General features: G+C 32.4%; 8 protein-coding genes and 2 non-coding genes across 13 annotated transcripts; 6 read left to right on the top strand and 4 right to left on the bottom strand.

Moving 5' to 3' along the window:
• Positions 1-18644: 18644 nt before the first annotated feature.
• Positions 18645-21545, top strand: LOC124938598 (general transcription factor IIF subunit 2-like). The gene is made up of 6 exons (XM_047479069.1): positions 18645-18873; positions 19001-19109; positions 20332-20462; positions 20529-20609; positions 20950-21102; positions 21207-21545. The coding sequence occupies exons 1-6, from the start codon at positions 18691-18693 to the stop codon at positions 21324-21326; spliced, it is 777 nt and encodes a 258-aa protein (XP_047335025.1). The 5' UTR covers positions 18645-18690; the 3' UTR covers positions 21327-21545.
• A 19549-nt stretch (positions 21546-41094) lies between these two features.
• Positions 41095-43514, top strand: LOC124938324 (protein WALLS ARE THIN 1-like). Its single transcript, XM_047478746.1, has 6 exons — positions 41095-41371; positions 41455-41517; positions 41639-41755; positions 42280-42700; positions 42777-42928; positions 43013-43514. Exons 1-6 carry the CDS (start codon positions 41178-41180, stop codon positions 43200-43202), a joined length of 1137 nt encoding a protein of 378 aa, XP_047334702.1. The 5' UTR covers positions 41095-41177; the 3' UTR covers positions 43203-43514.
• Positions 43515-44492: 978 nt separating this feature from the next.
• On the bottom strand, positions 44493-47373 carry LOC124937877 (probable GTP-binding protein OBGC2). The gene is made up of 10 exons (XM_047478208.1): positions 47169-47373; positions 46547-47037; positions 46381-46472; positions 46212-46295; positions 45787-45864; positions 45444-45644; positions 45269-45376; positions 45120-45194; positions 44892-45043; positions 44493-44812 (listed from the first exon to the last, which is right to left on the bottom strand). The coding sequence occupies exons 1-10, from the start codon at positions 47279-47281 to the stop codon at positions 44704-44706; spliced, it is 1503 nt and encodes a 500-aa protein (XP_047334164.1). The 5' UTR covers positions 47282-47373; the 3' UTR covers positions 44493-44703.
• Positions 47374-52451: 5078 nt separating this feature from the next.
• Positions 52452-53877, top strand: LOC124938460 (peroxidase 9). The gene is made up of 4 exons (XM_047478905.1): positions 52452-52685; positions 52750-52941; positions 53016-53181; positions 53252-53877. Exons 1-4 carry the CDS (start codon positions 52452-52454, stop codon positions 53662-53664), a joined length of 1005 nt encoding a protein of 334 aa, XP_047334861.1. The 3' UTR covers positions 53665-53877.
• A 5968-nt stretch (positions 53878-59845) lies between these two features.
• On the top strand, positions 59846-63605 carry LOC124940189 (cyclin-T1-3-like). Of its 4 annotated transcripts, XM_047480674.1 has the most exons (9): positions 60736-60766; positions 60847-60928; positions 61115-61348; positions 61504-61585; positions 61692-61826; positions 61898-62073; positions 62143-62294; positions 62796-63285; positions 63406-63605. In XM_047480674.1, the coding sequence occupies exons 3-8, from the start codon at positions 61185-61187 to the stop codon at positions 63245-63247; spliced, it is 1161 nt and encodes a 386-aa protein (XP_047336630.1). In that variant the 5' UTR covers positions 60736-60766; positions 60847-60928; positions 61115-61184; the 3' UTR covers positions 63248-63285; positions 63406-63605. The 4 variants fall into 4 exon arrangements, with proteins under 4 accessions (XP_047336631.1, XP_047336629.1, XP_047336632.1 ...); XM_047480675.1 differs by lacking the exons at positions 60736-60766; positions 60847-60928 and adding an exon at positions 59846-60013; XM_047480673.1 differs by lacking the exons at positions 60736-60766; positions 60847-60928 and adding an exon at positions 59846-60009.
• Positions 63606-65525: 1920 nt separating this feature from the next.
• On the bottom strand, positions 65526-67518 carry LOC124940201 (lysine histidine transporter 1-like). Its single transcript, XM_047480685.1, has 7 exons — positions 67370-67518; positions 66898-67281; positions 66428-66830; positions 66255-66360; positions 66079-66170; positions 65755-65823; positions 65526-65624 (listed from the first exon to the last, which is right to left on the bottom strand). The coding sequence occupies exons 1-7, from the start codon at positions 67420-67422 to the stop codon at positions 65526-65528; spliced, it is 1206 nt and encodes a 401-aa protein (XP_047336641.1). The 5' UTR covers positions 67423-67518.
• A 7939-nt stretch (positions 67519-75457) lies between these two features.
• TRNAA-AGC lies at positions 75458-75530 on the bottom strand. Its single transcript has one exon. It is a non-coding gene; the product is annotated as a tRNA-Ala (tRNA).
• A 1934-nt stretch (positions 75531-77464) lies between these two features.
• LOC124937687 (3-ketoacyl-CoA synthase 4-like) lies at positions 77465-79487 on the bottom strand. The gene has a single exon (XM_047477990.1). It carries the CDS (start codon positions 79267-79269, stop codon positions 77710-77712), a length of 1560 nt encoding a protein of 519 aa, XP_047333946.1. The 5' UTR covers positions 79270-79487; the 3' UTR covers positions 77465-77709.
• A 14664-nt stretch (positions 79488-94151) lies between these two features.
• Positions 94152-94224, top strand: TRNAA-UGC. The gene has a single exon. It is a non-coding gene; the product is annotated as a tRNA-Ala (tRNA).
• Positions 94225-111313: 17089 nt separating this feature from the next.
• LOC124938586 lies at positions 111314-113793 on the top strand. The gene is made up of 6 exons (XM_047479054.1): positions 111314-111566; positions 111633-111740; positions 111815-111939; positions 112076-112176; positions 113425-113484; positions 113579-113793. Exons 1-6 carry the CDS (start codon positions 111347-111349, stop codon positions 113661-113663), a joined length of 699 nt encoding a protein of 232 aa, XP_047335010.1. The 5' UTR covers positions 111314-111346; the 3' UTR covers positions 113664-113793.
• The last annotated feature ends 8103 nt before the right edge of the window (positions 113794-121896 follow it).

The raw sequence follows: 121896 nt of genomic DNA on the forward strand, positions 1-121896 counted from the left end.
AAGTTGACATTAATAAGTTTAATCAAATTAACCATAAGTTATTTGTCACTCCGAAATTTGTAATATTTTATTAAAATTCTTATTTTGAAAAAAAATATATTATAAGAAAATTTATGGCCGACAAATCCATTGACAAAGTTTCCTCCTCGATTTTTAAGAATGTTGTCTGATTTTTGGAATGTAAAAATGACTAATCTTCCAACCCACGATTTGCAATGTTAATTATAAAACATATTCTTGACATTTTTTTTTACTTTTAACTTCTAGCTAGATCCATGTTAACTTAAGTTATTGCCATAATTTAGACTTCTCCATACTTAAGTTTTTGGATTTTGTTTGAGTTGTGTTGATTGAATGTTGATTTCATTACAAATTAAGTCTAACTTGTTTTTAATAAATATATTTGTTAGGGTTTTGATCACTATTGTTACTTCCATCATACTCCAACTAGTGAATAATAATGAAAATTGTCCATTTCCTTTCAAAATAAAGTAAAAAATAAATACATTGTGAGGATTTAATTTCACGTCCATGTCAAATAAAAATATGTTTCTATGAAGGGGTGTTGAGTGTTGACCTCCAAACAGAGCAATATTCCTTCATCAAATCAACACTCTCTTTCTCCAGCACACAATACATACACATTATAGTATAGTCAAAATCAAATAATGGTTTGGGACAAATTACCTAAAGTTGGACATGAATCCAAATATTATTTTTTTTGTCGGGTTTCAAAACTTTGTTTTTGTTTGACGCATAGTTAATCTTATTTTAAAAAGTTCCCATATTTCATTATTATTTTGCAATTTAAATAACCTTGTTTTTTTCTTTATCAAGTGATGTTCTTAATTATAATAAACCTTCTCTACTATCATTATCGTCCTTGTAACCTCTCCGTCCAGAAATCCGGTCAACATCCCTTGGATTAAGTGTTTATTTATTTATTTTGGAGATATATCTCTTTCTTGGTTGGTATTTATTTACTCTTTTTTACTCATTTATTTTTCTCACACAGTCGTTTTTTTCACAAAATTGAATAATGAAATGGTTTCACCCATTAAAAAAAGATAGAATAAGTCTAATTGTCAATTTAAACTATTTTATTTTGTACAATATGAATAATATTATGTATTGTGGAATTCAAGTATCATTTAAAGCTAATCAAAATGTTTAAGGGTCAATACAGATTTTTGTTGATATACTTAAAAAAAAAATCTATGTATTATAATATAAATGATAATTGTTTAAATATAACGATAAAAAACAATAAAAACATTAGTGTTACATTGTCATTAAACACACTAAAAAACACAAGGAGATTAATCTTTTGAGAGAAACTATAAAACATAAATGCTCACTAGCGAACAAACATAACATAAATATAACATTAATGAGCTCGAAAATTCTCAAAAGATTAATGAGTTCATCAACTGCCTCAACCGGTTTTCCAAAAGACATATTCCCTATCGTCATAAAAATAGCGTTGTGGAGTAAATGCATTGGTCGATCGCAATAATGAATGTCCTACCGTTCTTTTCGAGCCAAATAGTCCACCATAAAACAATCGAGATAGAGACTCATCAACTCAATCCAATCGAGTTCACAGTTTTTATCCAAACATCCCAACAACCGACGATTGACTCATGCGTCACTCACTCATTGTCAATCATGTCCAAAGTAGGCTCTAAATCGAAGTCCTTATTTTGCAATGAAAAAGCATGTGAAGTGTCGTCTTCACCTCTTCACAACACATTCTACAACGACTAACCATAATGCATATTTTTTTTCATGCATCTATCATCCATCAATATCCCTCCATGCATGACTCTCCATCTAAAAAATAATATTTTTGAAGGGAATTTATAATTTCACAACTTCTCCCATAAGAAGTTATATGGGACAATCTCCGCAAATAAAGTGTAACAATGACCAACCTTAAAAGAATTCATATCTTATCAACGTAAAATATCACACAAACAATGAATCACCACCTTGCGACCCACTAAGAGCAATATAATTTCATATAATGTTACCTCTTTATCATTAACTCTTCTCATATATATGATTCTACTTGTGAAACTATTTGAATATTAATCAAACATGTCCTTAAACATGTCCTTGACTGAAGTATTTTTACAGATCGCGACTGAAGCGAGGGTTATGAATGATAATGCAAGGCTTATGAAACTACACTAAATATCATCCTAGAAGTTGATCGATGAGCCATTGCCTATCGAGAATCTACACTAAGCACGAAAAGACTTCCACATAGTAGAGATTTCTCTCCAAACGCTACAACTAGCCGATCAGGGGCTAGTTTTGGTGAACCATCCAGACCAATCATTTTCATATTTGCATCTGATTATATATTAATCCATAAATAGTTAAGCTCTGAAGAGAAACTATTGCACTATTTTGACAATAGAGCTTTGTTAAATGAATCTAAATCCCTAATTCACAAGCCCCCATTATCCTTGAATCTCTTCACTTTAGCCCAACTCACCAAATGACCAAAGGAGGACTCAAAGGATCACCAAAAAAGTTTGCACATAATTTTTTTCATCTTCACGGCCACACTATTGGGAATAAAAAAAAAAACACGTCATAAAAAAGAGCATAAATGCCAATGCACTCTTGATGAGATCAAACAACTCAAAATCATTTTGCTTTTCCAGATATCTAACTTCCTCTTTATTTTAGAGATAATTGGCTCCTAAGAGACTTTGAAGTGGGTTTTAGCACTGAGAGGCTTACAATGATAAGTAGATGGAAATGTTACAATGTCGAAGCCCATAATGCTTAACAAATATATTTTACTCCTATTGGAAACAATGTTCGAAAAAAATATTAGACTTATCAATACTGATCTGCAATCTTCATGCTCAGAATAACCATATAATATCACATAGATGCTTCACACTTATGTGTGTGGCCTATAACATGCATAATGTATCGTAAACGAAAAATAAATTAGAAATGGAAAAAGGAGACATCCTTTCTCCTACAATCCACTCATTTGATGAGACCAATTTTTCCGTGACCTTCAACATTCTAGAAAATATTATCATAACATCGACGAACAATAATTGTGATAATGGGTCACCTTGTCTAATACCCCTTAAATTTCAAATATTCATTTATGACTTCCATTCACAATCACAGAGAACTTGACTGTCGAAATGCAGAATCTAATTCAACCGATCCACTTATCCCCCATTTTTATTCTATCCATGACATCAAATAAACATTCTCAATTCACGTGAATATATGTTTTTTCGAAAAGAGGGGGCCGTAGCCCGGGAAGGGAGAGTGGCCGAGTGGTCAAAAGCGAAAGACTATAAATCTGTTGAAGTTTTTCTACGTAGGTTCCAACTTAATAATGGCACACTTACCCCCTTATAGTTTGTCGAGTCAATGTATTCATTTGCGATAAGTACTACATAAAAAAATTTGGATCCTTGACAAAACCTATCTGATTAGCCAAAATCACTAGTTCAAAAACCCCACGCAACCTATTTGTTAAACATTTGCATACAAGATTATAAAATGATGACACGAGACTAATCGGCCTAAAGTTCTTTATATTGATGGTTCTGGGAGCCTTGCAGATTATACAAATTAATATTGAGTTCCAACTCTAGTCGAAGGAGGAGAATAATAAAAAAAATCGCAAACACTTACATAATATCAGATTTAGACCACGCCTTTTTGAAAAATGTCAATGTAAAGGAATTGCTTCCCGAAACCTTATCACTACCATATTCCATGATTGTCGTTTACACTTCATCAAGTGTGAAACGAGCTTCCAAAACATATTTTTACTCCTCATTGATACCATCAAAAGACACACCATTCAATTTCGGTATGATTTTGGACAATTCTTTGAATAAATTTCACAATACTACCCGAAATTACGGTTCACAATCGTGAAGAACGCCCTAAACCGAAATCAAGTTAATCATGTTGTTTCTTGCTTGCACCTTTGATACCCTGTGAAAATATTATGAATTCATATCTCCCTCTCTTAGCCAGATATCTCTACTATGTTGTCTTGTTTCGATCTCCTCTTTCTTATAAAGGTCTAAAAGATTATTCACCAAATAAATATGAAGACTGACTTACAAAATCGAACGATCCTTAATCTCTTCCGGCCCATCAATCTCATTAATTTTATTATATAGTTCGTCAACTTTTGCACAAAAAATTACATGTTCTCCCACGTATCAATTTTTCCAAGAGCTTCCTCAAATTCCTTAAATTTACAAAACGATTTGACGATGTTGAACCCGAGGGTCCTGATTCCCTCACTACTCTTACACTTGCGGTCAAAAGTCAACCCTGGCCAACCACTTATTCTCGAACCTGAAAGGATGACACATCCTAGCCACCTCTCCACGCTCAATTAGGACAATTCAATGATCCGAACAACTCTAGGGAAAGACCTTCTAAATTATATTTGTCACTCCCTGAAAAACCGATTCACTAATGAGAAATCTATCAATGCGGGACTAGACCAACCTGCCACTTCCATTACCTCTTTTGAACGTATACGCCCTCATTCCAATGGCGAGTCAAAAAGCTCAAGATTATTGATAGTCTAAGGGAACTCACTCATTATGCTAGTTAGTCTTCTATCCCTAACTCTTTCAGACGAATCCCTCACTTCGTTCATATTGCCCACAAAAATGATTGGTAAATCTCATAAATTTGTTACTCTTGACAATTCGTTAAACAACTCTAATTTCTCACTTTGGAGCACTAGCCCGTAAATTGCCGATAATAAAAGTTGTCACCCGTATTCATTGGTTGCACACCAACATAAAATCTTCCCACTTCAACATCCAACTTCTCGAATAAATCGTCGTTCCAAGCAACCAATATATTCCCCTCGACGTCCCGATAGAGTCAAAAGCCTACCAACCACATAATCTTCAGTTATATATATTCATAATAATCTACTTATCCATATGATATATTTTCGTCTCACAAAAGAAAAAAATTTCATTACCCATAGATCTTACAAGAGATTTAAGGATGCCACGTTTCAGGCTATTATTGATCTCGCAAACATTATACGCTAATAGTTTTCCAATAAATTAAATGTGCGTTTTACTAACTTTAGAAATCCAAGAGGGAGGTCATCTATCTTTTTCATATGACTACTCAGATAAGTTTGTCACATAAGGGATTTCACGAATTTTGAGCCATATTTCCGACTCTTTAGCAAGAATCTCTCTTAAAGGTGATTTATTATCATTCGACGTCATGTCATGAGTCGAGAATGTCTCGCTTATCTCTTCATCCATGTTTGTAAGCACTAAAAAACTACATACCCAATTTATAAATTTAAAATAATTATTTTGATTTATTTTCAAATAAATAAAATCAAAATAATTAATTAGATTAATTGTTGTGATAATTAAAACCTAATTAATTAAGGATAATGGCCAAATCAAATAAATAAAATTATTTGGGATAAATGTTGTACTCATTTTATCTCAAAATAATTTTAGAAAAATAAAAGGCATTAAAATAAATAATTTAGGATGAAATATGATACCTATTTAATCCCCAAAAATTATTTATTTAACCCAAAAATATATAAAAAAAATAAATTGGCAAAATATTTATCATATTTATTTTAAATATTTTGTGTATTTTAAAGATTTAAAAATAAAGCCAAAAGAGTGAAAGAAAAATCAATTTTAAATGAACCCTTAAGGTTTTAAATAAAAAATAAATTCACAATCGGGTGTAGCCGAAATCCGGAAGGAAAACTACTGTCGAAACTGTGGCCTTTGGATAGACGCTGGATTTTCATCCAATGCCCATGAGCACGCCACGTCGCCTGCTATAGCCGAAGGAAGGCGCGTCCGCGAAGTAGGTGGTCAACTAACGCCCCGTTAGCTGAAATGCGATAGAATGCGTGGATCGTGACGGAGCGCTAACAAAACGTAGACAGAACGCTCTACGTCAACGTTTATACCCAAAATGGCGTCGTTTTATGCATGTGTTGTCTTCTTCCTCGCGATCATCGGAGGATAAGAACATGTGCCATCTTTTTGATTTCTCAAAGATGGAACTTCGCCTACAGTCATCAATTTTGGATGATTTAAAAGGTGAAATAATCACCCCTACCATAGTGATCATTTCCCCTATATTCATAGGCATCGATCAATGATGCATATTTCCGCAACTGGATGAAGAACAGCCAAAACACCATGAATGGTGTTTGACTGATTTAACTCCATTTCTTACCTCAACCGACTTCGGGAGGCTATAAATAGTCTCCCTTAATAATCCTGAACGAAAATAAAGAATCCTGTCATTGATGCTCGAAGCTTCTAAATTTTTGTAATTTTTACCACATGTCTTAAAGCTTGGATCTGAGCATCCCCAAAACTTCTTTAAGGTCTAAGGAGTGTTCTCCAACACTTGATAAACTTCTAATCATCCTTTAATTCATACATTCAGTTTAAAATTGAAATTTTTATATTTCATTTTTCATAAGCTTGTATGATGTATGGTTCTTGAATTTTATGATTAGAAATCGATCCTAGAATCATTTATGAGCTTACTGTGAAAGCCAAGATCGATCAATCGATCTCTAACAAAAAAACCCAAATTTGAATTTTAAAAAGTTAAATGGGTTTTTTGTTCTTGAGCTAATCCTCAAGAACAATAGAGCTTACAAAGTTTCCTAACATGTTTCTAATGATGTTGGACAACTATTTGGATCATGTTTAATCCATCCTGATCATGTTTGATCAAAATAAAAAAATTCAAAATAAATGAAAATTTTGAGTTCTTGAATTGGTCCAAATAAATAGATAGTGTTCATGTTTTGATATCCATCAAGTATATGAAATATAAAGAAACTATTGTCAAACTCCTTACACTTCAAAACAGCTTTATAACCAAAAACCTAATTTTTGGTCATAAACTTTTTGAACAAATTGATCATCACCCAAGTCGAATGATACCTTGGGATGATGATTTTAATATTCTTGGGAGCTTTGTGAAGCTACCCAATTTTTGGATCAAAGGATCCAAGCCTCCATCAAAATTACAAAACCTACAATTTAGATATGCTTAAGGATTGTGAGGTCCGACCAATGTTCTTCATCTAGGATCGAGAGGTCCGACCGATAATTTTTACATCCGACCGAGAAGTTAAACCTAGGACTAAGGAATCTCACACCCAACCGAGAACTCCCAAACCTATGACCGATGACTTTCACCCAAGACCGAGAGTTTCGACTGAGAAGTTAGACCTAAGACCGAGGAGTCTCGCACCCGACTGAGAACTCCCGAACCTAGGACCGATGACTTCCACCTAGAACCAAGAATTATAACACCTAACCAATAATTATAGCCAAGGACCGAGAGGCCTTAACACCCCAACCGAGGGACTTTCGCACCCTGACCAAGGATCCTAAACCCGGACCAAGGAGTTCTCGACCAAGACTGATGGCTTTTTAGCCCTAATCGATTAAAAAAACCCATAACCTAGGATATCGGTCATAAGGCCTGTTTGGTTCCTCTTTTAAAATTTCAAAATTATTTTTGTTGGAACCTCAGACCATTTTCCAAAATCCCAAAAAATTATAAAATGATTTCAAAATATTTTGGGGATGTTTCCACAAAATTATATTTTGACATAGGATTGTTTAAAATTTATTTCTAAACCATAATGCCTTTTCAACTGATGTTTTTCGAGTATTTTCCTCCCTAGTCATCATCAACAACAATATCAATATTTAAATAATTGTTGTTACAATTCTTTAAATACGCAAAAACTTAAGAATGTCTAGGATCAGAAGAATAATCGGTTAAAACAAAATATTATACAACCGATTTTTAAAAGCCAAATTTATAAGTAGATACCATTTTTAAAACGGGTATGGAGGATGAAGTGCGAAAACCTTTTCCCGAATATCACCAAACTATGAACTTAAAGAAACTCTAGTTAAAATATGTTTGTACACATATGCCATTTTTATTGATTTTCAAAAATCAAATGGTGACTTTAATTTCAAATAAATAGTATTTTAATTTAATTAATTTTAACAACGGGTTTCTAAAAAGTCAAATTGTAATTTGATTACCGTAAATCACCATATTATTTAAATTTGAACCCAAATTAATTATTTTTAATTAATTTCAAATGTTGCTAGAAATTATTTAAAATCTTTTAAAATAATGTTTAGTTTATAAAGATTTTTGACACGTAAATCGATGTTAGAATTCTCGAAACTCGAGCATTCTCCGGAACCAAAGGGTTTTTCCGAGGATTACAATGTCGTAATCTTTGTCTGATTAAACCGACTCTTCTTTAATATTTGATGCACCCTAATAGACGACTCACCCGTGGTTTTAGGATAAAGAGATTAGATGGGCCTAGCATTAATCGCTTCGCCCATGTAAGTGCACAACTCACCCTATTATGTTTCTTTCATTAGGTCACGTTCAGTTTCCATTTCTGAAATATGATGTGGTGAACCCCTCGGTTCTTGATACATAACCTTCTCAAGTATATTATGAGTGAAAAATACTTGGAGGAGTCTCTTCAGACGTTACACAAAGGTCAAATTATGACTTGTATGAGAGGGTGAAATCTCACTAACCAACCCAAACATACCATCCGACGATCCCTTTTCAATCTCGTTATCCCAACTCTCCTCCACCACAACACTATCTACTATAGGCAAATTGTTTGTAACAAGCGGTTCATCGTCACATTGATGGTCATCTGTAACCTCTATAACCATGACTTCCTATTACACTTCTTAAGATTATTTTCTACATTGTTTTGCTTTAGATCCGTAGGAGAAAATTGTGGCGACACTTCTTGTTCCCCACTATCCAAACATAAACTAATCCTCACTGCAAGTAAAACAATCAAAGACCTTTCAAGCCACACCGACATACCCTTTTACACATCAACCATGTTTGGAAATTGTTCCACTAATCCCACGTGAATCCTTGCCCGCCCAACCACATGTTTCAACGATTTATTTTCAATTATCTCCACAAATCCACCTAACTCGTCACCCACACTCTTCAAATATTTAGAACTCCAACAATTACATGACTATCTAAATAGTTAGATCTAGATATCACAAATCCTTTCAATTTGGACGAGAAACTTTTCGGTGTGCACCCTATTATCATCCATATCTGACTCAGCTACATGTGCATGTTTACCTATATCAACAACCATTGGACTATAAGTCATTCCATTGTTCCCTATATTAGTGCCTATTATCAAGACGATGAATTACTTCCTCTACCATGTGGATTGAAATATTTTCATGGGGCATAATAAAAATAGTGCGTAATCCAACCCAAATAACAACATACATTTCCTGGGAGTTAAATTTGGACAAAAAATCACCACCCAAGGGACTAGTTCTAAGCCGTTCTCTCCTAAACTAACAAAGACAAGAACCTATGAATCAATTTCAAATGTCCCAACCCAAAATCGATTATCCTCTGTTTGTTATTCTTTATCTCAATAATAACCACTACTTTTGTCTGCTTCACTACTGTAGCGATTCAAATGATTTTAATCATGTGTAAACTATTTTGGATCAAAAACTTCAAACTGCACGCCTACCACCATTCACAATTAAGGATAACAACTTGGAACTGCTTTACGGTAATCAAACCGAATTTCCCCATCTGGAGCAGGTTTTACCTTGTTTGACCGGAGATGGGGCAGAGATGGTATTTGTGTCCTGTGCTCCGAACCACCCCAATTTCACCTGATTATGCCCCGAACACTAAAAACACGATTAAATATAAAATCACTAATATATTTATTTATTCATTATATTTTATAAAAATTTTAAGTTTATTTCTTTATAATAATATAAATTTTTAATATATTACAATATATATTGTATTAAAAAAATTCGCTTATATAAAAAAAATTATTTATTTTTTAGAATATGGTATAAACGGTGCCTCGCGGGAATTCCCCGAAACAAAATGGACGGGGATGATAAATGCATTCCCCGTTCCGATCCTCCCAATTGCCATCCCTATTCACAATATCAACATACGAAGGAGTGCTGACCACACGAGAAATAGGTTTCCCAACATCTTCACACATTGAAAAAAAAAACCACCTTCGGTCTACCGCTACTACCATTGGTCTCATTGGTCTTACTGCTTATATCCAAGTTCAGCCTAATAGACACATCCAATCCTATCCTGCCAAACATCATCACCAGATTTAGAAACATTTTCACCTTTGCCTCTCCCACTCATCCATCTCACTTCCTCAAACCCTACTACTAGAGGCGATGGTCTACACACCCCTCTGGCTCCCCCACCACTATTGTCGATGACACAAACGAGGTCACCCTCACCTATGAGCGATCATTGACCAAGTAAACTTTATGTCCATCCCTAGCTACAAAAAACCAACCTTCTTCGTCATCTAACTCACCTTGCAGACGCATAACCACCGGGCCTCCACATCAAACTTGGACGCAACCCTTTTGAAAACCCTACTTTCTCATTCTCTTATTTTCTTACTCATTTTTTTTTTATTCTTCACTAGTTTGATCCCTTGATTCTAGATTTTTGTTGTCGTACTAATTTTTTTTTTTTTTATATACTAAATGAAACTTTCAATACCACACTAAATAGTTGAATAGACAAAAGTGATTATAAAAAATTAAATATCACAAAGTTTGATTTCCATTAACAATGTTGTAAATAGACATGAAAGTCATTGTTCGAGTTCATTCACACATAGAACACTTTGCTACAATATATTTTTAATCATTTTTTCTCTTATTTTGAATTAAAATTTATTAAAAAAATATTTTTTCACTTAAAATAACTTTAACTAATTTAATCATATTTTTATATCAAATAAAAATAAAATCAATTTCAATTTTTATTTTAATAATTATCACAAAATAATAGTTTTGAAATAATTTTCATCAATTCGGGACCCTACTTTCTCAACCGCTCTTCATTATTTCCTTTTGGAAGGCCTCTATGTCTATCCATCTCTTTCTAGATTCGTCTATTAATAGGAAACCAAATTCACAAGTTTCTTCCTATACATTCATATAGGGGTATAAATGATATGCATGGACTTCAATGACACATTTAAACACATAAATTATAATTTATTTTTAGTGGGTTGAGAACAAATTTATTTACAATATTTCATGACATGATTTTTCCTTTCTTGATCTAGATATTATTTAAATGAATAAATTGAGAATGATTAAGAGTTATGTGCAAAGCTGAATAAGGTAGAATTTCGATATAAATGAAAATTATGAGTTTCTTAAAAATTTAAAAGTATGTTAATTAATTACTTAATTTTCTAAAATTTGTGATCAAAGATTGGTTTGATTAGCAATGGAGGTACAATTGACTCTTTCATTATGACCACAATAATTTTAAATTAAATTTTTGCCTTCATTTACTATTTAATTAAATCATGAAAGAGATCAAGGTCATATATAGAAAATTTAAGTGCAACTGTTCACTTAAGCATATTTAAACTGAACATCACAATTAATTCAAAACTTTAAGTTGCTAATTAGCCTATCAATGTATTAATACTCATCATGATTTAAATGTCTAAAAATGATTTTAACATTCCATTCATATATAGTTAAAAGCATTTTAATTGTTCATCATAATCTACCTAAACTATATATATATATATATATATATATATATATTGAAATGATTTAGAGTCTTAAATATACAATATTATTAATGAATAGTCTTTAAACTCAATGTCAACCAAGGAGCTTCAAGATTTACCAAGCATCCTCATAAATTCAACTTCCCACCATTCACAATTTCATTCAAGAAATCTTTGGAGGTGTGAAACCTCTGTGTATACATGCAATATAATCTTAGATAAATAAGGCTTAATTGTAATTCACTAAAAACAACAAACAACTCTAATGACAATAAACTCGACAAATCTCTTCAATCATTGGTCATAAACACTTCAGAATTTAAATTAAATTATAACAAAAAAAAATAGTTTACTTAAATTTAATCAAAGTATGAAAGTGAGAGAACTCATGCTACTTTTCAAACTTCCAAATTCAAATCATTTCTAAATCACAATCAACAAAAGAAAATGGGATGTCATCAATACATATTTATTTACTTTTGAGAGATACCAAAACATAACATCATTTTAATTACCTTGCTCTTTAATGTCTCGCGGTGGAAGCTGTTCATTGAGGAACTTAAATACTTTGCTCTTCACTGTTTTTTCTTTTTTTGGTGAATCTCTGAATTAGAAAAAGTATGAAAAAAGAGAAAAAAATGAAGGATTGTTTAAATTTTAATTTAAAGTAAAAAATAAATAAAATTAATTCACTCATAATTTTATTTTGTCAATGTCAAACATATAATTGGAGGGTCATAAAAACTAGTTTACCAAATGTGTCTAATTCACACGGAAATTATAGTTTTGTTAAAAAAAAATTATAATATTTAATTGTCGATAAAATTAATTAACTCAAAAAATAATTAACTCACTAAGCTAAGCCATAGTTCGAAACCTCTGTTTTATGAGTAAATCTCTTCGTTTAGAAAAAGGAGGAAAATTACTGGTGTTGGTTGTTGTTTCTTGTTGTTGATTGTTTGTTGTTGATGAAGAGGATGATTTGTTTGTGTTTGTGTTGGTTACTGAGAAGAAACCAGACATGGTGTTGTTGAAGAAGTCGAGGTTACTAAATCCATGAGAATTAAATAGAGTGAGATCTGATGCTTTTTTAAGTTTCTGCGTTCTAATATTATGGAAATATTGAATGGAAAGTTTTCAAACTGTTGTTACTGTTTCATTTTCGTACGAATGTGTCGATTTTATTTATTATTATTATTATTTTGAGACGCCCAACTGCAAGTCTGCAACTGCAGCAGCACTGAAGGATAATTGGATATTTTTTTCTGTCTTTTAATGATGTCTTAATTAATCGACTTTGCTTCAAAAGCTGCATTAATTACAGGAATTAAGTTTTGGATTTTGTTTGATTTTTAGTTATCGATGTTTTTTTTGTTGAGATTTTGTAAAAACAAAATTCTGTTTGATAAAAAAATAAAAAATATTTGAATTTTGATTAGTTTAATTATTAAAATGTTTTTTTATTTAAAATTTAATTTTAATAAAAATAAAGTTGGAATATTTTAATTATTAAAATGAGTGATTTATTTACTATAATGATAGTATTTCTATAAATAGAGAAATTTCAAAACCTAATAAAAGTTCCAGAAAAAATCTCAACCCATATCAAACTAGCTTCTAGATAATAACTTGTTTATATAATTTTCTTTTCTTCTTATTTTGTATGGGTGAGTTGTGATTTTTGTAATTTTTGGTCAAAATATTTAAAATGTATTAATATATAATGATAAAATAATTTTTTAAATAAATAAAGAATATTTTAATATTTAACTAATGAATTAAATAATGTAATTAATGATGAGTTAATGAAATAATGTTTTATTATAATTGATTTTTTTTTAAACAAGTTTTTTTTTTAATTTCTCTAAGAATGAGTGGACTATATATATTGGAACAAATAATACACACTGTTAGCCAAGAAAAATAGTTGTATAAACTTAATAGTTTTAATTTTTTGTTACCTCTAAAAAAAAAAAAAAGGTAAATAGAACATTGTTGCAAATGCTCTCTCAAGAGTAGAAGGTTATTGTTGGGCTTTCTCCACTATTCACTCCCCTTTTTATATATTATTTCATCGTTATGGGATAATGATCCAAATCTTAAAAATATTATTATTGTCATTCAGAAAAATTCAGACACACATCATAATTCCTACGACTCTTAACTAACAATCAATTAAGAAGAAAAAACAAACTAGTAATGTAATTTAACATTAATCTTAGAAATAAAATAATAGAAATAATTTATACATCTTCTATGGGAGGACATTCTAGAGTAAATATAATCATAAAGAAAATACAAATTACTTATTTTTGGAAAGGTATGACAAAAACATACGAGAATATGTGCGTAACTATATTTGTCAACAACAAACTTGACTCATATCTTCCCAAATGAATTATTACAACATATTCCAATTCCTAATCGTGTTTGGAATAATATTTCTATGGACTTTATAGTGAGTTTTTCAAAATAACAAGGTAAAACCACTATTTTTGTTATAGTAGACAAAGTATATAAGATGACTTATTTTATAGCAATTACACACTCTTACACAACTTATTCAATTGCCACTACTTATATGGATACTTTCTTAAGAATTACTCTATTATATCTTCGTCAATCTCCAATTTAGTGGCCTTGTTTTTCAAATTCTGCAGTTTTTCCTCATATGCCTTACTTTGGCAGCAACCAACAAACTTAAGCCTGAGTTCATCAACATCCAACATCTTGATGGGTATACTTGCTTAAAGCTTCAAACTGAAAGATACACATAACCCAAGCTTTGACCAATCATAGTGAAGCGATTAAAAGTTGTTTCTTCAATCCACTTTCTCTTATACAAATGAATCACCCTACATATGGTCACCAAATCGGAAATCAAATTATACATGGAACATGGAGTATCTCACTTCTACAAAAACTAAATTAAAAGCATTGTGATGTTTATTTAATTAGTTTTTGGCGGATACAGTATTATATCGCAATCAAATGTAGTTGGAAATTGCTGATTTTGGTTATCAAAATAAATCAATTCAAGGAGAAGATCTTAGTCATCACCTGGAGCCTGGAGGAGAACACAAATTCACAACGAAACGATCGACGACTGGGGAGTTTGTAATATAAGTAGGATATGATGCATAAGGGAATTAGGGTTTTTAATTGTGGGCTAATATATTAATATAATAACGTGGACTGACTATGGACTTTGAAGAGAAATAGTGAAGAAAAAATATTTATTTTAGGATTTTAGATTTTAATATTAAAAATAAATAAAAGTTATATTATATATTATCAAGTTCGAAAAATCTCGATAAGCTATTGAATAAGTATTATATGAACTCGAGCTCGACTCAAATATTAAACGAGTTGGTTCAAGCTCGGCTCGAACTTGGTCAAAGTCAAGTTCAAGTCGAATTTTAACTTAGCGGTTTGCGAGCGACTCACAAGTGACTTGACTCATTTGCAGCCTTACATAAAATGTTTAAGGTCCTAAGAAAACGATTGGACATCTTCAGACACACCTGCTCCGCTCTATCTTCTTTGTATGAATCAGCTTTATAGTAATTCATTTCCTCCATGAAATCAAGATACGTGATAACGAAATAATGAAATATGGCGAAACCCGCAATATGTATTGAATCGATCAATTTGCAATAACTTCATCGTTGTTTTAGTCTATAACATCGTTTGAAAGTATAGCGGGATAAATGCATCGGGTAATGAAGATTAGGGTGAAATTTTTATTTGCAATAAGACTTAGTAAAAAATAGATAGCCACGAATATGAAAAAAATTCTGCTTATTTTCAACCAAAATTAATGGAGTTATAACATTTTAAATATTTTTGATGTTTAAGGAGTCAAACAAAAATAAATGTATAATAAATAATTTCAAACAAGATAATGTATAAGGAAATATTTTAGAAATTAATATTTGATAACTTGACTTATCACTTAATTTAATATATCAAGAATTTACTTAATATAAGTTTATTTGATAACTCATATTTATAATCATTTACTTCTATAGATTTAAGTGAAAATAGGTTAGAAAATGAAAAAATATCAAAATTATTTTAAAAGTGAAAAAAAGAAGCTAAGAAACTACTATACAAAAAAATTAATATTGAAGGACTATTATATCTTTTTAAATTTAATAAAATGATTGTTATATATAAAGTTGCATTAATATCTTGTTATTTCATATTGTTCATGGTAATTCGGTAACTTTTTAGCATCGAAAGGTGCGTTGTTTCTCTTCACACCACTCAGATTTGAGTTTGTGTTATATTTTGTTCTGTACGGTAATATATTTAGCTAAATTAAATTTGTCATCTCGAATTTGTGTGATCCGAATAATACTATCATTTTTTGGGTGGTTTGTTGTTCATACCCTTCAATCGTGTTGGTGACAATTTCACGAGACCGTATTCATCTCCTTATTTACAGCAAGAAGATGGTGTCAGATTGAAAGGTTTTTTTTCCTTTAAAGGAGGTTTTGGATTTTATCTTTCATCTAGAGGAATTTTTATAAATATTTTTTAATGGTTTTTTATGAGTTCTTGCTATTTTGACCATAAATATAGATGATAAATTATTATTTGGTAAAAAAATTGGCATTAGTTACCAACCCTCGGACAAAGATAAATTTTACTGTCGCTCAGAATTCTAGTTAAGATTTTTTCGACACCGCTTAATTGGTTTGCTCGGTTTGTTCTCATTCTCACACATTTTTATTAAATTCAAATGAATTCACCCTTTGTGTTACCCTAAAGAAATTAGGTGATTGGTTGATTATTTACATTATAATCTTAATCTTTGTAAAATATAATGTCTAGATTTAACTTTTAAATGTTATTTTCTATTATTTACAAATTAATATTCTATATGTAAATTCTTATTTGATTTAAGAAGAAATAATATTTTATAAAAACAAAATAAATTATAAATTAAAAAAATATTTATTTTTATTTTTATTTAATATATCAAATTATATAATTTAATATATTTAATTTATTAATTAATATATAAGGGCATAATAGTCTTATATTTTTTTTAATATTAGTTTTAGATATTATAAAAAATAGGAGATTTGGTCGAAAAATAAACAAGGAAATTCAAATAATGAGAAACAAATTTTAAATGTTTCTCTTAATTTAAAAGAAAATTAAATATATATTACTTTTAAATATAATTAAGTATGAAATTAATTTAAATAATAATAGCAAAAGAAAATTATATATAGTTACAAGTTTATTTATACTTGTTTTTATTTATTTATATAATTAAAATAATTTATAAACTAGTAATATATTATGATTTTACTTATATTAAACTTGTTAATAGTAAAATTATAAAATAATTAAATAATTAAATTAAATTAAAATTAATTTAGTTGAAGTTGAAGATTGAGACATTAAATGGGCCTCATAGGATTATGGGTTATTTGTCGTTAGTGTGTGGGTTGCTGTGAAATAAAAAAACAAAAATTAGTTATGAAGTGAAATTTTGGTTATAATATAATATATAAAATGATATATTTAAAGATATTTTAATTAATATTTAAATCGTTCAATTAGATGTATTTTTAGAAAATAAAAAGAAATTGAATAAAATAGACAAAACTGAAAACATGTTGACTAGGTCAAAGAGTGTTGAACCTAAAACAACTCTTGAACCCTTTTACGTCTTCTTCTTCGTTTACAGATAAAGAGAAACCAGTAGCAATTTTCTTTTATATACTTTTTTCCTTTTGCATTGCACAACAATTTTCCAAATTTAATTTAATGAGAGTTAATTTTTATAAAATAAAATAAATTAAAAATATTAATATTTATTTTCATTTATTTATATTACTCGGGATTCTTAAGAATTTTAAACCTTACATACATATTATTTATAATATTATTTTAAAAAAATTGTTTATATTTCTATTTGCATACATTGCACCAAAATTTTTATAGTTTGATTTAACGAGAGTTAATTTCTTAAAAAACAAAATAAATTAAAATTAAAAAAATATTAATATTTATTTTTATTTTAATATATTACTCGTGATTTTTTTAAAAATTTTAAACATTTTAAACATATTATTTATAATATTTTTTAAAAATTTTAATTTATTTATATTTCTATTCGTTTGCATCTTACAAAATTTTTCCTATTTCCTAGTTTAATTTAATGAGAGTTAATTTCTTATAAAACAAAATAAATTAAAAATTAAAAAATATTTATATTTTTTATTTATATTTATATTTTTATTTCATATATCAAATTATATTATTTAATATATTGAATCTACTAATTAAAATAATTAATATATAAAGGAATAATAGTCTGCATATTTTTTCAATATTAATTTCAAATATTATAAAAATAAAGATTTGACAGAAAAATAAATAACACAGTTTAAATAATCAATACTTAAAGTTTAAAGGTTTCTCTTTTATTGTAAAAGAATATTTGATATAATATATAATTATTAATTATATATTAATTAAGTATGAAATTAATTTAAATAATAATAACAAAAGAAAATTATATATATTTACAAAATTAAGAATAAAAGTTTATTTATATTTATTTATAAAATTAAAATAATTTATAAAGTAGTAAAATATTATAATTTTACTTAAATTAAACTTGTTAATAGTAAAATTATAAAAATTAAATTAATTTATTTGAAGATTGAGACATTAAATGAGCCTCATAGTATTATGGGTTATTTGTTGTTAGTGTGTGGGGGTAGTTGTGAAATAAAAACAAAAAATAGTTATGGAGTGAAAATTTGGTTATAATATAATATATAATATGATATATGCAAAGATATTTTAATTAATATTTAAATCATTTAATTAGATGTATTATTAGAAAAGAAAAGAAAAGAAATTGAATAAAATAAGACAAAACTAAAACATGTTTACTAGGGTCAAAGAGTGTTGAACCTAAAACAACTCTTGAAACCTTTTACGTCTTCTTCTTCGTTTCCAGAGAAAGCAGCAGCGCAATGGATGAAGAGGCCAGCAATCTGGAGACGGGGAAAGCTGAGAGATCGGTATGGTTGATGAAGTGTCCGCCCGTGGTTTCCAAGTCATGGCAGTCTCACTCCGCCGCCTCCAATCCTCATCCTGTCGCCAAAGTCATTGTCTCCGTTGATCCTCTCCGTTCCGACGACCCTTCTTCCCTCCAGGTTCCGCCTATATGCTGTTGCTTGAATTTGTTCTAATGATTTGATTAATTGTTTGATGCTGTTTATGAGATGGATTTCTCTTTGGTTATGTTTCATATGTTATTTATTTTATCTTTTGTGGAAACAGTTTATGATGGAGATGGCTGGCAACGGTACTGGTAATATGCCAAAGAACTACTCTTTGAATATGTTCAAGGATTTTGTTCCTATGTCTGTTTTCTCAGAAACAAATCAAGGTTGGTATAACTGTATATCTTGTGAATTCTAGCATCACTTTTTTTAATTTCTTTCAATTATTCACTTAAATGAGATGTCATTCTTCAGTTTCTGGCAATTACAATATTTTTTTAAAGTGATCTGTGCAAATGTGTTCTTATGCTATATGTTTCACTGATACTTGGATGTGTATGTTTCCGAATGACAATGAAACCGCAAATAGTGAAGTATTGAACTTTTGCTGACAAGGAATGATAACATTAACTACACATATGGTTAATTTCATAGAATACAGATTCTAGTTATCCATTTGGTTTCGTTTTACATAAAACTTCTATGTTGAATTGATTGAACGGTATTAACATGCTCCTCCCAGCCATATTACTTAACTAACTCTTACGAGAAAGTCTAATTGCTTTAGGACATTTGTCATTTCCATGTCGATGTTTGTATTAGTTCCTAGTTATGCCAATCAAGATATAAGAAGAATCACACATGTAGAGCTTCTGGGTATTTTTGTCCTTTATCGACTTAGCTGGTTTATTTATTTAAAAATACCTATGTTGTCAAGAGCAAGATAAGATGTTCTTTAGTCTCCTTTAAATTTCTATGATAAATTGCCTTATTTTAGCATTGCATTCACCCACATGTTTATATGTTCAAAGTTCTCAATATTTTGTTGATTTTTTATTCTTTTGATGGATCACATACAATTAATCATCTATCTCATGGTACTAGCAACTTCATTCTAAATCTACTGTTAGTTTTCATAGGCAATTTGTTTTTGAAAGGTTGAAAATTTTCATTGCACCACGGCTAACTTGAAATTTGGATTGTCATTGGAAGAAATAAAACGGACAAGTGCATTACAAGTCATGACACATTGTCGTGATTTACCCATCGAGGGTAGTTTAAGTGGTAAGAGACTTGACTTAAGAGATAGAGGTCTGCCACTAAGAACACCTAATTGAAGTGGGAGGAGGAGTGGGTCATGGAATCTTTCTTTCTGTAGTTAAACAGTTGTTTCTCGGTATTTTGATTGTTGGATAAGTCCATTGCTCCCTCTGAGGTGTTAACATTGTCTTCTCCGTTCAGAACCCCAGTACAGACCTTTACACACATAAACTTCTTTGAGCAATCTTGTACATGGTTTTTACACTCATTTTGTTATGTACCATGAGCTGGGTGAGAATAGGCAGTTGGCTTTCAAATGGTTGATGCCGAAAAAATTACTTTTTGTAGGTAAAGTGGCAGTAGAGGGGAAGATTGAACACAAGTTTGATATGAAACCTCATAATACTAACTTGGAAGAGTATAGTAAAATGTGCCGTGAGAGAACAAACAAATCGAATATTAAAAATAGACAAGTACAGGTGAGTTTCAATTCTCTAGCTCTTCTCCTTTCTTACAACATTTATATTCATTTTATTTACTCGTAGGTGATTGACAATGACCGAGGAATGCATATGAGGCCCATGCCCGGGATGATTGGTTTGTCTGCCTCCAGCTCCTCTAATAAGGTAATGTCATCGCCTCTGTATTACAGCCTTTGACCATTGGATTTTGCAACTGGTTTAAGGTTCAGTAGTTATATATTGCTTCACTTGAATTTCTGTAAAATAGACAATCAAGTAAAATACTAAAATACCCATCTTAATTTTTTTTATAAACGGGCAGTCTTGTCTTTTCACTTACAATTCAAAGGGAATATTGGATAACACAAAAAAAACAGATTCTTTCTAAAGAAATCTATCAATGGATAGTTATACATTTCATTCACTATCTTACACTGAGACTTCTATGGTTGTTACTTTACAATGATTTATAAATTTTATGTTACGACTAATAATGTTGGTTCAGGATAAGAAGAAAACAACAACACCAGTTAAGCCAATAGATGTGAAGAGAACGAGAAGAGATCGTGGTGAACTGGAGGATATCATGTTCAAGCTTTTCGAAAGACAACCTAATTGGACATTGAAGCAATTAGTCCAAGAAACAGATCAACCTGCGGTATGTTTTTTACAACATACTTCTTATTGTTATAAGATCTATGTATCTGTCTTTTAATGTAGGATGAACTAGATTAATTAACAATTGTTCTTCCTTTTTTGCAGCAATTCTTGAAAGAGATATTGAATGAACTTTGTGTTTACAATAAAAGAGGATCTAACCAAGGAACATATGAGCTCAAGCCCGAGTATAAAAAGTCTATTGAGGATGCAGGTGCTGATTGATTGATTCATTACTTCTCTGGCTGTACAATTGTTTTCGGGGTACTATAACTAGATAGGAAGGAAATGTGCGATAAATCTATTATAATGTTCTCTATTTTTATTTATGTGATACAATAGTAAACTCTGAATTTTGTGGGATATGAACAGGTGAAAAGACAAAAATTGAGTTGTGCTAAGTGATGTCCGACCTAGTGTTATAAAAATGAATGTGCTTGAGTATGAGAAATTCTCATTGTAGACCTTAAGTGGGAGAAGATTAATGAGAGAAAATGAGGAAGATAGAAGGATTGGAACGAGAAAATTAGATGTAAATTAGATGGAATAAGTTACGTGATTAGGTTAGTTTATGGGCATTACAAAATAAAAATAGAAAGCTTAGTAAACAATATTAATAAGCACATACTTCTATAGCTCATATAACATACTTATGACTCATCTTTTCTTCTTTCGGGGAGATATCTGAAACTTGATTAATCTTGTGAATGAGTTTTTTTTTAATAGTCTAATTTACTTCACACTTTTGTTGCTTCAATGAAACTACATCCAAAGTAGAGATGGCAATGAGTTTTTATTATTCTCGCCCTGTTTTTACTTCGGGGATTTATTACTACTATCCTCGCTCATTCGGTTTTGGAGAATCTCCGCGGGACCGTTTATACCATATTCTTAAAAATAAATATATTTTTTTTACAATCAAATTATATAAACGGATTTTTTAATATAATATATATTATAATATATTTAAAATTTATATTATTATAAAAAAAATAAACTTAAAATTCTTATAAAATATAATTAATAAATAAATATATGGGTGATTTTATGTATTTAATTGTGTTTTTATTGTTTGGGACATAATCGGGTGAAATCGGAGCGAGAACATAAATATCATCCTCGTTTTATCCCCGATCAACTACCGGTCTAACTGGGAAAAAATGCCCCAAACAGGACAATTCGGTTTGATTACCGCAGGACAGTTTCAAATTGTCATCCTTAATCCAAAGACTCGGTTATATATTTGTCAAACATTAAGTTAAAATTGATTTCATTTATTTGTCCACTTAACTTAAAAATAAAATAAATAAATAAAACTTATAGAAAGGGATTATAATTGATCATTGCTAAAAATTAGCAAACATCTCTGAATGGTGAAATTGAGACTCCTTATTTGTAACAATTTCAATTTTCGATCTATTATTTCAAAATTCACAATTTAAGACTCTTTATTTTTTAAGTTATACAAAAACTCTTAACAGTTTCAAACTTTCTTAACGTAACATTTATAAATAAATAAAATATTAATGTTATTAATTTAACTATCGAATTTCAACTAATTGAATGTTTTGAGTACTGATTCTCACCATCAACCATAGTATAGTCAAAATTCACAATTCGCTAAGTTTTGTCGTATCCATACAAGATATAACGTGATACATTATTTAAGTTAATGGAAAATGGACTTATGTATTGATTTATCATTGTAGAGATAACTATATAATCCCTAAACATGTTGATAGTAGCTGCTCCACCATTAGACAAAGCCTGAAAATTATGTTCACTAAGTGGAAGGCATGACTAAGAAATATGAGAAGCACACTTTAATCTCCCACTAATGTCCCAACTATCTCTTTTTCTTTTTGAGATATTTTAAATTGTCACTTTTTTCACCTTAGATTCCAATACCATCTTCGCAATTGAGTGATGGTGAAAATTGTCAACTTGCTTCAACTTTTTTTAATTACCTGAAAAAGCTGTTAAAAATTACACCTTAGAACCTGGGGTCCATTTTTTTTTCAAGTGTTTCATGGTTTAAGGGGAACAATGATGTAGACATTTGTCCTCCCATCCCATGAGGATTCATGTTCAAACTTGTAGTGTTGATCATGATCAAGTCTTGTTTGGTAACAAGTACTCGATTTCCTTAAACTCGTTGAATTTTTTATTTTATTTTTCATTTGTTCCCCACTATATGTGAAACCTACATACACCTTCCCTTATCGATCATTCCATGTTCGCCATTAATTTTATGCTCTTTCTTTAATTATTTCGAGTTGTTACCTGGTCAGAGGTATTTGATTATTACGATGTTTAAGTTTGATACATGATGGTTGATGTCTAACGAATATTCGGTAGAGCTTAATCATAGAAGTCGAGAACACTTTTCTAAGAACGTGGTTTCAATATTTTTTAACATGAAGAGTTAGAGAGGTGACAACAAATGAATGCCATATTGTTTAGACATGGGAGCTGGTTAGGTGAAATTATTTTGGGAACTTTACGACATAGGGGTAGTTAGGTATTGAATAAATATTCATATTTTGATGAGAAATTATTACATCTCATTGAAACAACTTGTTGTTCCATCAAAGAAAACTACAAGTGCTTCAAGTCAAAAATATGAATATAGAGGGAAAAAAATATTTTGAAGTTGTGCTTGTTTAGGGTTTTCTTGTTAATGCTCTATGAAAAACCCTCTTCAATTGTTTGTAGATCAATTATTGCACATTTTATATGAATATGGTGGGATCTAATTTTGAGTATGTGATTCGTTTTATTTGTCGTGGAGTTATTTAATCAAATATTTAGTAATAACTTATTATATTTTATAAGTTCATACAATATGACATAAATGAGAGTGGTTTAAGTCTAACAACAAAAACTCAAGTGTTTAAATTGTCACAATCAAACAAACCTGAACACAACGAAATTAACGATTTGAAAAACAACAATTAAAACATAAGTCAAAATGCACCTCAATTACCTTTTATATCGTGATAATAATAGAATAGTTTGAGTAGACACATCTTACGAATGCAATCGCTGAACGTCGTAAGATTTTTTGAGTCAAATAATTCACTAAAAGATAAACGGATAAGAACTCATCGACTCAATCTAAGTAATTTCGCAATTTTTATCTAAATTTCTCAACCTGGAATAAAACATTATTTTTGAATAACTATTTTATCCCAAAGTAGGTTACATCATCAAACACTTGATTTTGCAATGTAAAAACAAATAAGATATTAATTTTTGTTTTTATTGAATACTTTAATGTATTATTATTATTATTTTTTTTGTTTATAAGTATATTTATTTAAATTTAAAAAATGATAAAATTGGATCAGGTATTGTTCAATAAATTAAGGAGATCTGGGTGGGGTCCAAAATTACAGATTCGCCCGTGGGAAACCAAATCTAAGTTCTACTAGTCTTTTAGCTGTCAGCCATTGTACTCTAATTTTTTTTTATTTTACATTTTTATTATTCTTAACAAATTAATCACTCTCAAATAATTAATGGTAATTTGTTTTTAAGATAAAGTTAATTTTAAAATATAAATGAGTTATAAAATAATAATAATATATATTAAAAATAATAAAATGTAATAGTCAAATTATTTATAATAAAATGAAGGTGAGAAATGGTGGGTGATGTTTACGAGAGCTGGCTGGTCTGGAAGGTGACCGACCGGGTTCATGCAGGCCGGGTCAGAGACAGAGCAAAATTATGACTTCTTTCTTTCTCCATTAATATTTTTATTTTATTTTATTTTATTTTGCGCGTGCAACTCTTTGACTGCCTTTATTATTATTATTATTTATTATTATTTCCCACATTGACGGTGTTATTGCCTATTTGTAGGGTAATCAAAGGTCTAAAAACATATGACATAATTCACATATTATTAAGACCTATTTGTTTCAATAACTAATTAGGTCTAGTTCATAATTCTCTCAACTGTTTCTAGGTCACAATTTTATTGGTGTGTCACTTGGACTTATTAAATATATAACCTTGTTAATTAATAAAAAAAAATTCATAAAATGATATAAATTTAGAGTTTTTAAGTATAATTATATAGAGTGACCTAAATAAAGTAACACCCAATATTTGAAATAATTAGCCATAACTATTAGAAAAACAACCAGCATAACAAAAAAATTCTCTAACGAGCAACAAAAAGACGGTTAGCTAGTGTTAGCTAATGCCTTCTTTCTTTTTATTTTCTTTGTCAAATTTGATTTGTTATTTTGTTGTATTGTCGATATTGTTTATTGTTTTAGTCGTGGTTAATCGTTAATTGCTTTTCCAATCAAATTAAGTCAAAATTATCAAATTGGAAGCTAGAGGATTTGTGCCATGGAAATGGAAGCTAGACGATGTCAATTTGTTCATAGGAGGAATTCAATTAATGTATGTAATACGTGCACAACAAAGGATTGTTAGCAACTACCAAAAGGTCACATCGTTTTATTGAGCAAATAGAAGTTCTAGACATGATAGTCGAAAACTTGAACAAAAAACAAAAATTAAGAGTCTAAAACTAAAAGTATCGTATATAAAATTAAAAGTGAAGTGGTTTATCGGGAGATTCGATTTTTATTGTATGTAATAGAAGTTCGATTAGTTTTTGGGACGATACTTGGTGTGGTGGTAAATGTTTGGCGAATATTTTCCCCGACTTGCTTCTATTTCTATTTGTAGAGATGCATCGGTCAAAAATATGTTTGACATTCGGTCTAGTGGTTTTGCTAACCGTATCAGATATAGAAGAAGATTGAACAGTGAGGAAAACATGTTCAATGATAAACTTTTGTTCATTGTTAGAAATAAGGGGTTAAACCTGTCTTCTCGGGATTCTATGCGGTGGCGTGATCTGAATAACTTTCGTGTGGGACATTGTTACACTTTGTTTAATAAAGTTAGTCTGATTGATCTTTGTTGGGAAAATTTATGAGAGTCTAAGATGTCTACCAATATCTTTTTTGGTTGGAGTGTTATTTACGACGGAATTTTCATTGGCGATAGATGTATGAAAAAAGCATGAGTATTGTGAATCATTGTCGTATGTGTTACAAAGATGTCTCTCGTCTACTTGTACATTGTCACGTTATGGCAAGTATAAAGAATCTTTTGTGGAATTTGACTAGAATACAATGTGTTATGCCGAAAATCGTTAGTGACTATTGGGAGACATGGATTGGGGCGAGTAAAAATGCGAGACTTAAAAGATGTGTCTCTATCACTATAATTTTCTGGTGGACTGTCTGGTTGTAAAGAAATCAGAAACTTTTAACAACCAAGTTAGGCCGTTAAGAATTATTTACAATATCATTGTCTCGACAATATCGGAGATTAGATCCGAAAAACTTATGGATTCGTGGGAAAATTTTATTGCTCTTTTTAAATATTTTCGAATTAATTAATTATTCTAATGTATTCAATTTGTACTTAACTTTTTTTTCATGATGTTATGCTTTTATCGTTGTGCTTAAACGATTTTTTTTTTAAATAATAATAATAATAATAGTGGAGTGCTATATGATTTAAGTTTATTTAGTTAACTTAAGGGAAACATCAAACATAATGCAATATAGATATAATTCTTACTAACCACTATTACTTACAATTATTATAACTTAAAAAAAAAATTGAGATACACAACTGTTTAGTAAACAATTTTTTTATATATAACATTCTTTAAATATTTAAAGGGTCGGTCCTAAGGTAAGCCCGACAAGTCTCGGGCTAGGGTGGCCTACTCTTCAGGGCAGCCCATTTAATAAAATATATAAGATAATTAGATAAATGTTGTGGCTGGTTTAACCTATAAACTTAAAATTTGTATTTAGTTATGTGTTAAAATCTCATAAAAATAATTTTTTTTATCAATTTTTAATACACTAGGGCAACAATAAAAAAAAAATGATTTTTTTTTTCTATTGAAGCTGGCAGCATACAATTCGGGACAGGGTCTGAATATTTATAATTTTGTTACTAGCTACCCACTAAAAAAGAACTTTATAGATAATATGAATATGTAAGACAATGAATAGAATATTCTTGTTTATAACTTTTTAACAATAAAAGGAAGCAGTAATAATATGTTATTTTGCAGGCTTTAGACAACTATCCTGTTTAAAATCAGTTGGAATATTTGGGATGATGATGATCATCATGATATCATATCAAGTGGAGATGGGGACTTCATGTCTCTTAAAGCGAGTAACTTAATAATACATCATACCATTGATTGATCCCACTATATGTGTAATACACTAATCAAATATCTCATAAATACAAAGAAAATATATTTTTAAGTTTGTTACATGAGCTATGCTTTTATTAAGATTACTAATTATTGTGCAATACAGATAAAAGATGAAGCAAAAAAATGTACAATAAAAAACTAACTTAATACTAATATTAGTAACACTTTTATTTCTTGTCGCTATTGACCAAATGTAATAATAAAATATTTATTAATGGTTGGGATGTAAGTGGTTCGGTCGGTATTTTCATTGAAAAAATCATTCCAATTGCTGATGTCGGTTTTCAAAATCTGTGTCCGTCGGTTAGTGGTTAAATGTCGGTTCGATTTGGTCAGTTATAAAATTGGTTCGGTCGATTTATCAGTTTAATCGTTGAAAAAATAACAAATATATAATATAATAAATTAAAAATAGAATAAAAATAAAAGAAATAATTAAATTTTGTAACGTTTTGCCTTTAGTATAGGAATTAATAATTTCAGTTACATCACATTTCTTTCTAAATTTAGATAGCTGTAATTCTTTTTCATTTTGTTGGAATCTGTTTTATCTTCATCTTTGACAATAAGAAATCTCTCTTCATTTGTTTTTTCCACACTTCATTGTTCATCACTTTCTTGCATTCCGCACAACAATTGGTATCAGAGCGGGTTAGATCCGATCAGATTATCACTATTTGTTTTCTGGCGAGAAGATGTCTTCAATGAATCTGAAAATCAAAAAATTCATAGGGCGAAACAGTTTTGATTTATGGCAGATCAAAATGCGAGCCTTGCTTAAACAACAAGGCGTCTAGGCACCATTGTCGAAGGAAAAAGCGAAGATAGTTGTAGGTCCTGCAAAGGAGTCTACCTCTGGTAAAATCACTGTTGAGCTTGAAGTCTTGGAAGAGAAGGCACACTCAATGATTTTACTCTGTGTGGCTGATGAAGTGATTACTGAGGTATCAGATGAAGATACCGCAATCGGTCTGTGGTCGAAGTTATAGGCTTTGTACATGACAAAGTCACTAACTAACAAGTTGTTATTGAAGGTAAGTCTCTTCGTGAACATCTTGATAAGTTAAACACTATATTACTTAAATTGAGAAATATAGATGTTAAGATCGAAGATGAAGATGCTGCATTAATTCTGTTGGTATCTTTACCCAACTCGTTTGAAAATTTTGTTGAATCGTTCGTTGTGGGTAAAGACTCCGTAACTCTAAAGGAAGTTCGGTCAGCACTTCATACTAGAGAACTGCGGCATAAGGCGAGCGGTGAAATTGTAGACAGTCAAGCATCTGGGTTGATTGTCAGCACAGTCAACTACAAAGGGCTTGGAAAGAAGAAGGATCAAAAATACAAAGTTAAGGCCCTAATGCTAAAGACATCTACAATTACTGTAAAGAACCTGGTCATTGGAAGAATAATTGTCCTAAGAAAATGGACAAATATTCTACGGCTACGATAGCACATAAAGACAGAGACACCGACTCGGAGGAGGACATTGCCCTTGTAGCTAACGCTTCTCTACACCCTATTTATTCGTGGGTGTTGGATTCAGGGTGTTCATATCATATGAGTCTGAACAAAGAATGGTTCGATACCTATGAAGATTATGATGGTGGAAACGTTGTCATGGGAAATGATGTCATATGTAAAACGGTGGGTATTTGGACTATCAAGATTCTGACTAATGATGGTAAGATACGGACCCTAACTGGCGTTCAACATGTTTCTCAACTAAAGAAGGACTTAATATCTTTAGGCATTTTAGATGCTAAAGGTTTCAAGTTTAGCTGTGAAGAAGGAACCTTGAGCATCAGTAAAGGTTTCAAAAATAATACTAAAAGGTATCAAACAGAATACCTTGTATATATTACAAGGTAAGACGCTGACAGGTTCCGCTGCGGTCGCATCCAAATCTGTGAATCGGCACCCTGATGTAACCAAGTTGTGGCATATGTGACTTGGACATATGGGGGAGAGGGGGATTCAAATTCTGTCCAAATGGGATATTCTATCTGGCCACAAGGTTACCAACCTTGAGTTGTGTGAACACTGCATTTTCGAGAAAAAAAAAGCATTGCAGTATGTTTAGTAAGGGAGTTCACAAAACTAAGGGCACACAGGATTATATCCACTCTGATTGCTGGGGTCCTGCTCAAGTTGAAGCTATAGGAGGTTATAGCTATTTTGTAACATTTATAGATGATTACTCAAGGATGACCTGGTTGTATCTTCTGAGACATAAGAGCGAGGTATTTAAGACCTTCAAACATTGGAAGGCACTGGTGGAGAATCAAACTGGAAAGAATGTTAAGAGGCTGCGAATAGATAATGGACTTGAATTCTGTTCATCTGAGTTTAATGAGTTCTGCAGGGATATGAGGATTGTAAGACATCATACTGTCCGAGGTACACCACAGTAGAATGGTGTAGTAGAAAGGGTGAATCAAACACTGTTAGAGAGAGTTAGAAGCATGCTCTCTAATACGGGATTGGCTAGAAAGTACTAGAGCGAGGTTGTCTTAACGACTTGCTATCTGATAAATCGTGCACCACACACTGGGATTGATTGCAGAATTCCTTACGAGGTATGGTCTGGTAACGTTGTTGATTATTCTCATTTGAAAGTCTTTGGGTGCACATCTTACTATCATGTTAATGAAGGGAAGTTGGAACCAAGGGCAAAACAGGGTATTTTTATGGGCTATGGAGATGGAGTCAAGGGATATAAAATCTGGTCATCTTCTGAAGGTAGAGTAATCCTCAACAGGGATGTCACCTTTAATGATAAGTTTATACTTAACTCCTCTATCAAGCCATCACTTTCTAGAGAAAATAATAATACCGAGAAACAAGTGGAGCTTGAGGTGGCTCGAGTTCAAGGGACAATTGACATGACACACGATACTGATAAGCCATCTAAGGAAGTTTATCAATTTGGAGCACCTGAAAGTCAATCTGACATTGCAACACGACCTAGAAGGCAAATTAAAGCTCTTGACATGTTAATTAATTCAATCGAGGGAAGAAAGATCTTAACTGGTCCTCGAAGTAGGACAATCAGTCCATCTATGAATGATACTGAAGAAATGGTAAGTTATGCACTTTAGGTAGCTAAAGATGCCATACATAACGAGCCATCTTCTTACAATGAAGCTGTTAATGGTGGTGATTCTGTGCAATGGATTGCTGCCATGTGTGAGGAAATTGAATCACTTCACAAGAATAATACATGGGAGCTGGTTACTTTACCTAAGGGAAGAAGAGTCATTGGGTGCAAATGAATTTTCAAAAGGAAAGATGGAACCTCTAGTGCTGAAGGGACCAAATATAAAGCACGATTAGTTTCAAAGGGATTCAATAAAAAAGAAGGCGTAAACTATAATGAGATATTCTCACTTGTAGTCCGACACACTTCTATCAGGGTACTGCTAGCTATAGTAGCACATCAGGATCTGGAACTCGAGCAATTAGATGTGAAGACGGCTTTCTTACATGGTGAGATTGAGGAGGATATATTGGTGAGTCAGCCTGAAGGATTTCTTGTTCCTGGTAAGGAAACACATGTTTGTAGTCTGAAGAAGTCTTTGTATGGACTTAAACAGTCTCCTCGACAGTGGTATAAGCGGTTCGACAATTTCATGATTGAACATGGTTACAATAGGAGTGCATATGATTGTTGTGTCTATCACAACAAAATCAGTGATGGTTCTTTGATTTATTTACTCCTGTGTGTAGACGACATGTTAATCGCAGCCAAGAAGATGTCGGAGATTCAAAAGCTAAAAGACCTTCTCAGTTCAGAGTTTGATATGAAAGATCTAGGTGGAGCACGAAAAATTCTGGGCATGGAAATAGTAAGAGATCGAGTTCAAAAGAAGCTATTTCTTTCATAGAAGAGTTATATTTTGAAAATGTTGTCTCGTTTTGGGATGAGTACAGCAAAGGCTCTCAATACTCCTGCCGCTATTACTGATCATTTGTTTGCATTCGCACCACAATCTGAAGCTGAGAAGTTATATATGTCTCAAGTAGCATATGCTAGTGCAGTGGGTAGTTTAATGTATGTCATGGTATGCACTAGACCTGATATTGCGTATTCAGTTAGTGTCGTTAGCAAGTTTATGTCTCGACCTGATAAGGAACACTAGCAAGCAGTAAAGCGAATATTTCGAAATCTGAAAGGCACATCCGATGTTGGTCTCATTTATGGGAGTATAATCAGTGTCTCGTAACTAGTTATTCAGACTCAGATTATGTTGCAGATATTGATGGTAGAAGATCAATGACTGGTTATGTTTATACCCTTGGTGACTTTGTGGTTAATTGGAAGGCAACATTACAGTCGACTATGATGTTGTCCACTACCGAGTCTGAGTATATGGCGCTAACTGAAGCAGCCAAGGAGGGTATATGGTTGAAAGGATTAATCAGTGACCTTGACATCCATCATGATCAGGCAATTATTTTTTGTGATAGCTTAATTGCTATTTGTTTGGCGAAAGATCAAATGCATCATGATAGAACCAAACATATTGATGTTCACTATCATTTTCTTCGTACTGAGAAGAGAATCAAGTTGAAAAAGATCAGCACACATCATAATCCTGCTGACATATTCACGAAGCCGGTCCCACTTAGCAAATTTACTCATTGTTTGGATTTGCTAAATGTTGACAGTTGGAAGTAGACTGATAAGGCTTTCCTTATTGGGTGATACTAAGGCAATGTGGAGATTTGTAACGTTTTGCCTTTAGTAAATGAACTAATAATTTCAGTTACATCACATTTATTCTACAGTTATGCTTATTAAGTTAGGTGTTTTACGTTTTTTTTCTTTCTGAATTTAGATAGCTGTAATTCTTTTTTATTTTGTTGTAATTTGTTTTATCTTCATCTTTGACAATAAGAATTCTCTCTTTATCTGTTTTTTCCACACTTCATTGTTCATCATTTTCTTGTATTCTGCACAACAAATCTTATAATAAAATTAGAAGAAATTAGATAATAAAACAAATATTTAATTTAAAATAAAATATATTAGATTATTTAACTAAATAAAAAAGCATCATATACTAATTTGGATTGAGATTCGATCGGATTAAGTTCGTATTAAATTAAATTTAGATTGGATTAGGATTAAAATTATCAAAACTATCCAAATAAAAAAATATTTTTCAAATTATTTTTCTCTAAATTATTTTTCACATAAATATAATATATTTTTTAATTATTTCCGCATCACTGGTAAATAATACTTTTTTTAACTATCAAATTTTTATTAGTTCATAAGTATTCGAAAGTATAAATAAATTTAATTTTAACATTAAAAATTTAATAATAATTTTTTTATAATAATTTAATTAAACATTAAATAGTAAAATAAATCGAGAATTAAATAATTAGATAAAAAAATGTTAAATTGGATTATTCATTAAATAATTAGATAAATCGATGATGATGATGATACACAACCCCGTCTGAGGAGCAAGATGGAGGTACCGGTGTTTGATTAAGTATTTTGTTATGATCCTATATAATATTGTGTTTAATTTTAGGATCTATTTAGAGGAGGAGACGGGGTAAGAACAAAAATACAACAGTTGGTAGATTACAAGCGGGGCAAAAGATGAATCTTCGTTTTAACCCGGTAGATGGTAAGCCCATGTGCGAGAATAGGACAGCGTGGTCGAGGCATATTGGGAGTGTCATTCGAGACTCCAATGCACTACCTCACAGGACTTTGCATTTTTCGGACCTGAGCTCTACACAGCTAGATCACATATGGATGTCTATCACGGTAACTTATTATATAATTAACTTTTATGTATTAATCACAAGCTATAATAGTATTTTAATGTTGACTTTTCAGGATCCTTTCGAGACTGTGGGGGAGGACATCAACAACTATCGCAAACAAGGTTTATTTCAAGCTAACAAATTATGGGCTAGATGGAGATGTCAATAGAACACCTTGTACGTTAAAGCTCGTGAAGGTAACGAGGCACCGATTAGGGTAAATCCCCCTCCAGAGATCGACCTAAGTGATTGGCATTATCTTCTTGATCGTCGCTTTCTCACTCCGGAGTTCAAGGTAAGTTAATTTTTATAAAGAGCTCTTACATTAATCATTCATTAAACACAAATCTTTTCTTATTTGCAGAAAACAAGTAATGTGAATGCGCAAAATAGGTCGCGTGTTGTGTACAAGAATCATGCGGGCATCATCTCATTTTCGCAAGTGGAGAGACAAATGGTTCGTTTTATCATTGAATACAAAGTTTATAATGTTATTACGTTTTTATCAATTATTAAATTTTTATAGGAGAAGACTATTGGTACCTCGCCTAATTTTGCTGAATTATTTTTCCACACTCATACGAAGAAACCAACTCTGCAAGATCCAAATCCGGAGGTCCCCCTATTATTCAAGAAAAAGTGGTAAGTCGTGTTTATTAGTTTCATTTATTTTATGTCTGTAATCAAATATATTTTGTGTTTGTAGATTGCTTTGCGAACTGCTATAGAAGAAGACCCGACTAGAAATGACCTGCAGTTGACTGAGTATGCGTTCGGCACTCAGAGATATGGGCGAGTCGTGGGTATGGGCTCAGGTGTCACACCTACATCTTTTAGAGAAGATGCTCGCGGGGGTTCTAGCACACCGCACAGTGACACGCAATAGTTTCGTGAAGAAAACCGAGTTTTACTTAAGGAGATGCAGAGAATGCGAGAGGAGCGTGAAGCGGAGAAACTTCAGTCATGGAGAGAGCGCGAAGAAGCATTATTCGAGCGTCAAATGGAGCGTGAAGAAGTACAAAGGCAGCGTGAAATGGAGCGTGAAGAAGCAGAAAGGGAGAGACAACAATCAACTGAAGAGCGTGATAGAATGCGGGATGAGATGATTTTGATGAGGGAGGAGATGAACTTCATATTATCCTTGATTCCCGTTAACTCTCGCCTCCACGTCCACCTGCCCTTCCCACTAGAGATGATGCCCCTCCGACTAGTGATGATGCCCCTCCGACTTGAATTCTGGTTAGTTGAAGGTTTATGTAGTTTTTGAAATTTATGTGTTATTTAAAGTACGTTAATTAATGGTTTTTGTGGATTGAAGATATGATTATAGTTTGTGGATTATTGTGGTTTTTGGTTATTGATGATTGTGGTTTTTGGTTATTGATGATTGTTAGGTACAAATATGAAATATAAAAAACGATTATTTTTTAGTAACGGTTTTACGCATTAGAAAACTGTTACTATAAGTTTATTTGTAACGATTTAAAAAATAAGAAATTGTTTCTTAAACTCATTCAATATCAGTAACGGCTTTCGAAAACCGTTACTGAAAGTCATTGGACAACAATAACGGTTTTACTTCGGCTAGAACCGTTATTGTTGTCCAATGATTTTCAGTAACGGTTCTCGAAAGTCGTTACTGATATTGAATGAGTTCTAGTAACAGTTTTATGTCGGCTACAACCGTTACTATTGTCCAATGACTTTCAATAACGGTTTTCGAAAGCTGTTACTGATGCCTAAGAAGTTTTAGTAACCGACGTTTCTGTAACGAATGGTAACGGTTTTATTCGCCGTTACAGATAATTATCAGTAACTGCTTTTGATGTTTTCAGTAACGGTTTTCGCCCTTACTGATACCTCTTTTTCTACTAGTGTCAATTCGTATTAATCAATATAATTGTTTGAATTACGGATTAGATCAATATAATTTAGACTTAATACATATCGGGTATAACGAACTAGACTTAATCATTTGCTCACTCCTAGCTAGAAGGACATTTGTTTAAAATTATATCAAAACACTTCCTCTAGGAAGGACATTTGTTAATATATACGATCGGTCGGTTAAACCATCGATTTTGTATTATCTAAATCGCCAACCAAACCGATAAGACGGACAAAAGAGTAAATTTAACAAGATATTTGAATCGATGTATACGATATTACTCACATGTGAAGAAGAGTCTTGGTCACCCAATAGAACTGAAAAACACGCAATGTAACGCGTGATAATTAAATTTATTTTATTTTCTTAATATATATTCCGATATAATTGTTTAATAATGTTTGGAAATTTTAAATATTTCACGAGGAAGTTTGTTTTGTCTATTGAAAATGTTCATATAGTTTTAATATTTTAGGACATTGGTAATGAAATGACTATAATTAAGTTTTCTAAATTAACTTTTCTAAATGATAATAATAATGAGAAGTTGATTATTCAACATATCATTCATGTTTTATTTAATTTAACCCTTATTATTATTTGTGCACAAATATTTAGGGAGGGAATGAGGAATTGATATTTCTGAAATTGTATTAGAATCCTTGAAAAGGAACACACCATGTGTTGTATATGGCGATTTAAATCATGTGTGTTTTATCAATAGAGTTGATATTTTTGTTTAAAAATTAGTGTGAAAGTTAATTTTTGTTTGTAAATATCTCTAACTCATTTATTCTAAAATGAACCTTTTCTTTTTAAGATTGAGTAAAGGGGGTATTTACGCTACGCTCAGTTTATACCATTTTTTTATCCCTTCTTCTAGTCTAACGGCAACAATAGGTGAATATTCTCACTCTAAAGTTTTGGGTTCGAGCTCGTCATGCGATAAATTTTGCGTCTAGTTAAATGTGTTTACGAACTACATTCTTTGTCCTATTTATTTTTATACTGATTTTTTTTCAATTTAATTCACTATTTATTTATCTAATCATAAAAATAAAATAAAAATTAACACTCTTCCATTTGTTTCATTTATAATTTTTCTTTTTATTTTCTTAAGCCTTGTATAAATTTTTTCAAACTCATCTCAACTCTAATCATAGATATATACATATACCGACCTAAAAGGGGAGGCCTCCCCCAACCCTAACTTTTTTTTAATATAATAATTGAGCCCCACTTTTTTCTCTTTGTCGTATGCCCATCTCTGATCTCTTATTCTCTATTTCCTCATCTTTTTTTCACTCTGTCCTAATTCCTATTCTGATCTCTGGAAGTGATTGGTATGTGGTTTTTTTACTCTGGAATGGAAATAGATTAAAAATGGAGTAGGTGGTTTTAATTGATGAATAATAGAATGATTCTCGTATACTCAGGAATCATCTAATCCTATTGGGGAATGAAACTCATTTCAATCTCTCCCCTTTATATCCACTACGAAAATATATTAATATAAATTAAAATTTATAATATAAACCAATTAAATTACATCAACAATCATATTATAATTAATAAAAATATAATAAAGAGAATAAAAAATTTAATATAAAACTTATTAATAATTTATTTTATTTTGACTACTTATTTCTCTTTTTTTATATTTATTTATTTTTACATCAATATATTAGATTAATTAATTTATTTATATAATTTTTAATTGAGTAATAATAGGAAGAGAATAAACAAAATTAATAAATTTATAAGTATATTGATATCTATTTTATTTGGCATAATATTTTAATAATTATCAAAATTGATTTTATTCAAATAAACAAGTTTTTTAAATTAAATTCAAATAAGCACATTAAAATTTATAATATAAACAAACCAAATATCGATAATAATTAACAAATAAATATATGAAGAGAATAAAAAATTAAATATAAAATTTATTAATATTTTATTTGTTTTGACTAATTATTTTTACTTTATTTATATATATATAGAGAGAATTAATTGATTTATTTATATATTTTTTAAACGAGTAATAATAGGAAAACAATAAAAAAAAATTTAATAATGTTTAGAACTATATAGATTATAGAACTAAATATAAAACTTATTAATATTTTTTTGTTTTGACTAATTATTTCTTTTTATTTATTTATATATATATATATATATATATATATATATATATATTGAATTAATTGATTTATTTATATGTTTTTTAAATGAGTAATAATATGAAAAGAATATAAAAATTAATAAAGTTTATAAATATATTAAATTATAAATATATAAAAATTAAATATAAAATTTATTAATTATTACAAATAATATCATTAACAGTGATTCCTCCACCCAAACCAAACACTATCAATGATAATGGTAATTATAACATGTCTTCATTCCAGAAATTCATTCTCCCAATTTGATATTCGTAAACTTATTCATCTTGCCAAACTTTATCCCGAAGATTTCACAGACAGTGATTATTTATTTTTGAAACAACAATTTTGGCTTACTTATTTAATTTTTGGAATGATCCTCAATTTTCTTCAATTGAAGACTTGAGAATTCTGACTCAGAAACTGGTTGCAACAGAAAAACATATAGTCTTTCCATTGGTTTATCGATTTATAGAGATGGCTTTAGTTTTACCAGTTGCAACTGCATCCGTTGAAAGAGTTTTTTCTGTAATAAAAACCGTGAAAACTGATTTGCGTAATCGAATGAGAAATGAATAGATGAATAATAGTTTAGTTGTATATGTTGAGAAATATATTTTCAACAAATGGAATCTCGTAGAATAAATTTGTCTTCTTTTGTACCGACTCATGGACAAGAATAATTTAGTAATTGTGTTTGTTAGTATTTTGTAATTGTGCTTGTTATTATTTTTATGTAATTACCGAGTAAAATTTTAATTAGAAAATGTATTTATTTAATAGTCACAACAATGTTTGGCCCGAGAAAATATTTATGGGTCCCATTGCATTTACCGTACATATAAAATTTGAGATTGTACAAGTAATTATGTGTGTGGGGATATACATATTAATATTTGAGAAAAAAAAAGTCTAAGAAAATGTGGGAAGACGATGAAATAAAAAAGTAGAGAGGGAGAGGCATGCATATTTGGTTTAATTGTTTTGGTTATGAGTAATGAGTAATGACTAAGAACACACGAATCAAAATGGAATCGAGTATTGTAATTTGTACTCAAGTCATGCGCCCAGCTGAACCATATACTGTATATATAATTATGATCTCTCCTTTGTTATCATCATTAATCAATGCCATGCTTCCAAACAGAACTTCCCATGAAAATATGCCAACTTTATTTTAAATTTAAAAAATGATAGAATATAAGAACTTTAGTTGAAAACTCTCAAATAATCTAAATCAAACTAACTCATATCAAGGTGCGTAGCTAGGTAACTCTCATTTTAATCTATTTTTTTAGAACGTTTGGTTCCGCTTCTCTTTTGGAGTGCGATTAATCTTTGCGGGTTAAGCACATAATCTGCAAATACACTTAACCATTAACTAGGCGCAAAATTTATCATATAACGTCTCGAACCCTAGACCTCAGGAGGTTGAGGATATCCAACTCTTGTTGTGTTAGGCTAGAAGAGGTCAATTTATTTTAAAATAGTGAAAAACATGAACTCTAATTCAACTAGCATTTAACCTGTGCATTTGCACGAGTAATGATATAATAAAAACCGAGAAAAAAATACGGTTAAAATGTGATAACATTTTTAATTTACTCTCACATATATATCCAAATTAACCACAGTTCTCGACCTGACAATCCGAAGACTTTGAAAATTAAGCATCATTATATATATATATATATATATATATATATATATATATATATATATATATATATATTTAAAAAAAGTTGAACTATATTGTTAAAACGTCTCGCGTTCATCAAATTTGGTGTTGAATTTAAAATATAAAATTTTATTAGTCTAGTTGGTTAAAGGGTTTTATTTGTTTTGTTATGTTGCACGTTCGAAATATACCTATAGCATTTTTAATTTTATTTTTAACCGTTTTAAGTTTATGGGCGGGTCACCCCACAATTAGACCCAAATGTCCATTTACTCTCAATATATATTCAAATTAACCACAGCTCTCGACCCGGCAATCCGGACACTTTGAAAATTAAGCATCATTATATATATTGATTATTATTATTTATTTTATTTTATTTTAATATTTATATAACATTACATTATAAATACAGAATTTTCACATCCATTTAAGACTATTCATAAAACAAAACAAAAAGTAGATGAAGAACATATGCTTACTGATCATGCAAGGCCCCAATACTTTAGTAAATTTTCGATCATCAACAAATTATGAGTTAGTTATGCTAGAAAAATTAGATCGGTATGAATATAAGTTAATCTTGAAACTCAGCACAAATTAAATGCTTTGTGGAGATATTTTGTTTTGAATTGAGCATTGATTGGATTTGGTTAAATTTGGGTTGGGATGTACAAGTTACCAAAAATATTTTGATTTCTTTCCATTTTTTTATAGTTTTACACAATTTATTGATTTCAGTCATTTGTATTACCAAAATACCTAGAAAAAGAAAATCAAAAATATTTTTTTTATTTAAACACTTTGAGTAGATTTATTGGTTTCAGTAATTTGTAAACTTACACAATTTATTGGTTTAAGTAATTTGTATTACCAAAATTACACAATTTATTGGTTTAAGTAATTGTATTACCAAAAGTTAGTACTGGTTTGTTTCGTATTGGTTAAGGTAAAAAGTATGCTTTGATTTTAATTAACACCCTTGAACATTTATCATGAACCATATCTATATATATATAATTATGCTTAATTTTTAAAGTGTTCGGATTGCCGGGTCGAGAGCTGTGGTTAATTTGGATATATATGTGAGAGTAATAGATACTTGGGTCGGATTGACTTAAAACATTTAAAAATAAAATTAAAAATGTTATAGGTATGGTTCGAACTTGCAACCTAACAAAACAAGTACAACTTTTTAACCAACTAGGCTAATAACACTTTATATTTTAAATTCAACCCAAAATTTGATAAACGCGTGACATTTTAAAAATATAAGTTCAACTTTTTAACTAACTAATCTATATATATATATATATATATATATATATATATATATATATATATATATATATATATATATATATATATATATATATATATATATATATATATATATATATATATAATGATGCTTAATTTTTAAAGTGTCCGAATTGCCGGGTCGAGATTATCGGGTCGAGAGCTATAGTTAATTTGGATATATGTGAGAGTAAATGAATACTTGGATCGAATTGTGGGGGTTAAAAATAAAATTAAAAATGTTATAGGTATGGTTTGAACTTGCAACCTAACAAAACAAGTACAATTTTTTAACCAACTAAGCTAATAACACTTTATATTTTAAATTCAACCTAAAATTTGATAAACGTGTGACATTTTAACAATATAAGTTCAACTTTTTAACTAACTAATCTTTATATATATATATATATATAATGATGCTTAATTTTTAAAGTGTCCGGATTGCCGGGTCGAGAGCTGTGGTTAATTTAAATATATGTGAGAGTAAATGGATACTTGGGTCGGATTTTGGGTTGATCCGCCTATAAAATTTTTACCGTAATATTTTTTCACGATTTTTTATATTATTACTCGTGCAAATGCACGGAATACATGCTATTTTACATATAACAACACAATAAAATTAATAAAATCTTAAAAAATAGATCTAGTCAAACCATATATATCTAAGATCAATCACAGTATCTCATATCATATGGGTGAGTGATTGTTTTACTAGTAAAATATAAATATATAAAAATTAAAGAATTTTGATGTTTTTTTCTTTCGAAAACTGATGGGTCCAGATAGCTTCACTAGCAATGAGTAAAGAAACCCTTTTTCTAATAACTTCACCTAATACATATCATCACTCACTACTAGTAGCCACTATATATATATAAGAATTATCATCATCTAGGTTCAACCCACATCTCATTAATTCATCAAACAAACAACCATTTCTCTTCTCTTTTTGATCAATCTCCAAAAAATGGAAGGATGTTGGGCGATGCTATCCAAGTACCAACTTCACTTAGCCATGTTAGCCTTACAATTTGGTTATGCTGGTTTTCATGTGGTTTCAAGATTAGCCCTTAATATGGGTATAAGCAAGATTGTCTTCCCTGTTTATAGAAACATCCTAGCTCTCCTTCTTCTCCTTCCTTTTGCCTACTTTCTTGAGAAGTAAGTAACACTTTTCGATCTTCACCATTCATTCATTCATTATATGTTTCATTTCTTAATTCTATACTCATTTCTTTCATCAGGAAGGAAAGGCCGCCAATTAATCTCTCGTTTCTTCTCCAATTCTTCCTCCTCGCTGTTGTCGGGTATTAATTTTTTCATTAATAAACATTTTTTTTTAAATGGTTCATGTATATTAAAAATGACAAGAAAATAATACTAACACGAAAGTTTTAATTCGTAATTTGTTCTTGTTTTGATGAATAGAATTACGGCGAATCAAGGATTCTATTTGCTCGGATTAGACCACACTTCTCCTACATTTGCTTCCGCCATTCAGAACTCTGTCCCAGCTATTACTTTTCTAATGGCCGTTGTTCTAAGGTAATTTAGATCCAAGAATTGATGTTGGGCGGGCTTAAAAAACTTTTTTTTTGAAAAAATTAGATCAACATAATTTTTACTTATTTTTTATAATTAGATAAATAAATATTAAATTAAGTAAAAAAAAATATTAGATAATTAGAAGGTTATATTACATTTTTAGGGTAAAAAAATAAAATAAAATCGGGTGAACTTGAACGCGCCTTAACCCTAACTTATATCCTCCCCGACTCATGATAAGGGCGGATCTACTCATAAGACTAAACCCCCGACTCATGATAAGGACGGATCTACTCATAAGACTAAACGATTGTAGTTCGGGTGATCCAAAATATTTTGTATATATATAATTACGACAAATACTATCGTTACCCATTTCTCACCCTAAAGGAAAATAGTCATAAATAAATTTGTTTGTTTGATATTATTATTATTATAACCTTCATAAATTATTTGAAAAAATTTAAATCGAAAGATTTCAAATCATATATCTCCTCCACTTACATCATAAACTTTTTTTACAGGATAGAGAAAGTGAGATTAGATAGAAGAGATGGTATCTCCAAGGTATTGGGAACAATCTTCTGTGTCGCGGGAGCTTCCGTCATCACATTATACAAGGGACCCACAATTTACAGCCCGTCGCCGTTGCCGCGAGTACAGAACGTTTTGCCGGCGGCGGCGTTAACCTTAGCGGCGGGAGAAGTTGACGGAAAGAGTTGGACATTGGGTTGCGTTTACTTAATCGGACATTGTTTGTCATGGTCGGGATGGTTGGTGTTTCAGACTCCAATTTTGAAGAAATATCCGGCCAAGCTCTCATTTACATCGTACCAGTTGTTCTTTGGAATCATACAGTTTCTTATTATCGCTTTGTTTTGTGAAAGAGATCCTCAGGCATGGCTTATTCACTCCGGCAGCGAATTATTCAGCGTTTTCTATGCAGTAAGTTCTTTATTTTTTAATAAACATAATTAGATAGAGATTTAATAATTGATTCTAATTAATATGACACCGTCAGGGAGTGGTGGCATCAGGGATAGCATTCGCTGTACAGATTTGGTGCATAGCTAGAGGTGGTCCCGTCTTTGTTGCCGTTTATCAACCTGTTCAAACCCTTCTTGTCGCTCTCATGGCTTCCATTGCATTGGGAGAACAATTCTACTTGGGAGGGTAAAACAAATATAATAAGATTCATTACGGGTTATGATTACGGTTATGGGTTCGAGTTTTCACACCGAAACTTTACTTGTGCAGGATCATTGGAGCTGTACTGATCATAGCCGGATTGTACCTTGTGTTGTGGGGTAAGAGTGAAGAAAAGAAGCTAGCAACAATTACTGACAAGGGTGGGATCCAATCAAATGCGGACCACACTAATACTACTACAATCAGTCACATCAGGCCTTCCATCACTCAACCATTGCTCAATCATGAAACTGCTTGATTCGATCACCATTAATCAAATTTTTGGACAATTCCAAGTTTCCCTCCATGCATGGATATTAATTATATATATATGTTGAAGAAGAAGAACTAAGTTTGTTTGTTTGTTGTGTGTTTGTTGTATTTTCTATTATGTGTTTGTTCTTAGTATATTTAGGGTTTGTGCTTATACATTGGAATATTAGCTTAATTTTGGACCCGTGATGAAAAAGTCAAGTAGAGAAAAGAAGTATTTTGATGTGGATCGATGGGACCTATTATAAATCAATGATGATTTATGCAAATTCAATGGATGTTCATGTTATATATTTCATTTGTTATTACCTTGCTACAATTAGGCATGAAACACAATTATGAAATTTGTTGTAGCATTGTATTAGTGTTAAATTAAAGGTTATTAGGTTCGGGGTTTATATTTTTTTCAATAAGGTAATTCAAACGGTTACGGGTTCGATTCTCACTTAGAATGTTTTAAGTTGAAGTAAAAGTTATGAATGTGGAGATTATGCTAGCTTCCTCGATTAAAAAATGTTATGATTTATAGCTTCTTATATACTTCCAACTCAAAGCTTATTTTATTATGGTAAATAGTTTTTGGTAACAATGAGATCATGTGATCATGATGGTAGTGACAATATGGATGAAGATGAAATTCATATAGTGGTAACAATATGAACCAACACTTAACTTTTGGATTTATCTACATGTATTATTTATTACTTTCGGTCGTTGTGTACACCGAAATGTACAAACAGAACATTGAAGTTGATTTGAGAAAATCTCAATCAGTCAGTTTGAGTTTGTTAATCGGTTTAACTCGGTGAACGAAAAAATCAGTTCGGTGGGTTTTGTTCGTTCACCAACAACTACTACTAAATACTACAATTATACATACAAAATTGTTTTGAAAACTATGTTCAAAGGTTAAGTTGTAACCAAATTATATATGTTTTTAAATTTTAACTGTAATTGATTTGGTTTGGCGGTTCGACCGTCGCTAAATCATCCAAACAAACAGTTATGTGGCGTTTAACGGTTTCATAAATTGTCGGTATGATTGGTTCCATCATCTTTCATCTATGAAGTATGGAAGTATAGAGTTCTTAATAAAAATTGCTAATGAAATGGTTGAAAATCTCAAACGAAACAAAATGAAGAATTTGTGATTTACCCTTCCATGATTTGTGTAACGTTTGGTTTAATTTGGTCTTGGTTACAATTACACATGCATGAATAAGTATTATTTTAGCCCAATATCTACTAGGTTGATACCATATTGCAAAACAAATTATGATTTCAATCAAATTCTCAATTTAAGACCATAAACTTTGAGCTAAAAATCAACAAATTGAGATTTCTTTGTTTTTGTATCTTGTATCTATATGAGAAACATCCAATAAATTCAGTTTAACATTACACAAAATTCTCCTTAGCTGCAAGCAATTAACATAATTCTCTACATACATTTCTGTACAAGGCCAAGGATCTCAAATATTACAATTTTACGTGTTTATTTTATCTTTTCCAACCGGCGCCAACATTTCATCAGCCCGACAATTCCTTAACGCTGTCCTTATCGCCGTCAACATACCATCTAAATTAATGCCTTTCCTGCAAAATTATAATACAAAATAATGTCATATTTTCCAAACAAATTTTCCATGAAGGAGAGTGATTTAGAAAAACTTACAAAACGCTCACACCAACAACTGCAAGAGGTCGCGGGTAATCCTCAGTTTCTTTTACTGTTTTATCCTTTAAGGATTCCACAAGAACTTGTTCATTGTCATCCTTTCCAATTGCTGAAATTTCTTGAGACAATGATGCGAATCTCTCTTTTGCCTATAAAAAATCAAATATTAGCGCAGCATCTCTCGAAGGGAAAAAAAAAATTATGGTTTGTTTTTAGTTTTCGTACCTCAGGAATATCAATCTTGTTTAGCACGACTATGTAAGGTCTTTCAAGATATTCTGGATTATACATTTTCAACTCCTGAAAAATAACTTCCATATCATACTTTTACGAAAATCTATGGAAAAAACCTAAGAATCATGCGGACAACATACTTCTCTTATGGTCTTGTAGTCTGTCAAAGGATCTGGAGTGGCTGCATCAACAACATGAACCAACAGTCGGGTCCTTCTCAAGTGTCGAAGAAAATTGCGGCCAAGACCCTTTTAACAATAACAAAGTCAAGATATTGTAACTAAATTTATAGGAATAGATTGAATTCTGTAATACCTTCCCTAGATGAGCACCTTCAATAAGACCGGGCAAATCTGCTAATGTGGCCTCGGATGAATATTTTCCAGCTCCTAAATCAGGGTCACCATCAAGCCGTCCAAGGTTTGGAATTAAAGTTGTGAAAGGGTAATCAGCGATATCAGGTTTCGCAAGTGTTACTGAACCCAACAATGTTGATTTTCCTGCATTTGGTAGTCCCTATACAAATCCAATGACTAAAAATCAGGGATTATTATTCTACTTTTTTCCTCAAACTGCAGGAGAAAACATTTTTGTAAAATTTTCAGCATTTTTTCAACCATTATAAAGAATAAAGTAAACAAGGAATTGGTCTACCAACCACAAGACCGACATCGGCTACAACTCTTAGGATTAAATCCAAACTAATTTCTTCACCTGGCTGTCCATGGATTAAAACCTGCATCGAATGAAAACTTATATCAAAATACTTTCTAATATTTACTCAAACCTAAATGGATGAAGAACAGTACTTTCCATTTTCCAACTTATACCAATCTCCACAAAAAAGTTTCTAAAGAAGAAGTTACATCATTATTCAATCCAATATAGTAGTGTAATAAGCCCATTAGTCTTGACATTTATTTGTAAACTGCTGAGGATTCAATGAGTTGAGGAGCATAATAAAAAAACTAAACACAAACCTCAGCAAAGGAAACAAACAATCGAACAAACCTCAACAAGAACAAATGGAAAGTTTCACCCGAGAGCGATTAAGACATAAATCTCCTAAATCCACTGTTTTACCTTGTCACTATCATCTCTCAACACATTTGATGTCATGTCCAATATTTTTTGCTTCTGATGCTCTGGCAATTTGAGCAAGCTAATCTGTCACAATGAGACCATGTTAGGTTATAAAAAATTCTAAAAAAAAGTAAAATTTGGTCTCATATTTGGAACAAAGAATCCTCACCCCTCCTTGTCCACCTCTTGCAACAAGAACTTCATCTCCTGGACGCGCTAGATCAGCCAAAAAAGTCCCTCGCTTGCGTTTCACAACAGTACCTACCACAAAATTTAAATTTTTTGGTACCTTCAATCCTCATCATATTGTTGAAACAAAAGGTTTATGAACAAACCTACAGGAACTGGAATGCGTAAAGTAGGAGCAGCAGATCCACTACGCAATTGAGATGAAAAAGAACCCATGGAATCAACATTCCCACCACGTTTTGCACTAAATCGAGCCGTTTTATGAAACTCAAGTAACGTGTCATAGTTCTCATCAGCATAAAGTATAACATCACCACCATGCCCACCCATGGGAAGTATAAGAGACCCATTAAAATCCCTTTTGAATGAAACGTTCTTCCTCTTTGTTTTATCCTTCTCATGCCTGTCCTGTGACTTTGACTTTGACCCAGCTTTTTGATTAGGCATTGTAAGAATAGCACCGTGACCTCCATCTCCAGATCGAACACCAATTACAGCTTGATCGAAATATTTATGAGGTTCCTTTATCAATGAATCATGGTTTGTTGAAGGAGGTAGTTTAATACTACCAGTACCAGCTTTACAGCTTATATTACAATGCTGAAATCTCTGAAGATGACTCCTTTCTGGACAGAATCTGTAAAAAATACATTTTCTAACTAATTGCAACCCATTTTGAGGCAAAGAAGGAGATAATATGCAAAACCCAAAACGAAAATAAAGTGATAACATGATTTAAGAAGTCTTTATCTACAAATACTGAAATACCTTTGTTTTAGATGATGGTCAGGAGAGAAAGAGAGGAACGACGATGGAGAGGAATCCGGAAGAGCATTCGATTTGGTAAGGTAAGTAGACTGGACAAAGATAACTGAGAACATTTTAGTTGTCTGTGAAAGAGATAGAGGGAAAGCTTCGAGGTTTAAGCCTCAGCCAGTCCAGTCCTTAGGATTCTCGAACAGAAAATTCTCAGTTTCAATATGTTCAGATGACAGACCCGATTCGTTTTCTTTAGGATGCATTTGTGTTTTATTTATCCAAAAATATTATTTGAAATAAAAAAAAAATTGAAGGAAGTTACAAGATATTAAAAATTCGAATGAGATTAGTTTAAACTTAAAAAATTAATACAAATTAAGTCCTCAGTGTAAGGAATAGAAAAACAGACTTATTACAGCTTGTTTTATCATATTTTTCTTAAGGTTAATAGCTCTCTTAAGTAAGTAGTGAGGTAATCAAATGTTGGCGCGAAAGAAAAGAGTGTTTTTACCAATTTTACTATATGGCCTGGCCTGACTTACCAATTTTGTTAATTATTGGAGGGTTTTAACTATTTTTTCCCTTAGAGTAGCCATCAGCAATGTGTAAATTATTGTCGATAATCACCGAGAATGATAGAGGAGCTGAATCCTTATATTAGCGTCGCTAACGATTTCTTGCTCTAAAGTTGAATATTCAATCTCTCTATTTTAATTTAACTGTTTGGCCTTAACAAATGTATTCTCTAACGATTTTATCTAGACAAGCAAGATGTATTGTCATAACTTGTTCCTGTCAAGGGAAAAATGAGGCAGCAGTGCAGCACCAATAATTCCATGTGAGATTATTTATAAAGTGGTTTCATTGAGTCTCGTGTGTCGAGGGAATTGCGTTTAGAGATTAAAAAAAGAATCGACCGGATAAAAGTCATAATTTATATGTGATTTCTACAAAATTTAATAAAAACAGACTTATTACAGCTTATTTTATCATACTTCTCTTAAGGTTAATAGCTCTCCTAACTAAGTAGTGAGGTAATCCAATGTTGGCTTGAAAGAAAAGAGTGTTTTTACATTTACTATATGGCCTGGCCTGCCTTACCAATTTTGTTAATTATCGGAGGGTTTTTAACTATTTCTTCCCTTAGAGTGAGGCATCAGCCATGTGTAAATTCTTGTCGTTAATCATCAAGAATGATAGAGGAGCTGAATCCTTATATTAGCATCGCTAACGATTTTTTGCTCTAAAGTTGAATATTCAATCTCGCTATTTTCAATTAACTGTTTGGCCTCGAGAGATATATTCTCTACCAATTTTATCGAGACAAGCAAGATGTATTCTTACTTGTTCATGCCAAGGAAAAAATGAGGCAGCACCAATAATTCCATGTGAGATTATTTGTAAAGTGGCTTCATTGAGTCCCGTGTGTCGAGGGAATTGCGTTTAGAGATTAAAAAAAGAATCGACCGGATAGAAGTCATAATTTATATATGATTCCTACCTAATTTAATAGAAAATACCCACGTGAAATTAAAGGATTACATGCGAGTTTAGAAAAAAAAAATAGTTGGATAAACCAAAAACTTATTTTGTGCCATCCATCTGATTGAGCTTGCAGAATCCCTAAAGGCTCGACCTATTTTGGTCCAATACATCACTAGTGCCCAATTTGTTTGATTTCCTAATGAAATGGAACTATTGAATTTATGTCTTGCCCTTCTTTATTATTGAAAGCTTGATTTTCATTAAAAGAAAAAAAAAATAATGTACCTCCTCTTTTTTTTAATCCATAAGAGGTCAATAAAAAAAATATACTATGAGCAAATAAAACTTACATAGAAGAGAAGCAATATAAGGTTTCATAAAAAAAAAATTAGTATAATGAAATTTTACAAATGAGATCTTCTCCTTTTACCGGGGAGTGAGAGTAGAGGATCCCATTTGAAAGTTATAATTCTATACATGTAGATCATGAGATTATAAAAAACTAGCATTTTTCCCGTGCATTTGCACGAGTATTAATATAAAAATCGTGAAAAAAAATTACGGATAACATTTTTTATTTTATTTTTAACCGTTTTAAGTTTATGGGTGGGTCAATCCACAATCCGACCCAAGTATCCATTTACTCAAAACCTATATAGATTAGTTAGTTAAAAAGTTGAACTTATATTAATATTAAAACGTCCCGCGTTTATCAATTTTGGTGTTGAATTTAAAATATATAGTCTTTGTAGCCTAGTTGGTTAAAGAGTTGTACTTGTTTTGTTAGGTTGCAAGTTCGAAACATACCTCTAGCATTTTTAAAATCGAAACATACCTCTAGCATTTTTAATTTTATTTTTAACCGTTTTAAATTTAAAAACGGGTCAACCCACAATCCGACCCAAGTATCCAAATTAACCACAGCTCTCGACCCGCCAATCCGGACACTTTAAAAATTAAGCATCATTATATATATATAGATATGAATTGATTCATTAATCTATTCCACTAGTTTTTCTGGAAAATCTCTATCATATTAATATGAAATAATTTATTATATTAGGTTATCGCCATCAAGTTTTACAGATTTTTTTCAAACCAAATAATTTAAAAAAAAATTAGCATAGATAAAAAATGGTTGACTTATTGAGCACACTACACTGTTTTAGGCAAATTTCCCATATATATATATATATATATATATATATAATTTATTAAAATATTTTTTATATTTAAAATTTAAATTTAAAAATAAAATATATATATATATATAATTTATTAAAATATTTTTTATATTTAAAATTTAAATTTAAAAATAAAATAAAAATATTATCATCTATTTACTCGTATAACTAGTTTATTTACATGTATAAACTTATCGAGACTTAATTTAACATGTCATCAAATTAAAATTAAAATTATTGATTGTGTTAATTTATTTTCCCTTCTCTGTTTATATTTTATTAAAAATATTAATAATATATATTTATTTATTTATTTTTAATATTAACAAAATCTTATCTTTTAATTAAAAATATTTAAATCATATATTTAATAATTATTTAAATTTAAATTATTTTAAATTTTAAATATTATTTTATTTAATTTTTTAATAAATTATTATATCTTATTTTTTTTATTCAAATAATAAGTCATCACAATTTAAACAAAATAAAAAATTGATACCTAGTTATTAAATTTAAATTTATTTATTTTATTATATTATTTTTATTCGTTAGTATTTTAATTATTTTTTTATTAATTAACTTTTCATTATCTTTTTATAACTATTTTAATATATATAATTTTAAAATATATTTATTAGGTGATAATTTACAAATTTTAATAATTTTATGTGCCTTCAATCAAGAGATACTTCAAAACCAAAATTAAAGTTTCTCCGCCTTTGGCTGACATCGTCAGATGAAGTTGAATGTCAGAAGTATTGACCCTTTGTTGAGCGTATTTATTAAACGAGTCTTCCTCATCGAGAGGGTTGATATTATGAAAGAAATAATCATCGGTGTTCTTGATGCCACGTAATAACCCCTTCTCCTATTTATGCTACTCATGCGAAGGTGTCTAGTTTGTTCTTGAAACTTTTCGTTTTGAGATAACGGTAACGTGGCTTAATGGACCACCTTGCCAATAGTATCGTGTCCTCTATGCTCAAGTGGATACTTCGGGGATGCCATAAACCCTTTTCTGTAAGGATGATCGCAATTTTAAGATTTTGACTTCCTTCCAAGACAATAAGCTTATTGTCCGTATCAGGGTGGTTATGTGTAAAAAATTGATATGTTAGTTTGTGGGGCGAGTGAGCAATGTAAGATTGACGAGAAGGTGGACAGGTTGGGGTTTGGCATTCGGGTTAGTGTTGGAAGGTCGTGTAGGGATATAGCGACATGTGGTTGTGACGGGTTAATGGTTGGACCACAACAACGACTGGTTATGGGTTGTTAAGGAATGGAGGGAGATAGATGAGGGTTTCATAGTTTGGTGGGCGACCAAGGATGGAGGATAAAATTGGTTTATGCATGCGGAAGTGAATATTGATTGGGTCGTGGGAGGAGGGCTTAAGGGAGTTGTGGGTGTCACAGCTTGTTCTCTCCTAGTGTCATCGCGCTGGTGGGGGAAGCACACTCTGATAAAGTATTTTATGATTCGAATCAGAAAAATCACATTTGTTTCTCAATCAAAACATATTTCTCTTCTCTAAACATCCTTTAGCAAAGTAACAACAATTGAAAAACATAAAGTAAGTCACTATTCAGTACACGAGAGGACCTACAACTTTATTATAAGTGACCACATTTTCACTCTTTAAATTTACATGTGGAAGCAGTTAAACCAACTCCAATGAAATGCATGAATGATGGATCAAAATGTGTGTGTGTGAGAGAGAAGGGGTAAATGAACCTTTTTTATTCCTTGCTAATAATAGTTAAGATTGAACTTAATAAGAAGAATTAAAGAGGCTGAAAAGTGAAAACCACATAATAATGAACTAGACGAGTCATATCTTGAACACGAAAATGTTGCAGAGCTCTAATGGTTAACATCAATAGAAAACTTGTCATTATCAAGCAGAGTTTTAGAGATATTTTGGGAAATGTATAATTTTGTATAAAGGAAAATGAGAAGTGGGAAGATTATTACTATGACCCCCTTCATTGAATTATAGTAGAGGGGACCAACACACTTGAATGGAAACATCTTAATATATAGAAAAAAGAATATTGGGAGTTGATAACCAAGTCATTATAAACTTGACAGTTTCTTTGATATTGTAACATGAAAAGTTACATAAACCAGCAAATATGGCCAAGGTTTCACACCTTGGAGGGTTATTAAAGTGAAACTAACCAAAAATTGAGAAAGAAAAATGAACTTTCGATCGAGCTTACTTCGAAAACTTGCATTTGGAAGCATGTCTAAGTATGTCTCAAAATGTTATCTCATCTAAATCCATAAAAAAGTGTTTTCAAATAAATTTATCGACAATTTCTCATTTGAATATCTAATAAAAAATGACATGAGAGAGCCTTAACTGCTCAAGGAGCAGGTGAAACAAAAACACTGCAAAGTCTCTTCCTCTTTTTTTTTCTCAATAACCTAATTCCATATTGAGATGTGAAGCCACAAGTGGAGAAAGTCATTTTATCCATAATTGGATAAAAAAAGCAACTTGTAATGAAGATATGGGTAAGTAGAGTGGTTGATCTCGCAACTTTGAAGATATATATAAACACATAATTCATATGTATAAATCACTTACAGAGCTTAAATCAAGGGCATTCATTACCAATGGCTTTTACCAAAGTTTTTTCTTCTATTCTAATGATGTTTGTCCTCTTTCCATCACTTTTCATGGCATTTCCTCTTATAGGATCACGTTCAAGCCTGGTTCCTGAGTATTATCAATTTTCATGCCCTCAACTCAATGACATTGTCATGACAGTACTAGAGAATGCCATTGCTAGAGCTCCAAGAACTGCCGCCTCCTTGCTCAGGCTCCATTTCCATGACTGTTTTGTGCAGGTTCTGTTCTGCATGACTGAGCTTATTTCATACAAAGATTTTCTAACCTTTTTACAATATACAGGGCTGTGACGCGTCGGTTCTCTTGGACGATAGTTCGACAATCGCCAGCGAGAAAAGGGCTGGACCTAACCTGAATTCCCTACGAGGATACGAAGTGATCGATGAAATCAAAGCTAAGCTCGAAGAAGAATGCCCCGAGACAGTCTCGTGTGCAGACATTATCGCTCTGGCTGCCAGAGGCTCAACTGTCATAGTATGTAATTGTAATTCTGTAAAATCGTATGATCAAATTGAGTAACATTATCTAACATTATGGTGGAAGAACAGAGTGGAGGTCCAAGTTGGGAACTGCCTCTTGGAAGGAAGGATTCTAATTGTGCAAGCATTAACCTTGCAAACAACAATCTTCCAGCACCAAATTCCACCATTCAAAACCTAATTAATCTATTCAAAAGACAAGGGCTTAGTGAAATAGACCTCGTGGCTCTCTCAGGTACATTTTCATTACAGTATTTGTAAATATATCACGTTCAGGCATTTCTACAAACACTTGGTGGGTGTAGGTGGTCATACAATAGGAATGGCACGGTGCGCTACATTCAAGCAAAGACTCTACAACCAAAAGGGGAATAACCAGCCTGATCAAACCTTAGAAAGAGCATATTACTTTGGGTTGAAAACAATTTGCCCGATAATCGGCGGGGACAACAACATATCCCCGTTGGATTTGGCATCTCCGGCGAGATTCGATAACACGTATTTCAAACTCATACAATGGGGAAAAGGGTTGCTTACATCAGATGAGGTTTTACTTACAGGAAACGTGAGAATGACAGCTGAATTGGTGAAGGCTTATGCGTTGGATGAAGCACTCTTCTTTCGCCAATTTGCTGAATCCATGACTAAGATGGGGAATATCAATCCTCTCACTGGCTACAATGGCGAAGTCAGAAAGAATTGTCATCGTGTGAATTGAAATTGATCATCTTGCTGGTTATGGGTTCTATGGAAGTTTGAATTTTTTAAAGTTTAACCTAAGTGGAAGTAATACTAAGTTTGCAATTCATGTTTATCTTTTTGTGTGTGCTTAATAATAATAATAATAAATATAGATTGTGTATCAAGTTATCATTTGAAAATGGCAAAATACTATTTCAATAGCTTTATTATATGGGACCTTAAGATTTTATTGGTCATTATTTACATTATTTTTTATTATAATTTAATATGTTTTTATATATATATATATTAATGATATAATAAAGAGTTAAATATAACTCAATCAATCATGAGTTATTTAAAGAAAATAGTAAGATTCATTTAGTTAAGATGATATAGTCATTACATCATTTAGTTATATATTTTAATAAATTATGAATTTATTGCTATATACAATTCCAATTAGGACACTCTTCGTATTTTATAGGTGTCTATAAATACAAATTTTAAAACATAATTAAAAATTTTAAAATTAATATATATATATATATATATATATATAACATTCACATTTATTAAAATTTACAAATTTAAGAGTCTATAAAAAAAATTACATTTACCAACACCTTCTAGAACTCTCATTTTTTAAATTTTAAAGAAACCACAAAGTTTTTCTTCTTGGAATAAAAATTAATAGTTTTGTTTTGAAACTGGGTAGATTTAAGGTTCCTTTTTCATTTATTTATTTTTGTAAGCTCAATTTTAATATATTGATTTATTGGCATTTTCTGATTATCTATGTGAATGATGTTTAATTTCTGAAATTGAAATGATATATGGTACATTTAAGTGATTTATGACCTTTTTGTATTTACACAATTTTCTATTTTGATTTCAATCAAAAACTCCTAATTTAATATAAAAAAATATTTAATTTGATTTAAGTCTTGTTTTTTAACCCTTGTTCAAAAACCAGAATTCAAGAACAAGTATGTTGTATATTACACAAGCAGTTTGATCTTCAAAAAGATATTTAAAATATTTGTTTTTATTCTTTTATAATTTTCTTCAAAAGCCTTTGGATGATTTTTTTTTTTTTTTTTTTTATCTAATTCTGAATGTTATGATTGATGATATGATATTGGAATAATGTTTTAAAAATATAATCTGACATTTTAATTCAAATAGATTTTAGATTTTTTTTTTTTTTTTTTTTTTTTTGGGAAAACAGCTTAGTGCCATTTCATTAAAAAAACCCAAAAGAGGAAAAAAAAATACAAAAGTTTAAGATCAGATCTAGACAATTTCTAGATTTGACAATGAAACAATAATTGAATTACAGACAATAACAATAATCAATTAGCGCCTACAGCGTTTTTACTTTTATTCTACTTGTGACCTTTTCAAACGAAATATCCCATATATGGCAGAGCTTTCTATTTTCTTCAATCCTTTCGATTCCTCTCCGGGATTGAATGAGTGCATTTCCATCTGAAGTTATATCTCTCCAAATATCTTCAGCGGTTCTACTTCTTCCACTGCGAGTTCTTGAATTTCTTTCTTTCCAGATATTGTAGATTACTGCTCCAAAGTAGCATTTCAACATACTTACATAGAAGGATCTTCCTTTTGCTTTATTCTTCATCCACTCTTGGATTTCTTCCCATATTCTTGGAAAGTTGATGATGTTCATGTTTGCAGCATACATCCTCCAGATTTGTATTACAAAAGAGCATTCCCCAAATAAATGGTTTATGCTTTCCTCAACTCCCGAACATAGGACACAGTTGATATCAGGAATGTTTATATATTTTCGAATTATGTCTTTTGTTGTCAACCTTTTCCTGTATATCAGCTAGAGAATAAATTGGTGACGAGGAATAATCTTTGGAGACCATACCACATTATGCCAATCTACCTCATGTCCTCTTGTTCCAACAATTTCCCATACCTTTTCTGTAATAAACTTCTCATTGCTTTCTGTTTTCCAGCTTATTTCATCATTATTTTCATTGAGTTGTTTCTGCCTCATTAGGTTTAGGATTCTATCACCTTCTGGAATACGCCTCAAAAGTGAATCACATCTACCTTCATATACGTCTCTAAATGAGTACTTGATGTATTCTCTTCTAACTCTGTTTCCTTGCATTTCTTCTTTGAATATAATGGGAATATTATTCAGCCAAGGATCATGCCAGAATAGTACCCATCTTCCATTTTCAATTGTGGTTTTCACCATTTGAAAGACATCTTTTCTTGTTTTTAGGATTTTCTTCAATGACCATGCCATTCTTTCGTTGATGCTTAGTGTCCAGATACTCTGTTCTTCTTTCATAAATTTTGTATGCACCCATTTGACCCATAGGGAGTCCGCTTTTTGCTCCAACTCCCATAAGCTCTTGATGGTGAGGCTTTGTTCCATTCAACACAACTTTTTATTCCTAGTCCTCCTTCTTCTATGAGAGTGCAAACATCCTCCCATTTGACTTTTTTTCCTCCTCTGCCTTGTGTTCCCCATATGTAGTCTCTCATGATTCTATCGAGTTCAGCCATTACTTTCTTTGGGATGACTATCTGTTGTGCCCAGTAGCCAATAATTCCAAAAATGACTCTTTTAACGAGCTCGATTCTACCTGCATAAGACAGTTTTTTCGTAGCCCAACCCAAAACAGAATTTCTAACATTTTCTACCAGTTGTTTAAAGTGATTGTATCAGAGTTGTTTTGATGACAGGGGTACTCCAAGGTATTTCACTGGTAGTTCACCTTCCTTGATTCCCATAATATTGAAAATGTTTTCTTTCCTTTCTTCATTAACCACTCCATAGAAAGCCTGACTTTTGTCCTCATTGATGTATAGACCTGTAATACTCGAAAAGATTGTTAGAGCTTCTTTGATTATACTAACAGATTCAACATCCGCATAAGCCACAAAAATAGATCATCTGCAAAACATATATGGGTTATTGCTTTTTCTTTGCAGTACGGGTGAAATTTGAAATGATGACTTCTCAGAAACATTTTTAAAATGCAGTCAAGAATTTCCATTATTAGGACGAATAAGTAAGGAGATATAGGGTCTCCTTGCCTTACTCCCATTTCACCCTTGAAAAAGCCTCCATGAATACTATTCACGCTCACAACAAAGTGAGGAGTGGAAACACATTGCATAATCCAATCAATGAAAATAATTGGAAAACCTGCAGCAAGGAGGAATTCGTGGATTGATCCCCATCTGATCGAGTCAAAAGCTTTTTTAATGTCAATTTTAAAAGCCACACGTGGCGATATGTTTTTCTTTCCATATCCATTCAATAAGCTCTACATGAGTAGGATGTATGGGAAATAGAGCGTTTGGGAATAAATGCTGATTGCCCTAATCCTACAAGTTTATCAATAACTGTTTTCAAACGTTGCGAAATAATTTTTGAAATAATTTTATAAATAACATTGCAACATGAAATAGGACGAAAGTCCTGAATTTTTTCCGGAATTGAATTCTTAAGAATCAAATTCAACACTGTGACGTTCCATTGCTTCAACATTTTCCTGTTTTGGAAGAATTCCAAAACCCCTTCGCTTACATCTTTACCCACTATTTCCCAGTTTTCTTTGAAGAAGTTCGCATTGAAACCATCTGGCCCTGGGCTTTTATCCCCTTTCATCGAAAACACAGCTTTTCTAATTTCTTCCATACTAACTATTGTAATCAATTTGTTACCACTTTCTTCACTGATTTTCCTTTGCACAATCTGTTGAAGCAATCTTCGGTTGTCCTCTATTATTGTGCTAGTTTCTGTTCCAATCAGCTCTTTGTAGAAACTTATTGCTTCCTCATGAACTGCTTTTTGTCCCTGTAAAACATCTCAATTTGAGTTTGTGAGCCTTAGGACCTGATTTATGAAATTCCTTGATGAACATTTTTTATAGAAGAAAGAAGTATTATTGTCTCCTAATGAAAGCCAATTTCTCTATATTTTTGCTTAGCAAAACTTTCCTCTTGATGTAGGATAATTTTTCTATGTTTTTCTATATTTTCTATGTTGTGTTCTTGATGTAGGATAATTTTCTCTAGATTTTTGCTTAGCAAAATTATCCTAAAAACATTATGTTGTTTTTCTCCATGTTGTGTTCTTGATGTAGGATAATTTTTAGGTAATATATGTTTTTTTTGTTCTTGGACAAAAACACTCGACCAAGAAAAATGGACCACGACCGATAAAATATCAGCACGGCCGACGCCCAAGCTCGCACCCGAACCGACGTGTCTAACTCGGAACTCACCATTTTCCTTTTAAGTCATGTTTGCTTTGTTTATTTTTTTTTATTTCTTTTGCTAATTTTGTTTGTTGGATTGTGTTAATTATTATTATTTTTTAAATAAAAAACAAAACAAAAAATATTATTTTAACAAAACATAATAAAGAATTTCACTTTAGGGTTCTTTGACTACAAATTAAACTTTTCATTAACTTTACATCATCGATCATATCTTTCCAACTATTTATCCAAAGAATACGAGGATAAAGAATATGAAATTGATATATTTGAGATTACATAAATATTTTCTACCAAAGTATCAATTTTTCTAATTCTTTAAGCGATTTGAATTTTTAACACTTTTCAAGGAAGTTACATGGTATATTTTGTTTTGAATATGTATGATGCATGTGTATTATGTTTTTGTCTAATACTTTCATATTTTCAGGATTTATTTATTTATATATATATATATATATATTTTCTATTATGGTATATTTTTTCAACGAAAGTAAATTCACGAATTCGACGTGGCTTGCCAGGTTGTTCTCTCGTCCCGAAAGCGCTTATTTCGGGTCTCGAAACCATTCATTTCGGGTCCAAAACCACTTGTTTCGGGATCCGAAATGACCATTTCGGGACATTATGAAGCCGTTTTGAAATCTAAAATAAGCGTTTTGAGGCATTTAAAAAAAATTCTCTCCCCTGCCGACGTGTCATGTCACGTTGATTCGTGACTTACGTTCATTGAATTTTTTTTTGTTGAGTTTATCAATTTTCAATTCTTTATATATTTATATATATATATATATATATAATTTTAATTATTATTTGAATATATTTGTAATTTGTGCTTCTCCACCAGAATTCTCAAAGTCCCCGAAGAAAGAACAGGGTGAGTCCTGCGTGGGAGAGATGAATTATTATAATAAACCCAGATTGTAGGATGTAAAAAGTAATTGTTAATTGCTGTGAATTGTTTATATTTAAATTATAATTTATAATTTAAAAACTAAATTTCATTTTGCTGTGAATTACATTTTAAATTAAATTTAGTTTAATTTATTTTAATCATTCAATGGAAAATAAAGCGTGATATTTGAGTAAATTTGTATAACTAGAAAAAACAATGGATTCTAGAATACAATTATTATTTTTGGTAAAATTTTTTAAAAGGTATAGTTATATATAATATATATATAAATAATATAAAATAAAATAAAATATATAATAATTTAAACTAGAATATATTTTAATATTTTGTTAATAAATGAATAATGCGATCGAAAAAAAGTGGAATTAAAAATTATTGATTTAATTTGAGTTATTTAAATAAGAACTAGTTCAAAATTAAATAGGATTAGTATATTTGATTACACATCAATTTTATTTATTTTTTATATTATAAAATATTTAATAATTAGTATTATATATAATATTATTTTTTAAATATATATATATATATATATATATATATATATATATATGACGTTATACTGTATACTAATTATATATAATACTAATTATATATATATAGTTTAATTTATATGAAGTTTGCATACTAATTATATATAATACTAATTTTTAAATATATGTATAACTTATACATATATTTTAAAAAATATTATTTAATAAGTATTTTTTTATATTATTTAATATTCATTATAAAACTTTATAAAATTTAATCTATTAATCTTTTTTAACAATTATAAAATTAAATATATATATATATATAATACTATTAATCTCTTTAATTTTTTATAAATTTATTATTATTATTATTAAAATAGTATATAAAATGAGAAATAAAAAAATAATGAATAAATAAAGATGAAAAATAGTGATGAGATAAGAAAATGGTTTGAAAATATAATATAATAAAATAAAATAAGATTTTTATTAACTAGGGTTTATAGGCCTAAATACTTTGTAATTGACTTTCCATGAAAGACGGTTGATTTTTTCCTTGAAAGTCCCAAATAGAGAAGAAAGGGTGGTGACTGCGTAAGAATTATCTAGCTAGGGTTTTACTCTATATTCTTCTTCACACTTCTCTGGCGGTGGCGGGAAATTTCATAATCAACGATTTCTCCGATCATCTCTGGTTCTCATTCGAGCTTCGGGTATGTATGTTTTTTCACTATCTTCTACTTAATCTCTGGGTAATTGACATCTTCATTGCCCATATGTAAAGCTAATTGTTTTCATAACTAAGTTTCAGTTTTAGATCATATATTGGCCGTCTACACTTTAGATTACCCACCAATTGTGTTGAAGGAAAAATATTTGAATTTTATTAAACCTTTGTCGTTTTTGTTTATATTGATTTTTCATATCCAGGGTGAATTCTGAAACTGGGGTTTTGATTTTGGTTTCAAGCCTTTCATTGAGACATGTTAAAGCTACTTTCATGCTAATATAGTATGTCCAGTTAGGTTTATTTCTAGTTTTGTATCAGCTTTTGGAATAATTTTGAAATTATTTCAAGATTGGCGAAAGGAGAAAGGGTATGAGCTTGTTTGATGTAGTTTTATATTCCTGACTAAAATATTTTGTATTTACTATTTGAAAATGTTATAAAAAAAAAAGGAATTTTAGTTGATGATGAGATAAGGGTTATTCGGATTAAATAACTAAGGTTGTTTTGTTTGGGTTGGGACTTGGGAGTGATTATGTGAACTTGGAACAAATAAATTCTTGAATAATATGTGATTTTAGACAGTGGGTTGAATAATAAATTATATTAGGAATTAAAACAATATTATATCATAGAGATGATTTTGAATTTCATCCAGTTAGCAGCTAGATATTGACGAGTTGGGTCCATAAAAGGAGAATCATCAGGGTAGCTAACAAAACGTATAAATGACAACTGATAAGGTAAGCCAGTAAAGATTATGTTGAGTCTAAATAAGAAATCTAAAATGCTCAATTAATCGAATACCATAAACCATGGCTAGATATATACCCCAAAGACCGTTTTTGGAAAAGTATTGAATCCAGGCAGAAACTTTGAAGGACCAAAGAATTGCAGAGATTTTGGTAACTAAAATTGTGCTTAATTTCAATTTTGTAAACTTGTAGAAATTTATCTTTTTCTGCTACTTTCAATGATGTACTGATTTGAAGATCCTTCTGAATTCTTTTAATCTTACTAATGGCTATGTAGACTTCATTGATGGCTTGTTTGTTTCCTTAATCGTTTCTTTTTTCTTTTGGGCTATGCAGAACCAGCCACTGGTCTTGGTCCTTCTATTTACTTAATTAGGCTTAAAGGGGGGATTTCTAGGTAATAGACATGGAAGTAGAGCATCAGTGTCTTTCCCAGAAATGGTACTTTAGTAGACAAGAAATAGAAGAATATTCTCCATCAAGAAAACATGGCATTGATCTTTGTGCAGAAATGGCTGTGAGAAAGCTATACTCTTCATTTTTGCAAGAGCTTGGAATGGAGCTTAAAGTGTAAGTTATATATGGAGACACTCAAATCTTGAAACTGTTCTATATAAGAAATATTTATTTTCTTTTCTTCTTCCGAATACTTAAGTTTAATATCCTTCATTAATAAATGGCTTGAATTATAATTTAATTCCTTACTCATTATGTTTCTTTATCAGGCCACAGCAGACCATTGCAACTGCAATAATGTTCTGCCATCGATTTTATCTGCGACATTCTCTTGCCAAGAATGACTGGCAGGTACTTGAATTTGATCTAAACAACATCTTTTTGGTTTATTCTTCAAGTTGTTATATGTATTGATGATGTAACTGAAAGCATTTCTTCTTGTGTTCATCGATTCCAGACTATAGCATCTGCGTGCATGTTCCTCGCTTGCAAGGTTGAGGAGACACCACGGAAGATCAATAGTTTTGTTGTCTACGCTTATAAGCGGATGCACCAATCGGATGTAAAAGCTTCTCAAAGAATTATAGAGAAAGTATGTATGTTTTGGCAATCACAGTAATCAGATCAGATTTCAGGATTTTTATCTTCAATATTGTTATGTAGGAAGTCCTTGACAAACAAAAGAACTTGATCTTAATTGGAGAGAAAATGATATTGGCAACAATTGCCTATGATATGAATCTAGAACATCCTTACAAGCCGTTAGTTGCAGCTCTGAAGAATTTGAATATTTCCAACAGGGAGATTCCAAAAGTCGCATGGAATTATGTTAATGACTGGTAAATCCTGCTTTCTTCACCTTTAATTTTTCTTTTTTGCATTCTCGTAATATCCATGGATCTTTGCAGCCTTCAGACAACGCTTTGTCTGCAGTACAAACCCGGTTATGTTGCAGCTGGTTCATTATTCCTTGCAGCCAAGCATCTAGGAGTTAAACTTCCAATCCAAAATGGAAAGGCTTGGCGGATGCAGTTTGATATTTCACGAAAACTTTTAGAAGGTCTGGTAACTATTTGCAAAATTCGTGTGTCAATTGTATAACTGTCACAAGTGCTTTGCTCATGTTACTTCAAAATAAGGAGGTACGGTGATTCTTTTAACATTAATGTTTTCATCTAAATATTTACTCAAATGGGTTGACTGATGATATATCATCAATGATACATTTTGACGATTTCTGTGTTTATCTTTGTTCGTGGTTTTGGGTTCATTGCTAAGACCGATCTCAGAAGTCTTATTTTATTTACAATCACAATCTCATTCAAGATTATTTTTTGGATCATGATCCTATAGTATATTTTTTGTTGTTTGGTGTACAGATTATTTTTACTGATCCTGATCCAAATTATAGTTTAATTTGGTATAGCTCATTGTGTTTTTTGGGAAACATAACAAATGTAGATTTTTCAATTGATATCAACATGAGAAAAAAGTTGATAACAAAACAGCCCAAATCTTTCATGGCTTCTGCCTAACAAAGATTTCCTGATTTTTTTTCCAGAGGTCGTCCAGGAGATGGTTACTTTGTTGAACATGAATATACAACCACCACCTTCATCTGGAAGGGTAATCCAATCCAAACCTGCAGTTCACAATATGAAATCCGACAGTTCCAAATCTTGCACTATAAATGTCTCCCCTGTTGGTGGTGCTGCTAATACTGCAACATCTGAGGTCAGGTTGACAGATGATTCTCCTTCTGACCGGCCTAGTTTACCAGAGAAGACAAGTCAGGAAAGTAATTCTGGAACCACAGTCAGTGTTGTTGAAGATAACAATGGTGAACCAAGAGACGTTGAATCATGTCAAAATCCCAATTACAAATTTGTCTCCTCTCTAAGTGTTGGGCGGCAATTAGACATGGACCAGAATCAGATTAGAGAGATGTCTAAGAGGAAGAGAAGCGAAGAATATGGAACAAGGAAGTTGGTGAATCACTGTGCCTTGAGGTGAATAATGAAGGATGGATATAGTAAACTGAAGACAATTAGGTGTGTTTAATGTTCTTTTTTTTGTTGTGGTTCCTGCAATAACAATATTTTTATTTGCAAGATAAGAGTTCTATTCTCTACTTTTCAATGTGCCTTCTAAATTTTAATCATTGAATATAGGAATAGGTACCACATTATGGAGGTGAAAAATACACTTGATTGCACAGTTGATACGGGAAGGAAATTTTAGACAAGAACTGCTCATTTCTCTTGAGATCTAGTTTGAACTTAATCTTTTTGGGGTTTCAAATGAAACTGTTTTTATCGGCCTCAATTTGTAAGTACTTTTTTTGTTTTTTTTGATAAACGACTTAATATGTCGTTCACCTATACTATTGGATACTTGCTTATTATCCACTAACTCTAACCTACAATGAATACAAATTGAATTTTAGGACTACACTTTGTTGGTATATGGTTACAGTAAAATGCTGTGCAATAACACTACGAAAACTTTTTATGATGTACTTTGTACGATCAGGCTGGCTATTGAGATGATTCGCAGTTCAACTAAATGCGATTTTTTTTATAGAAAGTAGTATTATTTCTCCTGTAATTCCATGTAATAACAAATACTTGTTTCCTAGTTCTCAATGTTTTGAGCTTGAATTTTGTAAGTTAATTGTTCAGGATTCTGTAAATATATTTTCGTTGCTGCAACGGCAACTAATTAACATGTAATTAGATCGTTCTTAAATAAAACAAAACAGAAAAGTACTTAGAGTGCGAAATTTAGAAATTGTGTTATTGTCATACAATTGGTTGAACTTGGCTTGAGTCGTTAATTCCGATTTTATGGTTGGACAACATTGTGGCTGTTTTTATATGTTAATTCTGAATTTTATACAAGCACAATAACACATTGTAATTGATGTGTTTAGAATTAGTTGGTTGAAAAGCCTACATGTTTCAATATATTTAGATTTATGACCATTTTTGTTTAATGAAATCTTATAATCAGTGTCTGCTCTATTAAAGGGCTAACTAAACCGAACTGAAACTTAAACCAAATTGAATATTAAATCGAATTTATTATGGTTTTCTTTTTGTCTCAACAATAATGAGTTACATGATATAATTATTAGTTGAACATCGACTTATGGAAAAACTGGGATAACAATTGGTACCCGATATGTGTGGGTACTCGATGGTTTAGTTCGAAATTAAATCGGGGAGAATATTACTCGATCCGATACCCGATGTATTTTTTTTTTGTTAAGACTTATGTGACTTTTCTCACCTGTATCATTAAAATAAATAAATAAAATTTTATTTTATCCAAATTTTATAGTAAAAATCATTTTTATAAAAACAAAAATAAATTTCTTTTTATTGACTCTTAATTTTCAATTTTTTTAAACAAAATGTTATTTCTCTTTAATCATTCTTAATTCTTAATTCTTAATATTTAATTTATTTTTTCTAAACTTTCTTTTTTAACTCTAACAACAACAAAATTGTTACATTTTTCAACATTTACGAGATAAGTATATTAATAAAGTTAGGTAAGATAACCATGGAGAATAATAAATAAAAATGGGTGATTATTAAAAATATTAATCACTAGACAAATTTAATATCAATGTTTAGCTTTAAAACAAATCTTAGTATAATGCAAATATTTTTTGTAGTGATTTTTTTTAATACAGTGAATCTTATTATTCATGACATTGAGTCCACCTTGTTCATATATATTGTTTATGAATCTTGTTATGGAATAACCGACCTTCATAATATTTTCTTTCTCTCTTTAAATAACTTGTAGAAAATGTGAAAAGAAATTGTTCTTGTCCCTCTAATGGTTCTTTTGTATTTGAGGGTGTTGTTTTCCCTTTTCCTATTCATATTTGGTTTGGTAATTTTGTAAAACTCTTTTTAAAATTGAAATTTCGGACTCGATAGACAACGCTCATAACTCATTCGAAGTCGGTTGTAACACAATTCGTAGTCCATTTAACTATCATGTTAGATTTAAGGGACTGATGAGAACAAGGATAATGTTTTCTATAGTTTTATCTTTTCTTATAAGATATACCAATCAATATTTGAAAATATACATGTAGATAATTTAGGTAATTGAAGGGGTTAAATTGTGTCTCCTTGCAACTATGATAATATTTTCAATCGGTTTATCAAAATTTGATAGTAAATTCCTAGATTAAGATATAAAAATTTAGAAAGCTAGTACGATCCAAATATATCAGTTATAATTAAGATAATACTTTACAAACTCAATTAATCTACGAAAACATTTTGTAGTTCTTGGCTGAAATGATGATAGTCCTCAACCCACCAATGGGAGCCAGAATGGTTAAGAACACACCAATTATTATACACACCTGTTCAATATAAAAACCAAACAACAAAATATATCAATAATGCTTTTCAGAAAACATATCACAAACAAAAACAATGATTACTCTTATTTTTCTAGCCAATTAGAACTTGAAATTTGTATGTAGAACTTACCCAATTTGCCCACCATGATAATCCAAACTTCTTGGGCTTGTAAATTGTTAGCCACATTATGCAAGGAAGCTAAAGAGTGCATAAACAATCATGTTAATTGATAAGAAACAATAATGTAGAATTTGTAATGTGTTTTTATCAACTTTGATGTTTTTTTTCTATGTTGTTGGATAATAGGTTCATTTAAGAATTAATGACTACCCATATCGCCCGATTTCATGTGAAAACAATTTTGTTGGTTGGAATAATAAAATTAATTGTTGTATCCTTTCGAATTGTGTATATATATAGATCAAACATATTTATTCAAAAAGTTGTGCTTACATAGTATGAGGTTGGTGCCAAAGCAAATCCACCAAAGAATCCCAACAATCCACCAAAGAAAGGGATGCACATAGCAATGAACATTGTGAGTCCTTCATTAACAACCATATGGTTAGTTTTTATTTGCTTTTTATAAAATGATCGATTAGTTATGTTTTGTTAAGTTATTTACTTACCAACGTATATGGTGCGAACAGAAAATCGAAGCCATGAAGTAGGTTTCCACTCCAATTGCTTTACCAAGAATGTCTCGATCATGTCAAACACTGGAATCGCAAAAATCTGGCACCACAATATAACAATTATTCGTCATGCTAGCTATTTTTTATTTTTTTAGTCAATTAATTACCTGGTATCCACCGATTACGTGGATGACAACGAATATGTTAGCAAGGCCTACAATCCATTGGGGCCTCTCGAGGGAGATAAGGATGTTATCATCGACGGAATTTCCAAATACATAATACCCGATGAATCCCACGGGGAAGTAACATAATGCCACGACGATATAGGCCACAATGACACCCTTCATCATGGGACCCTTGGAAGGTTTCTCTGGCGTGGAAGGGATCGTGGCCTGGATCTCTAGCACAACGTTATGGCCGGCGTAAGCAAACGCCACGTCACCAAGCGCGTTGAAAAAGTTGAACACTTCTCCGGCCTTAGAACTTGCCCTCGAGCTATATTGAACATCGCTAACACCTTCTTGAATCCCCTTTTTCAAGGATGCTATCCATGCTATTGTCGAGTATCTACATTATTACTTCTAATTAATTAAACACCTTTACTAAAAAAATAATGTTTTTAATCGTGACTTACGTGAGTGACATGGCTGCGGCGAGGAAGGAGACCCCAGCGAGTGAGTTAAAATTGGGAAGATGTGAAAGGAAAAAATGAATGGATGCGAATATCATTATCCAATAGGTAAGCATTATAGGTTGACAATCATTGCAAAACATCTCGTGTGCCTTTTGTAAAGACTTTCCTCCCGTGACCATATAAACTATGCATGTACTCACTTCAACCGTTAGTTGTTGTGGTACGACGATGTATAACCCTAACTTCTCACCAAACGCGTGTTGACCTAATTCGTGGTAACGATCGAACCGTTTGCCCTTGACCATTTCATGCATCTCCACCATTTGCCATAATGTGTAGAGTGTGATCACCCATGACAAGACCAATACACAAATCCCAGCACCCCTAATAATAAAATCATGCATGCATGGATCGATCATTACAATTAAAAAGAAAAAAACCTAATTTTTATATTTTGTAAAAGAAAATTTACCAGCCAAGTTCCGACATTGCATAGGGAAGTGAAAGGACGCCGGCTCCAACCATGGCGGTTATGTTATGAAAAGCGGAGTAGTACCATTTGGCATTCCTCGAGGAGGTGATGGGCAACCAATCATCTATTGATTTCTCCTTAGACGATTTCTCCTTAGACGACATGATTTTCCCTTTGTTTTCAATAGATTAACTTCTTTTCTTCTTAATTGTATAAACTAAGAATTCTTAAACCCTAACTCAAGCTAGAATTTTAGTAATAGTGATGATAAGTTATCTATATATATTGGTTTTAGTCCGTTAAATTTGGCACACATATATGATTGACTAATTCTTTTGGAAGGGAATAATTAACTCAAAATACTTGATCAACCTTTACACTTGTCCCAAATAAATAGTAACCAACTCTTTATAACTAAGTCAAATATATTAGATTTTTCTTTTATTAAGAAATAATCATTTTCGCCACAAATAAATATATTATTATTATTATTTTAAATTCACAATGGAAAAGTCATGAAAAATAGTTTGCACATTATTGGTTGATTTTTGATAAAAAAAAAAAAAGGAATTATGGAAAATGAGTTTTATAAAATTGTGAGGTAACTATTGACTGTTTTACAAAGTTTTTTTGTACTAGAAAGAGGTGGATGAGTTTTTGATTGGAGTATGCAAGTTTTGTTATGAGAATTCGATACTTTGTAACTTAATTAGGATGACATTTGGAAGGTTATGGCAATTTACAAATAATGATTTCATCTCTTCTCTCTATTATTACTTTTAAAAATATAATATAATATATATTTAAAATATATATATTTTTTTTTGTTTAGGTATTTGATTTATTCATTTTCCTGTTATTCTTCTAAAAAATATATAGATAAATTTCTAAAAAATATATAGATAAATAATTTAACGATAAAATATATAAATTAATATATAGGTAAAAAGAAAAAAAAAATATTAATAGTCATTTTAAATTATGCTTAGTTAGCCAATCATAATCACTCTTTTACGTTATTAGTTACACTTTTAAGTTTTAAGCAATTTTTTTCTCATATAATTAATATTATTATATATTTAAAAGTTTGGGCCCATAAAAAGTGAGAACATATTGCGTTATCTTAACCTTTGACCAGCCCTGGTCATATGAGACTAAATTTTGTGAGAAAGATTATTTTGTTTCTCTACGCAGAAAATGCTAGTTAAGAGAATGAATAAAACAAATATCAAAAGATATAAATATATAAAATACGAGAACAATCTTTTATTTATTGAATAAATTGTTAAGAAATTAGTTACAAATTAATGTTTTATTTCATTTGTACTCTTGTGCAATTTATTCAACCTAAGATAGTATTGAATGATATTTTTATTTAAGTATAATACAAATAATTATTATTTATTCTAATTTTCCTTATTTAAAAAATATATATAATTGAATAAATTATGTAGCACAACAATAAATAATTAAAAAAATATTTTTCACTTTCTTTATATATATTAAATATGAAAATGTATATATTTTTTAAAATTATACAAATATATAAATAACAAACTTAATATATATATATATATATATATATATATATATATATATATATTTTAATAAAAATATTAAAAAGAGGATAAAATATTAATATTTTATGGTGAAATGTATGGTCTAAAATTAAAAAAAGAAAGAAAATGCTACCAACTTGTTTATAAGGTGAAAATATTAACCATATCATTTACTCTAACCCGGAAGATCCACCTACGATGCATACAAATAAAAATATATTATTCCATAAAGTATTATTAGTTTATTTGATTAAAGATTTGTACTGTTATATTACGAGTTCGAAAAATATCTATCGTATTTTTAATTTTATTTTTAACCGTTTAAAATTTATGGGCGGATCAACCTAAAATCCGACCTAAGTCTCCATTTACTCTCACATATATATCCAAATTAACCACAACTCTCGACCCGACAATTCGGAGACTTTCAAAATTATATATATATATATATATATATATAATATATATATAATGATGTTGAACTTGGTATTAAATTTAAAATATAAAGTGTTATTAGCCTAGTTGGTTAAAGAGTTGTATTTGATTTGTTAGGTTGTGAGTTCGAAATATACCTATAGCATTTTGGCAATCCAGACACTTTCAAAATTAAACATCATTATATATAGATTAGTTAGTTAAAAAATTGAACTTATACTGTTACAACGTCATGCTCTAATCAAATTTGGTGTTGAATTTAAAATATAAAATATTATTAGTCTAGTTGGTTAAAGAGTTGTATTTGTTTTGTTAGGTTGCGAGTTCGAAACATACCTATCACATTTTTAATTTTATTTTTAACCGTTTTAAGTTTATGGGTGGGTCAACACAGAATCCGACCCAAGTCTCCTTTTACTCTTATATATATATATATCCAAATTAACCACAATTCTCGACCCGGCAATTCGGACACTTTCAAAATTAAGTATCATTATATATATATATATATATATATATATATATATATATATATATATATTAGTTAGTTAAAAAGTTGAATTTATACTTTTACAACGTCCCTCGTTCATCAAATTTAGTGTTGAATTTAAAATATAAAGTGTTATTAGTCTAATTGGTTAAAGAGTTGTATTTATTTTGTTAGGTTGCGAGTTTGAAATATAACTATAACATTTTAAATTTTATTTTTAAGCGTTTTAAGTTTATAGGCGGATCAACTTAGAATCCGACTCAAATATTCATTTATTTTCACATATATATCCAAATTAACCATATTTCTTCCACTGTCAATCTGAACATTTTCAAAATTAAGCATTATTATTATATATATATATATATTAACCTTTTTTTTCGTATTATATATAATATAATATTACCCGCACAACTCAACAAGAATAGCAATAAAAAGATTGAACAATCATCTACTTAACAAACTTTCTAGTCTCTTAGTCAAGACTCCACTTTCCCAATGTGATTCGGATAAAGAGGTACTGGTGTAACCTTTTCTTCTTCCTTTTAATTTCCTCACAATATATATTAGAAAATGTTTTATATACCTAGTTAATATTATTTAATTTGGTATATATTTTGTTTTGATAGTTTATAATTATTATATTTATTTTAATTTGTTGTGCGGATTTGTGTGGCTCTTCATGTTATCTATTAGTAATTCTACCCTAATTACATTTATGGAGATCCTTAAATGTTGGCATTGGTCTTGACTTTATTGCGGAGGGTCAGGACCAAAAGGTGCCTAAAAAGAATGTCGCGGGTGTGCGACATGGGCACTAGAGTTGCAGAGTGCTAAGTGTCGAAAGTTTCTGTCGAGGCGCGATTTTTAAATACAAGGACCGAGAGATGGATGTTAACATGTGTGTTTGGCTCGGCATGATGTAGAGTGCCGAGATCGAGCCTGAGTGTGGTCGTGTGCGTGCGACCTAGGTGCAAAAGAGTGACAACGGCCAGCGCACTAAGAGTGCGCGAACCGAGTGCGGAAAATACGGAATCGACCAATGACGGTTAGAGAAGGACCGAGGGCGATCAGACGAGGGACCCTGAAATGTCGGCATGATGAGTTGTGGACCCGGAAATATCAGAATGATAGATTGAGGATTGGAAAAGTCGGCATGATGGACCGAAGTGGGGGATAAAGTCAGCAACAGCTCGGTCCGAAGGAAAACGTGGGCGTAGTGGGCGGTTACAGTCCACTGCTTACAGTTATGCCCACGTCCAGAAGCTTGTGGCGCAGTTTGACCGAGGAAGACCGTGGGACTGGATAGTGGGAAGTTAAAGACCGAGTACTGGCGGTTGAGACCCACGATTCAGCACCCACGACCGAGCAGTTAGACCCCACGTTCTGAGGTAGTTATTTTCCTAGGCTGATGTTATTTCTTTGGCTATAAATATAACACTTGAGCTGCACAAAGACGGTTGGTTGAGTTTTGGTAGAAAAATACCACAGCTAGTGAGAGTCATTTTGTGTGCATCCAAATGAGTTTATAGTCTTTTTTGTAATAGTTATTTGTGAGCGAAATAATATTATAAAGTTGGGCATGGCCCATAATTCTGTATGTCTTTTACTTTCCTGCATACTTATTGATTGTTGTGAGTTCGCTGTTTATTTTTGTGCGAGAAATAAACTTCGGTGTTGAGTTTGGATGATTGTTTTGGTGCAAAACAAGCCGCACAAGGGCGAAAAGTTAGTAAAAATCCGCTGCGTAATTTGCCCGTGTGACAGGTGGTATTAGAGCCCCGTTTGCGATTTCTATCAAACATGACAGGACGAAGAGAAACCCGATGCCTTACTCTAGAGATGGAGCCAAGGCTGAGGCGCTTAGAAGCGCTAGTGGGAGCCCCAAATGCTGGAGACGATGCTTCCATATTTGCTCAGATCAACGACTTAAACACAAAATGGTTGTCTGCTACAAACTCCATTGCTGAAGTTTCAGAGTTGGTTGGTCGGAGTGCGCTGGTAACTGAAAAAGACCTAGAGTCCAGACTGGAGAAGTTGGTGACTGAAGAGGATCTACAGTCCAGACTGGAGGAATTGGTAATGGAAGAGGACCTAGAGTCCAGACTAGAGCATCTGGTAATGCAAGAGTGCTTAGAATTCAAACTGAAGCACTTGGAGACTGAAATCAAACTCTTGAAAAGAGTTGTAGAAGCTTCAAAGTCGGTTGGCCAGAGAGCGCTGGTAACTGAAGGGGACTTAGAGTCCAGGTTGGAGCAGTTTGAGATTGAGATCAAACTTCTGAAGAGAGCTGTTGGCAGCAGCCCTGCCACAACCCCTGTTTCTTCATCTCGATTCATAGTACCAAAACCAAAACCCTTTGGTGGAGTGAGAAGTGCCAAAGAGTTAGAGATCTTTTGTGGGATATGGAAACTTATTTCGCAGCAACAAAGACCCCTGAAGAGGAAAAAGTTTCGATCACAAGCATGTACCTTGCGGGGGATGCGGAGCTATGGTGGAGAGCGCGCTTATCAGATGATACGAGTAAGAATCGAGCTAAGATTGACTCGTGGGAAATCATAAAGTGTGAGCTGAAGGAGTAGTTTTTGCCTCAAAACTCGTCTTGGAGGGCGAGAGAAGCCCTTCGAAACTTGAAACATGCTGGTTCGACCAGAGATTATGTGAAGAATTTTACTTCCCTAATGTTGGATGTGAAGGACATGTCCGAAGAAGATAAATTGTTCAACTTTTTATTTGGTTTGCAACCGTGGGCGCAAACCGAGCTAAGGAGGCAGGATGTGAAGAACTTGCCCTCGGCCGTTGCTACGGCTAATCGCTTGGTGGACTTCAAAGAAATCGGGGGAGATAATCCTGATGCTAAGAAGCACATTCAAAGGTACAAGGGGAAGGCTAAATTGCCAACTCCGAGGGATCTAGCAACAAGAAGGAAACAAAAGGGAGCTTTGTTTTCCGGGACCGTGCCAATTAGGGGTGCTTTATTTGTGAAGGAGACCACCGCATGAAGGACTTTCCAAAGCGTGCAAGAGTAGCAGCACTCTTGGCCGAGAAAGATAAGGAGCCTAGTGAAGAAGCTCCTGCAAGGGTGAATCCGATGCAACTATTGAGTGCGTTGCATGCGGAGAAATCATTTCCAGGGTTGGGATTGATGTTTGTGAAAGTTTGCATAGATGAAAGAGAGGTGATGGCGCTGGTTGATTCAGGGGCCACACATAATTTTATTGTAGACCGAGAGATTCAGAAGCTGGGGTTGGTGATGTCCCCACACAAGGGCCGATTGAAGGCCGTGAATTATGAAGCCATGCCAAATAAAGGCATGGCCAGGGCCGACCTCCAGGTGGGAAGTTGGTAGGGACATGTCGAGTTGATGGTTGTTCCTCTAGATGATTATGAAGTCATTCTAGGACTTGAGTTTCTGGTCCAAGCGATGGTGGTGGTGATTCTTCACTTGGGAGAGATTTTCATTGGTGATCCCAAAAACCCATCATTCATAACAAGAACTTATAAATCTCCAAATAAAAGTAAGGATGCCTTGTAACCATACAGCTAGTTAAAAGACGTGTGAGGGAAGAGGAGGAAGAAGCGTCGACTGGGTTGGAGATGAAGGCTAGAAAGGGCCAAGTGTCGGACTTTGCCAAGGTCCCAACGCTTGCTGGGTCCAGACTTTCGAAAGATGCTCGAAAGGTAACCAAGGAGGACCCTAAACATCAGCCGTGGGTGAAGTTGATGGCTTGTTTAGTGTGTAAACTAGACAAGACCAAGAAGAAGATGGAAGTGGGTCTGCTGCATCGACCATCACATATTCCAGGGAGATTGTGGAGATATCTCTCAAAGGGCTTCGTTCTCGATTTCCCAAGTGCAAGTAGAAAGATCTATATCCCGTGTGTGGGTAGATCAGCCAAGTATACAGTCTTAATAGGGGTGCTAAAGGCGAGTTCCAATGAGAAGACCGAGGAAGAGTTTTTCAAATACTTGGGTGCGGAAATATTCCTGAAGGCGAGCAAGAAGACCTCGGTTCCGGAAGTGGACAGATTATACAAGTACACGGTTCTGATGGCACGGTTGAAAGAAAGTTCGGCTAGGAAGACCGAGAAAATAATTTTCATGTGCTTAGGCGAGGTAGGGTTGGTGCAGGCCCCAACGAGGACGTTGGATTCCTCTAGTGGGGGTGGTATGTTACAACCTTAAATGTTGGCCTCGGTCTTGGCTTGATTGCGGAGGGCCAGGACCAAGAGGTGCGTAAAAAGAATGTCGCCGGTGTGCGGCATGGGCACTAGAGTTGCAGAGTGCTAAGTGTTAAAAGTTTCTGTCGGGGCGCGAGTTTTAAATACAATGACCGAGAGATGGATGTTAGCATGTGTGTTTGGCTCAACATGATGCGGAGTGCCGAGATCGAGCCTAAGTGTGGTCGTGTGCGTGCGACCTAGGTGCAAAATAGTGTCAACGGCCAGCGCACTAAGAGTGCGCGCACCGAGTGCGTTAAATACGGAGTCGACCGATGACGGTTATAGAAGGACCGAGGGCGATCAGGCGAGGGACCCTGAAATGTCGGCATGATGAGTTGTGGACCCGGAAATATCGGAATGATGGGTTGAGGACCGGAAAAGTCGGCATGATGGACCGAAGTGGGGATAAAGTCAGCAGCAACTTGGTCCGAAGGAAAACGTGGGCGTAGTTGGCGGTTACAGCCCACTACTTGCAATTATGCCCACGTCCAGAAGCTTGTGGCGTAGTTTGACTGAGGAAGACCGTGGGACTGGATAGTGGGAAGTTAAAGACCGAGTACTGGCGGTTGAGACCCACGATTCAGCACCCACGGCCGAGCAGTTAGACCCCACGTTCTGAGGTAGTTATTTTCCTAGGCTGATGTTATTTCTTTGGCTATAAATATAACACTTGAGCTGCACAAAGACGATTGATTGAGTTTTGGTAGAAAAATACCACAACTAGTGAGAGTCTTTTTGTGTGCAGCTAAGTGAGTTTATAGTCTACTTTGTAATAGTTATTTGTGAGCGAAATAATATTATAAAATTGGGCGTGGCCCGTAATTCTGTGTGTCTTTTACTTTCCTGCATACTTATTGATTGTTGTGAGTTCGCTGTTTATTTCTGTGCGAGAAATAAACCTCGGTGTTGAGTTTGGCTGATTGTTTTGGTGCGCAAAACAAGTCGCGCAAGGACGAAAAAGTTAGTAAAAATCCGCTGCGTAATTTTGTCCGTGTGACACCTACCATATATGTTTTGGTAAGTAACTTATCTATCTTTTAAATATATCATTGGGTTTTTAGGATTGTATTTTTGTCTTTGTTTCTTCCCATATGGCTAATTTGGACTATATTTACACCTTAGCCTCTTTATTATATTGTTGGATTAAACTCCATACAAGTGTTTTTGTATTTGGATAACACAATGAATCAATTTGTGCATTTTAATTAATGTTTTCATGTTATAGGAAAAAATCAGTGCAATTTAATTTGCCCCTATTTATTGTTAGGAAGAAGCACCAAAACCCAAAAAAATGAATTAGGTTGAAAATGTATATATATATGAACACACCCACACCCAAAAAAATGAATTAGGTTGAAAATGTATATATATGAACACAAAATGGAGATGCGGGGTATCGATCCCCGTACCTCTCGCATGCTAAGCGAGCGCTCTACCATCTGAGCTACATCCCCTTTGTTTTAATTTTTTTATATTTAAATATATTTATTTATTTTAAGTGTGGGTTTTTGAAATTATGTAATAATGAAAACAGTAACCAAAAGAGAACAAATAAGTGACTCTTTTTAACAAACAAAACATCAACATTAGCATTCATTTTCTAATCTCTCAATTCAACTCCATTATCCAAAACTCACTTAACACAAAGAAAGACAAAATCACAATATTAATATTATTATCTCGTCTCATGCACAATAATGATCTAGCCAACACCTTATTTTTTTAAGATTATTTCAAAAATATTAGCCTTGTTTTGGGAATGAAAGGAGAACTAGCATACATCCTACTACCATGGTCCAGTTTAAACTTAAAGCGCTTCCAGGTGGAATCGAGTCCGTGATCTTTTGATCTTAAGTCGACTCTTACTACTGAGTTAGGGTAAAAAACAATATTAACTAAGTTGTATATAGTAATAAAGTTTAAAAAATAATATACTCAATAAACTAATCAAGTTTTCAGATCATTTTTCTAGTCCAACTTATCTTAGTTTAAGGTCTTTATGTAAAGTGTCAATTTGTCAACATTAAAACTATAAAGTAATATTTTCACAAAATTTGAATTTTTTGAAATTTTTGTTACATGATTTTGTTGACAAATTTGAAAAATGCCAAACATAATAAGTCGATTCATTCAATCTTCCTACACTAAAAAAATCCTTTAAGTTGAAGTCAGGGATCTACTAACTTCCTAAATTCAAACAAAAAAGAAAACCATAATCAGTCATCTCTATGCAATAATTGAAGGAACGGTTTCCCAAAGTGACCTTGTTTGGCGTTCACTTTCCCAGACTAACCTAGTTTGTTCATTCATTCCCAAACTAACCTAGTTTACTATTCAATTTCAATTTTATTTATTTATTTATTTATTTTACATTTAAAATTTATTATATATAAAATTTATATTTTGATATATATTTTAAATTATTATTTATATAAACTAAATTATTTATATTTTGATATATATTTTAAATTATTATTTTTATAAATTAAATTATTTATATTTTGATATATAATTTAAATATAATTATTTTTTATAAATTTGATTATTTGTATTTTAATATATATATATATATATATTTACATTTTAATTATTATTTATATAATGTAATAAATATTAAATAATTCTCATAAATAATTGTTGAATACTAATAAATTTAAAATATTTTAATCATAACAATATAATAATTAAATATTAGCGTTTTTAAATTTATCAATTATTTATTAAATATAATAAAAATATTACCATATTTCTAGGGTTAAAATATTAATTAAAAATATTATTACATTTAATAAATAATTGATAAATTTAAAAACGTTTTTATGAATATATAATTATTATATTATTATAGTTAAAATATTTTAAATTTATTAGTATTTATCAATTATTTATTAGAATGTCAAAAGGAATATTTATTTTATATATATAAATAATAATTAAAATGTAAATATATATATATATATTAAAATATAAATAATCAAATTTATAAAAAAATAATCAAATTTAAATTATATATCAAAATATAAATAATTAAATTTATAAAAATAATAATTTAAAATATATATCAAAATATAAATAATTTAATTTATAAAAATAATAATTTACATTATATATTAAAATATAAATAATTTAGTTTTATATATAATGAATTTTAAATGTAAAAAAATAAATAAATAAATAAAACTGAATTTGAATAGTAAACGTAAACTAGGTTAGTTTGGGAATGAATGAACAAACTAGGTTAGTTTGGGAAAGTGAACGCCAAACAAGGTTATTTGGGAAACTAGCATTATTTCAACTCAAAGAAAACAAACAAACAGAATGACTGATTGATCATTGTACATTATTAATAAATTCAAGATGTTTCCAATAAATAAGAAACAACCAAACCTTACACAAACATAAAAATAATACCATATTCTAAAAATAGGGTCACTGTTTAAATCAACATTAAGAATCTAAATAAGATAATACAATGAAAGAAGAGGAGTAACAGCAACTGTGTAAATCATTACTAATACTCCTCTCCAAGACAGTTTTAGAATCCAAACATAAACATAAACATAAAACAAACATAAAAATAACATTTGAATTTGAATCAAAATCAACAGACATACAGACAGACAAAGACCAAACCTAGAATACCAGTTTCACAGGATACTTCTCAATACAATCTTCCCAAGGTCCATTTCCAGATGGCTTCACGTTTCTTAAAGCCTGCCAAACCGCGCTATTACATTTAAATCCACTCCCAAACGCGATCTGCCAAACACGATTGCCTTTCCTCATCCTCCCTTTCGCTTCTGTATAAGCTAGCTCATACCAAATTGAGCTCGAAGAAGTATTCCCAAATCGATGAAGCGTCATTCTAGAAGCTTCAACATGAACCTCAGTCAACTGCAGATTCTTCTCCAGCTCGTCGATAACAGCCCTTCCACCTGCGTGTATACAGAAATGATCGAATGCCAGCTTGAAATCAGGAATGTAAGGCTTCACGTTTTTGTTGAACAGTTTTTTCAGGACCAGGGTTGAGAAGAAGAGTAATTGCTCGCTAACGGGGAGAACAAGAGGGCCGAGCGTGGTTATGTTTGTTTTCAGAGCTCCACCTGCAATTGCCATTAGGTCTTTCGACAAGGATACACCTGTCTTACCTGCATCATCTTGTTCTTGATACACGCAGCGGAAGGCTTTATCGTCTGCTCCTTTGTGAGTTCTGACTATATGAACGAGTTTATACTTTGCTCTTCGTTTCTCGGTGGATTTATTCGATAACAGAACTGCAGATCCGCCTACTCGAAACAAACAGTTGGGAATCAACATGGATTTCTTATTCCCAAAGTACCAATTCTGAGTTATATTCTCAGTACTGACGACTACAGCATGAGTGTTTCTATGAACTTGCAATAAATCCTTGGCTAGGTCAACTGCGATTACCCCTGCACTACATCCCATCCCTCCAAGATTAAAGCTTCTAATATTACCTCTAAATTTATACTTGTTCACAATCATGGAGGATAAAGAAGGAGTCGGATTAAACAAACTACAATTCACCACAAGAATCCCGATATCCTTAGGCTTAATCGAAGTATTGCCGAACAAATTATCCAACGCACCGAACATTACCTGTTCGGCTTCCTCTCGCGCAGCAGCCATGGACGGCGCGGGAGGAAGCTGATGCATCGCCTCAGGAACATAAGTATCGTCACCTAATCCGGACCGTTCAAGGATCTTGCGCTGAAATTCGAGAGAAGACTCATCGAAATCGCCAGTTTGTTTCGAATGATCCATGAATCGATGAAACGGAGCTCTGAGATTATCAGGAGCTCTGTAACAAGAGTAATCGACGAGATAAACAGGACGAGGCCGAGTCATGATATAAACAGTTGAACCGAATACCATAATCGCAGAACAAACTATAACACTGACTAGATTATACTTCAATTGAAGCCATAACTGACGAATATCGTCAGGATTCATTTGCGAAACCTCAACGAATAACACAGCCATTATCGGAATCAAACATAGAGTTATTAAATGAGAGATCAAGTAATGATAACCTAATTTCACATACTTGAGATTCACAGTCTGAAGAAAATCAGGAAGCCTCCGATTCTGCTGGATCTGAACTCCGGCAATCGGTCCTCCGTCGGCGCCGCCACGGCCGGCGTTTACTCGAGCTTCGACCGTACCGTCCATGGCGGCGCTACAGCTAAATCAAAAATGAAAAATTAACAGTTTGCCGATTGGATCTAGATAATGTGAGTCAATGGAGGATATATATATATATATATATAACAATGGTTAGTCTCTCTCTCTATATGACTTTGAAAGACTCGCCATGGAAGGGTTAAAATAACAACTGTGAGAGAAATTCTCTCTCTAGAAACCGTCCTCAAAGAAGGAAAATACCATGAGTTTGATTTTGGAGCTGATGGCGGAATATAATAACCGTGAAATGCTTTACAGAATTGAGCTATTATAAGGGTCTGTTTGTTTGATTTTTTTTTTTAATCATTAAATTTGATATATTAATTTCAATCTTACCAAGTCAAACTTGCTTTATTATAAAATTTGTTTATTAAAAGCATTTATTGAAATCTAAGAGTACAGATACTTCATTTATTGAAATGTATGACTTTCTTTCATTTAATAGATTATATTCTTCAAATAATAGTTATCATAAAATTATTTATTAACTTTTTTTTTTTTTTTTAAATAAGGAGAATATGACTATTTGTTTCTATTCACTTAGGGAATAGAAGTTTAAATTTTTGGCCCTTTTAAATGGACTTTGATGTTTTAGTGGGGTAAAAATAATATATATTAATGTTATATATATATATATTTGATTTATTAAATATCATATTTACACAAATACATTCTCATATTCATAATACATGAGAAAAAATAAATAACAAAATAATTTGATAAAAATGAATTATATTGTGTAACAAATAATAAAAATGATTAATATTTGCATTTTAAACTAGTGGTTAGTATATGTAGTCTTTTGTGGAATTATTAGAATTCAACTAGGTAATGTTTGAGTCTTTAAGTAGTTTGTGACAAATTTGGATTGATAGAATAATTTGACATGCCTACATATTTGAATTATCATTCAAATTATTTTTTGGTGGAAAAAAATCGTCAATATTCGTAATTGTCTGACGAGTATCATTTATAATATTATTATTACTACATTTTTTAGATTAGTTCCGGAAATTTTGTAGAGTTGGTCGAGAAGTTAATCTTTATTCTCGATGAACTTATTGGTTAACTTGTATTCTATTTTTCTTTTTTTTGCTCATATCATTTTGTGCTTAAACTATTTTTTTTTTATCATATATATATATATATTAACAGTTTTAACTAATAAGAGTAAGTTATCTTAAAATAAATGTAACTCCGGAAAAATCATTTATCGAGATTTGTGGAAAACTCAAGGTTTGAAAATTTCAATCTCGATTTGTGTGTCAGAAATTTTTTAAAATAAAACATTATTTTAAAATATTTAAATAATTCATGACAGATTTTGAAATTAACTATAAAATAATTAATTTTGGGTTCAAGTTTAAATAATTCAAGAATTTGTGTTTAATCAAATGACAATTTAATTTTTTAGAAATTCATTTTTTAAATTAATTTAAAAAATTATTTAATTGAAAACAGAGTTGTCAATTGATTTTTAAAAATCAATAAAACGGATATATGTGTACAAACGTATTGGTCATAGTTTCTTTTAGTTCGTAATTTTGTGATACTTAGGAAACTGCTTTCGTGCTTCATCCTCCATACTCGTTTTGAAAACAGTCTCTATTTTATAAATTTGGCTTTGAAAATCGGTTGTATAACCTTTTATTAACCGATTATTCTTCCGGTCTTAGGCATGCATAAGTTTTAGCGTTATTTCAAATATTGTAACAACTAAGAGTGAATATTCGGATTATCCGAATCCGAACTATCCGAATTTCGAACTATCTGGACTATCCGAATTTCATATTTTACTATCTGAGTCTGAACTATCCGAATCCGAATTATTCGTTTTTTTCGGATACGGATACGGATACGAATAATCCAAATTATCCGAAATATCTTACACATTGTCTTGAATGCAACAATCACTATTAAATATTTTTTTAAGAAAGTAATACATCAAAACACCACATATTTTAAATATAATATTCCAAACAATTATAAATTAGTCAAAATCAAAAATTAAATTGAAGAGTTAGATATTTATAAGCTCGTAAAATCAAAATTTTGACATGAGTTGTTAAATGAAAGAGAGGGAGAAAGAAGAAATAGTATGTCAAATGAGTAAAACTAAAACTATTTTGGTAATTTTTTATGTAAAGAATGTAAAGAGTCACATGCAGTTAGTTTTATATTAGGTAAAGAATATAAAGAGTCACATGCGTCTTTTGCAGAAAGTGACTTGTCAATTGGTCGTGAACAATACTAACTTCTGACTTCGGATAGTTCGGATATCCAAAAATATTTTTTTAATTCCGAATCTGAATCCGAACTAAAAAATTCGAATTATTTGAATCTGAATCTGAACTATCCGAATCCGAATCTGAAAAAAAATCGGATACGGACTCGGATTTCAAATAGCGGATTTTATGCTCACTCTTATTAACAACAATATTGAAATACTGGTACATGTTACTGATGACAACTATTGAGGAAAATACCTAAAAAATATCAGTCATTTAGGAGCATTAGAGTTTAAACATAAATCTCAAATAAGTCTTTATCAAAATATATTTTTGTGGAAATATTTCAAAAATATTTTGAAATCATTTTTTAATTTTTTGGAATTTTTAGAATATGGTTTGATGTTCCAAAATTAAAAAAATAATTTTGGAGTTTGAAAATGGGAACCAAACAGGCCTCAGGACCTATGTCCTAAGTACTGGGTTCGTTCTATCGATCGAGGGCTAGGAGTCCTCGGTCCTGGGTCAAGAGTCTCTTAGTCGGGGATCAGGATCCTTTGTCAAACCTGGATGAAAAGCCTCGGTCTGGGTGTTAAAGGTTGTCGGTCCTAGGCTAGAATTCTTTATCGGGTGCTAGAATTCTCGGTCTTGGATGGAATCATCGGTCCTGGTTTGGGAGTTCTTGGTTGGGTGCGAAACTCCTCGATCATAGGTTTGACTTCTAAGTTGGATGTAAAAATAATTGGACGGACCTCTCAGTCCTAGCTAAAACGCCTCGGACCTACCAGTCCTCAAGAACATCAAAATTGTAAGTTTTGCAAATTTGATGGAGTCTTGGATTCTTTGATCCAAGGCTTGGGTAGATTCACAAAACTCCCAAGAACATTTAAAACATCATCTCAATGTATCAATCGACTTGGGTGATGATCAATTTGTTCAAAATAGTTTGTCGTCAAAAAATGAATTTTTGGTTTTAAAGTTGTTTTGAAGTAAAAGGAGTTTGTCAATAACTTCCATATACTTCATATACTTAATTATACCAAAATAAGAACACTGTTGGTTCGATTGACCAATTCAAGACTCAAAGTTTTTAATTATTTTGAAAATTTTTATTTTGATCAAAATGATCCAAATAGTTACCCAACATCATTATAAACATTTTGGAAAGTTTTTTTATCTTGTTCTTGAGGATTAACTCAAGAACTGGATTTTTGAAATTCAAATTCAATTTTTTTTTATTTAAGGTTGATAGATTAATTCTAACCTAAACAGAAAGCTTGGATTTTTTAGGATCGGTTTCCAATCCTAAAATTCAACAACCAGACATCATACAAGCTTATCAAAACTGAAATAAAATTTTCAAATTCAAACTGAAAGTATGAATTAAATGATGATTGAAAGCATACCAAGGATTGAAGAACACTCCTTAGACCTTAAGGAAGCTTTTGGGATGCCTGGATCCAAGCTTTAGTGCCTTATACGAAATATTCGAAAAATCAAAAACTTTGAGCTTCAATGGAGGATTGTTTGAAATTCTTTGATTTAATGACGTTTTGGCTATTTTTTTATCAAACTTGCTATAATGGAGATGATTCATCCCTATTGATGTAGGAGAAATGATCACCGAAGTAGGGTGATTATTTTAGCTTTTGAATCATTGATTTGATTGACTATTGATTGTATTCCATTTTTAAGAATTCAAATATGGGACTTTATCTTTATCTCTCCGACGATCGCGATAAAGAAGACGATGACGAACGAAACAACGTTGTTTTGGGGCATTCGTGACAAATGTAGAGCGTTGCGTCAGCTCTTCGTCGCATTCTGTTAGCGATCGGGCGCTCCAATATTAGCATTTCAGCTAACGGGCGTTAGCCGATCTGGTGGGGCTTGGGCGCGTCTAGGGCGTTGGATGAGATTCTAGCGCTCATCTATCTAGCGAATGTGGTTTCGTTTATAGCTTTCTTCTAGGGTTTCGGCTACACTCGATTATGATTTTATTTTTATTTTAAAACATTTAGGGTTTGTTTGACAAATATTTTGTCAATTTATTTTATTTTATTTTATTTTTGTATATATGTTTAGGGTTAAATAAATAATTTTTAGGATGAAATGGGTACCTCATTTAATTCTAAAATATTTATTTTAATCCCTGATTTTTTTTAAAATTATTTTAAGATGAAAATGAGTATAACATTTATCTCAAATAATTTTATTTTTTTATTTTGGCAATTTTCCTTAATTAATTTGGTTTTAATTATTATAATAATTAATCTAATTAATTGTATTAATTGTATTAATTAAGTTTTGGCATCAGGATTAATTATATTTTGATTTTATTTATTTAAAAATAAATTAAAATGTGTGTAAATTTTTAATGTTTACAATAAATTATGCTTATTTTTTAATGGTGTTTTATATGAATTCTCTATTTTAAAGATATTTTGTTAATAGTTGCAAAAGAGTTCTGTAATAATTAATAAAATTTCATTCTTTAATCAATTTTATTATTATTTGCTTAAATTTTATTTTAAAAAATAAATTCATTTATTTCTTATAATTTAATTGAACTGAATATAAAATAATTTGAATACCATAATATTATATTAATTATTTTTTGATTTGGAAATAAAATAAATATAGAATTATTCACACAAATATTTTATAAGTTGGATAACATATAAATATGAAGAACATTAAACAATCTTTATAGTAGGTTAGATAAATAATTCTTTATGATATTATATCTCATTTAAGTTATTTAAATAATAAATAAGTTTTTTTTATCACAAAGCTAAACGACTTTTCTATTAAATTAAATGATTCAAATAAATTTATTTAATACTTTTAAATGTTATTTTGGAGTTTATTATCCATATGAGCCTGCATGATCATTTACTATAAGCAACAATTAAATTGATAAGCAAGAACAGTGGTTATATGATTGGTTTTATTTTTTTACAAAATAAAAATATGGTAATAAATAATTTGTTTATTTATTTTTTTTAAATAGAGATCATATTTGTGAAACCGTGTTATCTTCTTATAATTAAAAAAAAAAATAGAATAAGTTAAAAATGGAAAGTGTTCAAGTCATATATAAAATGTCAATTTATTGTGAAGAAATAATTGTTTATATGTAGGTACATTCAAAAAAATAATTGAAGTTAATATAAAAAAAATGGCAATTCCAAATGAAGAAATAATTGGCCATATGTAGGTATTATTCGAATGTGATTTCAAGATAATAATTTAAAAACCTCAATTATTAATGGTTAAATAATTGCTCATATTTAGGTATTATTTGACTGCAAATTGAAACTAATATTTTGAAATATCAATCTTAATAAATAATTAGCATGGGCAATTACTTTAAAATGAGAGAGTTTTAAATAATCACCCACTTCGTTGGATAATTTTATTTAATTACAAACATTTTTTACTAACAAATTTATTATAATTTTTTTAAGGGAAGAAACTAACATTATCTCAAAATAATGACATCAACTTCATTTAAGATATTTTAAGTGAAAATCGAACTTGTAACCCTTGTTTATTTTTAGTCCTTAAATTATTTGTTTTGTTGTTCAAACTTTTATAAAGTTCGTCAATGACCTTACTATCAATTTTCTTCGGTTAAACACGATAGTTCTAACTAAAACTAACTAAGTGCCCTCAAACTATTCTCATCATTAACTTTTGACCCTCCAACTATTCTAATCATTATTTTTAACCCTTAAATTATTTGTTTACTTTACTAATAGTTGGGATGAATCGCTTAAACATTAACCAAGTTAAGTAAATTTACACTTAAATATTTATTAATGGATACATCAATTTCTCCACTATCCTCACCAACCTTCTAATATCTCATTATCGTTCTAATGGAGGTCACTTCCTCTCATTTTCTTACAAACTTTGCCCAAGGGTGAACCATTTTTGTGGAATTCGATAGTTTGAATATCTATTGATCCGAGTGCGAGTTTTATACTCTCCAATTTGTAGTACATATCTATCAAAATATTATCTAAGACAACATCAACTTTGAAGTTCTTCATTTTTATGTAATCATACCACCATTTGCCCATATCTAAATTACTTGGGTGACCCTCCAATTACTTTGATCGCTTATTTTTAGTTCTAAAATTATTTTTAAAATAAATTATCATTCACTTTTAGAAAGTTCATCAATAGCCTTACTGTCAATTTTTTTCGTTCAACATGATAACTCTAACTAAGAGCCCTCAAACTATTCTGATCGTTAACTTTTGACCATCTAACTATTTTGATCATTGTTTTTTAACCCTTAAATTATTTGTTTACTTTACTAATAGTTGGGAACAGGGGCGGAGCCATGATGAAAAATTACATGGGGCTGACTCCAACTTGCATTTCAGATTTAACTTTCTATGTTTCGCTTTTTTTCAATAAAATTTCCACGATTATTAGAAGATGAAAACTCGTCATGCTCTCTCAATGCACACGCTTGCAAAGTGAGCCACCGAGTACTTTCAATAGTTGTTGTAAGCCGTAATCTGTTATTTTGTTTTTCATCTGAAGACTGTGCATTTAGTATTTTGTCAATATGACAAGGATATTCATTAAATTATCAAGATATTCAACTGCCCTATTATGTGGTGAAATATTATATCCTATATGCATAACAAAAGAGCATTTATCCTCATCATTAACTCATTTTCAATATTTGAATCCATCTATTGTAAATGTAAGTTTTTGGGGTTGCTTATGTTAAAACAAGAAACATGGGAAACAAAAAGCAGCATCTTTCAAATGAGAGTATTCTAACCAAGTAATTTCTTAAATCAATGACTTTGGAACCGTCGATTTTGATTTCCAAATTTGGTCGGCGGGTACTCATCCTTAATAGGTTGATATGACCCCATCTTGATATAAGCTCGTCTAATTTCATCTATTTGATTAAAAGGATATTTCCATATTGGAATACGTAATGTTGGATCAAGTTTAAGAGAACTTACATCAACATCAATTCTAGAAGATTTGTTAAGTTCTTGAGTAGGGATATCAAATTCCTTATTTTAACTTGTTTATTAATATTAATTTATATTTTCTTATAAATTTTTGAAATAGTTTAAAATTAAGAAATATAAAACACTATTATTATTTACAAAATTTTATATATAATTTTTTATATAAATAAATCTTATTTATATATTAATTAAAATTGATGTATTATTATAAAATAAAATATAATAAGTTAAAGGTGAGGCCAGGGTTTAATCATCTGACCTCATATTCACATTTCAATAACATAGTCAACTAGGTTAAGACTCACATGTCAAACACATATAAAAAATTTCTTTTAGGATTTTAATTTAGGTGGGGCTGGAGCCCCCAAGCCCATGGGTGGCTCCGCCCCTGGTTGGGAAGAATCGCTTAAACATTAACCAAGTTAAGTAAATTCACGCTCAAATATTCATTAATGGATGCATCAATTTCTCCACCATCCTTACCAACTTCCTCATATCTCATTATTCGTTCTCACCAACTTCCTCATATCTCATTATTCGTTCTCATGTAGGTCACTTCCCTATCCTTTTCTTATAAACTCATGCCCAAGGGTGAACCATTGATATGGATTTTTTGATAGTTCGAATCACTGTTGATTCGAGTGAGATTACTATACTCCTCAATTTGCAGTACATATATATCAAAAACATTACCTAAGACAACATCGACTCCGAAGTTCTTCCTTTTTATATATAAGCATACCTCCATTTGCACATATATAACAAGCAGATAATAAGTTAACAATACTTCTGTCAGCTTCACACGCTCCGAATGCATTTCATGAAACATTTGAATTGCTAGATTAAATTTCCTTGCTTGTACAAATCCTGGATGTTAACAAAATTTTTTATTACTTTCCATTTTATTGAACAATTCTTCTACATTTGTTATATTCATCGATAATGGCATTTCATGACACTACATCTATCACCTGGCAGTGGTCGAAAATAGAGCAAGCGTAGCGTAATCAATTGGACCACATTTGCAACAACAAGATTTCATGACATTCTAAGTGTTGAGTTATAGAGCCTGCACTTATAATAAATTCTACAATTATTAATTAGAGTTTATTGTGTTTATATTTAGTTTGAGTTTGGGCTTGACCAAGAGTTATTTAAGTTTTATTATTATTACCTGAATGTTTTACTATATAAATATATGATTATTAAAGGTTTATATGAACTAGACAAAATTTTAGAGAGATAAAATATGAGGTTAAAACTCTGTATTCCTTCTTTTTCATAGTGAAATCTGGTGGCGACTGAAATGGACGTAGTTCAATTTGAGTGAATCACTATAAATATGTGTCTTCTTGTATTCTTCTTTTTACATTTTTATAGATCATTTCAAGTAGGGCGAATTTGAGAGATTCAAATCCTAACACCAAGAACAAGAGTTCTTCTCAAGCATATTGTCGAATAGATTTTGAGCATCCTCAATGAACCCATTTTTACTTAGTGCAGATAACATAACATTATTGACCACAATATCTCTTTTAGGCATTTCATCGAATAGATATATTCTCCAAAGTTGATGTTCCTAACCTTGGATTAAAAATGAAGAAGGCTTGTTTGTGCAACGATGTCAAAAAAGAGTATCCAACTTCATCATCTGACAATAAAATGATTCCTCAAATTGAATAGCTATAGTGACACATTTTATTGAGGATCAAACAAATAGTGGTCGTATTAGGAGTAATCTCATGATTGACAAACTTTTTAAAAGTTTGATGAATAATTTGTTTGGAAAATTAATTTGAGGACTAAAATTACGATTTTAGAATAATTGGAAAGTGATCCAAATAATTTCCCAAAAATAATTCTATATTCGGACATTTGCCTCAGCTTGTCTATGTCTGTCACAGTCATGGTCAACTATAGAGAGTTATATTTATTTAATAGTTTAATTAGATTTTTTTTCACAATTATTTATGTACAATATTTTATAAAACGAACCAGAAAATGTCACATTCATCTATTGATAGATAACACAGAGTTTGTGACCAAAAGATAATAATATTTTTTTCGAATAAAAATATATATTTTATTTTATTTTATTTGAGGATTGGACTTAAATAACGTCAGCCCTAAGCTAATCTGCCCTTTCTAATAATGAAACGGGTCTGACACCACTCCTCTCTGTCTTCATGTGCTGTCCCCATATCTTCTACAGCAGAAATTAATAATCCATTATGTGTTAGCAAAAACAAAAAAATATCTATTTATTATTTTAATAACCTAATTAATGTAAAGACAAATTCACACTCCACATTTTCCAAATTAAAAATATGTAAATATTTTCAATTGAACAGATTAAAATTATTTAAAAATTTTGGAAAAAAAATAATAATGGTCCATAATATTGAGAAATTGATGATTATTTTAATATAAATAAATAATAATAATAATTTAAAATAAATAATATTTTAATATTTTAATTAATAAATTGAATAATTTAATGAATAAAAGATTAAATAAAAGTGTGTTTAATTTTGTTTAAATTATTTTAAAAATAAAAAACCAACAAGATTAAGATTGTTTAAGATGATGACTATTTTAATTATTTATTTATTGAACAACTATCCAATAAAAACATGAGGATTGATCAAAAACTACCATATAAATCTAAAATACAAATAACATATGCAAACTACAATGGAGGATCTATATTAAAGTTTAAGGGAGCTCATTCGATTTAAAAAAAAAATACGGTAGAAATATGATATAAACACATAATTTATTATTTTATTTCAATTTAATTCAATATTTACTTTTCTAATTCATTGAAAATGGAATAAAACAAATTTTATTAACTTGTTTTATTCATAATTTTTAATTGTTTTTTTAAATTTACTTTAAATTTTTGTTCAAACTCACCCAAAACGAATTCATGGATCCTCCATTGCAAACAATTTTGTTTGTTGCTCGATATATCGTTTATATAAATTTTTTTATTCCCAAAAAAGTTACATTTAATATTGGAACAATAATTTAAACAAAATTTGTTTGCGATTATTTAAGATAAACTAGTATTCCATTCGTTTTAAGTTATTCTTTAGTTTTCTAAATTTTGACGTTTGTGTTTAAATAGATTTCATTTATAAAACCGTATCAAATAATATTGTCCAAACATGATATATTTGTATTTTTTTTACATTAAATTGAGAGGTTGTAGATAGTTGAGTTGGTTTTGTAGTAAGCCCTGATTAGGGCAACCGACCTAGAGTTATTATCTATTTACATTAAATTAGTAAAAAAAATATTTGTAGCTTTGAGTAATTGTTTTTTAAGCAAGAATTTATAAATTCAATTCCTATCTTGTGCATTTATTGTTATTATATATAATTTTTTCATTTGGTCTTAATTGAACATAAATTTGGTCCCTTTTAAAAATGTGTATTTCATTATAGTTTGGTAGTATAATTTGGATTAAATAAAACTATATTTATAGCTTAAGGGTAGAGTTTAAAATTTGTCAATACTTAGAGGGTCTATTATGGGTTAGCTTGACATCATGACTTTACATTTAATTGCAAAGTTGTGCTCTTTAAGTGAAAGTGACGACACAACAAAATGCAATTTTACAAGTCAACTTGCATAATGTATATTTTTTTTTAAATAAAAGATGTTAACATTAGAGATCTCCACCTTCATGACATTCAATTTAATCTAAAGCGTTTTAAATATCCATTATAACATAATAATATGATTAAAATGATATACTAATAGTTTAAAATATATAATTTATTCAATATATTATTAGGAAATTTAAAAGTAATTATAGTTTTAGGTATTTCATCATAAAGGCGTGGTTGGCCAAACAATTTATATATGACTTTTTACTCACTAAGTCACAAACACTCATTTCTTTTAAAAGAATAATGTAACATAACTAAGTTTTATCTCAAAAGAATAACTTTACACATATGTCTACCACCAATTTTACCACTTGTTTGGTTATTCTTCTTGTAAGCAAACAACTTAATAATTCTCGTTAATTATTTAAAAATATTATTTCAAGGTTGTTCGACATGGGTTATTAAAGAATTTTACCTTAAAATTCATATATCATATTATATTATTTTTCAATAATCAAATCACTTGATTAAACTAAAAAAATTTACTTTATTTTTATAAAATTCAAAATTTAAATATAAAAAACATTATAATAATTCAACAAACTAAAAATCCAAATATTTATTTTTTTATCAAACAATATATTTTAGAAAAATACAATAAAACTCTAAAATAACCGACATCAAACAAACTTTACGGAGAAAAATGAGTTTCATTGCTTGATTAATTCAACTTAAGATGGTTTATAGAATTGTCGGTTTCATTGCTTCATTTGTGTGGGTGTGAGATTTTGATTTCACAGCTCCAATTTTGCCTTAACCACTCGTTTTGAATAAAGGTTCTTTGTATTAAAGTTAGGTTCTCTGTCGTTTTTTATCTTCTAGAAAATTTCTATATTAAGGTCATGTCTTTGTCTAATTAATCTTAGCATGCAACTCCTGATATGGTGGTCCATCTTAATTGATTCCCCATTTCTTCTATCACGAGTATATTGTGTATATATATACTGCATTTTTAAATAATATATATTTTAATTGTTTTTATTTGAAAGCTATTATATATATATATATATTTGAATTGTTGAATGAGTTTTGTACACATTAATATATATTTAATGACTTCTGTACACATTAATATTATTTGAATTGTTCAATATACATAATAAAGTATATAAGACTGATTGGTTGAAAATACAAATGTTAAATGTTACTCTTCAAGTTAATTCATTCTACTTTACATATCAATATTTTGTCTATGTTATTTGTATTTATATGTATGACTATTGAAGGTCTAGATATAATGTATGTAACAAAAGTTGTTTTAGTGCTATGTTAGTGTAATTGATGAATAAGATTGTTAGATAATGATAAAATGAAATTAGACTACTTATATTTTATCATGTTAATGCAGGTTACATACACATAGATATTTTGTTTGTATTTACCAAAAACGCTCTGTTATCGTACTAGTTCTCCTTAAATAAAATAAAATAAAATAACTTGTTTGTTTGTTGGAATAAATTGATTGAATGTCTACTTAATTAGGGCAAAACTCAGCTGTAATAAGTTTAATGTTATTTTGATATAATTGATGAATTAATGACCAAGACTGAACTGGATTTTCAGATTTATAGAAAAAGTTCATGCCTAAACTCAAAAATGAGTTAGACTTGATTATATTCATTTTCAAGACTACATGCAATCTCAACATTTGGTTTAGAGACGACCTCAGTTAGTTAGAAAGCTTTATTCGATCTGTAGTCTAAACCGGAGCTTCGTCGGAGCAATAAGGAAGATGACCGACCAACTATTAATTCTCACAAACGTGATTACATCAGACGAACTCTTATTCTAATCAATCTAAAATTGTCCTAAGAAGCTAACAGTGAATTTAGGTTGGCACAAAAATCGCTAGATAACTCTAGGCAACATATAAAGAATTTTTAACATTTTTTCATGCAGGTGCTTAAATCTCAACTCATCAATCATTTTATTTCATAAATCATTCATAAACTGATCATATAATTAATCTTGATCATCTCCTTGCGTTTGATCAAGAAGACTATCCACGAAAATTGGAGAATATTTGAATATAGACAAACTTATGTTAGGATGATTTCCTTAGTTTCTAATTTAGCAATTAGTTTCTAAATTATCATGTAATGTCTTATTATAGAAAACAAAAAGCAAAACATTGTGACAAATAATAAAAATACACTAATTATTATTTTTATAAATATGTTATTTTATTTTTAAATTTTAAAACTCACCGAAACCGTTCGGGTATCTGAATTTTTTTGCTCGATCCGTATATGATTCGGAAATCCGATAAAAATATCGGATCGGTCGGATCAACGGGTTGAATCTTTCGAATCAGATATTTTGCTACCCCTAATTTCACTCCTAATAAAACTATTATTACTTTACTATTTTTGTAATATATAGAGATTTGTTATATAATAATGAAAAAAAATTGTAATAAATATTTTATAAGATTTATTGTTTCATTGTCTTGGGTTTGTCTGATGTTGGTTACTGTGAGAATTCTGATTTAAAAAAAAAAGTTATTTGATAAAATAAAATGAAGTTATTTAGTATGAATAATTTATTATAATTAAAAATTATATTTTATAAAAATAAATTTAAAGGTGTAATTTTTTGAAATAATCCATATCAAACAACCTAATAATATATATTATATATATTAATAAGATTGTGATTATTAAGCAGGATGGTTTGATTGAGATAGTTCAACTTCTTCAATAAGTGTCAAAAACACGTGCAAAAAAGACAGTTACATGACGTGGAGAGCATGTTTGGTATAGGATTAACATTTTTTAAATATTTTTTTATCTCATCATTATTACTTAAATTCATTTAAATTATTAATAACTATATTAAATCTACTTTTATTATATATGTGGTTTATTTGGAAAAATAAAAAATAATATGTGGTTTATTTTTTAATCTATATTTTTTTTTAAAACTACATATCAAACAATACATATATGTGGTTTATTTGGAAAAATAAAAAATAATTATTTGAAGTAATTGGTTACAATATTATTTTAAGTTAATAAAATAAAACAAAAGATTCCTTCCAATGAGATGAAAACGATTTTTTAAGTATTGAGATTTGGAAAATAAATTGGACTGGTTGAAAACGTAACAAATTGATAAGCTACCAAATGAAGCAAATTGTTAACTCTATTCTCTAATTAAATATTGAAAGGAATCCGATAATATTAAGAATAATCCCACCTTATATTAGACATTATGAATATATATTGCCTCTATTTCTACATAATTCATATTCCATCTGTTTTATCTAAATTTCAATGTTTCTACTTGTTTTTGTTTGATAATACTTTTATTTATTTTAACTAGAGGTTCATCGATTCGGTTTTCGAATTTTCGATTCTTGATTTTGGTTTTTCGAGTTTTTATTTTTCTAAGTCAATTCAAAAATCGAATCGAATTTAAATACATTCTAATAAAACCGAACAAAAGGATGTAGCTCAAATGGATTCGATTTTCGGTTGGATTATCGATTCCTCACTAAGGTAATATTTGGTATAATAAAAAACAAAGGGCATTGCATAATTAAAAAAAAAAATGCATTCTAATAAAACCAAACAAATGGGACGTAGCTCAAATGGATTCAATTTTCGGTTGAATTATTGATTCCTCACAAAGGTATTCAATATTTTGGTATAATAAAAAACTAAGAGCATTTCATAATTAAAATACAAAATGCATTCTAATAAAACCGAACAAATGGGATGTAGCTCAACTGGATTCGATTTTCGGTTGGACTATTGATTCCTCACAAAGGTATTCAAGATTTGGTATAATAAAAAACTAAGGACATTGCATAATTAAAATAAAAAATGAATTCGATTTCGGTTGGGTTATTGAGTTGAAACACATCTCAAAAATCAAACAAAATACCTTGAATTTCAATTGGTTTAAAACCAGCATTTTAAAGATATAATATTAAATTCAATTTAACAAACCAAGGGGATGTAGCTCAAATGGTAGAGCGCTCGCTTTGCATGCGAGAGGCACGGGGTTCGATCCCCCGCATCTCCAATTTTTTTTTTTTTTTCAAAATTTAATTTAATTAAAATCATCATCTTTAATTATTTTGTTACAGATTTGTCCATGCTAAAAAAAAATAACCTTTTTGGTCTTTAATTTATGGAATTCAATTGATTATAAAAGTAAAAAATTGCTCATCTAAATCATATTCATATATGAGTGCAATCCCAACATCTGAATATGGTTATAGGGTTCGTTTAATAGGCTTATTCTCAAAATTATCGCTTCAACTAATTCATATATCTTATATAGTATATTTAGCTTATTTGATTGCTAAAACTTTATGTTTTGATTTGTTTAATCATTTTTGCTCATCATTCTTATTTGTTTCTGATTATTCAGTTTATTCAATCAACTAAATGCTTAGCTATGTAAAATTTTATTTATACAGATAATATATTTGTTAAAATTATTATAACAAAAAATTACACAATCACGATGAATAAATTTAACCCATAATTCTTAAAATATGCTAGAAAGAATTGGGAATGATAGAACTTATTTTACTATTGCTCGAGGAAAAATGGAAAATAATTTTGGCTAATTTTGCTTAATGAAATTTAAAAATTAAATATTTTTTTCAATATAAAAACTAGCATGATCTTGGTCTTTTAGTAACGATCTAAGCTACATTTGAAAAATTAATTAATAAATTGTCAAAATCATAAATCTTTGAGTACTATTCAACTTTGTTCTACAAAAGTTTATAGTTATTTTAGTTACAATTAAAATAAAAATATCATTTTAAATTAGTTAGAAAAGTTTGAGTGAAAAATATCTTAATTAAAATATTAAGTTACAGATTTCGATTCTAAATTAAAAAGTTCAACTTCCATTCAAACAACTTTAAAATTAAAGTTAAAATTAATAATTATAAATGTGATAAAAAAATAAAAAAGTTGTTAAAACACTTTCACAAACACACATGGACCATAAAAACATTAAGAATAATGTAGAACTTAAAAACAATAAAGTACATATAAGAGTAAGAAAAAGAAAAAGAAAAATGAAAGTTAATTAGGCCATCTAAGACTCATCTCAATAATTTTCTTAAAAAAGAAAAGAGACTCATATAAATAATCTAAACCCATATAATTGGGAAATTTGATGAAATAACACTAAAGAACACCTTATTTGTTATAAGTGGTGTCATTTTTCTTTTTCTTTTTTTGACGAAAATACCTCTGTTGCGAGACGCAACCGGCATTCGCGAGACGCAACTGACAATCGCGAGACAAAATTTTTTTAAAATAAAAAATTGCGTCTCACGAATGCCAGTTGTGTCTCGCAATTGTGGACGTCTCACGACATGGCAAAATCGTCCGGAAAAAAAGAAAAGTGTCACTAGCGCATTTAATTTTATGCGCGACACTTATTTAGTGTCATTTCATCCAATTTCCCATATAATTAGACATTCTACTCTTCAATTATTTTAATTGTATTGAAATGATAATTTTTTTTACCTATTTTCAACACTTTTTAACTGTCCCACCAAACAATGGATTAGGCCGGTTAAAGAAATAAACTTTTCCAATGAGAATGAAAACGATTTTCAAGTTTTGGATTTGGAAAATGAATTGGACTTATTGAAAACGTATCAAATTAAATTGATAAGCTACTAATATAGTTTGTTAACTTTATTCTCTAGTTAAATATTAAAAGAAATCCCATAATATTATGAATAATCCCACCTTATATTAAACATTATGAATATATATTGCCTCTATTTATACGTAATTCATATTGTTAGATAAAATTAGACCGCTTCACAGAACTTAACATAAATAAACCTTCCATGCAGGAACAAGGAACCGGACCAGTCAAACAAATGAACCGGCTAAGAAGATTAACCGGTCAAGATAGTAAACCGACCAGGAACATTCGAAACATGACCGCACAAAGAAAGGATCGGCCAAAGATAAAAACCGGAAACACCAGACAACCGATCAGCTAGAAGGCAAAGGAATAACCGGAAGCTGTCCAGTTAAACCAATCACACCGGAAGCCATTCGGTTAAGTCAAATGACCGACCAGCATAAGAAGATACTTCGGGTATCTGTTGAGAATGATACCAAAGGAACAGACTGAACACTTCCATATCCATACAAGTCTGAGGACAGTCTGCAGGCTGCAGAAAACCGTCATACAGGATCTTTCTACTTCAGGATAAATCAGAAAGGAAATCTTCCAAGTACAGACAACTGTCTAACCAACAGTCACCATATTGAGTAAAAGACAAACCTAGCAGGTTTGTCTTACACACTGGAAGAACAGACTGCCAAGTCTGTAAAGTTGACCGCCAGGTCTGAACAATTGACCGCCAGGTCTGTATCAATGAACCTCTGCTCAGCCAATCAAATTCAAGGAAGTGAAATATGACCGTTGACATATTTCACCTATAAAAGGAGCAGCTGAAGAGTGAGACAAGTGGGATACGAGAGACACAACATAAAGCAAGAGCGATAAGCAATCTACAAGTGATAAGAGTACTCTCTCTAGAAAAAGCCTAAGTGCTAAAGTTGAAGTGTTTATTTTACAATTTCGGTGTAAATTGTAAGGGTGTTATTGAGCAGAAAATAAGCCTCGATCGGATTGTATTTGTATTCCTTGGTGAATATCCTTTTTGCGGTTTCGAGAGGAAGGGGGGACGTAGAAGTTTTATCTCCGAACATCCATAAAATCTGTCTTGTTATTTACTTTCTGCCGGTTCCATTTTCTAACCGACCTACACTAACTTACCTACACCGCTCTAACATACTTGACTCTATCCAAACCGAATCACCAGGTTACAAAAACCGACCCATCAACTTTCAAACCTATATCATCCAAAGCCGGTTCTGCCTATCATATAAGTGTGCTGCTTCAACCTGAAACAAACCTCTTCCGCGCTTGAACCTAGTTCAAGGGTTTGTGACAGTTTGTGTAGTATTGAAACCCCGGTGTTAATCTCTAACAGGATTAATCACCACCTTTTGTGTGAAACCCGCTAACCGGTCCAACCCCGGTCCTCCAGCGGCGACCTAGATCCTAACAATTGGTATCAGAGCAGTTAGTTTCAATACTCAAGCAAGCATGTCTTTCGATAGGCCTCCTATGCTAGAAGGTGATGATTTTGACAACTGGAAGGCACGCATGCACCTACACTTAATCACCATGGATGACGAAATGCAGTTCATCATAGCCGAAGGACCGATAATCATTGACAAGGACAGAAAGGACTGGACAACTGAAGATAGGAAAAGAAATAATCTGGATAACCCTACCAGAAACTAGATCTCCAACGGTGTAGACAGAAACACGTATTGCAAGATCAGAGACTGCAAAACCGTAAAGGAAACATGGGAAACGGTTATACAGATTCACGAGGGAAATGAAAGAACCAAGGAAAACAAGTGGGAATGCAGAAAACTGAGGAGGGATGACCGGAAACCGGACAATCAAAATAACCGAAATAACTATCAACAAACCGGTGAAGGAAGTGAGGTTTAGAAAGCACTGATAGCCGATGATGGAGGAAGCTTATGGGCTCACAGTGACAGTGATGATGAACTCACATGCCTTATGGCAAATGAGGAACATGTATTTGACTCTCCTTGTGAAGAATTTACTAAAGATGAGTTATATAATGCATTGAATGATATGGTAGCAGAGTATAAGAACCTACTAACTCTATTACCTAAGCAACCCAATTTTAGAGCCGACCTCATAGTACCCATTCTGACCGAACCAAAGATCATACAACCTGATGAAACCCCTACCTTAGAAACCGAGTCAGCACCTGAACTACCCTCTGAAACCGAACAGCTCAATGAGCCAGTTCAAGAATTGACCGAGGAAGAAAATGCCCGCCTCCAGTATAGAATGGCCGCATGGAAGAGATCTAGTGAAATGGTAAGAAAAATGTGTAGTTACAAAAGACACCCTACTTGCATGTTTGGTCTAGGTTACAAAAACAATAGATCCCAAAGGCAAAAACACTTAGACAAAGTAAGGCTCACAAAGAATGATCTTCCCTTTGTAAGTTTTATAAGAAGCTCCTTAACCGCTGAAGAGGAATTAACTGCCTATTATACGGAAGACAAATTAACCTATGTAGGTCCAACTGATTCTGAGAAATGGCTTCACCCTGAGAAAAGGAAAGCCAACCGGTTCAAAATTCGGCAAACCAATTCTCAACCGCATAGGATAAACCAAAGACCATCCCCAAATAAGGCACTCTTAGGACAGCAGAAAGATGTCAAGTCTTGCACAGGAAAACTAATTAGAACCATAACCGGGAAAGCTATCCGATTTATTAATGTTTGGATACCCAAGGGACTAATCAACCGCGGACCCAAAGAAAAATGGCAACCAGATTTTCTATTGTCTATGTAGGTACAAAAACCGACCCATCATATTTCAGGTTATTGCAAAGGAAATCTGGCATGGTTGAGATCCGGTTTATACAAAAACCGACCCAATTGTCTGTACTGGATGATGAGATCCGGTTTCTGGCATGGTTGTCCAGGTTATTTCTTCTCCTATCTTCAGCGGTCCATTCTTTTCTGTCCTTATCAATGATAATCGGTCCTTCGGCCAGAATGGACTTCATCTCATCATCCAAGGTGATTAAATGTAGGTGCATGCGTGCCTTCCAAACTTCCTTATGGCAAACTAATCACCAGTGACAGTGATGATGAACTCACATGCCTTATGGCAAATGAGGAACATGTATTTGACTCTCCTTGTGAAGAATTTACTAAAGATGAGTTATATAATGCATTGAATGACATGGTAGAAGAGTATAAAAACCTACTAGCCATGTTACCTAAACAACTCAATTTTAGAACCGATCCTATAGTACCCATTCCGACAGAACCAGAAGTACCCGTTATAACCGAACCAGAGGTCATAGAACCTGATGAAATCCCTAGCATAGAAACCGAGTTAGAACCTGAACCACCACTTAGGACCGAACAGTCTAGTGAACCAGCTAGAGAACTGGCCGAAGAAGAAAATGCCCGACTCCAGTATAAGATGGCCGCATATAAGAGATCCAGTGATATGGTAAAGAAAATGTGTAGTCATTACAGACATCCTTTTTGCATGTTCGGCTTAGGATACAAAAAGGATAGATCCAAAGACCAAAAACCCGTAGAGAAAGTAAGGTTTACAAGGAGTAACCTTCCCCTTATAAGATTCATTAAAAGCTCCTTAACAGCTGAAGAAGAGTTGACCGCATATTATACGGAAGAAAAACTAAACTACAACTATGTTAGTCCAACTGCCTCTGAGAAATGGCTTGATCTTGAGAAAAGAAAAGCCGACCTGCTCAAGAATAGGAGAGCCAATCCTCAACCGCATAGGTCAAACCAAAGATCACCCTCATTTAAGACTTTCGTAGAAAAACCGAGATACCCAAAACCGAATGCCAAAAGGACGGTTAAAACCTTAGCAAAGAAGACTGTCCGGTTTGTCAAAGTTTGGATACCCAAGGGACTAACCGCATGTGGACCAAAGTGAATGTGGGTACCAAACAATTGTAAATATGTACATTTTGCAGGATATAATGAAACGGCTAGGAAACTCTGAATGGTAATTGGATAGCGGTTGCTCCAGGCATATGACCGGGAACAATAACCTGCTAACCGACATCAGAATAGAAACCGGTGCACTAATTACCTTCGGTGACAACTCAAAAGGTAGAACTGTGGGCAAGGGTAAGATTGTCCATGGTAACTTAACTATTGATAATGTACTTCTAGTTGAAAACCTACGTTTTAACCTGCTAAGCATTAGTCAAATGTGTGATGCTGGATACACGGTAGAATTTCTTAAACATGCATGCTTAGTCAAGAACTCCCAAAGTACCATACTACTCACAGGAAATGGGCTAGGAAATATTTACAAGGTAGACTGGAAAACGAGGGTAGAATATCCTGTATGCATGATAGCTAAGACTGATCAAACCTGGTTGTGGCATAAGAGATTAAACCATCTGAACAATAAAACATTAAAATACATTCGCGGTAAAAAGCTAGTTGAAGGTATCCCTGGCATAGTATTTCATAAGGATAAGGTTTGCTCAGCATGTCAAATGGGTAAGCAGACTAAGTCAACCTTTAAGAGTAAAGGAAATATCCAATCTAGTCGATGCTTAGATCTCTTACACATGGATTTATTTGGACCGATTCAGGTCATTAGCCTAGGAGGTATGTTGTACACCATGGTAGTTATTGATGACTACTCTAGATTTACATGGGTTATATTCTTACCATCCAAACGTGAAACCACAGCCAACTTGATCACACTACTAAAACGTTTGCAAAATGAAAAATCAGCTCGCATTAATAGCATTAGAAGTGATAGAGGTACCGAATTCACCAATAGTACTTTAACCGCATTTCTTGATGAATCCGGTATTAGACACGAGTTGTCTAATGCTAGGACTCCTCAACAAAATGGCCTAGCCGAGAGAAGAAACCGAACTCTCAAGGAAGCCACACGGTCCATGATAGCCGATTCGGGTATTGCTCAGAAATTCTGGACTGAGGCTATCAACACTGCATGTTATACACAAAACCGGTCTTTAATTAACAAGTTTCATAACAAAACACCGTATGAGGTTTACTTTAACAGGGTTCCTAATCTTAAATACCTCAAGATTTTCGGGTGTAAATGCTACATTCATATAAATGATAAAACCTATCTTTCTGCTTTTGATGCAAAAATCGATACCGGGATTATGCTAGGTTACTCAGCAGTAAGTAAGGCATATAGAGTGTATAATAATAGAACTTTAACCATGGAGGAATCACTTCACGTGGTTTTCGATGAATCGGTTGAAAGTAATACTGCATCATGCCTTGATCTACACAACAGATTGGAAAACAATAATATCCATTATGATAGTGAAGATGAAGTTCCGGTTTTCAGGCGGTTTGTCCATGACCAGATGGGTAATATTGAAACCTAGTCGGATCAAGCTGTCCCACGACAGGAAGCTGACACTTCGGTCCAAACCGAGGAAATCGGTCGGTCTGATAATCCTGTTCAGCCTACCGATATGTCTAGCCTTGATCAAACAAACGGTAATCTGGTAGACATTCCTGAACCAAATTTCAAAAGGAACACTAAACACCCTCCTGAGCAAATCATAGGTGACCCTTCAGAACCTGTTCGAACTAGGCGTCAACTTCTGGAGGAATACTTTAATCCCGCCTTTATATCCTAGATTGAGCCGAAAAGAATAGATGAAGCATTGTCAGATCCGGATTGGATCTTGGGAATGCAAGAAGAATTAAACCAGTTTGAGAGTAACAAAGTCTGGTACCTAGTCTCTAGACCGAAAGATCAACCGGTTATAGGAACAAAATGGGTATTTAGAAATAAACTCAATGAAAACGGTTTGGTCACGAGGAACAAAGCCAGATTAGTGGCACAAGGTTACAAACAGGAAGAAGGCATTGATTTTGAAGAATCATTTGCCCCTGTAGCTAGGATTGAGGCTATTAGGATTTTTCTAGCCTTTGCTGCTTTCAAAAACTTTAAGGTTTTTCAAATGGATGTCAAAAGTGCATTTTTGAATGGTGACCTACGTGAAGAGGTGTATGTTGAGCAACCACCCGGTTTCAAAAGTGCTGAATTCCCAAACCATGTATACCGGTTAAACAAAGCTTTATACGGTCTAAAGCAAGCAACTAGAGCCTAGTATGATACATTAACCGCATTTTTGTTAGAACACGACTTCACCATCGGGTCGGTGGACAAGACGTTGTTTAAATTTGAAAAGAAGGAACATATCCTACTTGTTCAAATCTATGTAGATGATATCATCTTTGGTTCGACCGATCCTAAGTTGTGTGATAAATTTTCAACCCTGATGACTAACAAGTTTGAAATGAGTATGATGGGAGAATTAAGTTTTTCTTCCTAGGTCTTCAGGTTAAACAACTCGAAGAAGGTACATTCATAAGTCAACCTAAGTACACCAAAGAGCTTCTAAAGAAGTTTGGGATGGATACATGCTCCTCAGCGGCTACTCCAATGAGCTCATCGGTTAAATTGGACAAAGATGATGAGGGTCAATCGGTAGACCAGATAGCTTACCGGGGCATCATCGGTTCTCTTCTATACCTGACAGCAAGTAGACCAGATATTCTATTTGCAATCGGTGTGTGTGGAAGATTTTAAGCCAATCCAAAACAATCCCATTACACAGCCGCAAAGAGGATCTTGAAATACCTAAAGGGAACACCTGACATCGGCCTGTGATATCCAAAGGATTCATCCTTTAACCTAACAAGTTACTCAGATGCAGATTATGCAGGTTGTAAGATTGACAGAAAAAGTACCAGCGGAACATGCCAATTCCTAGGTGACCGGCTTGTTTCATGGCATAGCAAGAAACAAACATCAGTGGCCACATCCACCGCAGAAGCTGAATATCTGGCGTCCGGAAGCTGTTGTTCACAACTTCTTTGGATCCAACAATAACTGACGGACTTCGGCGTCATAGCCGAAGAGTCTCCGATCTTCTGTGACAACACAAGTGCCATAGCAATCACCTACAATCCGGTTCTACATTCAAGAACCAAGCACATTGACATAAGGCACCACTTCATTCGGGAACATGTCATGCTGAAGCATATCCGGTTGGAATACGTACCGACAGATCAACAAGTAGCCGATATCTTCACCAAGCCTCTACAGGAAGCTAAGTTCTCTCAATTCAGACTTACACTCGGTTTAACCGACATCAGTCAGATCCTTCCTAAGGATGCTTAAAGGAATTCGGTTCGGACAGACAAAACCGGTAGTTCCTCCTAAACTGTTGGATTTCAAATTTTCTTGGTAACTATGGAAGAACCGCCTGGTCTATCAGACAGAGTAAACCGACCGGTTATTTAGTGCATGCACCAAATAACCGCATCGGGATGAATGAATGATAACTAACCGGTTCGGAAATAGTTTATCTTAGATTATTTGAACTTCAAACAAAAGTGGAATAATTATTTGTGTTTAAACTTATCTGTTCTGAAACATTTCTTTTTCAAAGTAAACTGGTCACGCCTAAAAAGACGTGGAGATCTGATATCTTTCATGGTCCAGGCTTATGACCAACATCCTAGGCTATAAACATGCTTATTTTATGCAAAACCTTTTACCCTTTGGATAATAGACATTATCACATGTGATACCTGGATAATAGGGTTCTCTCTCAACTAGTATATAAGATGAACAAACCTTAATCAAAACAATCACAAGTCATAACTCATTCTCTCACTAAGACAAAATTGTCTCAGTTTTCAAACATCTTCCAAGTGGACTTCAAATCTGCAAAGAGCATTGAACACTATGATGTGTTCAAAATGATCAAATCACTTGAAGACACAGGTCTTCAATACTTCATGGATGACAAGTATGTCATCTATCCAAAATCTGTTCTAGAATTCTTGTACAACACAAGGATTTTCAGAGGCACACCGCATTTTGTCACCCATATCCAATCAAAGGTGGGCGGTGTAGTATTCGACTTCACGGAGAATGACTTTGGGAGGTGCTTTGGGCTGCCAAAGCAAGGACTAACAGATCTCAACGTCCCGACCGACTTAAAGGCCGAGATCTCCCTAACCTTTGCCCGGTCTAACCAACCTGTCGATGACCATGGCACAAAGTCACTATTGAGGGCTGAATATCAGCTCCTCAATGACGTGATAGGTCGAAGCATCTTAGGAAGAGATGTGACAAATACCTACTGTACCGCATCCTTCAATATGATGGCTGCCATCACCACCGGGACACCGGTTAATTGGTCAAGAGTACTGTTCGACGTTCTAATCTGGATGATTAACGTTCAAACAGTCGGCCTCGTTCCCCAATTGAGCTGCCTACTTCTTGAGCTTGGCGTACTGACCTGTCCAGGCGAATGTCTGAATCAAGCTCAAGTGCTAACCAAGGAAGTAACCGACTCCTTCTATGAGCGGTTTGAGAAGGATTGGAAAAGGAGGAACCGCCGCAACAACCCCAACGGTGCGGTCACCTCCAGCGGTTATTAGGTCACTCCTTCCTACACCCGGTCATTTTGCTGCACGCACCGGGTGTATTTCTGTTTCAACATCATTATGATCATTTCGGCTTTATTTATGTCCTTTTCGGTTTAACCTAAGTCATCTTCGGTTTCTATCGGTTACTTCTCATTTTGTTGTTGCATGGGTCATTAATGGAAAGTAATATTTAATTAATGAGGTAACCCCCAACTACATGAGTAATCAATACCCAACTAACTTGGTTATTTTTCAACCAAATCCCACCTCGAGCTCCGCAATAAATTAAAAGTAACTCCTTCCCAATGCGTTTTGGAAACATAAATATTCTCTTACTTAATAAGACAAAACTGACATTCAATGCTAATATTTTCCCTCCAAAACCGGATCTATATAAAGGGCCATCCTCTAATCAACCCAACACATCCTAAACACAAAAACTCTCTTGACATCTCTTGATCTCTATCTCTCTCTCTTAGCAAAAGTCAGAATCATGCCGAGTCGAACCTTAGGAAACTTCTTGAGCATCGACTTCGAGTCATGTATGGAACATGAGGACGTAGAAACAAAGAAGATCATGTTTGAATCTCTCATTGACAACGGTCTTCGAACCTTTCTCGAAGAATCTGGTCCCATACTGATTGAGGATGTTAAGACCTTCTTCATAAGCGCTTGCATCAGGGGCAACTATATCGTCTCCACGGTGAGGACCATACTTTCTGGCTTGATGAAGCCGAATTTGCCTACATGTTCAACTTGCCCACAGAAAGGTTTTCTGACTTTCCAACCCAGGTGGGAAGTACGGCAGCCGACCATGCACTGTTCTTCTCTGGAACCGATGTTCCGGTAGAGAACTACGGGGTAAAAACCCGCATTGCTCATCACATCCAACTCTTTCTTGAGATTGTGACCCGGTCTATCATTTGTCAATCTCCAAATCAGCGTTACTCCAAGAACACATACAACATGATGACCCATATTGTTAGCAACACGACTATCAATTGGTCAACCGTCATCTTTCAGAACCTGAAAACCATGGTGCTAACCAAGAAAGGTCTCGATTATGCCCCTCACATTAGTCGGCTTATTCTCAAGTACCGGCCAGAATTTGGACCAGGCACACCGGCATCTCCTTCGAACATTCTTGACATGGATGCGGTGGAAGAAAGGTTTTCTAAAGTAATTATTACATAAGTTGTATCTTTTCATCTTATGTATGTCTATTTTCACACCGATCCACTTTTCGGTTTCTATTCTGTAATGTTCCTTCAATATAATTCTATTTTAAGTCTAAATAACCGGGTCATCTTAAAAATCTGAATATCCAAGTAACCGGTTAACATTGTCAAAATAACCGCGCTCTTATCCGGTCTCAAAGAAAACCGCCTAAACTCAAAAGATCGCAAAATTCTGCTAACCGGTTAAAATTCGATAACCAAACTCTCCGGTTAAACACCGCATCATCAAATGGTTTCAAAAGGGGACTGCGTCATCAAAGTCGAAATCGAAAATTTTGGAGGGAAATTTCCCGCCCAAAACTCCCGCTCAAACTTCCCACCTCTCAGTTTACCGCCCATTGAATTGGCGCCTCTTTATTACCGCCTATTAATTCCCGCCGTTTGATTACCGCCTTTTGGCTTCCCGCCCACAGATTTCCGCCTTTTCGGCTTGGAGGGAAAACTCCCGCCAAATGTTGATGGGACGGTTGGGTTTCCAAACCGCGCCTATATAAGGAATCCTTGGGTATTTCATTTCACTCCTACGCGAATCTGCTTTCTCTCTCTAAGCTCTCAAAATCTCTCAGCGGCTATTCTCTTGTCCTCTAAAAAAAACTCTCAATCATCTAAGATGAGTCGAGGCTCGGCTTTGTTCAAACACATGATTCAGGTGGATTTCGAGGAAATCCGACAAAAGGGCACGCCTGCAGCAAAGAAAGTTATTAAACGGGTAACTGAGGCCGGACTTGAGTATTTTCTCGGCGGTCCCTTTATTCTATATAGAGAAGCGGTTGAAGATTTCTTCAACACCGCAACTCTATTTGGCGACAAGATCACCGCGACTGTTAGCGGTACTGAATTCGAGATAACCGAAGAATCGGTTGCGGAGAGCCTACGCCTTCCAACAGACGGCCAAGATGCCTTGTTGGATCTAGAACCAACAACGTTCGAGGCAGCCTGCCAGATTCTCTCAGCAACCAAAGAACCGGTGAAAGTATCTGGTAAGAAAGCGACACTACGATCGGAGTACATACCGCTTTGTAACATCTTCACAAAGTCGGTTCAGGCGAGAGGTGGAAATTACAACAGCCTCACCAAGGCCAAGATCGAGATGCTAGTCGGTTTGATACAAGGTACGAAAGTCAACTGGGCGAAGGAAATATTCCACAACTTGAAAGACATGGTGAATCCGGACTCCGCACGGTCATGGGGATACACCATCCCTCTTGGAAAAATCTTGCTCCATCATCACGTCAACACCGGTCCCGGTGTCATTATCCCATTAGGAAGGTTAATAAGATCCAAACATTTCCTGGAGAGGAGGCAGCCGGCCCCCGGTTCCACAGGTGGCCGAAAGAGGAAACCTGCCGCCAAGAAACCGGCCCCAGCAAAAGAAAAGTCCGGAAGCAAGGACAATGAGAAGATAGTATTCTCGGATGAGGAAGAATCGGCTTCCACGTCTGACCGAACCGGGTCACAGAAAACCGATGAACATCCTTCCGGTAGAGAAGGACCAAATGAAGAAGAACATTCGGGTATAAGTCCTGATAATACCGGTGCGGGCGCAAATCTTGAGAACGCCGATGCCGGTGCAGACGATAGTGAAGAGGAGGAGGGTTCCCCTGATAACGACCAGATGAAGGCCGATATTATAACGCGCCGGATCCTGGAGGACATTGAACTGCGAGTTCAAGCGGTTGGCGCATTATACCGGAAATGGCACGAGTACCGATTCAACAAACTTTACAAACACATGTTACCGGGCCTAACCGACGAACAATGCTTCAGAAGGCGGAATGAGATAGAGGAAACAGTCATGAGCCTCACAAACGCCGAAACTCTTCACGAAGCCTTGGACCGATGCACCATCGTGAGGCCGCGAGCTCGGCTACAAAAGTTAACCGTACGTATCCGAAAGCTTAAGGAAAGGTACGTCGAGGGAACACCGGAGGCTAACTTACAGCTCTTGGTGTTAGAAAAACTTGATATAGCAAAAGGAGAATTCGCAGAAGAAATTGATCGGCTTGAGGTGGTGGTCAGACATCGAGAAAAACCGCACTCTCCAGCTCCTGAGACCGATGACGGTCAGAACCATGGTGCAACACCTCCTCGGGCGGATCCGGCCATAAACGAGACCAATGAAAGAACGCAGACTCCTCTCACCGCGCAACTTGAAACTGAACAACCGGGGGTTTCTGAACCGGGCGTCACAGAAGAAAGGGTCAAGACCCTTATTCAAGAGTTTGCAGACTCAACGGTTCACCCATTAGAGGAGAAAATCAAGAAAACCGTGCGCCTGGCACTCCGGTTCGCAGAAAAGACAAGGTATGATTTGGTAAGGGCAGATGACCGGATCACAACCATCGAAGTTGACTACCGGGACGAAGCGGTTTTGCGCAACAATCATCTTTAACAAACCAAGGCTTGGAAGAAAAGACCTCTAGGATAGTGGATGACTTGGATCGGCTTGAAAGGGAAACCGAACAAGGATTCACAGAGGTAGAAGAGGACCTAGGTTGGAGGGTCACCGATCTGGAAAACATGAATGCGAGCCTTGAAGACCGCAACGACAAGCTCGAAGCCGACCTCAAGGCGCTGACCGCACAAGTAGATGAATTAATCAAGGCCAAGGTGAATGCGGATATAGCGGTTGTGGAGGCAAACGCTCGAGCGACTAAGGAAGTCCAGGATGCACTGGACGAAGAAGCAAGAATAGCAAAGGAGCCACCGCGACTTACTGAAGAAGAAATAGCCGAGCGCGAACGACTCACAGTGGCTAAGTATCCGGGACTGGCAAAGTCCATAGCCGCTCAAGCTGCAGCGGATGCAGAGCGGTTAAATAATGAAAGACAAAGACTTGAGGGATTTGCAACCGCTCACAAGAAGAAGAAAACAGCGGTCCCTTCCTCTTCGGTTCCGGCGAAACGAAAAAGGAAAACATCAAAGAAGGCTCAGGTAGCCGGGCTGCTGGATAGGATCACTGAAACGGTTATTGAAAATCAACCGGACCCGGCTACTCACACCGAAGATGAAGATGAAGAGCAACTAGAGCAGCGTTCTACAAGACAACGAGTCTCCGATACGGCCAGTCAACCGCAACCGGTTAAGAGAAAACAGACCAAGGATATGATGGCCGACTTCAATTTCTCCGACTCAGAATAGGGGCTCACTTTTCTTAAACTATGTTTATTTCAGTATCTATATGATATTTTCGGTTATTTCTCTATATAAAGCTATTTTTGAAACCGGCCTATACTTGCATCTCTACATGGTTTTGATAATTTTAAATAAAATAATCAAAAAGGGAGAAATTGATAAGATAAAAGATAATAAACCTTCCAAAATTTTTCTCAAAATTATTCCAAATTTTTCGAAAAACTCTCCTAAGTCAGTTTCAAAAATCCGGTCAAACAAAGAACCGGCCTACGTTTGCAAACTTACATGGTTTTGATAATTTTAAATAAAATAATCAAAAAGGGAGAAATTGTTAGATAAAATTAGACCGGTTCATAGAACTTAACATAAATAAACCTTCCATGCAGGAACAAGGAACCGGACCAGTCAAACAAATGAACCGGCTAAGAAGATTAACCGGTCAAGATAGTAAACCGACTAGGAACATTCGAAACATGACCTCACAAAGAAAGGATCGGCCAAAGATAAAAACCGGAAACACCAGACAGCCGATCAGCTAGAAGGCAAAGGAATAACCGGAAGCTGTCCGGTTAAACCAATCACACCGGAAGCCATTCGGTTAAGTCAAATGACCGACCAGCATAAGAAGATAATTCGGGTATCTGTTGAGAATGATACCAAAGGAACAGACTGAACACTTCCATATCCATACAAGTCTGAGGACAGTCTGCAGGCTGCAGAAAACCGTCCTACAGGATCTTTCTACTTCAGGATAAATCAGAAAGGAAATCTTCCAAGTACAGACAATTGTCTAACCAACAGTCACCATATTGAGTAAAAGACAAACCTAGCAGGTTTGTCTTACACACTGGAAGAACAGACTGCCAAGTCTGTAAAGTTGACCGCCAGGTCTGAACAATTGACCGCCAGGTCTGTATCAATGAACCTCTGCTCAGCCAATCAAATTCAAGGAAGTGAAATATGACCGTTGGCATATTTCACCTATAAAAGGAGCAGCTGAAGAGTGGGACAAGTGGGATACGAGAGACACAACATAAGGCAAGAGCGATAAGCAATCTACAAGTGATAAGAGTACTCTCTCTAGAAAAAGCCTAAGTGCTAAAGTTGAAGTGTTTATTTTACAATTTCGGTGTAAATTGTAAGGGTGTTATCGAGCAGAAAATAAGCCTCGATCGGATTGTATTTGTATTCCTTAGTGAATATCCTTCTCGCGGTTTCGAGAGGAAGGGGTGACGTAGGAGTTTTATCTCCGAACATCCATAAAATCTGTCTTGTTATTTACTTTCTGCCGGTTCCATTTTCTAACCGACCTACACTAACTTACCTACACCGCTCTAACATACTTGACTCTATCCAAACCGAATCACCAGGTTACAAAAACCGACCCATCAACTTTCAAACCTATATCATCCAAAGCCGGTTCTGCCTATCATATAAGTGTGCTGCTTCAACCTGAAACAAACCTCTTCCGCGCTTGAACCTAGTTCAAGGGTTTGTGACAGTTTGTGTAGTATTGAAACCCCGGTATTAATCTCTAACGGGATTAATCACCACCTTTTGTGTGAAACCCGCTAACCGGTCCAACTCCGGTCCTCCAGCGGCGACCTAGATCCTAACACATATGTTTTATCTCAATTTTTAATGCTTTTTCATGTTTTAATTTCATCGATTCGGTTTTTAGGTTATTCGAGTTATTCAAATTTTTATTTTTAAATAATTTTAAAAACGAACCGAATTTGAATAAATTCTAATAAAATCGAACCGATTCAAATTTATTTTTCATTTCGAATTCAATACTTCATCTACTTTTATTGCCAAATCAATTTGAATTCGAAATAAAACCAAAATTCAAATTTAAAATTTATTTTTTCCGCTAAATGATCAAAACAACTAACATAAATATAATATAAAAAATAACAAATTACAAAAACTATTACACCATATTTGTCATATTTAAAGTTTAGACCAAATATTAACACCTTAAAACACATAAAAAAAAATTGTTAATACCTAATGAAATAGGTAAAAAATATAATTTTCCACTAATTGCTACTAAATCACTAACCTATAGACTTGCATTTCCCCTTTCTTAAATAAAAAAAAAAGACACTATGAAAGTGGAAGGAATGGTTGAGGCAGAGCTCGGCTAAGTTATCCCGTCGATCAGGTCGAGGCGGATCGATAAGCAGAACTATATTGCCGAGCAAACGTTGAAAGAGCGCACCGCAGCTCGAAAACAAGGTGATAGGCTTAGTAGGGATTGAACCTAAACACTCCTATCTCTATACGTACAAATGCGCTTGAAGAAGTTTTCATGTCGTAGTCACTGCGATTTGAGTAGTAAAAGTTTTGTAATTGTCATATGGGAAAAATGGAAAAAATTATACAGAGAAAAAACTTTAACTTGTTGTGGTTGCACAAGGTCATAATTTAATTTATAATTAAAATAAATAATATGTGATTTTTGAGTTAAATTCTATCTCAAAAATCAAATCGAAAAGAATTATTTGAATTCAAATTATTTTAAAATACTTCAAAAATTAAAAATAAAATTTGATTGTTGAACAAATATTATTTATAAACAAGGGGATATATAGCTCAAATAAACTTGCATCTCCATTTCTTTTTTTTTTCTTCTTTTTTTTTTATGTCTTACAAATTTAATTTCAAAAAGAAAAAAAAACATTGTTTCTCATTCGGCAAAACCAACCGATTATGTCATCACCAGCGCCGATTATCATCGACCTTATCCGATCATCTTCTCCAACCTTCACCATCGCTCATAAACCAGCAAAATCATCTTCCTCCAATGGCCAAATCAAACAATCAGATTCACTCTCCACCACTCGCAGGAACGCCATCATCTCATTCTCCTTCCTCTCATCTCTCCTCCTTCCCCTTCCCCTTCCCGCCACCGCCTTCTCCATCGGCATCTGTACGTTTCTCTCTTCTCTAAAACCTTCTATATCTTTCTTATAACTCTTCCTATTCACTGACTCAGCAGGACCAAAGGATTGGTTGAGAGATCAAAAGAAGAAATCGTCCAAGTTCCTTTTAGCTCCCATTGACGCTACTCGCAACAGCCTCCGCACCGCCTATCTCTTACTCAGTATGTTTCCTCATCTTCACTCAGTATCTAATTGGATCGATCGATTGATTGATTGAATTGTGGCAATGGATTAGCTAAATCTGATAACGATGATAAGGACTCGGAAGAGATTCAGAGGCTACTTGTATCAGCTTCTAGGGATTGCGTTCCTGATGAACGTAGTTCATTTGTTACATTTCAAGCTAGTACTGGAGTTGAGGTATGATACTGTGAAGAAATTACTGCATTCAAGCTTAAGAAGCAGAATTAGGGTTTACTTTACTTTGATGATCTATGTTAATTGAGTTAATTGGTTGTTTAGTTGTTTAAGTAAGATATCATGATCTTGTTGCTAGGTTTGTACTTTTCAGCTGATTTTGAAGAATGCAGCTTCTTTACTTGGTGATAAGGATCCTGTGAAGTTAGAAGCTGAAGAACAACTCAGAGATCTTATTAGGTATTGTTGTTTTGTACTAATTTCCTTTGTTGATTTCATAATTTTGATTTCTGATCATATGCATGTTCTTGGATATCATATTGCAAACCTAGTTCACTTTAGAAACTACATCATATGAAACAGAGATAACCTAACAAAAGAAACCTAATTCATGCTAGAAGCCAAACTTAACCACATGAAACAAAGAAAAAACCTAATTCACATAACCACACGAAACCAAGAAAACCCAATTCACAGAACCACACAAACCAAGAAAACCTAATTCAAACTAAAAAACTGAACCACATCAGAAAACCTAATTCACATGAAAAACAAAGATAACCTAATTCACCTTAAATTTCGAACAAAAAAACCCTCATTCATGCTAGAAGCCAAACTTAACCACATGAAACAAAGAAAAAACCTAATTAACAATGAGCAATGACAATGAAAACCAAATTCACATAACCACACGAAACAAAAGAAAACATAGTTCTCACTAAAAAACTAAACCACACCTAATTCACATGAAAAAACAAAGAAAACCTAATTGACCCTAAAATTCGAACAAAAAAACCTAATTCACCCCAAACCAAGAAAATCATATGCACACTAAAACCAAACCAAACCACACAGAAACAGAGGAGACATCAATCAAAACCCATCAAAAACATCAATGCCAAACATTTTGTAGAGGATGTCAAAAGGTAGACAAGTAGAACCCAATCGAATGTTGTTTAATCTCGCACAAGCTTAAACACCCATAGAAAAAACCGAAAACCGAAAGAGTCTTCCTTTGACACGCAAGGATCCCTACTCTTACAGTTCTGAATTTCGAATAGTATTCAAGATCCTCTGTTTTCGATAATCTAATAAATCACTTAATGAAAGTAGATTATCTTTCCATTCATTTCAAAACTTCCATAATCCCTTCCCGAACCAAACATGAATCTTTCGATTCATTTGGCTCTGACGCTCAATTTCTTGAATTACTTATGTTAAATTTCCATATCATTTTTTTTATGTAATGAGCCTATCCTCTCTTTTCTGATCATATTCCAAAATAAAAATATGGAAACTGATGACTAATCCAAGATAAAAATATTCAGAGGACTCTTCTGACCAACAAAAAAAAAAACAAAAAGTAAAAAAAAAGTAGACTTCATAAAAGCAACCTTGAATTGAATATCATTTCAGTGTTCTTCTTATAGTTAATAGGTAGTCCCTTTTATATTATTTAGAATGGAGACATTTTATTTGTGCATGCAGGTATTTTACCTCTCTTAGTGCACAGGCAAACAAAATAGACATTCAGTTGCCTTCTAGTAGGTATGTTATGTGAATGAATTATACTAATAATAATAATTTAGAAATCAGAATTTGAGCAACATTTATATTATTTGCTTTATTTGTTTTGGTATAGGAAACAAGTTGTTGGTGTGCTTATGGACACCATATCATCTCTTGACAAATTTGAGGAGGGTGTCAAAAATTGCCTTGAGATATAAACAACTAGATGCATGAATCCATTTGAAAACTATAATTTATTCAACTAAAAATATCAAGTTGTATCTCAATTCAATTTAGTTTTAAAAACTAATTATTATTTTTTTGTTTGGTAAAAAGTGTGATTGGATATTTTTAAGGATTTTTATTGGGTTTTCTGAAAAAAATTATTTATTTATTAAATTTCAAAAAATCAATCATTTTTTTTTTTAGAATTTGATCATTTTATTAATCTTGATCTAAAAATTATTTCTTTAATTTTTTTTAACTAAAAAGTTAATTACATCTTTCCTACCAAACAAAATATAATTTTTAAAATTAATTGTAATGCAAAAACCTAGGTTTATTTAAATAACATAAATTAATTAAAAATAATCACACTCTCTTATATAACATTCAATTTATTTATTACATTACTAATGTTTTATTTTTAATTATTATTTTCTTATAAATTAATACATTTTAATTATTTTTTCTTCAAACAAATTTTCACATCTTTAAAATTATTATAAATCATTACTTTTTACTTTTTAAATAATTTAAGTATTTAAAGAATTTAAATAAAATATGATCTTAATTATTCTAGGAATATTCTTTCAATGTTTTTATTATTATTATTTATTATGCTCAATCAATAATGTTTATATTGACTCAATAATAAGGGATCCCCAATAATAATATCAGAACTTTTTTAATTAAAATATCAATATATATATGAAAAAAAAAAAAAATCTTCATCCTGTCTGTCTGTCTCTGTCCCACTGCCACTGGGCATTGAACCAAGATAAGATCAATCGATTGCTAAGAAAGAAAGATTTGTGATTGATTTTGTGTTACTTTGATGAATGAAAATCAAAGAAATGATTGAAGAAGAATCAACAAACAAAATTGAGATCTTCAGAAGAACAAGTGAAGTAACAAAATCATAAAACTTTCACATCTTGAAGCAATAATAATGATACTTTAGAACCCTATTATTTATTGACTGCTCTTGCAAGGTTTGCTTTTCCTCCTACTGGTTCTCTTTCTGGGAAGAAGAGGAAGAACCTCTTTCTTTATTTCATCTTCATCTTGTTCCTCTGTTTTCAGTATTTCCCTCTGTATTATTGTTTCTGCATCTTTTTCTTTCTTCTCCAAAACTTGCTTTCTCGGTCTCCCACGTTTCCTTGCAGTTGCAATCTTCTGAAAGGAATCAGCCGCCATTGAAGACTGCTCCTCCTCTTCTATCTCCATTGATATCTCCATTGATTGCTCAAACCATCACAAATAGGTCAACCCAAATTTGTCCCAGTTTATACAGCAGAAAGAAAGAAAGAAACAAGGGCAAGATGGGCAAAAATTAATATTATTTTTAGGATTTATACGGTTTAGTTTGATGTTTATAGGGACTATAAAATTCATAATTTTTAATAAAGATAAAATTTAGTATTTATTTTCTAAACAGCTTTATGTATTTTCTAGAAATTAAGAAAAACGACTATTTTGAATTTTGATTGTATAATTATGAGAAATTAAATTTTGATTTGTATCGGTTGGGCCAATATTTATTTCATGATAAGGCCTGTTTCATAGAAATATTTTATAGTATTAAAATAAATTAAAAATAAAAAATGGTAAAAAGAAGGAAGATGACACGTAAAAAGAAGGAAGATGACACGTAAAAAGAAGAAGATGACACGTAAAAAGAAGAAGATGACACGTAAAAAGAAGAAGATGACACGTAAAAATAAGAAGATGACACGTAAATGAAGAAGATGACACGTAAATGAAGAAGATGACACGTAAAAGGAAGAAGATGACACGTAAACAGAAGAAAGATGACACGTGGCATTTGAATTTTTAATCGAAAAATAAATAAAAAAGAAGGATCTAGAATCTCAAAAGACGGATAAATATCGATTTTTTTCTTTCTTTCATGTAAACTCCTCCTTCTTGTTCTTCAAATTTTTATTACTCAGATCTTCTCTCTCTTATTTCTCCATTTGTTCCGGTCATCTTAGATCTTGATAGATCGATCGAAGATTTACAGATTTTGATCTTATTTATTATTATTATTATTATTGTAAGACACCGTTTCTCTATGTTTTGTTACATAAATTTTGTTTGAGTTTGTGTTTTCGAGTGTCAAATTCTTGTTAGTTTTCCCGATGTTTTCCAATTTTTGGGGTGCTAAAGACTGGGACTACTCAAATCATTTAAATATGAAATGAAAAATCTATTCATTTCATATTAATCTTTTGATTGACCCCAGTATTGCTACAGTAAACATTTACTTGTTTTTGCTCAAAAGTTGGAACTTCATCGGGGAATGCCAAAAAGAATATGATACGTTTATATATTTTAAATTTTCTTTTATATACCTGTATGTGAATTTCATATAACCCTAATAAAACATCTCAACAAAATAGACTCTAAATGAAAAGTACTTGTATGAACTTGGAGCTCAATTTCATTTGCAAGAGAGTTCTGAAGAGATTTTATTTCATAAAGATTGTACAATCACTCATTTATTACATAAATAATATGTATGTGCAAAAATTAATATTTAATTTCTTGTCATTTATTTTTAATCTCTTAGTATTGTTTATCACAAGTATATGATTCATCTCTCAGTTTTGTGTATCTTAATAATATCATTCATAAGGTTTTTATACCTTGAGAACTTATGGTGTTTTGGCATTCTCATCAAGTGTCTTAAAATATTTGACATGTCAATTACAAGTTTGATATGCATGTCTTTTAATGTTGTGTTGGCTTTAATAATATTTTATTTGGGATGGAATAATGATAATCTTTGTATCTACCAGTTTAATTTAGAAATATTCGTTATATATTATTATTATATATATATATATATATATATAATTAAGTATTTTATACATTAACAATTTATATATATATATATTTTTTTTAAAATTTATTTAAAATATTTAAGCATATTTAAACAAAACTAAGTGACACTAGAAAAGTGTATTTCAAGTTTTTTTAAGATCTTATTACTTCTCTTTTCGGAATGAAAGAAAATAAGATAGTTTACTACTAGTGTGCCCGTAAGATAGAGTTTACTACTAGTGTGCCCGTGCCCCTGATGAGACGAGGTTTTAAAACGAGTGTTCCAAGTAAGATGCCAAAAACTTTCCACCTACTACCATAGATAGGGTAGAGAGCTACGTCTGAGCTAGAAAAAAATGTTCTAGAAAAAAATATTGTTAAGTATTCTTGTCTTGAAATAACAGAAAATATATATAAAATGGTGTTACAAATAAATAAAATTTTTTCCAGAAAATATATATAAAATGGTGTTACAAATAAAAATAAATAAGATATACAAAGAACGAAATCACTGATGTTGATTCGAGGCATTTGCTTAGCACATTTCTCTTAAAACAGTTCCACCGTCTCCTATTTGTGTTGAGCTTATCGTAGATACGATAACTGTCTCTCAAGGTACGAATCTAGTAGTGATTCAGTACCAGAATTACTACACAACGAACTTGACCAACGTATCTGAACTATCACCAGGATCAAAGCAGAATTGTGTGAAGTCACAATTAAAATGATGTTTTAAATAAAACCAATTAAAATTCATTTAGGGTGATTGAAAGATACCTGAACTACTGAACTATCACTAGGATCAAAGCAGAATTGTGTGAAGTCACAATTAAAATGATGTTTTAAATAAAACCAATTAAAATTCATTTAGGGTGATTTTATTTAAAAATAAAATCAGATAATGTAATCAATTGCATTTTTATCAATTGCATGTGAAAGGTTTCAAACGTATGCATTTATCATTGCATTTGATGAAAATTTTTCATTTGCACATTGATATTAATACCCATTTAACTGACTCATTCAATTAATATTTAATTCAAATATATTATTTATTTTTATTTAATTAATATTTAATTCAAATATATTATTTATTTTTATGCAATAAAATGTATTATACAAATAAATTAAACCCCACTTGGATTAATGGAAAAATGCTACATTTTGCTATTTTTCCAATGTGGACAAATCCACTAACTCGATTTTATTCTTGGGACTCACCCATTCTAATTTCCATTCACATAATAGAAATAATCTACACAGTCTAAATTCCAACAAGAAAAACTCGACGATGATCTTGACCATCACTAACGTGACGACTCCAACGCGATGTCACCTGAACCACTATGCTTTTCAAAAAAAAGATAACGCGATGTCACCTGAACCACTATGCTTTTAAAAAAAAGAAAGCGAATATATAAACATGTTTTTGTTCATCTTCTTCTTTGTTCTTCCTCCATTCTCCTCTATTTTTTTTTATTCATTTTTTCTACTTCTGGATATGAAGCCTTTTATAGGAAGACTGTTAACGCGAAGAAAATGAGACAACATCCATCGATCTTATCGAAAGAGAGAAGATCGACTCTTTGTTGTTTTGTGGAGGAGTACTTTAAGATCTTCATCGTCGGAATATAGGTCAACAAGAGAGTGAAAAAGCACCTCATTAGATCTGTTGTTCTAGATTTGATGCTCCACCTTGCACCACCTTCACAATATGTGTTGACTTATTATTCTCTCTTTTCATTAATTTTGACTAGTTCTATAAACTAACTAATTATTGTGAAGGTAGAGCAGAGTGGCTAGAGTTATGTGGGAAACGAGAGATTTCAACTTTTTAACCACGCACTCAAAGTCCCCAATATTCTCTCCTTGTTACACTCCTTGTACAAAGAGATCCATGCATCTTTATTTATTTTATTTTACACTCAATTGGCTATATGAGAATTTTCTTTGCGTTGGGCCTTCCCTGTTATTGAGGCTTGATGTCACGGCCCATTAGTGTCACGACCCAATCCGGGGATGTCGAGGCTCATTAAAGTCTTGGCCTCATAGTGTGCTAATGTTCTTAGCTCAAAGGGAGGCCCAATCGTCTAAGGAGGCCCAATGAATCTTCTAATTAAGGAAGAAATTAGAAGATATTCTAATCAAGGAAGAGATTACAAGATATATTCTAATTTAAGTAGTGATATTCTAATTAAGGAAGAGATATCCTAAATTAGTGTAATTAAATTATAATTGGGAGACAATTCCTAATTTAATATGTTGTAAGCCCTAAAATACCTTAGAGATGTTACATTGTGATTATCAAGTATTCATTTTAATACAAATCTTATTCTCAAGTTTTGTTTCTCTCTCTAAGTGTTTTTTGCATTTGAGTTTTCTTGTTTCTAAAAGGCTTATTAAGTTAGAATCTCTTCGATCTAGCTTAGTGCCACACAATCTAAGTTTAGCATGTGACAAGTGGTATCAGAGCAAGGTTGTGCTTCCGCACTCAAGCTGCAAGAGATGGATTCAAGTGCCAACGTCACGTAGGTTCTGATCGTCGAACAAGTGGACAAAGTGCCTAGGAGGGGCAAGTCCGTCGAGAGAAGTACTTCCATAGAAGCTCGGGTGACCCAACTTGAGGAAGGAATGAGCAAGCACCAAGAAGCTCTCGAGGTGTTTAGTACGATGGCCGATAGAGTGAAGGTGCTTGATGAGGAAGGAGAAAAGTTGGAGAATGAAATTATGGGAATTATCAACAACTCGAAACGTAACATTCGAGACGAAGTGCTTGAGATGGTTCAAGTGAATGTTAATGATATCCGGAATGAGGTACTTGAAGCAATCTGTGGAGAAGTCCAAGACACGATCAATGCCTTCCGAAGGGAAATGATGGGAAGGATTGAAGACTTGGAGGGGCGGATTGGGTGGAATGGAGGAGGGGAACTTCGAGGTGCGACAACTCATCGAATTTATGTTCCCAAACCAACTTCATTCAAAGGCTCAAGGAGCGCAAAGGAAGTGGATGACTTCCTATGGAACATAGAGAGGTACTTTAAAGCATCCAACATACTCGAGGATCGTATCAAGTTTCTAACAACGCCATTTTTCTTGATAGATATGGCGTTGTTGTGGTGGAGGAGGCGTGAAACTGACATTGAACGAGGTACGTTACGAATGGAAACATGAGTGAATTTTAAGACCGAGTTCAAACGTCAATTCTTCCCCGAAAACACCGATTTCAAAGCTCGAAAGCGTTTAAGCCAACTTACACACTCCCAATCCATAAAGGAGTATATTAGAGAGTTCCAAGAGTTGATGCTTGAGTTACCTAGTCTCACCGAACAGGAGACCCTGTTCACCTTTGTTAATGGCCTAAAGACGTAAGCTCAATTATAATTACAAAAGGAGAAAGTGCAGAACGTCTCGGAGACAATTGTGATTGCAGAAAGACTGATTGAACTTAAAGCGTCTGTGGATAGACAAAAGTTCAATAAAGATAACAAGGAGGGAGGTGGGGGAGACCGCCAAAGCAAGAAGGGGCAACCAAACAACAATTCCGGAAGGCAAACCAATGAAATGGGTAAGCCTATAACTTTTCATATTTGTGGTGCCACCAACCACCTCAAGTTCAGGGGTCCTTTCCAAGGGAAGAAAGTAGTGGCATTCCAAGGAGCTGAGTCTTCCGATGACGAAGAATGGGCTCAATTGGGATCTTTGAAGTTTCTCAATGCTGTTAAGGCTAGCGTTGTTGAGCCACTCAAAGGAACGAAGAGGGGTTTAATGTTTGTGGAAGTCGTGATCGAGGGAAAGCGCGTGAAAGCCCTTGTCGATATTGGGGCAACCCACAACTTCATGCGTGAAGGAGTGACTAAGGAGCTTGGTCTTCACATCAACCAATCAAGGGGGACCATCAAGTCCGTGAACTCGAAAGCCAAGCCGGTGACCAATGAAGATAAGGAAGTGAAAATCCAAATCGGAGACTGGAACGGAAAGGTTTCATTCTCGGTAATCCCCCTCGACGATTATGACGTAGTACTAGGACTATGATGGTTCGATCAGGTACGTGCATGCATAATTCCCTACTCTAATTCATTGGTCATCTTGGATTACAAAAGAACTAGTGCAATACCGGTGAGAATAGAACTCAACGGAATTGGAATGTTATCGGACATACAGTTCAGCCGAGACCTCCAGCGAGGTGAAGAGGTCTTTGCCGCTTTCGCTATGATGGAAGATGAGGACGATTCCAAGGTGGAAGTAGAATTTCCCAAAGAAATCCAAGAAGTGTTGGAGGAGTTTAAAGACACGATGCCCAACAAACTCCCATGAAATTACCGTCAAAACGGGATGTGGACCACAAAATCGAGTTGGTGATATATGCTTTTCCACCCTCTCACACGCCTTATAGAATGGCACCTCCCGAGTTAAAGGAGTTATAGAAGCAATTGAAAGGGTTGCTCGATGCGGGAATGATCCAGCCATCCAAATCGCCCTACGGTGCCCCGATGCCAAAAGAAACATGATGGGTCATTAAGGATGTGTGTGGACTATCGTGCGTTGAACAAGCTGACAATCTGGAATAAATACCCAATCACGATCGTTGGTGATCTATTCGATCAACTTGGAGGAGCCAAGTGTTTCTCGAAGATAGACTTGCGGTCCAAATATTGACAAGTGAGGATTGCAAAGGGGGATGAGACGAAGACCACTATGGTTACGAGGTACGGGTCTTATTAATTCCCTATCATGCCTTTTGGTCTTACGAATGCACCAGTCATATTTTGCACCCTTATGAACAAGGTCTTCCACCCTTACTTAAATAAGTTTGTGGTTGTTTACCTTGACGATATTTTCGTATACTCGTCCACGTTGAATGAGAATGTGGAACATTTGAGATTGGTTCTCCAAGCCTTGCGAGAGAATGAGTTATACGCCAAATGGGAGAAGTGCTCGTTTACCCAAGATCAAGTGATGTTTCTGGGCCATTGAGTGAAATCAGGGTACATTATGATGGATGAGGTCAAGGTCAAAGCCATTCGATAATGGGAAGCGCCTAAAACTGTGCCTCAACTTCATTCATTCCTTGGTTTGGTGAATTACTACCACAAGTTCATCATAGGGTACTCAAAAATAGTTACTCCCTTGACCGACCTCTTAAAGAAAGATCTATCATGGAGGTGGGATGAAAAGTGTGTGGAAGCCTTCGAGGGACTCAAGACCAAAGTCACCGAACAACCGGTGTTAGCACTGCCGGACCATACCAAGGAGTACGAGGTGTAGACCGATGCATCTGACTTTGCCATCGGAGGTGTGTTGATGCAAGATGGACACCCTATTGCATACGAAAGTCGAAAGTTAAACGACACAGAACGGCGATACACAGTCCATGAGAAAGAGATGACGTCGGTCGTGCATTGC

This window comes from Impatiens glandulifera, chromosome 5 (genome assembly GCF_907164915.1).
Source record: "Impatiens glandulifera chromosome 5, dImpGla2.1, whole genome shotgun sequence".
In the NCBI taxonomy this organism is placed as follows: Eukaryota; Viridiplantae; Streptophyta; class Magnoliopsida; order Ericales; family Balsaminaceae; genus Impatiens; species Impatiens glandulifera.

Coding starts and splice junctions, on each gene's coding strand:
- LOC124937877 (XM_047478208.1), bottom strand. CDS start 47,281: ATGTTCTCAGTTATCTTTGTCCAGTCTACTTACCTTACCAAATCGAAT. Junction 45,195..45,268: donor ACTACAAGACCATAAGAGAA/GTATGTTGTCCG, acceptor GTTATTTTTCAG/GAGTTGAAAATGTATAATCC. Junction 44,813..44,891: donor GTTGTTGGTGTGAGCGTTTT/GTAAGTTTTTCT, acceptor ATAATTTTGCAG/GAAAGGCATTAATTTAGATG.
- LOC124938586 (XM_047479054.1), top strand. CDS start 111,347: ATGTCATCACCAGCGCCGATTATCATCGACCTTATCCGATCATCTTCT. Junction 111,567..111,632: donor CGCCTTCTCCATCGGCATCT/GTACGTTTCTCT, acceptor TCACTGACTCAG/CAGGACCAAAGGATTGGTTG. Junction 111,741..111,814: donor CACCGCCTATCTCTTACTCA/GTATGTTTCCTC, acceptor GCAATGGATTAG/CTAAATCTGATAACGATGAT.
- LOC124938324 (XM_047478746.1), top strand. CDS start 41,178: ATGGAAGGATGTTGGGCGATGCTATCCAAGTACCAACTTCACTTAGCC. Junction 41,518..41,638: donor TTCCTCCTCGCTGTTGTCGG/GTATTAATTTTT, acceptor TTTGATGAATAG/AATTACGGCGAATCAAGGAT. Junction 41,756..42,279: donor CTAATGGCCGTTGTTCTAAG/GTAATTTAGATC, acceptor CTTTTTTTACAG/GATAGAGAAAGTGAGATTAG.
- LOC124940201 (XM_047480685.1), bottom strand. CDS start 67,422: ATGGTTGGAGCCGGCGTCCTTTCACTTCCCTATGCAATGTCGGAACTT. Junction 66,171..66,254: donor TGTTCGCACCATATACGTTG/GTAAGTAAATAA, acceptor TTGTTAATGAAG/GACTCACAATGTTCATTGCT. Junction 65,625..65,754: donor TATCATGGTGGGCAAATTGG/GTAAGTTCTACA, acceptor TATATTGAACAG/GTGTGTATAATAATTGGTGT.
- LOC124938598 (XM_047479069.1), top strand. CDS start 18,691: ATGGATGAAGAGGCCAGCAATCTGGAGACGGGGAAAGCTGAGAGATCG. Junction 19,110..20,331: donor TTTCTCAGAAACAAATCAAG/GTTGGTATAACT, acceptor TACTTTTTGTAG/GTAAAGTGGCAGTAGAGGGG. Junction 20,463..20,528: donor TTAAAAATAGACAAGTACAG/GTGAGTTTCAAT, acceptor ATTTACTCGTAG/GTGATTGACAATGACCGAGG.
- LOC124940189 (XM_047480675.1), top strand. CDS start 61,185: ATGGAAGTAGAGCATCAGTGTCTTTCCCAGAAATGGTACTTTAGTAGA. Junction 61,586..61,691: donor TTGCCAAGAATGACTGGCAG/GTACTTGAATTT, acceptor CATCGATTCCAG/ACTATAGCATCTGCGTGCAT. Junction 62,074..62,142: donor TGGAATTATGTTAATGACTG/GTAAATCCTGCT, acceptor GGATCTTTGCAG/CCTTCAGACAACGCTTTGTC.
- LOC124938460 (XM_047478905.1), top strand. CDS start 52,452: ATGGCTTTTACCAAAGTTTTTTCTTCTATTCTAATGATGTTTGTCCTC. Junction 52,942..53,015: donor CCAGAGGCTCAACTGTCATA/GTATGTAATTGT, acceptor GTGGAAGAACAG/AGTGGAGGTCCAAGTTGGGA. Junction 53,182..53,251: donor AGACCTCGTGGCTCTCTCAG/GTACATTTTCAT, acceptor TGGTGGGTGTAG/GTGGTCATACAATAGGAATG.
- LOC124937687 (XM_047477990.1), bottom strand. CDS start 79,269: ATGGACGGTACGGTCGAAGCTCGAGTAAACGCCGGCCGTGGCGGCGCC.